The sequence below is a fragment of the Danaus plexippus genome, assembly GCF_018135715.1.
Source record: "Danaus plexippus chromosome 9 unlocalized genomic scaffold, MEX_DaPlex mxdp_26, whole genome shotgun sequence".
In the NCBI taxonomy this organism is placed as follows: Eukaryota; Metazoa; Arthropoda; class Insecta; order Lepidoptera; family Nymphalidae; genus Danaus; species Danaus plexippus.
In genome coordinates this window covers 2,635,471-2,757,078 of record NW_026869848.1, presented here as the reverse complement: position 1 = coordinate 2,757,078, position 121,608 = coordinate 2,635,471, and the positions used below count along the sequence as shown (strand labels likewise).

General features: G+C 34.0%; 6 protein-coding genes and 1 non-coding gene across 12 annotated transcripts; 1 reads left to right on the top strand and 6 right to left on the bottom strand.

The window, feature by feature from the left end:
* Positions 1–20,651: 20,651 nt before the first annotated feature.
* LOC116767408 (sorting nexin-13-like) lies at positions 20,652–32,983 on the bottom strand. 4 transcript variants are annotated; one of them, XM_032657711.2, is made up of 24 exons: positions 32,751–32,983; positions 32,508–32,619; positions 32,133–32,347; positions 30,105–30,325; positions 29,870–30,022; positions 29,437–29,609; positions 28,859–28,975; positions 28,540–28,654; positions 28,243–28,371; positions 27,725–27,936; positions 27,343–27,404; positions 27,136–27,179; positions 26,816–26,977; positions 26,326–26,421; positions 26,028–26,141; positions 25,690–25,823; positions 25,166–25,378; positions 24,898–24,994; positions 24,750–24,829; positions 24,158–24,276; positions 23,865–23,933; positions 23,507–23,613; positions 22,388–22,501; positions 20,652–22,007 (listed from the first exon to the last, which is right to left on the bottom strand). In XM_032657711.2, the coding sequence occupies exons 1-24, from the start codon at positions 32,861–32,863 to the stop codon at positions 21,901–21,903; spliced, it is 3,078 nt and encodes a 1,025-aa protein (XP_032513602.2). In that variant the 5' UTR covers positions 32,864–32,983; the 3' UTR covers positions 20,652–21,900. The 4 variants fall into 4 exon arrangements, with proteins under 4 accessions (XP_032513602.2, XP_032513603.2, XP_032513604.2 ...); XM_032657712.2 differs by lacking the exon at positions 26,816–26,977 and having other exon boundaries at positions 26,326–26,436; positions 32,751–32,982; XM_032657713.2 differs by lacking the exon at positions 26,816–26,977 and having other exon boundaries at positions 32,751–32,982.
* Positions 32,984–33,328: 345 nt separating this feature from the next.
* LOC116767595 (protein rogdi) lies at positions 33,329–37,214 on the bottom strand. The gene is made up of 7 exons (XM_032657993.2): positions 37,073–37,214; positions 36,906–36,977; positions 36,549–36,680; positions 36,297–36,454; positions 36,004–36,124; positions 35,598–35,807; positions 33,329–35,060 (listed from the first exon to the last, which is right to left on the bottom strand). The coding sequence occupies exons 1-7, from the start codon at positions 37,106–37,108 to the stop codon at positions 34,992–34,994; spliced, it is 798 nt and encodes a 265-aa protein (XP_032513884.1). The 5' UTR covers positions 37,109–37,214; the 3' UTR covers positions 33,329–34,991.
* A 529-nt stretch (positions 37,215–37,743) lies between these two features.
* Positions 37,744–46,117, top strand: LOC116767583 (TBC1 domain family member 9). 3 transcript variants are annotated; one of them, XM_061527580.1, is made up of 19 exons: positions 37,744–37,980; positions 38,075–38,241; positions 38,309–38,476; positions 38,665–38,761; positions 38,834–39,097; positions 39,450–39,714; positions 40,072–40,271; positions 40,697–40,826; positions 41,043–41,322; positions 41,496–41,689; positions 42,006–42,200; positions 42,437–42,586; positions 43,023–43,211; positions 43,417–43,596; positions 43,804–44,009; positions 44,232–44,338; positions 44,579–44,770; positions 44,890–44,996; positions 45,826–46,117. In XM_061527580.1, the coding sequence occupies exons 1-19, from the start codon at positions 37,937–37,939 to the stop codon at positions 46,045–46,047; spliced, it is 3,357 nt and encodes a 1,118-aa protein (XP_061383564.1). In that variant the 5' UTR covers positions 37,744–37,936; the 3' UTR covers positions 46,048–46,117. The 3 variants fall into 3 exon arrangements, with proteins under 3 accessions (XP_061383564.1, XP_061383563.1, XP_061383565.1); XM_061527579.1 differs by having other exon boundaries at positions 42,437–42,598; XM_061527581.1 differs by having other exon boundaries at positions 37,745–37,980; positions 40,709–40,826; positions 42,437–42,598.
* A 1,125-nt stretch (positions 46,118–47,242) lies between these two features.
* LOC116767579 (alpha-L-fucosidase) lies at positions 47,243–49,971 on the bottom strand. Its single transcript, XM_061527583.1, has 7 exons — positions 49,852–49,971; positions 49,456–49,712; positions 49,247–49,385; positions 48,710–49,176; positions 48,496–48,636; positions 47,538–47,896; positions 47,243–47,382 (listed from the first exon to the last, which is right to left on the bottom strand). The coding sequence occupies exons 1-7, from the start codon at positions 49,923–49,925 to the stop codon at positions 47,287–47,289; spliced, it is 1,533 nt and encodes a 510-aa protein (XP_061383567.1). The 5' UTR covers positions 49,926–49,971; the 3' UTR covers positions 47,243–47,286.
* A 1,442-nt stretch (positions 49,972–51,413) lies between these two features.
* LOC116767581 (uncharacterized) lies at positions 51,414–52,899 on the bottom strand. Its single transcript, XM_032657969.2, has 2 exons — positions 52,414–52,899; positions 51,414–52,304 (listed from the first exon to the last, which is right to left on the bottom strand). The coding sequence occupies exons 1-2, from the start codon at positions 52,738–52,740 to the stop codon at positions 51,798–51,800; spliced, it is 834 nt and encodes a 277-aa protein (XP_032513860.1). The 5' UTR covers positions 52,741–52,899; the 3' UTR covers positions 51,414–51,797.
* A 1,198-nt stretch (positions 52,900–54,097) lies between these two features.
* Positions 54,098–68,620, bottom strand: LOC116767580 (chromobox protein homolog 6). Its single transcript, XM_032657968.2, has 3 exons — positions 68,446–68,620; positions 67,421–67,816; positions 54,098–55,790 (listed from the first exon to the last, which is right to left on the bottom strand). The coding sequence occupies exons 2-3, from the start codon at positions 67,487–67,489 to the stop codon at positions 55,017–55,019; spliced, it is 843 nt and encodes a 280-aa protein (XP_032513859.1). The 5' UTR covers positions 67,490–67,816; positions 68,446–68,620; the 3' UTR covers positions 54,098–55,016.
* A 28,228-nt stretch (positions 68,621–96,848) lies between these two features.
* On the bottom strand, positions 96,849–96,942 carry Trnai-uau (transfer RNA isoleucine (anticodon UAU)). Its single transcript has 2 exons — positions 96,905–96,942; positions 96,849–96,884 (listed from the first exon to the last, which is right to left on the bottom strand). It is a non-coding gene; the product is annotated as a tRNA-Ile (tRNA).
* Between the last annotated feature and the right edge of the window lie 24,666 nt (positions 96,943–121,608).

Here is a 121,608-nt window from a genome sequence, read left to right as displayed (position 1 = left end):
AAAAAAATATACTATTACAATCACATACAAATATACATGTACTCTTAAAATGTAATTTTTATTTAATAAATACAATGAAAATAAACAACACTTTAAGATATTGTGTAACAAAACTAGGGTCTCGTTTTCTCCCAAATAAGTTTAAACAAAGACTAAACTGACTAGCGTCAGTGCTCGTACCAACACAAACAAAAACTATCTAGAGAGACACATTTAGCGTTAGTAAACACGCTATTCGCTTACTTATATACTACGTCTAGTTACCCTAATGAAGGTCTCATGCGAACACAAAAACGCGCTGTGATCCGACTAAGTACCATCGAATTGTTGGTAAACAACCGCACGATGAATTTATTATCTATTACATTGCAAAAATCACCATTAACAGTAATAAATTCCGCTTCCAGTAATTCAATTACATGAACACAATAATGTCGTTATCGCTGGCTATTTAATTTAAAAAAATTGATTTCGAAATTGATGAACATTTTAATTGTTGTTTCATTGTGCTTTATATTTGTATGTTATTACTCATATTTATATAAGAACTACGATAAAAATAAAAGAAAATTAAAAAAAATTGATCATATATCGTTCCTGATAATCAAATTTTTGGTTTGCTGATGCATGTGTCCATATTCCCATAAAATCACAGTATTGCGTTTGCTTTTGCTTGCAATATGAATTATCGACAATTGTAATTTTCCCTGATAATGTCGATAGTAAACACCTCACTAGATGTCATCTATTTAGCCTAATGAAGGCGTCACGTTCAAAATACGTTCTGTTTGTGATGTCTGCTTTAATTATGATATTGTCAGCAATGTGAGAGATATTAGCCAAAACACTTGCAGAGCACTGTCTATGTGTTAGTTGGTAGAGTTTATATGATGCTATTTACATATTTGTTTACTAAGCGGGCCAGTATACTTAGAACTATATGCAAAAAAATAAATAGGAATATATTTTGGAATAATAACTTAAGAAACGAAAATATTTTTTTTTATAAAAAAGGGAAGATATTATAATAAAATCAATACAATACATTAAATCAATAGTGAACATTTAGTATGTGAACTATAAATGTAAGAGGTGAATAAGTGTTCCCAGCGCGGCAGCGTACCCAGCACGGTGCTGTATAACAACTTTAATTGACCAATCCGTTGACCGTACACTTGCGCTTACTTAATTGAACGGAGCTCCGAAACTGCGCAATAAAAATCCAGCATACAATTCGTTATCACTGTCACTTTGAAAATAAACTATATGGAAGAAAAAGTTACTTCAAACCGTCGATAAAGCGCGGTACTCGGGGCACGCGTTTAAAAAAATGTCCAAGCTTAGGTAGGAGGGAGCGTTAGGGAAGAGGAAGGGGAGGGCAAAGGGAGGGTTTGGTGTTTTATGAACCGAACTGATACCGAGGACCGAGGAAAGTGTTCCGAGCTTACGGCCAGGATTTGTATTCGCAAGGTATTCACTTGATATTTGCTTTTTATATTACGTGAGAAGTTACATTTCTTGTTTATGTAATGATTATGTTAAAAAGGAACTTTGAAATTGATTTTTACTATTCAAATATATTTGTATATTAAATAAAGGTATAAGAAAGATTGTATATTAAATCTACATGATTATTATTTCTACTACATGTTAAAGTTAATTCAAATGACAGTTGAACGTTTATTCAATTTGTTTATGATGACAACTTTGGCCACAAACTCATCGTCGATCACTCTTTAAGATCTCTGCTACGTCGGCCAGCTTCGTCCCGGAAAGCTACGTCAGACATAACTTATTACTAACAAGATACAACCCTATTCGCCCCTTAATGACGCTTGTAGAGAACCCTTAATTTAGACACCCTATTTTATACGGAGATTGAAATGTCTAACAAATTCCCAATGAAATTATTGACATTATTTTATTAACGGTTTAGCCATTACACATTATCGATGGCATTTGTTTATGACCTTAGTTTTACTGAAGAAATCAGTTTTACGAAAGCAAGTAAAGGTCACAGAAATGTTATATGAATTATGACCCATTTCAAAATATTACTTGGTACTGAACCCTTCAAAAGGGCAAAGTAGGGCGGCATTATTCCCTTTAGTAATTTGAGCTCCGTTACTGGTACTAAACCGTTTATGATGTAGCTCTTAGAAAAGTTAAAGTGGCCAGCAAGGCATTACAAAAAAAAATATAATGAGAGGCTGAAACGATGGCAGATAAAACAGTTTTATACAACCAACTACAGAAAGAATTTACATTAAACTGAAATCTGAAAATATAAAATATACCGAAAACATCATATGTAATATAAAGTTCTGTATTTTACAGGTTATCTTACAGGTTCATTTTTTCACAGTACAACATGCGAAACCCGCACGGCAGTGTTGAACCAATATTCATAAATCTTCAAGTCATCTGAAAGTTGGGCCGCAGCGGCCGCCGCATTGAGTATTCGCGGACATCCGCTATCCGCTCACATAATTACCGCAAGTGCTCCAATGATGAACCGTTAATCCTGTAACTAGAATAAATTTGCATTTGTTTACCGCTTTTGCACGCATTCATAGAAGCCCATTCAAACACAAGTACATTTACCATACAAGTTCATTCATCTAATCTAAATTCGCTGACAGCACTGCATAATATGTATCGTGATGGAGTTATGCGGTAAATTTTGCTGACAAGCGTATTTACAAAAGGCTGTTAAATGTTTAATGGTTCGCGACAGTAGTGTGAAGAATTATCGTAAATTCCTGCAGCTACTTTTTTATTATTACGTTTTATTGCTTTTAAAAATGTTCGTTAAGTTAAATAGTAAATTAAATGTAACAGAAAATTTCATTTCCTCAGTGAAATAATTAAATTTATGTTATATATTTTATTGGTTAGCATTTAACCTTTTTATAAATGATTGAATTTGTTACATTGTATATCGTCGGAAACAAAAATATTAAGATTTTGGATTTTTTACGATCACATAAATATAAAAAATCTTTTATTATGGTACAAAATTTAATTACATTAGGGATCGTTGTTATATAAAAAACAACCTAGTTGATGTCCTTAAGCGCCTATAAGGGATTCTCTTTTCAACGGCTTCGGATTTACCCTTCGACTTCCTTTTCGTCCTTATCACCCTTAACTATCTGCCCCAACTATATACGCGCACGTAATGCTTGTAATTCTGTGCTTCAAATTTTATAATACATTCTATGCTGACTAGAAAACATCGAACCGTTGTATTAAAATGCTTAAAAGTAATTAAAATGTTATTTACTTTTTTAGGTTGTGTGTATGTAATATTTTAAATATGTATTGTATTTTTATATGACAAAAAATTTTACTACACTAATAAGTATTGCCGACAGCCAACAAGGTCATCCTATCAGAAACTTTAGATTTTGATATAAAATTTTATGCAAACTCCGTACTGAAGTTATGCCAAAATTTTCCAGATATTCAGCATAAAATTAATTGAATTATATAACTGGAAATGAATGTAATATAATAAGAAAATTGTATCTGCAGTATGACATGCATAACATTTTGATTTGCAAGTTTTGCATATACAAGATATTTTACAGTGATACCATTATCAATTATGTTCTTGTAATAGTTGGAAGATTATTTATACTACTAAATAAAACACTGAAATCGCATTTTATCAAGTACGTCTTCGCAGCATCTACAACAGTAAGAGTAAATAAATCTTGTTTCACAATTTACTTATTGACGAAAATAAACAATTCAGATAATCTAGATGTCTATCTGTTAATATATTTCTCTTTATTGTCATCTGTGTTTATTCTTAGTAAAATCTTCGAGATGTTAATGAAAATGTTACATTACTTTGGCATCCTTTAATAAAACCGGGCTTTCCAAACAAACCCTGAACTCAGTCCCTACAGTTATCTACGTAATTGACCAATACATACTACATACACGTCCGTCTGTAGAGTACCTTTTTCACAATACACGTATCAATTAGAGTAATCGAAACCTGCCTATATAAATTACATTTACCTACCAAACGGTAATTAATTAATGATTTGCATTAGTCTGCTCCTAACATATTACCATCCTGTAATGTAATTCGATATTATTATCATCTTATTTTAGTTTCTAATCATCATATCCAATTATCAAACATAAAGATCATTTGTATTTTAATTTGTATAATATTTTGCCAAACAACTAAAGCGTATAAAGGGGCGTTGGTACAGCGTAATAATATATTCTTAACGGAGGAATTCTGAAGGCCTCACCGAACTAAGCGGCCGGACAACAAATCTTCATTAAGGGAGTGCAAAGAAAGGCGTGCGTCGCGTAGCAATGGTTTAATTGTGAGTGTTTATCGCTACGATTACTCTTTGGGCTCGGCTAAAATAGCGCTCATACGTCACAGCAGACGTGTAATTATTTTGCACGTGTAACACTCCAAAAACGTTACGCTGCGAGAACCTGGAACGGAGCCCGTTACTTTATGCCAGCCCCATAATTTGTCTATTGGTTTTACTTCAGTTGCTCTAATTTCTTTTACGACAGGAAAGGGAAAAGGCCTAATGATGCAATCTGTTACTCTTAGAAAATAACTCATCTTATCATATAATTAAATGGTTTCTAAATTTATTTTGTCGAAAATTTTAGCGGAATACGTATATCAAATAATTACATCAAGTGTAGTACCAAACGCTCGTTTGTATTTAAACCAACGGTAAAGTAGATTTCAGATTTAATATTAGCTCAATTCCTTGTGTGAATTATTCAGCCAAAATCAGAATCTAGTTTGCGTAATTATATAACCACTGTAATATGTAAAGTGTAATCAATACACATACTAACGTCATTTCATAATATAGATTCCTATATTGAATCATAAAAGTGGTGGTTTTAAAAAACTTTAATATTATATTAATTCCAAAAAATAAATATATATATGTAAAATTATTAAAAATAAATGTTAAACATGGACCATTTGTTACATATCCTTTTTGTTAAGATAATACAATAATATAAGAAACTGTATAAAGTTTAAACTAATATAAATAACCACGACTTACTTATGTACATGTACCATTATACTCGAGAACTCTTTACTTCTTAACAGTCGATACTCGTTGGCTTTATTGCGAAACTTTTGCAAGCATTCCTCTTTTATTACTCCAATTTTGTACGACTAAGCCTACCCTACTGAGGGGCTGCCTTGCGATCTTTATTATTTAGATTTCGATCGCTGGTTCCAACGTCGTCAGGGATTACAAATGTTACACAGTACTAGCAATAGATGAACTGGATACCAAATGACTGGCAAGTCGTCAATTTGATTCAAATCGCGATGAATTTTAATCACAGTAATTTGGTGAATACAAGTCGTAAAGTGCAACTTCATTCGTTATATCGAACCTAATGATGTATGCAAATTGACAATATTGATCTGCAAGTTACAAAAGCCACGTTCACGGTAGACGTTATATTCCCAAGTATCACATTTACTTCCAAACAAGATTTGAATAGAACCGGATTACGTTTCAATTTTGTTAACATATATTCTAAAACAACCCGGCTGTATATTGAAATTCGTATGCGGGCACTCAGTCTACGTCAGCGTAGGACCGGCTGACCATTATCGAAGTAATATTGAGTGGAGCAACACAGTTACCGGCGCTGTAGGTTGAAGATTGCAGTCCCCGACCAGGCATCAAATCCCGAATCGAGCATATTAGATTAGGGATGTTGCCTGCCACAAGCTATTTAGAAACTACCTACTTGAATCCGCAGCCGACTTGTATGGGAGCAGATATAATATATGTGTATGACTTAGGTCCACAACACACTTAGAATATATTTGGTTTTGGAGATCGTTATTTAAATATATTGATTTACTGCGCATCGGACTCGGACACAGTGGAATTACAAATATGAATTTAGAAAATACATAAGTATGTTGGGGTTTGAAAAAAGTTTTTTTATCATCTCATTAAATGTTTACTTACATTACTATTTTTCAGTGACACTGTTATCACTAATAGTATTAATTAATAATAATACAAGTACTAATTTAGATTTATCAAAAAAAAAATTTTTTGAATATTGTGTTTCTTATAAACCTGAGCGTCAACAGGAATTGAATCGTAATTTAAAAATGCGTTAATATCTGTTCCTTTTATTTCAATTAATAACACAGCAAACACTAAGATATTTCATAACATTCGCAACAGTCAACTGTATTTCAGAAGGAAATTTTCGTGATATTTTTATGTTGCAACGCGTTTAGCGAATACACGAAATGTCTGCATTGTTCGAAAGCATGTGACATTTCCTTCATAGTATTTGAGACAGTGACATGGGTAGAGGAACCCCACCCCGGCCCTCGATCCCCTCCCAGCCTTGATTATGATAAACGACTTATGAAATTAAAACGGTCGAGTACAACAAGTTGCCATTTAAATGAATAAGCCCTTTGTTGTAATTCATTCCCTTGACAAATCGCTTCTCTGCACTCTCTATGTACATTGTCCGTTGAATTAAATGGGTCGTCCATAGAAATCGCTTCGTGGAAGGCTATATTCAGACAAAACGATAACGCGTCAGTCATGTTCGCGTGTCTGTTCAGTTAAAGCGGAAAGAGGTGGGTGAATTTACAATGCCTTCAATATTGATCTACCACCCGTATGTATGTAAGTCATTAGGAAAAAATGACTAAGACGTTTCCTTTCTTCGAACTTCAACTGAGAACTAATTTTAAAAAGCAATTTATAATTTGCAATAATATTATATTATTTGAAGAGACTAAAATAAAAACCTATAAGTCAAAAAGCGAGATGGCGAGACACTATTTAGTTGTTTTTTTTTTTTACATTTATAGCTACGTTAGCTGTAAAATAATATAGCAATTTAACTGGCAACAGTCCTCGAACCCAGGAAGGAGAGCAGGTAGACAGATATCCGTTGCTAGCGATCTCTGACACCGTTCCAATAACTTTGACGAGCGTGCTATCTCGCGCCCGTTCCTGCTACCCCCCTCTCACTGCCTCGCAAATTTTCGGCCGAAGCGGGCTGTAGTTTGTTTTCTTTGTCATTTCCTTATCGCACTGCCAAAATACGTTTCATGACTTTTACGTCAGACGAAACATACTTCAGGTAAAAACTGTAGCGCGCTCGAAACGTTTTGATTCTGGGCGACAATTGATTTAATTTCTATTCAAGTCTTTATTTCTAAAGGACAATAGAAACAGAACAGTAAATAGAACGGAAATACAACACTAAAATTATATATTGTAGAAAGAATGAATTGTTGAGGTAGAAATAAAATTATCCTCTACTTTGAAATTTTCACGAGCAAAAACCACGCCACGATTCTTTTAACGTTGAAATACACGCACATTAAAAACTGGAAAACAGTACAAAAGCAATTATTTATAAAAATCTCTGAAAATACCGCACAACTGCTTGTCGCAGGTAACCGCAATATTACCAGAAATATTTAATGTTGTTACGAACCCATTGCACTTTTCCCACACGTTTTACATATGCCATTTTATAGCAGCTTAAAATATATTTTGACCTTAAATGAAATTACATTCGTTGCGTGTTTTTTATTGCGACGTCCGCGCGAATTAAGGCTATTAAAATATTTTCCCCAGTCCTTTGAAATATTTATGTTTTGGCATGCGGTACTAGATCACCCATTGTAATTTAAAATTACAACATTTTAAATTTTAATTTGAGGTATAAAATTCACTAAATAAACACATAATTTCATTTCAGCTTATTCAAGACATAACTCGTGCCCGCTGTAACAACGTTAACTGTATATTGTATGTAATCTCAACGAGAATCATAATTTCTCAGCTCAAGTGTCAAGATGTTGACACCATTTGTCGCCGCTTGCATATGCTCTACGACATAGCCATGCAACGAAACAACATCTATTTGATTCTTATCTCCCCCCCACAACCCCGTAACAACTGCCCTCACAAACATCCAAAATACAAACAGGTAAAATGTGTTCTTTGTAAAGCAAAACTCAATTTATAGAAGAAATGGTTTTGCCTTATTTTAATATGGAAGACAATTAAAACTTTGAATAGTCGCCTTTTCTCTGTTACATGTATGCGGTTCCTAATGACAATAAAGGTCGCATACGGCCATCCATTATAAAGATAAGCCCGAATACTTTTTGTTAATTTATGAGAATAGTTATACCCTTACTAAATACTGATATTGAACAAATATAAATTCATAAAACAATATTGTTTTGGGTGTACGTACATAAGCGTTGTTATTATTGATTTGTAAAACTTTTGTTAAGTTTATTACTTCTTTGACATTAAAATTATAAGATGGAATTATGAAATGCCGAATTGAAGAAAATTTCTAAATATAAAAATATGTTGTAAACAGTAGCGTGAAGACATGAATAAACTGTGAGAATTGCTGAATAACTGGCTGAATAAATTGCGAATTTTATTGAAGTCATCTCGAAAAATGTTTCCAAAATCATAGCGCACAATAAAAGTTTTATTGGCTCGCTATTGTCTCTGGGGAGGGCATAGGTGAGTGCGGGGGGAGGGCGGAAGGCAACCCCCTTCGGACTTTCCTCGCTCACTGCCCACTACAAAGTTGTGTAATTTTTGCGACAAACGTACAGCGCACTACAACCGGACAACGTCTCTGCACCGATGCACCGACTTCAAAGAACAACTTAAAGAATATCGCCCGTATCTTTCCATTTCCACGTTCAATACGAACAACTAAGAGATATGTAACTATTAAAACGAAATCTCAATTTTTGAAATTGCCTGCATAATACGTTAAATCAATAGAATTTTTCCGTTATTCCACGACTTCTATAATAGTTTTTTCTTTTCGAGTGTATTTTTTTATTATATAGTAACAAAATGTGAAAAGATTGTATCAAGTATAGACTTTAACCGCATTCGAACGCTCGGAGTAAATAAAGAAGTTTCAAAAGACAGTGTTTTTTGTGTCTTTTATATCTTGCGGTGCAACCGCTGTACTGAAAATAATGTGGCCACTGAAATGAAGCTACCTGTATTACACAATTGCACACGACGTCCACCGCTAATGCTCTGATATTATTTTTAATGATCAACACAACTTTGCCTGTAAGAATTTAATGATGTGACGTTTATATCTACATATTTTCTCAAGAGGACGGAAATTTGGTAACAGTTATACAAAAATATGTTTGTTAAAAACTACGCAATAATATGTCGTCTAATAATAAACTTTTATTTAATCTCTGAATATGTATGAAACTTAGGGTGTTATTTTACTCCATGGTTGTATCATGCTCTAAAGGTGGGGCATCATAAAGTCAGCAACACATTAGAAACGATACGGCGGTTGCCACCTGCTCTAAATGAAAGCTGAAAATGTCGAAATGGAGTTGTTTGTTACTGTGACAAAACGCGCCATTTTGCCAACAGCAGAAAAAGTGGAATGGAAAATCATTTCCCTTCTTACTATTGTTGAATGGTGTAACAAAGCAAAAGGCACTCTTGCGTTATTCCTTTTAGCCGGACTTTGTACTTAAATATCTACCTCTGCGTCTTCTTTTATACACCTTAAGAATTTTTCCGTATTATTTGTCATTTCTTAAATGGAAAAGTGGTTTCCGAATCATCATACTCCATCGACTGTATAAAAATCCATTGTAAATTAGCTAAACATTTTAAAGGCGAAAAAAGAGTTCGCTGGCTTAAGAAAAAGTTAAAGAAAGGACAGGAGCTCTTCAGACGAACAAGATATTTACAGAATGTTACACTTTTTTGATCTTTACTGTAACCATTTTAACAAGAGAAAGACCGAAGTAGTGTCGGACAACTAGTGACACATAATGTAGCACCTGCGGCTTTGCGGAGAAACGCAACGAGACATTCCTCCACGCTGCCTTGTGGCTTAGTTAGCTTGTTACTGCTGTTATAAGATAACTTAAAATTTAAGGCATGCAAATTTAAAAACATCCTATATAACGTATCTCGTAACGTAGTTGCGCTATAACCTAAAGTTATTGAGTCGAGAATTATATTGATATTGGCTAAAATTAGTCCTCAACGTTAAGTAAGTCCATTACACGCCGTCGCCAACAATAAATTCCCTATCGGCGATAATCTATACAATTTGGCTTCTGCCCCACTTACATTAACATTTCTGCCAAAAAATTATGCGGGATCCAAATTATGGTATCATAACCGTAGCTCAAGATCGCTTTTCTTGAAAAGCTGTTACTTAGAGTGGGCATAAATATCGTATAATTACTGGGACCCTAATCCGTTGTAACATCGCTTGCATTCGATACAAGTATGGTGTAGTGGTGCTGGAGTAGGCATTGTTGGCAGTTGAACAAAGCTAAGGGCCCTCGGTGGCCGGCGTGACCTCGTGACGCCCTCTAGCGCTCCGGCGATATTCTTTATGATAGCACATTTTTAACAGACCTTACAACCATTTGAACATACTTCTAATTATATTACCTTCATTCCTCTTTTACTGTTACATTAATTATCGCAATACACATAACATTGTGCATAAATTTTGCTAATTGAACCCACATTATTCTTTCAATTGTTACGTGAATATATAAATTTTAAATGAATATAACAACGTTTAACGTATGCTTTTTATTACCAAATGTAATATAACTCAAAATTCACATACAAACACAATTTTCACTGTAAAATCTGCAGTAGAATGTTTAGAGAACTTTAAATCTATAAGAAGTGTAAGAAAGAAAATTATGTCACCGTATTCTTTTTTTAGTAAAAGAAGCAAGAATTTCGCTCGAGTTAAGTACGAGGTGCTAGAGTGGAGTGGTCGGCGTGCGAACTATGTTGTCTTCGTATCTGCTTATTCTCGCTATTTTAAAAACACACAAATGGAACGCAAATAGTTTTCAAAACACGGATATGTTTGTGAGTGCTTTGTAATGTTACAATACGAGAATCAACCCTCACCTACTTGTAAAATATTAAAGAAAACACACTTTCTTCTTTAACTGAGCTGAACTGAACTTTACTATTAACAATGAAATCAAATAACAATGTTATTAAAATATTTTTAGCACAAACAGTTGCGGACAAAGAACTTGAACAGTTCTAAGGCCACAAGGATTGTAATAATGCTTAATCTATTTAATGTTTGCAATCTCAAGCTCCAGTTTAAATAGCAAGGTATTATTTCACAGATTTTCCAGCATCAGCATATCTCGAGAGCAGGGGCTATCGCCTTTAAGATCCATTCTTTTTTTAAGTGCTCTCAATCGGAATTAAGTTATTCTCTCCAATGTCGCGTGTTTCGCAGTATCTTCAGTTCAAAGGAAGCTGTTCAAGTGTAGCCATTGAAATTCTTTACGACGCGACTCCTTTACAAGTTAGTTATAAGTTTCTTTCAAAATTCTACGTATTTATTTTTTCTATTGCATTGTTTCATACATAGATTACAAACTGATTCAAAAGTTCTAGCAAATGAAAACCAGATATATTTTTATGTTTATTTTATCCATTTAAAACTTTTAGATCTCATAAAACTAAAACCGACCCGAATCATCTCATTTTATATACAAGACAGTTGACAGATCTAGCACAAAGTATATTGCTATAGTGTAACTATTTTGGTATGGTCAACGAAAAAAAAATTTCATTTCGTGCTTATACGTATACATGTAGGACGTATTTTCTCATAAATATTTAAAGCAAACTCTAACATATATTAGAGTAAATTGAACGGATGACTTTGATACTTTTTTCAAAATAATTTTATATCTACTTACCGTTACTAAACAAAACCTACAATTCATCCCAAGTAGGTATAAGAAGTTATGTCAACTGCAAACAAAGCAACAACGGTAAATAGGTTCAGCCAAATCGCAGAACTATATGTCGATATAGAAGAAAACAAAACAAGACAAGTTAAAGTTTCTTAACATTTATTACAGTTGCCACGAAATATTATTTCTGATCTTATATTGTTCGCAAAAATTGTGAATTCCAGTACATTTTAAGAATAACATAATATTGGACGAACTATATACATTTTCAAAGAAACTGTAGGCAATTACTATTAACGAACAACTTTTTTTATAGATAATAATAATATTAATTCTTTAAAGCAGACGAACTTTAACTATCAAATTTTTATTTTTTATTTTATAGTAGGTATAATAGTTTATTACTAGCTGTTTTTAAAATAGAAAAATTAACTTTTCATTATTAAACACCGATTGTAAAAATAATATTACTGAAAGCAAAACATCAAATAAAATCAGCTTAAACATGTAAACTTTAACGCCCCTATTTACAGAAAAAGTGAAATAGTAGTTGTTGCTAGCTTTAACACTAATTATTAAGTACTCGCCTTAATGAACTCTAATTATGTTCATTAAGTGATATGATGAGGAAGTTAGTGAAGCAAGTTGTATATGAGGACCGGCTAGTTGTAGCAGAAGCTAATAACAGAGCTTCGCAACTTGGCCGCGCAGCCATCACCACTTAGCAAAGAACTCATAACGTTCACTTTACCTGTATTAGTACTTAGTTTTTACAAGCCTGTTAAAACGCAAGGAATTCAGAGCATGAAAATATAATTCCATTGTGCTGTTGCGTTTTGCCTGAAAATTGTAATTTAGCTTCCCTAATCGTAACGTATATAGGATACGTTTTAAATGTTTTATCCTTAATACGTGTGTGAAAATATTTATGTTTCGATAACACCTATAAATTGTATGAGGATGAGTAAAGACCGCCGGTTCGATTCCCAATGCAAAGCGATAAAGCGTTTGAAAGATTCATCATAGCCCCCCAGGGGCCGATTGCTCTTTCAAGTTGCTACCGACCTCCCGCCCTCTTGCCCTCTTATATCATATTTTTCAAAATTTCCCTCAACTTACTTGCGGATTTTACAAAGCTTGGTCGAAGCGCAACTTCTTACGTAGAATTCAATTGTTAAAGAACTAGTTTATTGTCATCTACGCGCAGGAGATGTAGCATTTGGTGTTTGCAGTATAATCTGTAAGTTAACCAGTTTACCGCATCTATAAAATTTAATAATTTACTGGACAACGTATGCTTCAAAAGCATCTTCGGAATTTATATTGGTAACTTTTATGCAGATTTGAACAATAATTAAATAGACAACAACGAATGGTTAGGATTAGAACAAGAATGGTGGACATAGATTAATATTGAAAAAGTTATTTAATAATAAGAAAATAATATTAAACAAAGCTGAAAAGAAACACCTCAACCGCCAACCACTATTTTATACAAACAATTACAAATTAATACTCAAATTGACGGATTTTTTATATATTGTAGATTATTTCTATTATTACCCATCAATATGTCATGGTAATATTGTATTGCTTAATAATTATATTGCATTGCTTTAAAACTTTAACAAAATCATTAAAATTGTTTCACATAACAAACGACTTCGGAAATATTTAATTAGCTATAAAAATACTTTAATTTTTTTTCAAAATATCACTAAAAGAAACTAATTACAGTCTCTACCATATGATAAATATAAATTTAAATTATCTACAAGATAAAATTACCACAAAGGGAATATAATTATTATTTATATATATTATTTAGCTTATAATCTGTGCAATTATACTGACCGTGCACCGAGCATGACGTCTATGACGGGCCCCAACGGAGTTAGCCTCCACTTTGATATTCTGATTGTTATGTATTTTATACACATTGTATTATGTAAGCAATTTAACTGGATTCTACTTATAAATTATCATTTAAAAAATCCCTTAATAAAAGTATGTCCAAATCATATATATATTAATATATCTCACATATCAAAAGACACATGGAAGACCATTTAAAATGTATAAAATGAAATTTACGACCGTGCGACCTAATTCCTTTTTTCACAATCTTTCCTTTGTATTTTACCGGTAATTCAGAAAAACGTTTTCGGAACGCGGCCATAAAACAAACGATCTTTACCGGAGTTATACGAATGACTCGGAACGAAGGTGCGCTACGGAGGTACTTAATAGTGTCACAGTCTTAAATCCTACGAGTGAATGCTTGCTATAAACTCTGAAACTGCCAATACTCTTTTTAATAATATTCTATTATATTTTTTGTAATTACATACTTTTTTCTTATAATAAATTTGAAAGCCATGGAATAAAAATTAATAATAATCTATATAAAGTCAAACTATTAATTCAAGCCGTCATTCCAAATGCGAAATTGCTAGTTTAGCCGATAATTTAAAACGGGTGTCTAGTTTGTATGATTTAAAACTTTCAACAGAAAATACAGGTCGTTTCCGAAAATCTTTACTATCATGCATATATAGATATGTATTTGCCTAAATGAAAACGGAACCAGAGAACAATAGCAGACGACAACGTAACATTACATATCCTGTGAAAGACTATGATCAATAATACAACGATTTCTAGAAACTTCCATTACCAAATCAAGAAACAGTCAATCTATGTATAATATATATACGTAGGTCTACAAAATTAACGCAATATCTCACTTAAACGTTGAACAGTAACATTGTAACAAGACATTTAAACGTCGGGTCAGTCAAATTGCCACTTCTTGATTACAATTAACTGGCAGCTGTAAGTCATGGCCGGCAGCAGAGCAAGGAACATCATATGAATTTAGGGCGAATGCTTCGGTCTGTAATATTCATGATTGCAAAATCTGTGTGATATATTACGTTAATATTGCAATCAGTGAAACAGAACCACTTGAATACCACTGAGAATAAATTTTTTACGTACAATTTTTCAGTGATCAATACATTTCAACCGTAGAGTGTTTTGAGTATCGATTTACGGCACAAAGAATACATACAAACTATTTCAGCTATACAATATAAAATTTCTTCCAAATTGTTATAATTTCAATGGTATTAAAACACACATACTAACTTTTTAATTTGTAATGTGCTTGAATGAAAATTACCATTCAAATGTATTTCCATGATATATGGAAGTGTCAACATGGAGAGCACGAGTATGTAACAATACACGTGATAATGAAAAATGTTGATAATCCCTGAAACAATACAGGAAACCTAACGTAATCCTATCATGGATGCGGATCGCATCCGGCAGTAAATAATCAAATCAGTTTGATTTATTAGCTCAAGCTTGGTATGCTTATTAAACCGTGCATCAGGACATCGATTAATTCTATGCACAAGTAATATCTCCTAATTACACCGACTTCCCTTTACGTATTCGGTTTAGACGTCCGTCCTAGACACTTAAGACTAAAGACGGTTAAATGAATAGATATTTTTGTGAAATCTTGATTCAAAAGATATGAATATAATTTATTTAGTTGATTAGAGATAATTATAAGTATTAAGTAAATTAAAAAGTCAATTAAAGACTCATTGAAGAATTGTGTAACACAATGCAATATAATAAGACAATACGCAATTTCTAAGAATTGGCAGCATACACAACGGAGAATATTATGTACTTTTTTCTTTGTCTACTCCAGTCACAACTTATAATGGCTCCTACCTCAATACACACGTAGAATATATCAAAATTTAAACAGTTGTAGTTGTGTGTGTGTAACAGAATTAGCCATGACGTTTGCGTACAAGGACGAAATGAACTGAAAGTCTGCAAAGGTGACAGGAAGTGTGCAACGGAGCGGCGCGAGCTGACTCAGGATGTGATACCATTGGAACTCGTTAGCTACTCGATTTTTCATATATAGAGATAGTAAATAATTGTAACAATTGATGAGCAAAAGCTTTAATATTTAAACAGCCTTTTAAGTGTTCCTCCCTGGGCCCTCTGAGTCCACTTATTTCAAACAATGTTCATCGGGTTAGAAATCTGTCCGAAATTAAAATGTACTTCTATATCTCTTAAAAAAGTTATGTCGTTAATTTTTGTCAACCAGGCTATAAATGATGTAGCCTGTCCAAAGCCACTTCAGCTACATTAATTCAGGAGTAGGCTATATTTGTTAGTCTAATGATTTCCTCCTTGCGGATTATACTACGTAGAACCAAGTCTATTTCGAATAACTCCACAGCTCGTTAAGGTACTTCAAAGTTATGTAGCAGGATCATGATAGAGAATAACATATGTATTTCACAAATATAATCAACGTCAACCCACGTTGAATACTTTCAACATCGGATACGATTTATCTCCATTGTATTGTATTCACGAATTATCTCCATTTCAAAGTTTACTACTTTTACGACTCATTTGTCCTAGATAAACAATAACGACAAATCCGAGACCAGTACTGAGTACCACCCACAATTTACACAATCGATATGATTTCATCGTTTCAAGGTCCATACAACGTTCGTTTATAAATCTTTTATAATTGTGACACTGGTAGACTATTTGGGGCATACCCCGTTATATTTTTATATTGCGGGACACCATTTCTACCTAACAGCTTTGACAAGTACTTCAAAAAAGCAGCAAAATGTTTTAAAGTCGAATGTCTCCGCCTTAACATGTGGCTCAAACGTCTGTAAACATGTATTCGTACGTAGATAAGGCATTAAAAAGACTTGATCGTAATTCAAGTTTCAATAGAATTAAAGTCTTCCTCAAAGGATTTATACGCAACGAAAAAGCAATTCCACTTTATATACTATCTTTTTTTCACATCTAGCCATAGCAGGAAAATGCATTTTAATAAAAAAGTGCGTTTGTACATAGAAAGATATTTTAAATCATTTTTATAAATACACAGAAATGAAAAAAAAATTAATAGTTAAAAATTGTTTTAACATGCTTATGTAGGTACTACAAAAAGGAAGGAAAGGCTGTAAATAAAATGCAGTTTACCTAAGCGTTCGTGAAATAATTAAGTTACAGTTGCCATGTCACCCTTGGGTGATGTTATTTATATGATAAGACTATGGAAAAATGCTTTTGACGGTCGTGTGTGAGAATTTCCGATTTTGAAAATCAAGACAAAAAGAATAATAATAGTAGAAACATCTATATGACGGTCGTACTATCTTGCGAACCAGCCTATATACTACACTTGGGATCAGTTCATTACAGCTGGGCTTAACCTTTTTTATCTTTTTCTATTTACAATCGCAATTGTTTTACTACGTGACATTTCTTTTACATTTCGGCAGTCCAAGAGTAGAGGTAACTCAGTCGCGAGTAAGCGATTTGGCACATTGCGCTCAGAGCGAGGCGAGCCGCGATATAATTACGTACCTACGAAATGTGAGCTCCCGTTTAAATCTTGCACTGCTTAAATTTTGAAACGAACATCACTGGGCTGCATTAATTTAATTTTCGCTGTTGTTATACATACACCGGTTTTAATTTTGAACGTAGAAATCTAGAATTTTGACAAGTACGTTATGTAAATGTGAAACGATGTTTATTTAATGTTTGATGTTACGATGAACTCATCATCTTTATACAGTTATGTAATTTACTTATAAAATATTTCTGTATTTACACATGATACTAAATATAAAGTCATAATTCGTTCTACATTAGTTACATCTGTACTTCAACCACAAACTATCAACTCATGAATCTTTCCTTTACAACTGATAAAGCACATCATATATCTCCGAAATATCTTTACAAAAGTACGTATGTACATTAAATAGACTGTAACAACAGCCATCAATTCTTATAAGAAAGCCAAATATTTTTATCTACCCTTCCCATTCATTTTCAATATGATCCTAAAACCGTCGGTGAGGTTACGTAGATACAGTAAATCACCTAAAAGTGGTTGGAAGTACTCAGTAAAAAATAGGTTAGAAGTACCCTTTATATTCTTGCATTAGGTGGAGCACTCCATCGCCGACCGCATTAGACTACCAAAGCTGAACAATTTAATGACTATTGACTATTCATACCACATTCAAGTGGTTGACCGCTTTGCTTCACTTGATTTAAAGTCTAATTATAGCGAGATCTCAGCCGTAACAGGAGTCGGTAATAAGAACGAGGCGACGCAGCGGAGAGGGCGGGATGCAAAATGTTGCAATTGCATTCCCTCCATCAGAAAAACAGCTTACACTGGCAAAAATAATTAAGAGCATTAGTCTAGTCGGGATGCGGAGTGTCGCGCAGTAAATAGTCTGCTAAATACCCATCTACATTTATTGGTGCAGGGACTCCGCGAAGGCCAGTGTAACGAAGGAAATAGTTCCGTATTTTAGAACGGTGTATTGCAAATTAAACATTTTATATTTATAAAAAGGACTACATAGCTTTATTCAGTTTGTGTTAAGCCCCTATTTACATAGTTCTATCATTATAACTTATGTAATATTTTAAAATAAAAGTTGTACCTATCTCAGATTAATGTTACTCTATCAACACTAATATTTATTACAATTATTTTGCACCAAAAATAGTAAATATAAGAAAACTTTCACAGGTAAAGAAATTGAAAAATAGTCTTTACGGTGAGAGCTGCATGTAACAATTATTTTACTTCAACACACATACGATAAATTGACTGACTTCGTAGCGACGTACATACCTCCTAAGTCTCTTACGCCTTGTTGACAAGTATATAGTAGTCACAGGTTCCCGGGTGCGATTCTAGTATAGAAAAGTAAAACCCTTCTGACACCAATTCCAAATGCATCATTTGTTCCCTGTCAGCGAGTCACTTGACGACGGTTTTTGTCCCCAAATGGAAAAAAGTAATCCTCCAATTAAATCGAACCACTACCCGTAAAATTGTTTATCGTTTGATAAAAGATTCGTATTCGTTTCCGTTACGTAAGAAACGAGAAAACATTTATCCTTCATCCTTTGAAATACTGATCCTTTCCCGGCACATTATCATATGTAACTTTAACTTCACTCATTAGCCTTTGCTCTTTGCAATTGCATTCACAAGACTCTCTCTGTGGCTTTTTTAAATAGTACAAAAGAAATATACTTCATTTTAAAGAACGTAATACAGGTAGGTACGAGAGCATGTATTTATTGTATTTACATTTACTGAAAGATTAGATCTATGTAAGGTTGAATGGCAAGCTTTCCATATCGCTGGCGAGGTTCAATGAAAATAGAAATATAAAAATTTACTTTAAAACTTGGAAAAACCAACTTCCAACATTGCTGCTTCAAAAATAGAATGTTAATAGTGCTGACCTAATGTTCCGCTTACCTTAAAAAGACCGGTTGATTCTACATCCGATGTATAAAACGATTTGTCGTTTGATGCGGTCTTTTTTTATTTAGTCGGCGATTTATCAAGTCGTGAGAAACGTGTGTCAAGTTATCCGGACTGAGTTACACGACAATAGCTGTGGGATCCAGGGGAAAGATCTGCCACCGCGTCAGCAAACCCGTTCAATTTCTGGAAATTATCCAATTAAGGAGTTCGGATTTGATTCCTCACTTTAGATGTTAATAAATGCATGTTCACTTTGTAATTATAGAACTTAATATTTAGTTATTTTGCTATGTATTATTGTTTATTATTTTAAATGCGTTATTGGAAAATTTGGTAGGTAGTTGAAATATAAAGTGGGGTAAAAAGGTTAAGGTAGGTGTTATTACACGTTTAAAAGCAATTTTAGGCCCACTTATCTGAATACAATAAATAGAAAGATGAAACTTATAGCAATTTCATGAAATGTGCTACTGTTGTTTTTTATTAAGGGAATCCTAATTTATTGACTGAATATACATTTAAATCAAATAAATCCCTATTGAGACATCAAAAAAACAAACTTCTTTTAATAAACACAATTTATATATCTCAAAGGAAGTGTTTCGTTTTCTAGTATTGTAAGACTTGAAACCTGATACACCTGACATATCTGTCTAATGCGACAACATTAGCGCGAGTACATCATAAAGACGTAGATCTCTGGCGACCGCCCAACCCTTGAAGCCGCGCGACACAAAGTGATCGCGCGTTTACCGCCTTCATTTGGCAATCTTTCGCTGCATAATGCGACTTCAATCCAAGTTACTGTTCAGCTCTTTACATTACTTAACATCGGGATTTATGTATCAGAAAATAGCCTTCACATCTTTGACAGGATCACTCTTACAGTTGAGAGTGGTGCATGAGTTTGATATGGGTATTTTGTTTGGCGTATATCAAAAGTAAATCATTTTCTATATTTAGTTTATATTCAACAGTATTTATATTTCAATTGTCGGAAACGTTTGTCTTCAGCACTACCAAAATTCATAACGAAAGCCCTAACCATAATCTGACAATATTTTTATTGAAATGATAGAGTTATTGTTCCAATCTATAAGAGGTTTAGTTAAAAATTTCTAAAACCTAACTTAAATCATATGAAAGTTTCAATAGTGTAGGGAAATTATACACACAATACATTCAACTGTATATTTTTTTCAATTTACTTAAAGCAAGAAGCTCTAATAAATAAAATCATTCATATTATGAGCGGATGATAAAGGTAAGAACAATTTATTTAAATCAAACTAAATTTATAACAAACTATAATAGAATGAGTCTCTATAGCTTCAGCGTAGTGAAAAGAATTCTTGACATTGGTATTGCCAGTTTAGATACAGATAAAATATACCAAAAAAAAAGGTAGCCAATAAAAAGATTTTCCATTTTCCTAGTCGTAATATGAGAAAAGGGAGAAATAAAAAAACATTTAACATACATTGCATTTATTGCCAAATAAATAAGTAACTCTAGTAACAATAAGTAATTGTCAATCTCATTTGGAATGTCAAATCAACTATAAATATTCAAAAGTCAAATTAACCAGAAACAACAAGAACAAGTAACAGACTACCCACATTTTGTTATTATAATTTAAAAAATAATAATTAAATTATAATAATTTATTTAATACTATTTAATGATCATATTTAATCTAATTGACTTTGAATATTTCACACTGTCAAAGACCAATAATAGATTTGCAAAACAAAAATCAGTATACATTATAATGAAAATGTTATATACTAAATAATATTATTGTTTTTGAATATGGAATGAGAATAATGACATATTAACTCTCGTCTAAATATAAATAACTTACTCTATATACTGTATACATAAATGGCAGATGGACATTTTGACACACTAGAATACATATAAATCTAATTTTAGATAATTTTTGAATGTACAGATATTTAAAAAATTTGTTTCCGTCTTAATAATTGTTTCGAATAGTTTAACATTTTCAACTTCACCAAAAACGGAGGATTAATTCAGAAAAAATTCGATAAATATCAAAAATAACTTTGTGAAATGTGTAAAATATATACTTTAAAGTATTAAGGTACAAAATATCACAATGGAGACTAAAGATTGGAACTAGCCAAAGAACATTCTAACAAGCCAAAATGTGCTTTATTACAAATACGAATAATATCAAAATGGCATCAAAGATTTTTTTTATTTCACATACAAACATTATCTACAGGCACGATGTTCAGTATTCTATGCAGAATATAGCTTTGTATAACAGTTTGTTATAAATTTACATCTGTATGAGATATTTTGGTACAAAAAAAGTTAGCGATTTAATACTTTTACTTCGATTCAGTATTCTGGAGTAAGAATCATGAATGTTTCTGTTCAGTATCTGCTCAGTAACTTTTCTAGATTGAAGACAAACTAGTTTCCGCTTCATTGTGTGTATCTGACTAAATACTATGTAATACATACACCAAAAAAGGTGACATTAATAATTTTCTTAGTCGGGCCCCCTAGTTTAAAGGATATTTTGGTAGGGGCACTCGTACTTTAAAAGATATCTTGGTAGCGGGAATCATGCTTTAAAAGATATCTTGGTAGTACGACCTCCACTCAAAAATTATTTTGAAAAAGGGACCAACAGTTAAAAGATTCCTTGGTAGGGGGAGTGGTACTCTAAAGAATTTCGTGTAAGTTATACATTAACTGATTTCTTGGTAGACGGAACTCGAGGAGAGTTTGAGTACAGCGTCTTGAACATATCCCGGATGTTGTTGTCCGGAAACAGGTTTGTCAGTGTTACTGTAACAATATTTGAACACCACATTAATTTTCGACATGGCAGAATATGCTATGTACATCTTTGCACGGATGAAAGCCAAATTTAAAATAGCCACCCATAATATTGTACTGAGAACTTAATAAATTTCAAAAAGTTTGCTAATACAATAAAATTCTATATACTTACACATAATTAACAATTACATAGACTTTGATGTTTTATAGCTCACTTAGATACCTTTGTACAGAATTGTCAATTCTAAAATGTCTATCTAATACGAATCTATTTCGGCTAAACTTAATTTTTAAGGAGTATATAAAATGTAACAAAATTGATAATGACACTGAAAAAAATATTATAAATGAGCAATAATTGTGATTATCATCTGTCATCGTCCCACCTTCAAGTAGAACGAACAAGAGTCGTTTGTTGATCTCTTGAGTCTGAAACAGATCGAACACTGTGAGGAGTCCTCTCCTGGCAGCGTCCGTACCAACTATGTGACGGAGATCATCTGAAAATACATACGATTTATTATATAATATATAATACTATCTGATTATTCTTGATTTCCGAATCTTAAAAACTTCAATAGGTTCATCCATAAAGAAAATTGTTTGATTAAATTCTAATACTAGATTTACACTCGCGTACCAGTCGCGAGACGAGGCACGAGCCGAACCACAAGGTGAGAGTGTAAATGGTCGCGTCGCGTCTCGTCTCGCGTCCGGAGGTGCAGCTGTGATACAAGACGAAGTACAAGACGAGGTACGAGGCGTGAGTGTAAATGTAGTATAAGGCTTTTGAAATTACAATATATATTTTCTCGTCACCCTCATGTTAACAATTTTAATATTAAATGACAGTTATTTCTATTCGCTATGAACTTAACCCGAAATTGATCTCAAACATGAGTCACACATCATTATGCGTTTGCATCGATAAATTAAAATTTTCAGCTATAAAAAATAAGAAATTACAAACCAAAAAAATTAGCAAACAGACAATAAAACATTTATTCTGCAAAAAAAAAAAGTTACCTGCCTTTTAAAAGAACATTATTCCTAAAATCATTCAGTATTTTTTTTTAATATTTGAAATATCGTCCAGAAGTGGACGCTTCAAACGTTATAATAATTCACAATATATCTGATACTGAATGCAATATTATAAAAACACACAAATTCAGCTCGCGACCGCACAATAGCGGGCCCGCATCGCATTGATAACACCAGAACATTTGGACATCGGCCAAATTAAGAATCGCGTAACTCACAGCCTGCATTAAACCTCGGAATTGTATTAAATTTTAATAATATCATGATTTTTATAAACAAAAATTTTATTTATTTTATACGGTCAGATACAACAGATACGGAATGAGAATCATAGAAGAAATATGTATCTTTGGATAAAAACATTAGTAAGTCACTGTTTAATCTGAATTACATTAATCACATTACTGAATGTACACAGTAATAAAAATATTTCGTTTGAATAGAATAAATGATATATATACCTGAAGCAGCTGATAGTAAGGCAACTTTAGCAGCTACCCTCGTCCTTGCCTTTGTGGCCTGATCCCTGGAGACGGCGCTCGGATTGTTCCTACTCGTAAGCCACTGTCTGAAATAACAACATCCTGTACGTTGTTACAGAAAAATGAACCGCTGTCTACGTAATACGTATATATTATTTTTTGCTCATATTTTGGACCAACGATTTTTACTACGAAAAGTTTTGAACTTCAATCGTAACTTATTTTTAAGACAAAAGTAGTAAAAGCAATTATATTACAAATATCGTCTAGCGTCAAGTGGAATATAAGAGAAGGTTTGATAATAATGTGACTAATATGAAATTATCAAAATACCCACTTAAAAGTTTTCAAATATTGAACCACGTTCCGAGGTGACGTTAAAGATGAGACGAACTCTATAACTTTTCTGAAATACATATTAAGATTATTCTATGGAGAATCCGCTTATTGTTGTTGTCTTTTATTTTTGGTTATCAAAATCAGATTTTTTTTAATACGATTTAAACATAGAAAACACAAAAAAAATTATTTAACTACGTCATAAGACAACATATAGTTATTTAGTGCCTACTAAACTAAAGCAACAAAATTCTATGTGAAAACTTATTATCATAATATTTATCATAATACTTGTTAACTCTATCAGCGATCATCGTCCGTAGCGGAGCCAGCAATCTTCTTCTCAGCCACAAACCCCTGATGCCGAGAACCTCCTCTAACAGCCTCAATGGTACACTCTCGTCGTTATCCTGAACAATATATGAACAGAAAATTACAAGTATTAAAAAAAAATCATAGGACCTAATTTAGCTTGTAATTCGTACGCAGCAGAAGTGGGAGCGATATGTGTAACAGCTAAATCTCTCTACAACCTACAAAAAGACTTGGGCCTGTCTAGAACTTACACCAATTTAATCTTAGAATGTACTTCGAAGGAAGCCTAATAGGTTCTTTTCAAATTTGGTTAGCTAGAGAGAGGAGTTTGGACGGTGGAGGTGAGCGTTTAACGCGCGTTAGATAGGGGCTCGTTAAACCTACACCTGGGTCGCAAGTGCCAGACAATGTTAAAGGCAATCCCTGAATCCATGGAATGCTGAGAGATTTCATCTCAACTATACATATGAAATGAATTGTTGTAAAAGCCAAGTAAAAGAACTAAGCCTTCAGCATATTGACGACTTTTTTTATGTACCTACATCTAATTTATAAGAAACCTTCTTACGTCCTGAACGTCCGATGAATTCCAAGTTTTGAAATTCTTTAGATTTTCACCACTTTTACCTTGGAATACTTTTGATATACCTAGAAAATTATAAATAATAATGTAATAACTTTATTCAAATAATTATATTTAAGTGAAAATGTCATACCGTCCATGACTCCGTCGACTGTATTTGCAAACTGATCGGGCATACTTTTTAAAGTCCTCATACCAGCTTTCAATGAATTGACTAGAAGTGCGTCAATCTGTGATTAAAAAAATATATTTATATTAATTTTTAAAGAACATTTACAATTTCCACACAATTTAATACGCTGTTTTCACTCAAAGTTTATATAGGGAAAAGCCCAGAGGACGAAGGGCGAAGGGAAAAAACGGACGACGGAGGACAAGGGACAAGGGCAGAGGAATCTCACCGTATTCCCATGCCTTTCGGTTTGATTTTCCGGACTGAGAAATCCTCCAAGATAGTCAGGCGACAGTAGCGCCATGTACCTGGAATCCCTCGAAATACTCGTTAAACTTTGTAAGTAACTGTTGAGCATCCGTTTACGACTCTCCAGAACTGATCTAGATGTATTCTGAAATGTCTTCTTAGCCGGAAACGGAAGGTGACCTAGCTCTGGCCACTGTGAAAACAATTACATCAATAGCATCAATTTATTTGAACACAATTTATGACATATTCAATAAAAAAAAAATCATTTAATCAATTTGAAATGTCAATTTTTTATGGCCTATTTTTATGTTAGGAATTTATCTTATTAACCATTTTTTTCATAGACTTGAATAAACTAAAGCTTGTCACAGTGATTAAATGATTAAAACTGTAAATTTTTAATTACATAATAAAGCAAAACTACAGTTAATTTTATTTGATACACGATAATACGCAGAGAAACAAATATATGTTTGAATTTATATAGAAACAATAGCAAACCTTCTCTTTGATTGATGCGTGTAGATCATAGAAATCACTATATCGTCTATATATGTGCCAGACCTCGTTATCAGATTCTCTCGTCACAGCTATAGCGTATATACCGAAAGTTTTACCCTTGTCTTGTACCAATGCTAGAAAAATATGACATCGTTTACTTCGAAAGGACATTATAATAGACATTTGGAGATCAGATATATTGAGAGGGAATTTGGTGAAATGCATTAAGTAAATCCACAAAAACAAATTACTTGACTAGACTTTTTTTCTTATGTAACACTTAACTCATGATTTTTTATACTTTAGTTCGATCATACCTAATTTAAAATAGTTCTTACCTGTTTCTATAATATACGCAGTTAACGGCGACATCATATTTTTAGCGCTTTGACTTATAGATGAATGTGACAACGACAAGGTGCTTGTGGTCGCAGATTTTAAATTAGATGGACCTTAAACAGGCACACAATTAATTTATTTAAACAAAAGCAAATAAAATCAAATACAATAAAATTTTAGTGTCAGCAGAGTCCTAATTCGTACATTTTTGTGTAGGTTTGTTTAATACGTACACATGTTATAATCTACCTCAACATATTTTAGTGCATCGTTATTACATTAATTATACTTCCTTACCTGCATTCTCATTCATCATTTTCTGAGCGAAACTGCCAACGATATCTGAACGACTTCTGTTATGCCTCGCGCCAGGAACGGGTAGCACAACGTCGCCTATAATATCGCGAGCTTTGGCAGTTAGGACATAAAGCGACATCACGTTAGGTAACAGTTCATGCGCGATTACAAAACTAGCGATATATGTATATATTAAAAACAGTTAGTAGGCAAAGACGAATTCTATATGTTCCTTTTATTTATATAATGAAATAACACCAAAATCTTAGGATTTCAATAACAACGATTATATTTTATGAGGAAGTTACACTAAATCTTGCAAGAGATAGTATTATCTACTTTATTGTGACAAAAGAATCAAACGACTTTACGAGTAAAAGGGTTCTAAAAATCAGGATTACAGTAGCTAATTAATTTACTGAATTTTGACTAATCTTTTAACTATATACTTCTAAAGCTACTGGTGTGTTCAGCAGTATATTGTACCCACAAGCACATTTAGGTATAGTATGGTTCTTGTTACACGGGACTCTCCTTGCAAACGACCGAGGGAATGTTGATGATTTGTTAGGAAAACTGTTTCTATATTTATTTTTATAAAATATTTTCGGCAACTGGTTTAAACAGCTCCTTACAATCTTCTTACATTTTTCTGTCAATTTCATTATTGTGAACTTTAATATACTTGATATTTTATAGAGAACTAAATATTTGATCACCCATGATAAATACAGAACATAAGATCACGATATTTTATTCAAGCAATAGCAATAATAAGAAGTTAGTGAGCGAGTAACTACAATAACTCACCAGTATATTTATGGGACTCCGATTTCAAATCTTTTTTGTTTTCACTGAAACAATAATATCATGTAAGCGCAAAATATATATCGAGCTAATATATTTAACTTATAATTTTTGAGAACAGGCCACCAATAAAAGAAGACGTATAAATAAATAAATAAATAAATAAAAACTAAAAACAAAAAGAAGCAACGCTTAAGTACGAATTTTTACCTATTATCCATACCATCCTGGTCGCCATCGAACATAAAATCAGCTTGCCACGAGGGATCCTCCTACAACAGACGACAAATGTCAATTGCTTAAATAACTTTTACTTTTTCAGTTAAAGTGTTTTTTTTTGTTTCTTAATCCAACCTTTCTATAAAAATTAGAATAATAATAAAAAATTGTGACATGCCTAGAAGACAACTACATAAATGGTAACATATGAATAATATATACATTTTTGTTTATATACATATACATCCCTACTTCTAGTAGTTTTTTTATTTAAGAAACATTATTACCTAAAGTTTTACATATATACAGAAGATAACACAACATTAGCACATGCTAGTATATAAACAGATGCTATCACAATGTATGGACATACCTCAAGCGCGTCACAAACACATTTCTGTACATCATCAAAGCACTGTATGGGATTGCTGGTGAACTCCCCGCCGTCGGTGGTGATCCTCCTGACTAGGTCAGCGTGGGCGTTGTCGGGCACCCCCAGCACCCCCACACCCCTCAGGTACAAGTCACACACCTCCAGAGCTGATGAACGCAGATTGTCCATCACAGCTTTAGTTGTGTGTGAATCTATTAGAAATTATCATTTATCTATATTGTATAATAATAACACTAAAACAGCAATCCCTATTTGGGAATTATATTAAGGAATTATATATATTATTCTGTTTGTCTTATGAAATGTAAAAAACCACTGCTTAGGTTGTGTCAAATATATAATAATAAAAAAAACATCTCTCCTCACGTACTTTGCAATTAAAAAAATATGGTAAATCTGCCAATAACATATAATTGAAAATTTATTTTTATGGCTTTTTATTTAGTGCAAAATAAATTAATTTTACAAGGAAAGCTTCAATCAAATATAAATGATACCTGCTTCATTTAATTCAATTTCTAATAGATATTGTGCGTTAGATTTCCAAGCGGCCACCGCTCTAAGAAACTTTAAAGTTTTCATCACTTCTTCCGATTCTCTCTCCGTATTATCTGTTGTGGATAAACCTACAATTGCAATTATGTTTAGTTTTTGACAAACAAGAAAGTCAAAGAAACGTCAAAAGATGGCGCTGTCCACAAATTTAACGAAACTGACAACCTTTGACAAAATAAGTTCCATGGCATAAATAAAGATACATAGCATTATTTTATTTACTTTTTAATTATAATTACCTTCTTGTGGTCCCAGCGTCGCTCGACTGGCCAGTATGATCCTTGATAAATATTGCAAAGAAGACAGTTTTTGTCGATCTTGTAGTTCCCATTCACCAGCACTGTCTTTTGAATGCTGTCATGTTAAAATATTTCTATATGATTATTAATTCTTTATTTGCTTTGGTGGCAAAGAAATAAATATTTTCTATTGCATAAAATAAAGCAGTTATCATTGAAATTTTTGGAAACGTTGCTCTTTATAGAATATTAAAAAGATTTTTCTTCACGTTTTAGAAAATGCGAATAAAATTATATATAAAAAGTATATATTCCTTACTAATTTCTGTATATCCTTCTGCACGAGCTCCAGCGTCGCGTCTAATTCCTCGGCATCGCCACAGGTTCTTATGACCATTAGGAACAAATCAGATGATAGACACGAGTCACGACAACACTGAAGTTAAAGTTATTAATATCTTATATAATATTATTATGCATATTATTTTCTAGTGATAATAAATATACCTCAAAATTTTGGCTAAATACACAAATAATATGTTCGCTACTATAGAAAAGATATCAATGGTTTTAAAGATAAACAGTTGTAGATTGGACGATCAAACATTGTTGATTAATTTTCGTTTCATATTTCTACCGCTCTTCACCGATTTGGACTTAACCGCTGCCTTATTGTCAGTTTAAAAAAATTCTATAACAAAGACCACATACAAAATAGATTTTCTGATAGTGTACGGTAGCCAAACAAATTTCTGTTTAAAAATTACTGACATTCATGAATTTTCAAATCCGACACAAATGTTTTCAAGAGCAAAAAAGGTAAATCTTCCATATATTAAAAATGATAAGCTTATTTTATTTATACTGTAGTTACATTAAGCAAATATAAAAACTCACCGATCTTATTATAGCTCTATTTATATTGTCAGGGTCGCTCAACATTTTTATCAATGGCCTGAGAACTATCGACGACAGCAGATCGATAAGTATTAACTTCATTGCATGACAGTTCCACGCTTCTTCTGGTACAAACAGATATAGCAGAGCTTCCGACACCTCGGACAGGAGGGCTGCAAACAGAATTATATCAAACTTTGGCTACTTCATATGACAATTGTATCTGATGTTATCTGTGGCTTTATTTTTTTAAGCCTTTATTTCATAAACCATTTTTTTTTTCAACTACAATAGGTGATTAAACTTTTTGGATGCTTAAAAACATGTAATGTTTTATAGTATATTAAATATCTGTTAGTATTTCAAAATACTTTCCGCTTGGAATTTTAGTAAGTGTTAATGTTTTGCGGAATCTCGAATAATTGCTACCAACCGGCTTCCTTCTCTGGATCAGTGCAAAATATATCCCTACATAACTCTTTATTCTCTATTGAACACTCCAAATCAAAGAACAGGTCCTTTATATTGTTACTGCTTATATTTTCTGAACTGCTGTAAAACTTTGATTTACCAAAAGATTGGGAATCTGAAATGAATAAAAAAAAATATTTATTACAATTATATTAAATTAAATTGATGAGAATAAATTATTAATTATATCAAATAACCTGGAGGCCAAAGTAAATCGGTTTCGCTCTTATTTCTCCTATGAGTCCGTTTTTCCTCTGGCCTCTTAGGAACTGGCTTTGAATTGCCATTCATTTCTTTGGCACTCAGCAACTGCATCCGTTTTAACCTTACCCTAGACTGTTTAAATAACTTTAAGTGCAACGTTAATTCTTCCGGGAACCTAGTTGCTAACAGATGTATCCAGTCTACAGTTTTTACCCTAGAATAGAAACGAAATGTTTGGTTATATGTATACCTACAGGGATACAGCAATACAAACAGTGGACGAAACAGTGAGAGATATTGTGGAGAAACGAATTGTTTATTGTAAAACCGTATTAAACAAATTAAAATAGAGGGAATGTGTTGAATCGTTTTGAAAAATAAACTTAGAAAACATGGGCTTAAATATGTACTGAGATCTAAGACTTTCGAGAGTTTTATTCATTTAAATGAAACTAATATTATTCGGATATACGAGATGAGAGAGGCGAGACATCTCGTCTGCCCGTGATCACGGTTGCTGAAAAGTGATGGAAACGTCGGGAGTATGTAGTTTTTTACAAAAATAAAGCACCCGCAGTATATCCGAATTATATTAGTTTCATTTAAATTAAATATGTACTTTACCCTTATGATCGTAAAGATAAAGCATTCACAAATGTAAAGAAATCAAAATTGCGTTTGTTACCAGGTCGAATAACCTTCTTCATAAAGAACATGTTACAGACAGCCGTGCGTAAAGAAAGTAAATGGAAAAATAAATATGTCTTTAACTGATCTTGACGGTTACCATTACATTTTAATCAATTTACTAAAAAAATATCATAAATTATATCCTATTTGTTATTCCGATATCTGATCTATATCATTTTCACGATTCATTAAAAGTAGTCTTGCGGTAGTTTCTGAGCAAAACAGTAACAAACATACAAACACACAAAAATGTATGTTTATAATTTATTATAATAAGATTATCAGAGTACACTACAATGGTATTTTATATATAATTGCGTAAATGACCTGTAATGCTAAATCTTTTTTTTAATTTAACTTAGATAAAATAAAATTAAAAAAATAATACATAAAACATACGTGTTAAGCTGTATTTATCAGACGACGGCAACAGAGAATTTATATAGACTTGGAAAACATTAAAATGTTTATGTCACTGTTACTTATACAAAATCTCAAATAAAAATATAACAATAATGCCAAGGAAATTTAGTTTAGGCATAAATCATTTTATTTTATATATGTACTTAAAGCCTATGTCCAAGCAACAACAGCTGGGGATAATGATGAAGTAAATTCTTTTAGCTTCCAAGAAATTTCTGGCTGGCTATAGTTGACAACCACAAAAGTAATTTTGTAAACTAACTCAGAAACATCATTCCAGCATCATTTTCATAAAAAAATGGTCAGCCAATTTTTATTTTGTTTTGTTGCAAAAAGTTATTAAAATAATCAATATGAGTAGTTTGTTTATAAACACATACATATCATTGTGTCATTCACATCACATATTTTTCTTCTAATACAAGCAAAATAAAATATATACATTTGTCATATTCAGTTAAATAAATATATTATAAATTACACAGCCTTTATATAATAAGGGCCACCAGAAAATACTATATCGGCACTCCGTAGCGGACAGAAGGCAAAATGTAATTTCTACCACCACCTAGGTTCCAAAATTTAACACCTTAAATAGTTTAGTCTATAGGCCATCTGTTTTCCCGGTATTCCATTATCCAATCACCATATTATATAAGTAACTCAATTAAAGTCCAAATAATTAACAATATCACTTTAATATGTATAGAAATCTTGAGTTTACTTAGAAGTAATAAAAAGAAAAAGGTACCTTTGTTTTCCTTCATAAAACCAAAAGGCCAGAAATACTTTTCTAACAATTATAATAGTGTCAGAAACAATAATAAATGCTAATGATTTAATGAAACATTGTCTGAATACTTAAGTATTATATATTTAGAATATTATTATCTATATCTTTAGCTTACCTGTTTGATACATTTGCGCCTGCTGCAACAACTAATTTCTTTATCGCATATGTAGTAAGCTCTTGATCATCAGTTATAAGTTCGTACCAAGTTGTGACATAGTCATTGATAATTATTGAAACAATTTCATTCAGGAATGAATCCACTGTCTCACTACCAGTTATTCTACTGTCAAATTTAGGCAGTGATTTTTTAGATTTAAATAATTCTAAAATCTAAAAATATGTATGTATGAGTCAGATTAGACATAATTTATTAAAAACTGTGAATAACCAGTAACAAAGTATTTAATTTTATAAATTGAAGTAATTTAAACCTGGAGGTGTGGAGACATCCAGTACTTTAATAGAAGAAAAATGTTTTTCAACTACTTACTTTAGCTGATTGAACAGAGAAATTTGATTGTTGCAGGGGATCATCCAAATAATCAATATCTAATGGGAATATTTTCTTGCTATCGTAGTTCAAATATAAGATAGTCAAGACCCTGAATTAAATAAATAAAAATATGTTATATTTCTCATTACTTTGACCGTTACTTTATATTTTAAAGTGGTAAAACGAAATGATCGTATAAAATATATAGGATAAAAACCAAAATCATTTTTAATAACTTACCCCACTATAAAAGAAACAAAAAATGTTAATAAAGTTAGATAAAATCTGAAACCGAATAAGGCTATAGTTATGACAGAGATTAAGCCAAACCATCCTGACGCACGGACAAACATTGTGTATCGTTTTAATTATTGATCACTGCAATTTGTACAAATAAATTAAAAGAAAACTACAAGATCAAAACAAAACAGTAAACGACACGACAAAAATAACTCAAGATATGACTTCTGTCATATTGGCAATGGCAAATGACTTATGCCTAGAAAGGAGCCAGTGGCAACTGGCTTGCCAGTTAAAAAACTCTCTATTTATTTATTTTGAAATATTATATATTACTCCTTGGTGAAATCAAATATTATTTCAGGAATAAAAGATAGATTCATAAAATACTTTTCATAAAGCCACAAATAGAGATTTGTATAAAATTGAAAACGTGGTATTTAAATCTATTTTAAAGTAAATAATTTACTAAAAAAAAGATTTGGGACCAATTTTGTAAATTTAAAATTTTCCATTTTGCGAGGAAACAATTTAGAGTAAAACATTTTAAGTCAAATTACAAGACAGAAAAACTCACATTTTAACAGAATTTCAGTTTATTGAAATACAACACGACCACAAGAATTGTAATATATGTTTTAAATACCTATTTTAGTAATACTATTAATTATTTTATTGTCAAACATGTCAAATAAATAATCATTAATGAGCTCATAATAATTTAGTTGGTATGGAAATGTTAATGAGAATAGGAAAAAGACAAAGGGTTAAAAGTTATAGATTTTCTCTTTACATTGTGAAGAAACATCGAGATAAAATAAATTACACATTATATAAATTTATTAGTAATATTTGGAAAGTGCTCAGTTATAATTATAGATAAATATAATAGTGCTCTATATTTAAGTCATTTTACCAATTCCTTCATTCCTTTACATTACAGCTGTAGCGATTATATTTAAAAATAATAATGTTAAGCAACACTGGGCAAAAAAAAATTGAGGTAATTATTATCTTTTAAATATACCTATTCATACAAATACTATTTGCTCATAATGAGATGGTAACTAAATTAATACTATTTTTAGTACATATTATACATGCATACAAGCAATGTACTTATAAGTATTATCACATTTTTATCCATCATTGCTATAATTATAAAAATGCATCATTGAACCAAAAATAAATGTCTGACAAAGATCACATGTACCTTAAATAACATCAAAGTAACAATTTTGTGATGAATTTTTTTATAGCATGCATTTTATTGAGGTAGCCTTACTTTTCCACTAATTTCATATGCTTTTTTAGTTATGATGAAGGCATTAGCATCGTATCAAACCTTCTCTATTCTGCTCTGCTACTTTTGTTTACAGACCATAATCTTTGCCAGACTTATTACAAGTTTAAAGGTTTTCTAATTTCATTACTTCATTATTTATATTAAACGCATTATGCACAATTTCTGACATAAAATGGTACATCAAATAATATTTTATACAAAATTAGGTCATTGACACATAACCACAAATATAATACATTCTTTGTTAGATTATTTTGACTAAAATACACATGAAAACTAGAATGAACATTAATTTTATGTTAAGAAATAACCGAAACCGAAAGAATACTAATATTTTACCCACTTCATGGGTAAAGCGAACATTCAGATCTAAAGAAAATGTTGTGTATCTATATTATCTAATTCTATAATAAATTATTATTGTTATAATATTAATATTTGTAGATCTGCCGAAAAAACTTATTAAAGGAATAGCCTCTTATTTATAAAATCATTTATATTAATACGTTCAAAATCAGAATTATAATTTTATTATATACATTACGCAAAATAACTATATTACAATTGACAACTATTTTTTGTGCATCCATAATGAAAAGATTTTACATTATAATATACTTCCCATTCGCTCAAAGCACCTATGTCGTATATAAATGGCAGAACGGAAAATAAATAAATTAAATACATCCCACACATGTTAAATATGCCTAAAATTTTTCATAACTACGAATATATTACAAACATTACAACAAAGTCAACAAGAACATCAACAATGGACTCAATAATTTTATTAAACGGATGTTTTGTTTACATTTATCAACATAGTTTCAATAACTTAGCGATCTAGTTATGCATAATCTTTCAGTTAGACATGATGACTTTCTTTTTTATTTTATGAAACTATATTGACAAATGTATGTAATAAATATATATTTTTAATTGAATATCATAGAGGCAGATCTGGATCCAACAGTAAAATCCTTGTACTGAGAAAACACACAGAGCTGAAAAAAAAAATGTAATCAATCAGATATGTACATTTTGATTCCTGAATACCACAGATTAAAAAAAGTGTTCGAAATTTTTTTTCACTTCATTTATTATTTATTGTGATAAATTTATCAATAAATAGCAAAATGTTATCAAATATGAACAAGCAATTTCAAGATAATAACATTATTATTGTATTTGAATTTCAAGATAACCACACCACATCGTATTTGATTAAAATAAGCCACAAATTTTGATTTATACATCAAGATCATTTAAACCTTGGATCTAATGAGAGAGCCAATAGGTTATCAGAATACTGTACGGTGAAAGGTTAATCTAGTTTTATATACAATCAATACTTATAATAGACTTCCAATATTTTACATCTAATAAGGGTTAATAATTGCAATTCAAAATTAGATAGATCTTTTCAGAAAGCTATCTCACCACACAATGAACTATATCTATAGATAAAAAATATCTATTGTGTAATCAATATTTACCTAGTAGTTATTTAACTTCTTTTTTATATTTTTATAATGACATACCTTATCTTTAAGTTGTTGACACATATGCAAAGCGGCCGTTAACATGAACAGGACGTCGCTTAGCCATGGTACGGCACAGTCGGCTTGACATGAGTCAATGCGCATACTTCCATGAACCAAACTAAGCTGATACGCCACAAATATCAATTTATGGGACTGTATGTAGAAAGATATTGCAAGATCTTCTGGCAAATTTGGAGATAATGCTTTCTGAAATTGATAAAAATAAATCACTTTAATTATCAAATTTTATAATTTATTGTTGGTTTTAAAATGAACAAAAAATTTATTTCAAACAACCAAAGTAAAGTAATTTAAATCAGATTAACCCATAATCAACATATTCTTATATAATATTGATAATATTATTATTGATTTTTTCATTACGACCTAAAGATATACTAACCATATTTCTACTCTTCATTAACTCATCGATAGCCTTTTTCTTAGGTAACACAAGAGCTGTTCTAGCTCTTTGTAAGGATCCTAGCAAGCACTGTATTATATGAAGCACTTCTTCAGATGACCTAAAATTTGTGACGAAATTAATTTATGACAGTAACGTTAATATTTAATTATAATTTTTATAATGTATATTGCTGTTAGCCCTGCGGCTTTGACAGTGTAACCAGGAGGGTCAGACAATGCTAATACTGGCTGGTTAAGCAATATTTAAATTATAATAAAAATAATAAACACCTGAATACATAATGTTTATCAACATTATCTATATAGCCAATGGCTTGTTGTAAATGATTAGCAGCATCCTGTATCTGTTGCAGTTTCCACGGCCCATCCTGGTTAATTGAGGTCTTGCATATTGTGTGCATCTGCCTTAATACTTTAAAACTTATATCCTTAAATTAAGTTTAAATAATATTATTTAGTATGCCATTTCCAAAATATGGCCTTAGATTTCAATTATTAAGATAATCATAATGTGGAACTTACTGCATGAGTGATACTATCTCCTGTAAGGGTGACAACACACTTCAGTTGTTCTGGTTGAGATGTTAATATAAATTTGTCTTGTTTTTGTCCTTCATTCCCATATAGTGGGACTGGAAAACGATGTGCACATTCCTAAAGAGTAACATGATCAATCTAGGAGCAATTTTATAACTTGCAGTTTTTTCATTTATTTCATTAGACCTTGTGATTTAATTAAAAAAATGAGAAGTATATATATTTTTGTTTATAAATAATAGCGTTACTTGAATATGCTAATTAATTCAGATAGAAGTAATAAAATTCCATTGATATACATGTAAACCAATGAACAACCAAACAATGATAAAAACAATTTACCACTAGAACTGAGTGTAGTTGATGTAATATAGCGTGAACTTCCTCACGAAGAACCCATTCAAACTCGTCTTTCTAAAATATATCAATATATTGAGTGAGTACATAACACTGCATAATTTATTAAGTAAATGTTTAAGGTAATGGTCTACAAAAAATCAATACCGCACCAAATTTGCAGCTTCCTCTTTTTCGTTGTCATTCATTTTATTGATTTTGTTCCAAAATTTTAAGTAAATTGAAGTAAATGAATAAATATATAAGAAACAGAGGATTATAGTCCTGGCTCTTTAGTCACCAATCACCATTGAATGTTCAATGTTACCAGTTGGAACAAAAAATTTAATGTCAATCTATAAAGTGTAAAATACAAAAAAATATATATCTTTTTTTTTATTTGCATTTAGCCAATTTTCATTTGCCTTTTTTCATAAAAAATAGAATTATCTGAACGTTTGAACTAATTAAATAATAAGTGTAAGATAAAAAGAGGTGTAATAAATATTTTATTTAAATAGACTCTTAAACAAAATATGTTTTTCTTACTCTCATAATGTAAGAGGTTTTATTGCTTATTTTATTAAAGTAATTTGTACGAAAACCAAAAATACAATGATATAAAATTTTGTAAAGACAATATTTTTTCTATATATCTGAAATTGATCCTGAGACATATATTAAAAAATTTATTATAATCTATTAGTTAATAAACTACACAAATTCTAGCATATTATGTATAAAAATACAAACAAAGATATTACATAGTGTTATTTTTTTTATCTAAACTAATAATCTATTCTAGATAGGGCAACATTTCTCTCTCTATCAGTCAATGTAAATTGTAATGTAAAAAGTAATAACAGCTGAGCTATGAGCTACAGATTAATAACTTCTTATTAGCGACCATAATCAATGCGATTTGAATATTGATTTAAATGCAGTAACTAACAATCTAAAGTATCGAAATTATTTAATATTCAACATATAATATTAACTATGTTTTGTATTAGTTTATATAATAAATAATAGTTAATATGTGGGTAAAACCTCAAGAAGTATACCTGAAAACTCCTTTGTGGTAATCCGACTGTTTATATATTGGTTTCTTATCTTTGTATTCTTTAAATGTACAATTTATAGGTTAAATTATATGGTTGTAATTATTTTAACAGGGATAGTGACGAAACTACTTTGTACTTTGTTTTACAAAGAAGGAAGGGACACGGTAAATCGAAAAGTCTTTCGTCACTTTTAGTGGGTACCCTAGACAGCGTTCGGGATACAAAGCCAGCACCGTATAGAATTTTACATCAGACACCTAATTCTGAAATATATTACGGTATGTTTATAAAGTCAAAAACTAATAAAAAAATAATTTTAAAGTTACTAAAATGGTGTTGTTATAGTTATATCAACAGCGTTAACTGAACAAGAGATCCGCCAAGACTGGCAGTGGCTTTTTGAGAATGTTAGCCCGACACTTCATTCCTTTGATACAGAGGAGGAGATAACAGAATTTGTTTGCTGCAAAATAAATTCCATTATAGCAACGGAACAGGAGAATTTTACTGAAGGTAATTATTTATCAACAAGATAATAGTTAATATTTACTTGAACAGGATCAATTGTGATGACTGATAATTACTTAAACATTATTGAAAATCCACTTAACACAAAATGTAATATTAAGTATTCTGACAGTTATCTTGTTATTAACATATAAAAAATGGTTAGATAACATAATTTATGTCATAATTTAAAGATGAGGACACTATCACATATAAGAATGTCGACTACGAATTTCACCAGAGATTCTCAATGCCGAAGGATGAAAAACTTGTATGCTATTATTCATGCAGGTAAGATTATTTGCACTTTATTATCTCTCAAAGTATAAGACAGCATGTAGTAATAAACAATTAATCTTTTAGCTATTGGAAAGGCAAGATGCCTCGGCAAGGATGGATGTACCTGTCGGTGCATTACATGTGCTTTTATTCCTATATTTTTGGACGTAAAACCGCCTTGAAAATAAGATGGGCTGATGTCACAGAGCTTGCAAAAACGAATAGCTTACTTTTTCCCGATTCTATAAAAGTAGTGACAAGAGACGGGGAACATTACTTTACTATGTTTCTTAAGAAAAACGAGACCTTTGCCTTAATGCAACAACTTGCTAATATAGCAATGAAACAGTAAGTCAAACACTAGCTACTAGATCATAATTTACTTTCTTCTTGTATTTTGTTTCACAGATTGCTATTATTAATTGTTGATATTATCATAAACATAAGTTACAGAGCTTTGTTATATACATAATGATCAATAAAAATAATAACCCTGCTTATCTACTTATTGAGCCGTGTATATATTGACCTTGAGTTTGTTATATATTTTTATGAATGTAGAGTAAAATAAAATAGAATAATAAATATTGTGATACACTATTTTCATCTTGAGCGTTGTTAAAGTTAATTATAATGATTTTAAAATTAATTTAAAATGCTATGGGTAAATAATTCTAATTATTTAATATTTTTAATTCAGATTGATAGATGACAAGTCTGGAACTTTTAATATTGACAAAGACTTGCTGACAAAGCTCAGCAAGAATGTTCCTAAGAAGCCGTCGTTTCTGAAACGAGACTTGGATGCTCGGAAGCAATCAAATTTATATACTCTACGGTTTCGATTGCCACATACAGAGAAATTGGATGGTTCTGAAGAATGTACACTTTGGACACCATATAATAAACGTCATAATTGGGGAAGGTTGTACCTGTCACAGAATTTCATCTGTTTTGATAGCAGGGTATGTGATATGCAATTAAAACTGTCCCACATTAATTACTATGAATCAGCACTAAAACGTATTTGTGATGTGTCAGTGAATCACACACAATGTGACTGTGTAACAATGTGAATTTGTTCCTATCGATTTAATCATTTAATAATATCTCTGTATTTAAAATCTAATTTTTCATAAACTGTCTTCAAAATTTTTTGGATACACTTTCAAATAGTTAATTCTTATTAGATTTTCATACTAATATATAAGTTATATTTCACTTTAATCCAAACGTATTGTTATTTTTATAATAAATAGATATATAAATAGATCTGACCGACACCCATTAATCTGATTCCATATTTAATGCGTAAATTCCAGGTCCGTCACCTCGTCAGGCTGACCATTCCACTTCGAGATGTTCACCAGGTGGAGCGCGCGGTCTCCAGCACTAGCAGCAGTCAGGATGTCGGCAGCATCCTCATCACCACCGCTCATCACACTAGCTTCTTGTTCGGAAACATCTCTGATAGAGATTTCCTTGTGCACAAGATATCAGAACTCCTAGCAAAACTCCCCAAGTATGATTTTGACATATTATTATATCATAACATTATTACGAATTCTATTTTCCTAATTAACTCTTGAAAGCTTAAAATTAATAACAAAGTAAATCGAGTACGGTTGATAAAAAAATATTTCTTTGATAAATTGAAATGTGTTTGCATGTAGGTGGTAATATTATTATTGTAACGGGTGTAATGTTTTATTATGACTAATGTATTTAAATTGTCATATGTGAGGTAACTTATGTAATTTTTAATCTGGAGCCATATGTACAATAAGTTTAACTGCATTTATTTTACATGATCTCGTCGTTTTTTTATCTATATTTCATACTAATTTACTAATCATACTAACTCTCTGCAACAGGTTGGGGTCATATTGGATTGGAGTTAATGGGAACATTGTTACTGTAGCCCTTATTCTAATAGTTTGAGAACAGTACTATTTACAGGGAGAAGTCGTCTAGAGTGACTTCAAGAGAGGAGAGTAAATGGACCCCGCAGCCTCCGCTGATGACTTTGTTCAAAACTCACCAGACCTCAACCATCAAACAGATACAGACCAAAAAGGTTAGAAACATTGCCTAAAGTGCGATTATTTTTTTTTAATTTTAATTTCTAGAAATTTTTAGTAAAGAAGCACTGATATAATCAACGTACATAAAAGTGTATTTACATAATTTATCTTGTTTCCTTGGCAATACAATGGGCTTACACTATTTTTATAAATTTAGACTTTTAGTTTTTAGTGAAATAACACAATTAGATATTTAAGAGTTATTACAGGAAAAGCAATGGGAAGATCATATGTCGGAGGTGGGCAGGGGCGTCAGTATGTATAGGACTACAGAAGGCAGCGAATTAGTAGTGAACGGTATACCAGAATCCCTGAGAGGAGAACTTTGGAGCGTGTTCTCAGGGTCTATCCTACAGAAGGCCCAAAACAAGGGCCTATATGAGAAGTTAGTGAATGAGGCCTTGTCGTCAAAGAATCAAGCGAATGATGAGATCGAGAGAGACTTGCACAGATCACTACCGGAACATCCGGCATTTCAAAATAATGTTGGTAAGGAGATGTACTTATCTGATTTATATGAGTCAAATAAAAAAGCAACCGCCCATGTAGATTAATACGCAAAAAAAATGTATTATTTTATGAGCCTATCATTGGCATCTTCTACCAGTAAGAATTGTCATTTATTTTGATTATTTATAGCCCGCGATCGCCATTCCTTGCAGGTATATCTGCATTGCGTCGCGTGTTATGCGCTTACGCACTAAAGAACCCCACGATCGGTTACTGTCAGGCGATGAATATTGTTGCCTCCGTACTCCTGATATACTGCCCTGAAGAACAGGCGTTCTGGCTGTTGGCTACCATCTGTGAAACTTTGCTACCCGATTATTATAATACACGCGTCGTTGGAGCCTTGGTAAGTGGAAAAGTTACATACGTTACAGATATTTTATTTCCAGATTTCCTTGACATGGTCCTTTCATTGGAAACATGATATTGCTCATCGCCTACTCTATATTTAATGCATATAACATCCATTGTTATTGGCTAAAAAATAATTTTTGCATCTATAATAATGTTAACGAGGACCTCGTCTGTTTTTTTTTAACAATAGTTATAATTCTTATAATTTTGCTTATCTGGAAACAAAATTGATTACGTTGAAGCAATGGCGTTATTATTTATAGTTTTTTTAAGGGAATATAGTCTTTAAAAAGTATATTTTCTCGCAGGTGGACCAAGGTGTTCTGGACGAGCTCACCAAAGCCCATCTTCCAGAACTTCACGCTAAGCTGGACGAGCTGGGAATGATGAAAATGATCTCCCTATCCTGGTTCTTGACCCTCTTCATCAGCGTGATGCCGTACGAGTGCGCCGTTAATGTCATGGACTGCTTCTTTTATGATGGAGCCAAAGTCATCTTTCAGGTTGGTACTCACAGTTATAGTTTCGGAACACATATATAAAGACTTCTTTCATAATTCTTTCAAAATTAAAAAAATAACTTTAGTTCTGACAACTAAAAATATTGCGAATATTTCAAAACAACCTGTATAGTCTATCAAAGAGTCATAGACACCAAATTTAAATCTTTTGTACAAACTCCCTTATTCTAAATCTTTCATATGGGAATTTATTGCTTATCAAAATTATTGAAAACAAGGTAACCCTAACAATTCTGGACATAAATCGCGAGAAGCTGCTGAAATGCGCTGAAGACGGCCAGGCGATGCAGGTGTTCAGTGAATACCTGGAGGGCATATACAACGAAGAGGCCATGGCTCTGTCCACGGAACCCAGAACAGCTGAGAAGGTGAGATGTCAGGTAGAAGAGTATATTGTATTATATGCAGGCAAAGGAATCACAAGAAATGCTTATTGCTTTTGGGCTTTGGCGAGATTTTTTATTGACGATTCCTTCGAGTTGTTACCACATCCGCCTGTCATTTGTCCGGTGTTTAAATGAAGTTATTGTGCCCTCATACTAATTTACTCAATCATGCTTTTTGTGTATACCTACATTCCGCTTATCACATCATTTAAATATCTCATGTTTGAATCAACATTTCCAAAAACAAGAAGTAACGTGAACCGTAGCTTTAACTGTATAAAATTAAATTCAGACTTAATTGTCGTTGTTTTTTGTTATTTTTTATATTCTAAATATTATCTGTTGACATTAATGATTTACTCGCCTACCTCCACGGTCACTACGTACAATATAATGCACGTCTTATTGATATTTCCAGACAATAAAAATACAAGAGCTGGTGTATCAATCCTACCGTTCGTTCGGTTCGAGCGTTAGCAGCGAATGCATCGAACACCTTCGACTGAAGCATCGCCTGCGAGTGGTCAGGCAGCTGGAAGATAGTCTGGAGAAGAACACCCTGAGAGCCTTGCAGCAGGACAGACTTCTGGACGCCAATGAGCTACAGGTCAAGACGTGCTACTGATAATATAACGTGATTATGCTAAATTTTGTGAGGGTGCAGATGAATGTCACTCTATTAGTGATCTAGATGCTAGTACAAGATAAATAGTTTGAAAAATTGTTATGTTTACTGTAGACGTTAATGAACACTTGTTTTAGTGATTTTCCTAAAGCATACCCTTACATGAGATTTTTCTATTAAATTACAGGAATTGCTAAGCGTGATTCGCGAAGAATTATTTTGGGCGAAGCGCGTCCCGTGCGAGCGACTCGAAGCACCGTATGAAGCTTATCGCTTGGACTACGGACAGTTTAAAACACTATTCCAAGCCTTATCACCGTGGGGGAAGGGCGATTATGCTGAAGCTATCACTACAAGGATGTTCAAGGTATCGTCCTACTAATATATTAAAAATATATGTATAACAATATTGTGCTAAGCGTCTCATGAAAACCTGACCCACTGACCTGCTCAACCTTATAGGGGTCAGAATTCTTTTTGAACAATTTTAAAGAATTTCATTCAATACCGTTTGTACTTTATTTAATGATTATCCCCTCCCCTCCCTCCACTCCACTCGTCTCTTTTCAATCAGCTGATGGACCACGACGCGGACGGTCTGGTCTCAGCGCGCGGGCTGTCAGTGTCGCTCGGCGTCTCGTGCCGGTCGGACGCGTCCCGCCGCCTGCGCGTGTTGTATTGCGCCCACGCGCCGCCGCTGCTGTCTGACGACGAGCTGCGGCAGACATTCACGGAGACCGGAGAGGAACTCGCAGCTGACGCTATATCCTTCTTTGATAAGTATGACGCATGATTATGTGGCTTGTACGAGTTCACTCAAGTCAATATAGATTTACCTAAACTGCCAACTAAATTCTCTTTAAATAAAAAATATTACGATCACTTCTTACAAACTTGACAATGTAGCCATCATTTGATCTCTATCCATTTATAACGTCCCATACATAACACAGTTATACTGAGTCAGTCATATTAAATTATTATGTTTTGTTAATTCTTCAGTATAGACAATCCGTCCACACCCGACACCGCGTTGCAAAGGTCAATAAGTGAAGTGTGTGAAGATAATCAGATGGACAAATCGACAGACAGCGCCTACAGCCAGTCCGGTGAATATATATGTTGTACTAAATAATATGTCTGAAATACGTAGCAAGGAGAAACATTTTGTCAATTGTAATAGTCATCAGGGTTCTCCCTAAATTTAACACAATTTTATCTACATATATAAAATTTCGTATCAATTTTTAATCATATTATATAGGATTCCAAAAAATCAAAGGTATTCCGTATCATTAACATTGAGGAATTGTTATGAAGGATTTAATACAAGACGCCTCACATTCCAGAGACTCTCGGTGACGCTGATGTGGTCCGCGCGTGTGCCCTGGCAGGTCTGCCGTCGGGAGCCTCAACCCCCAGCACCCCTCCTCCCAGAGCTGCTCCTCCCTTACCTCGCCGTCACTACCTCCGCCTGTTGGCTGCCCTGCATCACCTCACGCACCACTGCACCATATTGTATGAAGCGGTCGCCCGAGCCGGTCAGTTACGTCACATAAAAGTTAACCGATGACGTCATCACTCGACGATCACTTCGATCAATTATACCATTAAAAGTTTGATGTCCACATATATATTTATCGTTTATTAATTTCCAAAGGTACGCTACTTCTCCAACTGGGTGAATTGAACCATCGCCCTTCAATGGACCGCGAAATATCCCAGGACAGTCTATACCAAGCCGCTGCAGCACAACCGACTACAGACGTAAGAATATATTAATAGAAAGAAATTCTAAAGCTAAACGAATAATCTTGTTCAATTTTAATGAAATGTATTGAAAACGATCACTTTATGTATAATAACGGAAATTAAGGAAAAAATTTTTGAATATATGGACCAGAACAAATAGTTTCCTTAAAGCCAATGGTATAGTTGCCGGCACGTAAACTGGCAAGGTTTGGCGCTGTGGGGATATGTTTGCGCATGTACACTGAGTGCAACAAAAGCTGGCCATTGTTATTTATAAATAACAGAAACAAAAACAATAGGCCAATATATGTGGACGCAAGTGTACTCGGGAACGAACGGCCAATCACGAGCACTGGTTTGTGCCGTCTCTATAACGTCTCTTGCCAAGTCACGTGCCGGCTACTATACAGTTTTTGATGACATCTTAAACGAATCCGGTTGAGAAGCTGTGCCTCTCGAACCCTACACGTGCATAAGTTTGTACATAAATATTATCTTCACAAAACACGAGGTTTAACGTGACTTATTTGTATGGAAAATAAGCGACAAGTAGTGTTCATTACGGTCACGTCTGCTGGAAGGCGGCGCTAGTAGCGACTTTTAGATATATTAATGAAAAACTATCCGTTTAGCTTAGAGATGCAATTATTTGTAAAGGTACTGTAAGAGTAATTATATAATATTCATCATACAATATTTGTTTCTGGAAACCCTTTAGCTTGTATCTATGAAAATTTGATAAGTGTCTAAAATATGGATAATCTAAAAAAAAAATTAAAATTATTCCTTACGAAGCTTTCTAAATCATTTCAATTACATATATGAATATTATGATGTTTTCCAGGTGGATCCAAACGGCAACACAACAGATGTTCAAGTCAACCGTCAGTCATCACCGTCAGGGGACACCGAGCCTTCCGACCACGACACATGGTCGATAACGCTGGAGCAGTTCCTAGCCACCATTCTAGCTGAACCGGCGTTGGAGGAGTTCTTCAACAAACCAGTACCGATACTACCGAGTCTGGAAGCGCTGAGACAGAGAGACAGATTGCAATCAGTATAGCATTCCAATGAAATTTAATTTTTTTTTATTAATATTCTTAAAAACTGAAAATTACAAAACTGTCTTAACTTCTTATTGTTTAACATACATGTATACATCATTGACGATATTGTGCGTGTACTCTTGACATCGATTTGTTCCATATAAAGTCTGTGAAGCCCGTGTGAACTGTTATTAACACATACCATCACGACTCCTTTACTGTGAATAATATTTAAGTCTTTGTGGACTCAACTACTTCCTTACTGTGGATGATTCTATAGGTCTATGAGCTCACCTAGCTGTTGTCTGTAAGTTGTGTGAACATTCCAAATAGTTTTCTAGTTATATATAAAATAAAATAAAAATCTTATTCGCATTGAAACTAGCCATACTAGTAATGTACGTAGGTTTGTAAAGAGCTAACCAAATTATTTCCACTTTGACATTAACTGCGTAGTCTAGAATGACACATACAATATAAATAATAAGTACAAAACTAACAGAATAATTATGATCGCTTAGTGTTTGCTATATTAACATGTAACATACATACATACATACATATACTTAACCGACTTTATTTGTAAATGTATCATAAGTAATGTATTTTTCTTTATTCTCATAAAATATGGTGCTTAGCTTGCTATATAGAATTAAATGAAAGCAATATATTTTTATATGCTTGAATTTTAAAAACAACAGGCAAATATATATTTATGCTGATGTATTTAAATAAGGAGAGCGCTTCTTGAATTTGTAACCTTAGTGTAAGATGTACGCAGCCTGAGCCATCCGTCGGGGGATACACCTGGTTATTAATTACTAATTGTTATGTTTTATTTGTATATATATATTTTTCAATTAAGGATATACTTTGTGACATCGATAATTTTAAGTAAACACGTATTTGTTGTACATTTAAGTAAAAATATATATATATTTTAAAATCTGTTCTCGTTAGAAGTTCCATAAACTATTACAAATATGGACCAATCTTAAAAATATATGTCATGTATGATTTGTAACGAAACAGTTACGGGATTAAGTTTAAAAATTAATAAGAAAATTTTATTTTTAATTAAAAACTGTTGATTTAAGTCGAAAAAAAAAATATCACGAATGTTAAAATCATATATTTTTTTTAATTTTAAATCATATTAAGTTTACTAATCAATATACCAGCGTTTGTGAACCTCTAAAAATAAACACGTCATTATCCTACAAATGTTTTTAATTATATTATAAAGTGTCATATATTTATTTTGGTTTAAATTTGAGCGTCCAGGCGTAGTTTGATTTGACGGTAGCCTTATCAGGAAGCCTTATATATACGAGGCCACTATCAATGTTCCACTGAAAACAGAAATAATATATAAAATAAGTATTCGAAGGGTAAATATTAATTGTGACGTCACCAACGCGGTTCATCAAACAGATTAATCATTGTTATTTTAAGTCCGTTAAAAGAAGCATAAGTTGTAACCACTCGACCTTAACTTGACCTTTACCTTCAAGTGCCCCTCGGAGCCGATCATAGTGACCTCATAAGTACCGGAGTGTAGATCCTGAACAATGTCACTGATAACCAGCAAGTTGTTTTCAGGCCATTTCAATACAACGGCGTATATGGCTGTTATCATATCAGCTCTCCTCGGCCTCGATGACGGATGACGGGCGTTGAAGGTGCTCTTGACACAGGTGTACCAGACGTCGCCGTTCCTGGTGTCGTTCTGGGAATGCCACGGCGAGCTGCCGTAGATAGCTTCGCCGTTCAAGGCCAACCAGTCGCCGAGAGCCAGCAATCTCTCTTGGAATATAGCAGCGATGGTACCTTCCTTCGTTGGCCCGACGTTTATTAGAGCATTGCCTGTGAATTTACATACATGTGACATTTTAACATAATTGATTTTATACATTATACATTTTCTCCTTAATTTTTTAGACAAACTGATATAGGCACCTACTGTATTATAACTTACAGAAGCCTGTAGTAATTGGGATTTTTTTTCATTCTTTTTTTAAAGAATAGAAACAAAATTTCATTCATAGATATGATAATTCCCACCGACAGATTTCAATGAGAAACTGATACAAAATTAAAGAAAAATCTCTGTTATCAAAGGCTTAGTTGTATTATCAGAGGGTCATTGGACTACATGTCAGAAATAAGGTAGGCAAATATTTGTAGATAAATCAAAGTTAGTACAACGTATGTGTGTTAACTCAATCGTTATTGATAAGACAATGCTTCAATAACATGTTATTTTTTGTTGTAAATATTTTGTTTTATGATAAATGCCTATATAATTTTTTATGAGTTTGTCGAAATTCCTTCTGTACATACATTTGATGATATATAAATATATATAAAGTAATGATGTATTTAGCTACTTTTGGTGAAATGAAATCTTTATTATATGATGTTTTAATGCTGATAAAGAAATGATAGAAATTCAATTTGTTCACCTCCGCAGCTGACAGTAGACACTACTTCTTTCAACAAATGCTCAATACTAAGAACATCTTCTATAGCCATATTCCTTCTATAACCCCATGACTTAGAGTCCACTGTGAAAGCATTTTCCCATTTGTGATTTTGCAATTTACCTGCAATTGAAATCAATATGATTATAATCATAAGCAAGATTCAATAATAAATCAATTTTTTTTTTTATATTACCAGGGTTGTATCTGTCAGCGCAGTTGTAGAAATCTCCATGGTGGCATGGAATACCGATACCCCATCTATCGTTAACCACAACTGTATCCTTAACTGGACTGTCGTTGTAAAGCCAAGCGAGGAAGGCAGTGGAGTTCCAATAAACGTCAAACGCCTCCCAGTCCCCGTCAGACCATATAACAGACGGGTGGTAATCATGTACAAGTTGTTTCAAATCCGGCCACAGCTTGTCATTGACATAATTCCGTGTTGTAAATAAATTCATTTTATCTTCAATGTATATGGGATTGAACCATTCATACAGGGAGTGGTACACGCCAAACTTCATGTTCTTATTCCTCACAGCATTTGCTACATCTTTGACTAGATCTCTTTTTGGACCGACTTCTTTTGCATTCCAGCTGAATGATCTCTTTGATGGGAATAAAGTATAGCCTTCGTGATGCTTACTAGTCAGTATTACATATCTAAAATACTCGGTTATATTGTAGAGTCAATAAAATCAAACAAAGATTAAAGTTATATTTTTATACTAACTTAGCTCCCGCTTTCTGGAATAAAGATGCCCATTTTTCAGGATCAAAAAATTCTGCCTTGAACATTGGCGCAAATTCTTGATAAGTAAAACCAGGTGGATAGTTTGCCTCCATGAACTTGACTGTTTTATTGTCTCCACCTGAAAGGAAAAGCAAATTCGGATTTAATCACGAAATATGTTCTTCATTAAATTTATTTTATAAAGTTACCTTTCCAATTACTCCAAAACCATTCTGACCCAAAGCCCGGCACTGAGTACAATCCCCAGTGAAGGAAGATGCCGATTTTAGCACGATCAAACCATTCTGGCAAAGGTCGACTATCAAGGCTAGGCCACTTTGGAGAATATTTTTTTCCTTTTACATCTTGAACCGCTTCTTCCCAGCTTCTTATACTAGCACTTATTGGGGAAGTTGTAGCGATTAGTACAGGTAACAGCAATAACCATCTCATTTTGCGACTACTCCTAAAACGGTATATTAAATATTTAAAATACATAAGGCAATATAAATTAAGTCTTAAAAAAACGTATTATAATATGAACTACAAAAATAATAGTTTCAAAATGTTCAGAAAATAAAATATTAATTATATTTTCAAAATACTTTTTTTTTACCGCCAAATGATAACGTTTAAATAAAATTGTAAATAAATAGAAATGCAAGATAGATTTTGACATTAAAACATTGCCATTTTACAAAATATAGTATATGTCTTAATTACCGTGTACACTGTTCGAGCGCTCATTACACAGTGATATATGTTATAGGTCAAATGTTTAAGTTTATTAGTAATTATTATCTCAAGTACTGGTGACTCTTATTAGGTAGATAAGTTTGTATTTAATAGGATTCAGTTCGTTGTATCAATATAAATGGTATTGTAAAAAATTATAATACATATTTTTACTTTTTTATTTACTATAGTTACTTTATAAGTTTATTTTAAAAAATACGTGTAGTTACATAATAAATACCAAATAATTAGCTAGAAATACAAATCAGTATTTTACTATGCCAACTACATATATATAAAAATAATACTGTTATTTCTTTCGAAATTTTATTTCTTAAAGAAACTTCCCAAGCCCTCAAAGTTGTGTATATTAATTTTTTTTCGGTAAAATACCTGAATAATGTTAATCCTTAATTCAAAGAATTTCTTACATGGTTATTTACGTTGTAAGTCGTAAAAATAAGAATTTTTTTTATAAACGTAATTAAAATATAAAATTCGAAACATTCAGTAGTGACGTACAATTATTACAAAAAAAGTACTTGAATATAATATTTAGATAAAACATAACGAGTTCTATACCGGCCTAACTTTGAATCAGATAAAAATTTACCAAAAAAATCTATTCCCTTGAATGTTGTGAATACACTTCAATTTTAACAACATTTTTAATATTCTTTTAAAATAAAGAAATCTCAAAATTAAAATCTTTGTGGCGTTCCTATTTTCATCAGATTTTCATTTCAATGTTGTCGTTTAGACAAGAGTAAAAATTAAAAAATATATACATAGTGTAATATATTACAAGAAGTATGAAATAATTGTTATATCTATGACATTTTTATTATGCCAAGACTAAATTTGACTATAATAAAAAAAAACAAGCCGAAAAGATAAGTCAACATGGTCTTCGATACGCTTTAATAATATTTAAGATTTATTTATTTTATAATTAATATATTATTTATCGAAAAAAAAAAAAGAATGATGCGTGTAACTTTTCAATAACAAGATTGTGAATAGAAACCATGTTGGAAAGCCTTGAAATGGTCTATAAAATAATAAAACTTATTTTTTTCTGGAGGATAATTATTCAGAATTTACATTTTAAATTAAATAAAAATATCATACAAAAATAATTAGTTAAAAAAAATTTATTGTTAACATTAATAATGATGTCGAAGTTAGTTAGATGAGGAAAATAGCTGCATTCATACTAAAATAGGTTTCCAAAAACAAATCTGACGTTCTCGTCTCATGAAATTGCTACATTTACATTATGAATTAAGAAGGCTTTGGATTTTCTATTAAATTTATTCATAGATATATAATATAGTATTATTATTTTAATTAATAAAAAACAAGATGGGTTTTTATTTAAAAGCCATTTATAAATATTATATAATAAGGAGTAAATAATGTTCACCATAAGTTTATTTTAAATGCTATAATTATCACAAAATGTATGTATAACATATACTCTTATAATATACTAGATAACTTGACTGTTTACTTATAAAACAAACCGAATATTACTTGCTCTCCGTTAAGACGGTATGTCATGTTAACCATTGGTTAGAGACAATAACCTAAGTACTCGTAGCTTGTTTGACAAGCTTAGAATAAAATAAACCTATCATATTTAATAAATATTAAGATTTATTGATACAATTCATTAAATTTAATGACTAGATTTTATTATATACTAACACTATACAGTCCTTTACTTGCTTATGAGTATTTCGATTAACAATTAGTTTCCGATAGTATAATTCTCACTTTTACCCACTTCCACATTCGGAAGTGGCTGACATTGCTATTGTTCGTCCACTTTGAATGTCGAGTAATGACAGGCTCCGTTGATTATAATCTCACTGATGCCAGATGTCGGGGGGGTGTGTGAAGACGACATGGGCTCTATGCTGGCTATTGTGCTCATTATGGGTGTAGTGTATAGTTTACCGTTGTGAATACTTGATGCATGAGGTTGTGTTGATGGTGCATATACGGCACAAGGATTCTGATCAGAGCGAGGGTCATTTATCATACTCATTTTAACTTCAAATATAACATCCTGAATTTTCTTTTTAGCGAGTAATAAATTCTTTTCTCCTTTCAGTGATCTCAGTTCATTTGCTATGTATTCACCAAATACTGTGAACTCATCCCTGTTAGAGGAAGGGTACACTATGTCTGATTTGAAGGAATGTAACAATTCTGTTCTAGCAATTTTAGGTGGCGGAGAAATATTATCAAGCTTGCAGTCTGCCACAGAGCTTTCCGAGTGTGATTGTAGAGTGCTGTGAATTTCAGCATTATCTTCCTGAAAACAGAAAATAATACATTAGTGATCAACAATAACGTAGCAAGTAAAATTCTTAAATATTTTTAAAGAACTATAATTATTCTTAGCTATTTCCTATCTTGCTCACCGATTGCAAAACTCTGTATGGTTTGTTAGAATCCTTCATAAAATGCAAATATTCATATGCGTACCAGTTGCTCACATATCTTTCATTAGGCCCCTCCGAGTTAGCTCGAGCTTCCCGCGCAGACTCTCTGTTATACTGAGTTCGGAGATGTTGTATCTTTTTTGTGGCGTCAGAAACCGAAATCCCAAGAACATCAGCAATTCCTCTTAATTCCTCTTTCCGTTTTTGTTTATCTCTACGTGTATCACAAAGTGATGGATTCCATATATTAGCATTCAACTGAAGCAGTTCGATCAATTTCAAAGTTTTGTCTTTTGACCACTCCATTCCACGATTTTTTCAGCCAATCAGCTTGAACATAAACATTGGATTTATATTTAAACAGTATGTAGTATTTGTCGATCAATCGTTAGATTTTTCACTGAACTACACGTCTCAACAATATTAGCCGCAACTAGTGAGTAACGACGCCGACTGGACGGCCGACGCGACGATTGATTAGTTGGGAGAGAGATCCAGTGTTGCCAACTTATGTGCATATTTTGTTTCGCGTTTCCAAAATAGCTTAGATGATAAAGTTTTTAAAAAGAATAATCCGAGGGAGATATGTATTTTATATAAAATAATAAATAAAGAATTTTGAGATCAAATATTCAACATTATATCAATACAATAGCTTTTACTATGCAATTATTTGTCGGAGGGACGTCCCCTTATTTACAGCTAGGGAGCTGTAGGGAGTTTAGGGACACTACTTTACCTATATATTATTATTTATAACCTATCGCTTTTACCTATTTTTATGCTATTAGGATAAAAAATTGAGAGACGTCAACCCTTACGTATTACCAATTACCATACTCTGTAAATGCATTTCCGGCGTTTATAATTTTTGATTTACAAGTGATAGATACGAATAACTTCGGAAAATTGTGGGAGACTCCGGAGTTTAAATTTTTTTGGTTAGCGAATGAAATACTAGATAATAACAGAGTGAAACTTCGCATTTCTTTTATCTTAGAAGGAAGACAGAGATTTATACGCTGCTGGGGATTTGGTAAACTGTTTGACGTTTGTTATACTAACGTTATTCTGTTCTTAAATGGTCATAATGTCACGATCTTAACTTTATGTTTGTAACAAGACATATCATGGATTTATGTCCGAGGACGCGAGGAGATATTACGAGGAAAAGAAATGACGTGTATGAAGGAATGACTTTATCTTTTTTTCAATGTCTGATCCGACCGGACTGTTTTTATAACGTGATATAATTTGTCAGTACAATTTAAATAGTTAGTAGTTATTTTAATTCTAGACAATTCATAATATATTACACCAACATACACAGGTCAATATCTTTATTGACATTATCTCAAGGTATGTCTTCATTCTAATTGAATCTGTCCTCTAAACTGGTAAGTGACAAAAGTTTATACATATGTATCATATTGTACTGGAAACTAGAAAATTTCTTTTTAAACACAAGTCTTGTACTAATTGTTATTTATCTGAAGGAAAAATAAAATGTATAACATAAAATATTCAAGGGAATTCTTAAAGATTTCTCATACCTAACATTCACATTGAATGCTTTACATAAAATAGCTATCAGAATTAGAAATAGTTCAGACTAAATATATCATAAGCAGGAGGTTATTTCATATCAAATGAAATCACAATGTCTAATTAATTTCTTTTTATTTATTTACAGTCTACAGAGTGTGAGTACTATCACATTATGAAACGAGTTGTCTATACTAATATTTACATTATATACAAATGTCTATTAAAGTGCACTATTTAACACAAACATTGATTTATAAAACAATTTTATGATTCAAAATTGAAATTAATGTTATGAGAGATGTGTTTCATCGGAGACATGTTTCATTTTATTATGCCTTATATTATTATGTTGTTGTATAAAAATTATGCATCTATATACAGATATAAATAGCGTTTGTGATGTTTATATATAAAATAATCATAAAATTGTATTACAAAATTACAGAAAACTTAAATAGCAACGAGCTCACCGCCTCCGTTATAATAAATATGAGGAACTAAATAATAGTTTTAACATTACACAGAAGTCTGAGGGGAATAAGAGCTACCATCGGCCGCCACAGACTAAATAACTTACTATAGATACTACACGGGTTGGAAACTATCATACATTTAATACACTGGCAACCTTTATAATAAAAAAAAAAATGTAAACAAAAACAAGCAGTCAATTTCATAAACCAACAGCATCATCTCCATAATAAATAATAAGTATTAAGACATGAACTTGATCACCGACGGAACAAAAACAACATAATACATCACATACAGGAACGGAAATCACAAAGTAACAACAACAGAATATACAAAATATACCGGAACAGAGTATGTACAAGACATAACACACGGAGAGATTCAAGAGTGACGGGCACTCGTTATCATATCACCAACACCACACTCTCCCTCACAGTGACACTCGACACGGGTCACAGTAGTCTGATGGATCGGGTCCACGAGGACTGTCAACAATTACTTTACCTAACAACTAAATAAATACTACCTACACGTTATGTACAGTCTGTGCGTGTGCTCGTCTACGTGATGTCCAGCGGCCGGTGCTCGCGTGTCTTGAAGAAGCCCTTCTCGGTGCGGCACTCCCTGATGGTGACGGTCTGCAGGTTGACGGTCACGTCCGTGATGAAGATCTGGTCGGCCACCGGCGAGCGCGCCATCCAGTAGGCGGCGCCGCGGCGAGGGGCAGGCGGTGGCGGCGGCGGCGCGGTGGCTGGCGCTTCGCCCCACGAGTCGTCGTCGTCGGGGTCGGCGTGCGCGGCGTGTGTAGGTGGCGGGCGCGCTCCCCTGGGCTCTGCGGGCGCGGCGGCTGCGGGCTGTGTGTCCGTCCTTCTGTCCCTATCTGGCGGCGTGTGTGCATCTGCCTCTTCGGGCGAGTGCGGAGCCCTCCGCGGCCCGGTCCTTGGCGCCGCCGCCTCCGCCGCGGGCGAGGCCGGGGCCGGCGCTCCCCCAGGCGGCGCGGCTGGCGGCGGCTGGCCGTGTGTCCTGGCGCTCGCCTTGCCGCCGTCGTGCCTCTTGGCGGGCGGACTCATGGTGATGGTGACGCCGATCTTCCCCGACTCCCTGCTCAGCACCTCCGCCTTCCTCTTGCCCCCCGCGGCCCTCTCCTCGGAGCCACTCCTCGGCCGTTGCTCCCCCGGCGACGGCTCCCTCTCCCTCCTCCTCCCCTGTTTCCTCATCTCCTCTCCCCTTTCGAAGCTCTGTATCAGCCTCGGGTCCAGGATGTTCTCCTCGGGTTCCCAGGTGTTGTGTTTCGGTTTCCATCCCTTCCACTTCACGTAGTATTCCACTTTATTCTGTAACACATTACAGTATATTAAATATTGTTATGTTATAGACACAGATAAAAAACGGGATTTGTTTTTTTTTTCGTATCTCCTTAACGTCTATTCAGCTCTGAGCCCACAATATACTTCGAAATAACATGCCGTATAAAAAATATATATAACAATGTAATAGTTATTTCGTTGTCAGTTCGCCTGTCCGTACACCTGCTCCGGACAGCTGGCGACTATCTCCCCCGGGATCGAACCCGGGACACGCTGCCAGTGTACCGTTCGGAACGTTCACTTCACACCAAAAACATGCTTATGCCACTATAAATAAAGGCTAATATCGTATATGACGTCACTGTATCGTTTTTTTTGTATCAGCATGTGCACCGACACGTTACTAGCGCGGACGAATTATATTACAATATCTTCAGCGGGTTCATTATTGACATGAAATTTATCATCTGATAATAAAATAAAATAATTCTTATGAAACGTCAAATATCGTACACCTGTGGCGACGCGAATCGCTTTACAGCGATGTAAAGCGATGTTTATTACTTTTGTGATATAAGTGAATGTGGACTTTATTTGTATGTGATACAGTCGTTTATCGAATGTGGGCGGGTGTCGTTTAGGGCGTTCCTGAACCGACGCCTGTTATTGGTTTCAGTGTGGAAGGGTGACTCGCTGATAGAGCGCGCGCTGACTTTGTAATGACGTACAACTTAATAATATAATTAACAAGATCTTTTGATACATAGAAATAAATCTATTGATTATGTATACAATTATACAATTTGTTTGATAGTCTTGATTGTATGAATAAAATATCGTAGGTTTATTATATTTACCGATATATTTTATTAATTTATCGTATAGCAAATGTTAGTTTTGTAATATGGAGCTAATGATATCCAAGATTGTCGCGTGTACCCAGTAAATGAAACTAAGGTGACAAGGGTAAATCTTCATCTCGTCTGCCCGTGATCACGTTTGTTATAAAAGAACTGAAACGTAGGGATTATTTAGATGTAAAATAATAAAAAAACGCGTAGAAAGTATATCCGAAAAAGTTAGTTTCATTCATATGGAACTAAATTTGTTTTAGACTTCGGTCGCTATGCTTACTTCACGAAACATTCAATCGTTTTCGAGATCAAAGAAGGTCGACAAGGTAATAAAAAATAAATAGATAACCAATCAGAAAACACGCTTGTTATTTTATAGCAGCATAACCTAAACACTAGAGACTGTAGTAATGAAGACTTAAATTAGCGTACCATACATGAAATTGTAATAAAAAATAATTACTACAAACTAAAACCAGACTCGGACCTAAATAAAAACACTGAACAATGAAAAAGAAAAAAAACGGATCATTGGGACGTACGGACAAGGTGCTGTTCAGAGGCTGGGCTCCGATTGGTCGGCGGGCGGGGCGGGGCAGGCCGGTGGGGCGGGGGGAGGACGAAGACAAGCGTCCCGCACGCCCCGCCCCAGCCCCCTTCGCTGTACTGAACATACCCACAAGGATAGCAGTGCGGCCCGCCTCCCGCTATGACAAGCTAATAAGGTCGAGTATCGTACAAACGGGGCGTATCGGCGACGTGTGCGTTCGGATGGTAACAGTAGAGTCATGGGCGGACCGAGCCGCGGGATCATAGACGCCAATTAGAGTCGATCAGAGTCGTTAATGAGTTAATTACAATTTACAACTATTATAATGATGATGAATGTTATGTAGGTTTCGCGTCATATACATACATACATCGTCTCCGGTCAGGGCAAATGTTGATAGCGTCCAGTCGTTTCTGCTGACTATGTTACGAGTCACCATTTAAGTGTCGCCATAGTAATTTTTGGGAAGAACCGCGACACAATACGTCCTAAAGCTGTTAGTTAAGTCTCTTACACGTGTCTTTTGACGAATCATTAATGTAAACAGAGTCGTGAAAACGCTTAAAAACAATACAACTGTGTATATTAATCAATATACTTAACAGTTCACGTATCGTTTTACACGTCAGATGTCGTGTTTCGTGTAAACTGTGCTACTTTCTATTGTATCCCCTACTCGACTGACGTTTCTATGTTACATAGTTTTCTCTTGAATATCGTCTTCGAGTAGAGTGACGTGACTAGTTAATATGAACTAATGTACCCCCGAGGGACGGTCATTGTATTGTATGTAAGCTTAAATAAAGTCCCTCGCCGCGTCTGTCTGTCCGTCCGTTCCCTATAAACGGAAAAACTACTGCACCTATTATCAAACAGTTATTACCAACCGATAGCGTGATTCTTGAGGCAGGTTTTAGTATATAATTTGTTAAGTTTTTGTATTTACTTGTGTGTACATTGGCGATATTTGTAGAAGATGTCGGGAAAACATGAGCCGTCTGAGCGCTTTTAACGAAAACGCTGCCCAAAGTCTTTGAGATATAAGAAGACAATATATTGTGGGTTTGTGTATCTTATAGAGGTCCGCGCTGGCGTATGTCTGTACCTTAAGGATAACATACTGTTATATCCATTTTACAATTTTTAAAAATCGGCATTCCTAAAGCGTTTATTGGAAAGCTATTTACATAAATACGGTATTAAGTCTTATCAAAATAAATTACTTCGTTTTCAAGCCTACATCAGTAGGTATCTGTAAATTACTTTTCAAATCATTTATTATATTATAAGTCTATAAGTTTAATAATTCTCAATATTAAATAGGCTATTTTATATATTTTTTAAAGAGCCCGCGCGAAGCCGGGGCTGGTAGCTAGTACCTACCTATATATATTCAACCTTATCGCGTATGACATCCTCACAAGCTCAGCTTCTGTACGCACGGGAATAGTTTGAGGAACTGTTATGTATGCAATCATTATATGTTATTTCCTTCGTTTGTGTACGGCATATAGTTTAATGAGATCTAAGATTTTCGCGAGTTTTATTCATTCAAATGAAACTTATATTTTTCGAATATACTACGAGTGCTTTATTTTTGGTTAAAACTACATAATCCCGACGTTTCGGTTACTTTGCAGCAACCGTGATCACGGGCAGACGTGGTGTGAATGTCTGTCAGTTGGTCCTTGTTATTTATCATCTACCGCCATCGATTTCTTAATTTTCTGGCGTACCGCTCTGGATGCCGGCAGAATGCGCTCACGGTGTCTTGAGGTCCTGCGGTGTGGTTTCGGACATGGGATTTTATATTTTTAAGAACGGGGTCCCAGGTGTTTGATAGATCCAGTCATCTTCTCTGTTGAAATTGGGATGTTTTTTAATTTCAATAGCCTCGCGGATTAATCTCGGTATATACTTGTCTTCCCGAGCGAGGATTTGAGGTTTATCAAAACGAATGTAATGGCCTGGTTTGTCCATTGTGTGTTCACACACTGCTGACTTCGACGCGCGCCTGTTTTTGATGTCTGAGATGTGTTCTTTAACCCTAGTACCGATGCTCCTCTTCGTCTGTCCAATGTATGACAAGCCACAGTCACAGTCGAGTTTGTATACACCCGCTTGTTGCAAAGGAATGTTACTCTTGACTGGTCTCAAGAATAGGCTCACTTTGTTATATGGTTTGTAAATAGTTTTGATGTATGGCATATAGTTTTCTCAAAAGTCGCCGCAAGGTTACGCAACGTCTTGGAGTAGAAAAAGTAATAACGAACGCGTAGTAAATCCGAAAAATATTAGTTTTATTTAAATCTGTATTATTGTTTATCAAATATCTAGCCTCTAAAGTATTAGATATTCTTTAGATTAGTTACGTCATTGGCGAATATTCACTAGCGATACATCTCATCCACGAGCTGGTTTTGGCAACCATTTGGCTGATCGTGTCGAGTCGAGGTTGTAAATTCAATAGCGAAGTTATCTGGGGCGGTTTTGATAAAAAGAAATTTAGATCGAAGAATTTCAATGTTAGTCCCGGAAACCGGAAGCCATGTCCAAAAACAAAAAGGTTATTTAAAATTTCAACCCTGAGGGCTTTAAAGAACGCCAAGGTGGATGTCCTTGTATATATATAGTATTCTACTTTCCCATGTTTCTAGTGTATACACTTATATACTATTTATATATGTGTGAAATTTTAGGAATCTTTCAAACTTACAAATTCGTAACTTGTCACACTAAATGCGTTTTGTTAACTACTTTCCTTGAATATAATATTTGATAGAAAAAAATAAGTCAAGTCTAGTAAGTATCGTCTCGCTAGGTACGTACTATAACGATGTGGAGTAGCTTCATCATCAGCTTGAGGATATGGAGACGAGAAACGAGCTCATCAGTGATACCATAGACGATGAACTATGAAATAAAACTAACTAGTTACGTCAAACAATATATCAGTTAATTTTAACTTAACCATTCAAAGCCTCTGAACGATTTTTATCAAGTTCAGGTTAAATGTAAGATGTTAACGGACGGTTTATTTTGTTCTTCTGTTCAGTACACAGTTACCGCCCGCATGTTTTGCCGTGATATGCATTCGTTTAACTGTCTTGATGGTTTGTGAAGGTCAAATGTTAACTCTACAGCCGGCGGGGCTTGCATGAATTAAACTCGGTTACTTATCACCGAGTAGGTTAGGTACATTACTGAACTGTTTGGAAAATAAACAGAAAAAATATGATTTGTTCAATATTAATGCGTTTTTCTTTGAAAATTTAATTTTGATTTATCATTTCGCTTTATTTTTTTTTTAGCTGCCGTCAATGTATACCTACGTACTTACGTAACTACGTACCTACGTACCTACCTACGTATATATTTTTTACTTATAATACAAAACAAAAACTATTGAATGTTGCCTACAAGTGTATCGAGATCTGTTTCTTAACTATCTGTATGGCGGCTGAATGCTGTAGATATCTAACTGGTGAGATATTTACCAGCGTTGGAGACGAGCCAGCAGTGTGTTGCTGCAACGTTGGATTTTATAACCGGCACGTGTGTTGGTAACGAACGTGCATACCTACATATTATATAGTACAGCGCTTGGTTCCGTATGTTCAGTTCTATGGAAGCGAGGGTCGGTAATGGATGGAGTGTCCCTGGGGGACTGTGGACGTGAATGATTTATTTTACAGTTTATTTAAATTATATTTCAATGAGATCTAAGACTTTCGCGAGTTTTATTCATTTAAATGATAGATGCTCATATTTTTCGGATATAGGCAGATAGTTACCACGCGTTATTTTTTTTGTAAAAAACTACATACTCCCGACATTTCGGTTACTTTTCAGCGACCGTGATCACGCGTAGTATATCCGAAAAATATTAGTTTCATTTAAATAATATTATTAAGTTCTTCCTTTTTAATTGGAACTCAGTGTATGCAATATATGTAAGGAGTCTATATCATTAAGAGAATTTGTGATTTGTCGTAATCATATCGATTAATACGCAATATAAATAAAATATATATTTTTTCTATTACATAAAAGGAACTTTATTTCTAGAAATTACGAGAAACATAATTTTGTTTCTTTATAAACGTAAGAGAATGCTTTCACGACTGTAATTGCGACGAGATTTATATATGATTTGAATTTGGAACGACTAAAACATTTGAACGAGGGAGGACGAGCGAACGAACGATTCATTCATACAACAAATATTGATACATACATTCACACGCTCATTCAATCGAACGAAATAACTATAAACTCATTCTTACCTGTATGTATTTAAATAAAAAGTGAGCGGAACAACTTTTTCTATTTCTCGTGTTTAGAATTCCATAGTTGTATCGATAAATATTCATGGCGTCACTCGGACCTCCAGTGTGTGAGTACGTGACTCGTCCATCTCATAAACTATTTTCATGTTTATTTCTCTATTATTATTTTTTCTGTATCTCGTGCAAGCTATTTCTTATATGAATACCGATATAAATTGCATCGCTAATTAGAGTTATCAGATAATTGGTAGATGAATGGGAAATAATTAATTAAAAATAAAAAAAACATACAACCCCCTTGGCTATATCGGCGTATTCTTTTGTAACATAAGTACCAGGAGAACAGAAATGCTGAAGAGTTGAATGTAGCTGTGTTTGTAGCGTCATATGTTGCGTGTGTTTGTGTTGTACGTAAGACAAGGACGGCTAGTGAGTGGGACGAGACGAACGACCGCGCAGACTCTGTCAGTGTCAGTCTTCAGAGAGATGTCGTCGAGGATGGATGTGTCGTTAACATTGATATATGTAGCTTCATCCATTACGATGAATTTAATGTTGACAAATTACATTGAATATATATCTGATATTCCTTGTTTCGTTATAGACGTTGTGTATAACTGATTTACAACTGTAAATTCATTCGTAACATATAAGAACAATTTCATTAATATTTGTTCGTTCAATTTATCATCGACTTACAGACGGAGGGACAATTGAGTTTATTTATTATCAACGACCGACACTCAGCGACTGCGAGTGATCGGAATGCATCTTATAGATGTGACTCTGATAACACTGACCAACTGAGATACGATAACAGAGTATATTAAATTGATGTAAACGTTGAACTGTTTATGTTTTCGTTAAAATAATTATGCTAGACCCTAGAGTAACCACTATCTGACCGACCGCTAATGGCTAGGATGGAGCTCTAGTTGAAAATAAGCCTTAGTAATACTGTTACAGTAATGAACAGTAAGGCGACGTGTTCCGTCTCCGTCGTTGTTGATATGAGAAAACGTCAAGTTCGATAACGTATCAATAAACAATTTATATGAATATCATTTATTTTTTAAAGTGACATTATATACAAATCAATGAAAGTATAAATTAGCTGTGGTATACCGTGTACGAGCAAGACAGATTAGTTTACGAAGATTTTGGTCGAGACTCCGACTAATTGAACGTTCCCCATTCACACATCACGGAGGACGAGTGTCTCTCATGATCAGTTAATGATAACGTTTAAACTGTCTGTAGTTAGACGATAAATCTCACAGTAAGGGGTTGGTACTGTTGGTAAGGCAGAGCCGAGCAAATTACACTAGTTCTGCGCTAAGTGCTGCTTACTTGTTCTTTTCACAAAGGGGTTCTCGGTTCTCAGAACCCCTTTATTCGCTGAGCAAACACTTGTATCCCGGTGAAACGAGTCCAAATCCCCACGGCTATAATTGAGGATTTGGATTTAAATATTTAATTATTCATAATCAACATAATTTTATGTTGCACTTGAATATATTTTTATTTGGAACTGTCTGTGGCGTAACGATTTAATTTTTTATCTGATATCTGTCCATAACAGAGTAAAAATAAATAGCAGCGTATTATTGCAATGTCTGTTCAGTATAATCCTTAAATAAATACGTTAATAACTCAATTAAGGGGATCAGCCCGCGGCGGGATGTGTCCCGATCATCGGGTCGGTACAGATAAGGAAAAAAAAACACAATGGACGGGTGCGTCTGACACCAGGGTCGGGGGGAGATATTATAACAAATACTCCCCGATATACCCTGACCCTTATAACGACCCTTACAGCACTGATTACATTCCGACGATATTTGGACATTGCTATGTTATTAAAAATATTTATTAAATAAGGAACGGTTTGCGCGACATTTCCGTGACGTCACTATTTATAGTCCGAAATTGCTATCACCTGTGTCATTTGTTAATGACCATCAACAGCGATTCTTATCTAAATTAGACATGCATCGAAAACGTCTTGAAAATATTTTATTTACATAATAATGCATGCGGTGTAACGGCCGCCCGCGTCGAGCCCACATCGACATCGGCATTATAATAATGACTGCAGCCCGTCTGATGCGCCACGTTTTTATTACGCTCCTGCGATCACTTTGGCGCCGAAATGTTGCGAGGCGTTGTTGGTGCGAATAAAAAAACAAACAACACTAAAAATGGATTAATATTTAATAGAAATGCTATCTTATTGTGATAATTTAGAATCTAAATTTCTTTGTCTTCGGTCGTATGATAGTTAGTTTGCCGCTAACGGAACGCCGTTAGCGTGTGTGCGTGACGACAATGGACGTCATTCATTGTGTGAGGGCTTGCAATATGACGTTTTCCCATTCAATAGTTTAATATTCCGTGCATACTCGTACTAGAAGTATTCTAAAACTTAGGGGGAATTATTCACATAGGAACTTTTTATATCCAGGGGTGACGGTATCTACCTATTGTATATAAGTTCTCGGTTGTAATTAATCCCGTGGTACAGAACATCGTAAGTCATGGAGTGGATATTTCATATATTAATATTATTCATATTGTAAATGCGTTAGATTTCGTTTTGACATATTTTATTGTCTTATTCAGATTTTAAGTAACAAAATAATAACTTCGTGTTCCCTCTCAAAATATATTGTAAAGGACGTACTACGCAGATGGCAAAGAATTCAAAAGTACTTATAAAGTGATTTAAAAAATATATCTTAAATAAGTTTGAAATTCACGTCCGACTCCATTCACTCTTGTTCCCCTTTATTTTTTATTGTGTTAATGTATTGGGATGTGTAAAAATGCGACAAGGCTTTTTTAGACGATTATTTTTAGAAAATTTGGTAAGCATTGTGTTGCTTCCGACCGTAAAATTGTAAATATCCGCATTGAACACTATCGGTATTTATAGGAAATAAAAATTATACCATCAAGAACTAACTAATTTAGTCTCTTATAGCAAAATGGAAAAATATTGATTTGATATTAAAGCTTTTTGCTGGGTCGTATAGTTTGTAGATGACCATTAGTTATTTACTTCTCTGAATCATCTTTGGTCAGAATTTGATTAAGTGTCATGTTGCTAACCTTTTTACACTCGTCCAATATAGATTATAGTGCGTTTATTACCTTAATCTTATCAAAAATTAAGAATAGCGCCATCTGACCAAACATCGCTGAATTATTTCGTCAGCTGGTCTAGTTCCGCAACGTTTGGATATTACTAAAGTTGATATTAAATTCTACGGTGCCTCCGTCTAAAAGGAGCGTCTACGAGAAAGAATTCTTCTAAGCTGAAAGTATAGAAAGACCCTTTATATTAGTTTATTCAAGGAATATGAAAATAAACAGTATAATGTTTACGAGTTGTAAAGCAATTCAGAGCATTTTTGCTCAGCATGGTCTGCTCGACGCTGATTGGTCGCCGGTAATGGCGGGGAGCATGCGCTCTCGACGTGGGTTCGGTCAAAGCCGAATACTGGCGCGTTTACTTCGAGATACCAGGGCCACAGCGCTTTGAAGGAGTTTCTTTAGCTGTGGCTATAGCACGGAGGAATTTGAACCTTAACACAATTGAGTAAAACAGAAATTTATATGTCATCTTCCCTCGTTAAATGTCAAGCCATTCCGACAGATAACAAGGAATCCTAAATACTTTGGAAAATAGCTTCTATGTCCTTTAGCTACGGTTCAGTTTTGCCGTTATAGTATTTTGCCGCGCTATTAAGTAGTTTCGTAAATTTGACAAGGCGCTAGGAAAGACAGCCGGAACTTTTTAGTTGCGGCTCGACATTAAATCAGTACGCTGTGGTATCTGATTGAATTATAAGGATAAGGAATATTAGATTAATGTCGAAGGGAGACTGTTTCTTATGTTTAATAATATTAACGTTTTACGAAGTTTGTTATAGTGCATTTTGTAACAATGTGGAGTTTTAACAGTAATTTACTAAGTAGAACGTATACAAGAGTCATCTTCAGTCGTAATGTCGTGAGGCGTGACAAGTTGAACACATGCCGTGTTACTATGACATTAGGTTCCATTGGAGTCGTGCCATGTGGTAACGCACTACTTGCCTCGAAAGTCGAGACGTCTTCATCATTGATCAGAGCATCTCAATTTCAATAGACAACCTTTTTCTCTACAAGTTTCATAATTTCTTATTAACCATAACATTATATTGGCTGCATACTAACGAAAAACACCAAAAACAGATGTCACATGAAGACGTAATGTCTTTACCGGTCAATAGATGGCGTTACTAGTCAACTTCGAACTCTATACAAACAGTTCGTTTTGTATGTCGATATGAAATATGAATTATAAATAAAATATAATTTATATACATACATATATTAATATGTGATATAACTTATTTTGTGAAGTATGCTGCAAAGAGAATTCTTCTTACTTTTAATATTTATATGTGTTTGTATATTATATATTTATTTATTAATCCGTGATATATTATAGCCATGTTCTAGTTAAAGTGGTGAAGAGATCACAACGACTTAGCTTTTATAATAGTATTTAAACTACAAGTGTGGCCTACCTGTTGGTTTGTACTACGAAAAGAAATATTAGGTATAAGTGCTAGCAGAGATTAAAATACATTTATTTATAAAGCAAAACTGGGCCTGAGAAGATACGAAGTTTAAAACACAAGAGAAATAGTGAGAGCAACAGACAGACATATACTTTAATAAACAAATTAATATATGTCCATTAATTTTATCTCTTATAAGAGTGTGTGTCGTATTTTAAGAGATCACATTAAGATAAGCATGTGTTTCGTCTTCTACGCCATGGACTACCCTTTATAAAACTATAAGGAAGCACGTGGTTCTAGTTAAACATTTTCATGACAAAAAACTCAACAAATTTAACACAATTTCTTTGAATCTCTTCTTTTCTCTAAAGACTATTATCAATAAAACTATTTATGTCGGTCTTATGACAGTTCGGAACTAGTATACCTATTGTACGAAATGTGTTTAAAAATTTAGTTTGTTAATATAACTAAGTCAATATGAATGGTACCTTGGTACGTACAGAAATTTCCAAAATTCTTTCAAGTTAATTAAAATTTTTTACAAGAACGATTCCGAATGTTATCCGGCGAATTGTTTATTATAACCGCATCTCCTATTAACTGGTGCGTAACCGAACTGTTGTGGTCATTTATAGAGTTATTGATACACTATACAAAGTAAGTTCAACATCAAGATCACTAAAACCTTGACTGTTTAGAACTTAAACGCTACGTAGGATACAGAAGAAATAGGCTTTACCATGGTATGAAGAGTGGGTACAAACTATAAGCACACACACTATGAGAATTAAGCTAGTTTGTTTGTTTACATGCTTAAACGACAGACGATATAGGATTTTTATGAGTTATGACACAATGAACAAACAAACAACCGTTATCAAACATACATAAAGTATAAAAGCCTTGAATATGGATATAAAAACTACACTAACTGAGTTAGTAACAAGCATGCTTTACGAACACCGAGTAACTAACTAGACATCCCCTCACGCGAGTCTCCGATGTTGAAACTTGTTTATCACAATACACAACGCTAACAGAAACATCTTAAGGGTATATTAATGAAACGCACATCTGAAGCATGACCTTAATGTGAGATCGTGTTAGGGGACTCCGACAAGAATAAAGGAATGAACATGCCCCGAAAGGAATCCATTGAAATACAGCTGCTGTCACAATGCTCGGATTACATACACGGAATCCGAATTAATATACCCACTGCATGTTTATATCCGCGGAGCATTGTTCGGTGTATGTTAGGATGCAAGCTAAGCGTTAAAATTGCGAAACTATAACACAAAAGCGAATCAAACATATTAGGCGGGCGATATATGATCTCGGGTTTCGTAAGCACGTTATGTACACTGTCGCAAGGAGTCGGACTCACCTTTCTAGTTCTCTTCTTCATGATGCGCTCAGCGGCGTACACGCTGTCGCCGAGTTCCATCTTATGCATCCCCAGTTTGATGATAGTTCCTTCTAACTGACAAATCCAAATGGTACACTGCAATCCGGTTAGTGCGATCCTATCACTGCATCCGATTCGCGCACCGCAATCCGACACACATTTCTCTTGTCACAATTCACTCGTTATACGGTCACTGTTCAAAGTTACCCGCGCGAACGACGCCGCTATCTTACAGCACGGCGACACGTCCTCTCCCCTCGAAGTCGCAGCAGAGACTGAGGCGGGGGGAAGCAGCCCCGTCCCGCGCGCCCCGCGACCTCACGCCACCGAACCCCGACAGAGCGCGCCACGCGTTCACAAACACCCGCTCGATATCTGTAAACAAGTTTTATTTTCATCAACACATTCTGTTTTCAGACCTTTATGCTTATATACCGACGGTATGAATGTTCTATAGGAACATACCACATATTCGATACGTACATTAGAAGCACTTCATATCGTAACCTTTATATAATATAATATGTATGTACATACATTATGTAAACAGTAGTGTTATTGTGGTCGGTTCATGTGTGGTATAGGAATATTTCTTAAGACACGTAGTCAGTAGTGTTCATAATAAATGTTGTAATTGTGTGATCATATAACAATAGTAAATATATCGCGTCTCGTAATGTCGTGTGTCGTCTCGTCGTGTCGTCGTGTCGCGGTGGCCGTGTCGCGGCGGCGCCGTGTTCGGTGGAGGCACGTGAACCGTGCGAGGTTGCCGCTCCGTGCGTTCTGTGAGAGTAAGACCGATCGCCTACCCTATTATTTACGCGCGACGTTGCCGACCCGACCGGCCTACGTTCATTACGAGGACACCGCTGTTACGTTCAATCATACGGCAACAAGAATCAACGAATACAGAAACACTTCTCACTCGCTTATCATTATAATTACAACTATATTAACTATACTAGTATAATGTTGTGTATTATTACTATAATAATGACAATTACCTTATTGTATCCGACGAGAATTCACTGCCACTGTTTAAATACAAATTCCACTGAACCGATCACCGACAGAGTCCAAAATCTGGGAGAGTTTTGTTTTTTTTTTTTTTGTGTATTACAAGGGTAACGGTCGACACATCCGTCCCGCAGTACGCACGTTTAGTAACTAAGGCATTTTTGGTCGTATCGAATCGGTTCGGCTTTCGTGTTTCGGTCGTAGTTTCGGTGTCGGCGGTGAGCTCGCTCGTCATTGGGTGGTACGCCCGGGCGGCGGTGGACGCGTCCTCAGAGCCAATCAGGAGCCCCGGCGCCGCGCCCCGTCACCGTCAGAGCGCTGTGCGAGTCTCCGCGTAGTTCCCTCTCGCTCGGAACACTCCACCGCACTATCTGCGTTTTATTTTTTGTAACCGGCCGCTCGCAGCTCACGATTCACATAGAACAAATGAACGGACATTTTGGATTCAATGCGACGCTGGCCCGGATGCGGGCGACTGGAGGATTTATTTATTCCGTGGGGTGATATCACGAGCCCCGACACGAGATAAACACATGGCTTAAAACACGACGGCCTTCTGGAGAGTTGTAGACTCGTAGACTGTTAGATGACGATAGGAATGATTGGTTTATCATTGAAGGGGTCCCGAATTTTTTAGTTTCCTAAGTCATTTTTGGTAAAAGCCTCCCTTACTGACCTTGAGGAGGTCAAATAAATATATAACGCGATATTCGAACAGAAAATTAAACGCTGTCGTTACAGAGTTAAGTCGAGCCTTTGTTATTGGTAGTAGATGGGGATATGTCGATGAAGAACAGGTTCTTACGAGATGGTCCACATGGATTATCTTCACGATAAATTTATCTAGAATATGTGTAATACTGATCATATCAATGCTTTATATCGGAAAATTCTTGTCTAATCAATTCTGTTATGGTTACGGAAGCGTTCTCAAGGCTTCTTCGCTGTATGGTCATCTGTGTCAGTATGACGGATGTGTTGGTTCCCTTAACAAGATGAGATGTAAGAGAAGGTAGACTCGTGAGACGAGGGTCGAGACGGCGATTTGCAAATAGCAATATACAAATGAGGTTGAGCTATGGAATCACAGAGTTCGGATGAAAAGAATTGAGAGGGTTCCGTGAATGGAACCGAGACAAACTTATAAGGATACAAGCAACTTGAATCTGAGAAGCTACACCTTATAATACATCAGATGACTTCTTTTTTCCTTAACACTATTTTTGTCATGACGTACTTTTTTTATTTTCTTCAACTTATCCAACTCTATAGTTGTCTTATAACAAGATTCCCTCTAAATCGTTTCAGTAATTTTTTTAATAAGTTACTAAAACACATGTTCACTGACTATCAAAATATCGGTGGGAAATATAGATATATTAAAGTTCTTTTATATATATATATATATATACATATACCTAGGTATATATACATACTTATTATTATTTGACGTCATATCATTTTTATTTTTTTAATTCAAAATGGCGGTGTATCCGGATGTATTTGTACAGATGATATCGGAGATATTTAAACCACGCATAACTACACCAAATTTAAATTAATGATACGTTTACGTGTATATTTAGGTATTATATATTGATGACCTTTTGTCAAAGACACTATTATTTCTTGCATATATTTATTTACGGCACGTAGCGTGTCTTCTGATCCCCGATAATTGAATATATATATTGGAGATATTCATAAATAAAAGAATGTATCAAACTATCCCGTGCGATGTGATAAAAATTTTAATGTAAGATAATTAAAATCTAAACGTACCTAACGCTGACCACAAAATATTTGTGCTTATTTGGCAGAATACGTTAGTCTCTTCTAGAAATCTTTTTTGAATTTCAAAAAGAACTCGATAACTTATTTTTTTCTCATTTCATCGCTTTGGACAGGCGAAGATCTTGGAGCATGCTGCCTATTCATTAGTATTTTTCGTCTTCATTGATTACTCAAAAATTATAACAGCCCTCTATGGTAGGACATCAGGCATATCGTAGTGATAGTCCGAAACGCATACTGAAAAACAAACAAATACATTGACAAAACAATAGTTGTACTTATTTTGATATAGGTACCTATATTAATATTAATTTGACATCCAGCAACCAATACCGAATGCACTTAGGCACCTGGCTACTAGGGAAATAAATTACAATAAAATTCTAAACCCACAATGTCGGCAGAATAGGTTGAAGCCTTAGCCTTAGGTTTTTAATAAAAAATATTGTCCGCCATTAAGGATGTCGTCTATTAGGTGTCACTGATCTGACTGCATGACGCGATCGTTGAGGCTGATGTCTATGTAAATATAATGATTATATATGTAAATATTATCAGAATGGATTTATTCATAAAGTACCCTACACGGTAGAATCGATTCCTGTGATTTCGTTTTTGTTTTGTTTTTCTGCGAGATCATTATTTGTTATGTCAGTTGGATTTTTTTACAGTCCTTAATTAGAGCTTAGCCGTCTATAGACTGCCGAGCTAAGACACAATTTTACGCTCAAATGCTTCAGAAAACGAAAGGTAAGTTGCTTGACTTTTTAATTTGGTATCGATTTTTATATAATAGGTAAACATTCCCATAATGAGATCTAAGACTTTCGCTAGCTTTCATTTAAATAAAACTAATATTTATTTACTACGCGTTTTTAATGAGTGATCACGGTTGTTGCAAAGTAACCGAAACGTCAGGAGTATGTAGTTTTAATATAATAAAATAACGCGTAGTAATCCTAAAATATTAGTTTTATATCGGTGTATGTTACCGTATACTATTTTTTATGCTGTCTTCATTCGCATTGTAATTGTGGAATATTTTGCTACTGTCACGAATACTTTTGCTTTATATATATGTTATAATGACCTGACTTTAGTAAATAAAAAGGTAAGATATATAATAAGGTAAAAGTTGCAACGTTGAGTTATTTTAGCCATAGTTTATACATGTTTATTATATCTACCTCTGTTATTGATTAAGCGGACATTGTGATATGATAATGAAAGACACGTTCATTTTGTATAGCAAAAGATTTCAATAGTTTATCTAATGAATCCGATTGTATAATTAAAATCTTTTGGATTGGGATACTCCCATGGAATGTTTTTTTTTTCTATATTAGGTTTCGATACGATTTGTGGTACATAAATAACTTTTGTCTTTTATTATTTTTGATTTCCGAATCGATTTTGTCGTTTCTCTTCGCGTTCGATGCTATCATTTGTTTATATGGCCAATGATGAAAATATTTGAAAATGAAAAAAAGTCGCATAAATGGAACAGAAAACCTGTACAAGAAAATAAACAATTTTATTATTTGTACCACATTGAGTCGTATTAACATAAAATCTTATCAGATTTCAACGAAGTTTTCATTGCTTTCTTATCTACTGAGAAGACAGAGTAGAGAGTAGGTATATGTTTTAACTTTTATGTATAAAGTTGTCAGTGTGACCGCAGCCTGTTCGTGTGACGTCACACCAGTGTCCGTCTGTTAGTGTCAGAGTGACTGGTTCCGTGTTTACTAGTTAACGGTGTCTAAGTGTCTTGAGATGTCTTGCGGCATTTGTTTATCTGTGTTGTAAACAATGTGCGCTGTGTCACTAATACATGTAAATAACTAGCTTACATAATAAAGGGTGTCCTCGTTTGACTGCTTTTGTGACATTTAGCCTTTTTTTTATCAATAAGTTAAAAATGGGGTTTGTCATTCAGAACTACTAAGTCATACTTGTAATTAAGTAATAACAATTATTTTTTTATTTTAAATTTCTATAGTGAAATAGTATTTATAAAGTCGGTATAGGATGTCTGTTTGTTTGTGTGTTATCCGGTTATTTATTATTTTTTTCGCAAAAAAATTATTATAATAGGTATAAGATTTTTTTTGTATCTAAATTTCAATAATCCTTTTAAAACAAACTTTTCATTCAAATATATAGTCCATATGATAGTTTAAAAAAAAGTTAAAGCAATAAATATTATAATAAAAGACTCGCCAGCAACCATCTCAGAAGCGGTCCCTAAGACAATAGCTCATCATCTGTAATTATTAGTCAATAGATCATAAATAACAGTAGAACAGTCCGAAAAAAACCATCATAATACAGCCGTAATAAGGTGTGGATTCATAAAAAATATGTGCATTTAAAGACCGTCATTTAAATACGTACCTAATATTAGGTTCGGTTACAATGACAAAGCGAGGGAAAAGGTTTTAATAACAATGAAACTGAAAAGCACCCTGTCGTCTAAAGGGCACCTTTCCATTTTTACAATATTTCAAGCGGAACGCGCTGCCCCAATTCATTTCGGATAGACGACGTGATGCTACAAAGTGCTTACATCGCGTGTCTGTGTGAACGGTTAGTTGCCGCCGAGTAATGGAGGGTTTTGATATCTGGCATACTATTACCGGCTAATGGAATATCGGCTCTATCATGTATCAATACGGTCTGAATTTGTTTGATAGTTAATATCCTTTGTATTAAGCCTGGCTTACATAGGGGATACGAGTTGAACAAAATTGCGCGTCGCAACGATTCTGACAATAGGCATTCTGGGAACTAACTGGTTTTTGCAATACCTCCGCAGATTTCTCAACGTCGGGAAACAAGATGTGTTCATAAAGCGCGGCGCTCTGTAGATACTTTACTTATACTAGATATTAAACTGGCACGCTACAAACAAACATACTTAATGCTCAATGTTTATATATATATATATATATATATATATATATATAATTGGTCTGTCAATTGATATAACACCATGGAAGAAGATCGAAATAAAGTCTCTTAAAAGTTCTACCTCAAGGACTGCATATAGATAATTAATTTATAAAAATATATATTTTAATTAAGTTAATATTATTTGTCGTAACCTATATATGGTTAGTATGAAAATAATAAATTAAAATTAACAAGAAGTATCGTATCTCGTAACGAGGTAGTTTACTCGCTAATGAGGCTGTAATAATTAATGCATTCGTTCTGTTTGTATGTATTGTTAATGAGTTAAGTAACATAACTCGTAAACCGCTGACGTAGTGAAACAAGTGCATTTAAAACATTTAATCCTTTTTAAGATTATTTTCTCACCGTCTGTAACGGATCGTAAGGACGCTAAGGATAGTAATCCTTTAAGCCTGTTTGTATGTTTGTTACGAATTTATTTGTGAACACATTTAGGAATATCACCTACCTAAACGTGTCACTCTATAATGTATAGTCGATACGCAGACGTAGTTGTGTTATTTATTCTTCAATATCAAACTTTTAGTTATAATTAATATCCAAGTAGGTTTTCTATAGTATAAGATTATTTATTTTTTATACGTATATATTTCATGAAACAATCCTCTATTTTACACGTTACAAATGAAGAATCTGTTCAACATACGTGGAGAATTTTTTAATTTCAGTCTAGCTTCTTCTGCTATTTGTGTAAACTTTAAACCTGACAGCTTTTTTCATTCAACACCCTTAGTACGAGTCTGTATCAAAATGAAAATAGTTTATAGTTTGTTCAACCACAAACTTTCATATAAATCTCGCACTTCTGAAATAATGCGAGATGTATAATTTACTTTAAATATTTTATAAAATCAAGTAACTATGAAGTGTTAAAACATAGTTGTGGTGAATGAAAATAAATAGTTTCGTTATACGAATGAATCGACTGTATGAACGGAATGAATGAAATGAACGACAATGATTTCCTAGGACAACTCTAAAGCGTTCAACAGGTAGTCCCTAAATAATCTATTAGTCCAGAGCATTAGTAATAATGACTTGCTCCTACTTTTCTTTCGAAATTATTTCTTAATTACGTATATTTATTTTCTTACGTAGATTTCTATATAAATAATCATAATTATATCAATATATACCTATAGTTATGTAGCGACGTTATTAAAAAAACGACTGGCTCGTGTTCCATCGAGAATATTAAGGGAAACCAAATATGAAATAACTATTGTCTGTTTGAACCGAGAGGTATTCTTGGAAGTCTTGTGAAATTACCAGTTCACGTTTAGTTATTTGATCGAGTGATGTCATGGATGACGTCATCACAGCTTTGTCGGTTCAAATGTATTGGCTTGTGTTTGAGTAATGTTCGATTTGATAGTGAAAGTATAGAAGTTTGTGCTGAAGATATTTCGTATGAATTGATTTTAATGCAACTTTGTTGACTTTAGCTTTCTTAGTGGTTGGAACCGACTACCGAGATAAAGAATGGATGCGAGGCTGGTTCATTGATGAAGAAAAGACAGCGAACAATCGTTTCAACAAACACTAAGCTTGTACCAAGTTGTGGTTTTATCAATGCGATGTTTAAAAGTTTCTAATAATCAATAATTTTATGAAATCCTTTGAAGACAGGTTCTCAAAAACTCGCTGTCTTAAACATGTGCTGGCGTAGGAAAGTTCAGTCCAAGAAATTAGAGAGGACTATTAATATTTCAACAGGGTCTTTATAAGCATATAATTGATGAAGATCACAAGAAATAAAGTTCACAGTTTAGGCCGATATAACTATGTAAAATATCTCAAGCGACACGTCAGCTGTCCGAGATTAAATGATTTTATAAAACATTAAAGCATATATTTTCATCCAATCTTTCATCCACTCAACCAATCCAGATTCAGCCTGTATCTAGTAGCTAAATCTCGTCCAGTCCCAAGTCAACATTGAAGTGAAGTCTTCGGAGGATACACCTCATCAATACTCTGGATGTTTCCAAACTTATAATACTCTCTGTCTTAATCACCGCGGTATTCCCGAGCTCATACCTCGTCATCAGGGCAAGGTGTAAACTGGACTCGGGAGAATACATCCTCGCCAGGTGAACTATGACAGTATCTGGCAGCATTCAATACAAATAGTATGATACATACTTTAAATATCGAGCTGTGGAAATGTCTTCATATAAAAATGTATGTAACATCCTCATTTGTAACAGATGCCGGTTAAGAATACTATAGTTTTTGGTTTATGTCTAATTTACACGACGGAAATACGGATTTCGGTTAAAAGACATTTGTTTCTCATAAAGAACACAAAAGTTCACTTATAATAAGAAATTACAATAATTTTGCTTGAGGGTACATTTAAAAGTCATATAAATTTAGTTTATTTATGGATTTAGTTTATTGTATACGAGAAAACTGATCCAGAACCTAACATACAAAGATGTGTAGTTTACAAAGAATAGGCCTTTGGAAATTATTTTAGATTACAAAAAGGAATGTCGCTTTGAAAGTGGTGATATAGCGAGTAACAGTTGTATGGTGAACAGTTGTTTGAAAATACTAGTAATGTTGGTACATTGTAATAAAAAGCAAACAATCAGAGCACAATGAGTTGGTGGCGTGACGCCGCGGCCGACCACCCTACCACCCTTAAACCTACCACCTCACACTCTACCCCTCGATACGGCTAACTATCTGATCGCAGTTTTAACATCTGAAACATATTAGGTACTTATTATTTACAATACATTACGACTATTAGATTCTTATGATAATCAATGTTATTATAAAAACACAATTATATTTTATAGTTTATTTTAATAAGTTTAAGTAGCGATTCAGCCCTGAAAGGTACATACTAGTTTTTATATTTAAATATTTATTGTATTAATTTTTTATTTTCATTATATATGATATCTATAAAGTTTTGCAGTCCGTCCGTTAGCAATTTACTGCACAGACCGTGCCCTCGGTAGACCGTCAGTCGACACTCCGTACACTCCGTACACTCCCGACACTCCCGACACTCCCGCTGAGAACAATATCCACCGTCTATATTAAACGAATAAATTATTTATACCGTGCTGCTCCGTCTGATACATGTTAGTTTAATTAAATTTACAGTTTAATAAAATTAGTGTTGTCATTTAATTATTAAGTATTAGAAATACAGAGACAGTAACAGCCACGTAATAATATATTTGGATGATATATTTTTTATAACATGTTGCTACCAGACTTGTTGGTATAAAAACTCAATCTGAGCTTGAACGAAGGACAGAATGTAAATCAGTGTGTAGTGTGTAGTGTGTAGTGGCTTAGAGCAATTAAACCGTTCGGTAGTTTAATTAAGATAGCAATTAGTAGCTTTCGTGGCGGTTCGACGATCGTGAATCATAAACATCCCATTGAACCCATAACATTCAGTGTCGATGGGAGAGGGAGAGGGAGAGGGAGAGGGGTTTGTCCCGGCTTTTCAATTTCCGCCCTACCCTCACTTTGTAATTTTATTAAAACGGCAGAACCCGCTCTGAATTTTTATCTCATGCGTTCCGAGTGTAAAAGGGTGCCGCTCGGAGATTACACGTTCCCTATCTTGTATTAGTTTCCCGGAGTTTAGTGGAACTCGGGGATGAATTTGTATAAGCCCTCAACTTAAACACTGCCACTTACTAGTCACTGCTCCTCTAAAACTTATTACTTATTGTAGGTAGCTATATCATATTATGATACGCTCAGAACTGGATCAAGTAACAAACGTTACATAATAAACTATAAGTTTTTATGAACATGAGATATTTTGTGATATTTTCAAGTCACGTGAACGGTGAAAGGGAACCCGCGTTATGTGTGTTAAGGGACGGAGCGGCCTCTATCAATTACTATTATTGAGCATCCATACATCACGTGCGCGTGTTTGTTTTGACCGAGACCGGAGACAAGATATTTACATATTGGTTAGATAATAGCTAACATAACTTAAATGTTCTGTGACCTTTATTTACTAATGATTAAATAAAAATTATTATAATCTATAGGTGTAAGATGCGGTTCGAAGGATAATGAAACAAAATTAACACGTCACAGACGACAGTATTTAGTACTCCAATATCGAAAATCTAAATACAGTACAAAATTATATATTTTAAAATGGTTTTATAATTAAAATGTATGATAATAAACGGCCAGGCTGTATTTTTGTGTTCAGATAATATAATTATAATTATATAACATATATCACACTTACATTAAATTTCCAATTACTTGGTTCTTAATTCTGTCGCTTATTTTTAGCTCTGGTTCAATATTTTTATAGTTTTTCGCTATCAATGATCAAAACTATTATAACGTGAATAAGCCTACAAGTTAAGATAATTGTCGACTCGTATAAAATAAAATTAATCCCAGTATTAATAACCATTTGTTGGGAATACTGATATTAATAGTGACGAAGCTAGAAGCATATATATAAATATATATATATCACTTTAAATATTTTCTTATAAAAAACAACCTATATTATTTCCATCACAGTGTCCTAGGAATAAAGTAGTTTTCATTTAATGTAAGTCACTCTCACAGCTACCTCGTGAACACACAGCAAGCAGCAAGTCCAACAATATTAATTTGAGATGCTGGATACAGCAACGTTACCGTTTTATTCCTAACGACTTCAAAGTGTCAGGAGTATAGCTGTAGGAAAGTTCGCCCATCAAAGTTTGTCAAGTCATTACCTCATGCCTTTAAGACGGCTTGACGGTTCATGTTTACCAGCTAACGGTCGTCTCCTCTGTGTGACGAGTGAATCTATACGATACGTGTGAGGGTCGTCACTAGTCACTAGTCAGACAGTTCTTGTTTTTACAGACAGACAGACAGACTTGTAAGGATACAAAACAATTGTACCAAGTTTAATAACATTCATTCACGATTCATGAACAGAATTGAATAGGTCTTCTTCAAGCACGCGGTTCTATAAATATGGGTTATGTGGGTTAAGAAGTTTTGTTCTGTATTTTGTGTACAAATGCCTGGCAGCGGAACGCCTTGTTTAATATAGCGTCTGAAATAATATATAGGTTTGTAGCCATCAACAATCTGCAGACGGTGATTTCGTGTATTTTGATCTAATTAAGATTTGACAAGCGGATGAATAATCTATAAACATAAGAGAGAGTCGAGGAAAAAAACTCAACGCAAAATCGAGCTGCAAATTTCCAACAAAGGCGTTATATTTTTCGTAAACGTCTTTACCGGGCCATATGCCGGCCATGTGGCGCGTGCAATTAGATTCCTCCTCGGAGCGGTCCATGCACCACTGCTTCACATTAGCGCTGCGGTCGAGAAAGTCTTTTGTGGTGATCGGGGGACCGTGAAAACTGATGCAATTCGACTTTCATGCTTATCTAACGCCTTTGTACTACTGCTGCTTTAATATTAATGAGACGAATAATGTTGTAATGTCTTCACTTGAATCGATAAACGATACAATAGATTATAATCGGTTATTTCGTAAGGATGTACCTATTGTCGTTACATTTATTCATTGAGTTTTGCTTCATAGATAGGTAGTGCTATGTGTGATGAGCTACGTGACAGGTTCCAAACCAGTATGTATATGGTTGACCAGTGAATTTCCTGTTCCTGCTGTCATGACAGGCTCGGCAGCAGAGGATCCATAAAATATAATTTATTGTTGTTTTTATCGCGACAAAAGTTACGGTCGAGACATTGATGTTTATGACGCTGTATATTATTGCAGAGAATCAACGTCCCATCGGCCATTAGCGGATGATTTGTTGGCGAAATTACCTATATTAATATTCATATTCATATTGAATATTCTCTTGGGACTGCTGTTACTTATGGTTCCGTAATGCGTGGCTGGTTAGCTCCTTTCCATAGTATGAAGCCCGAATCACTATGACAAATATGTTTAAATTGGTCTCTTCGTACTGCAGCTAAATAGTGGCTGGCTGTTTGTGGCGGAGCAGGATTCCGGAGAGTTGTTAACGAGTTGCGCACACGCAGCCGATTCGTGGAAATTGGATTACCGATGCTCTGGACTGTTACATCACTAGTAGACACTAGTTGCGTTATCAGGAAACCAATGTAGCGCGGAATGTTTTATAATAACCTTAATGACTGAGAAACCATTGGAAATGATATCGTGTTTATGGTTGTATGTTATGTCATATAAGAAAAATCTTTGACATATTTTCTTAAAGTATATATATATATATATATATATATATATATATATATATATATATGATTCTTGATTAATGGCAATAAAGATTCAAAATATTTAAGATGAAGCAAGTGTCAAGAAAAATGACTTTAACACGTTACGTTCTGATAGTGTGTAATAATGACAGGAGAGGGACAGACATTCACCGAAGTGAAAATTAGGAACGAGTCAAAATAGGCAAAATTTAAATGATTTTATTTTTTAAATCGAATTAATTTAATGTTTGTATCTAAGTTATTTTTGTATTTTTTTTCGTATAAAATATAATATTATTATTAAAGTTATTCAGTAGACACAAAGTGCCAATACTTTTTAATTCAATAGTTAATTACACGAATAAACGAACACATCGCACATAACCAGACTATTGACAGGGAAGTATCGAAGTATTATATATATAATATAAATAATGTTTATAGCGATTAGTTGTCACGTCAACTGGCGGAGTCTGTAGCTCTGCAGCCGTCAGCGCCAGCCTCGTCACGCACTTGACCCTTTCAGTGACGAGAAACCGGGACGCAGCGGCGGACGCCGAGTGAAATTATTAAAACGAACAAAACTATACCCTCTCACGGCACACACACACACACACACACACACACACACACACACACACGCACACAGCGGCGTGTCGTAGCCTCATCTGGACGTATCAAACGTTGGACACTCACACACGCACGCGTCCGCGTGTACTTCTGCTTATACGGTTCTGTTCCGTCTGTAATCAGCGGCGGCACTATATCGGAGTGCCGCCTCCGCGGGTATTTTTAGCCGTGATGCGGCGTTTTGACCAGTTCGCGTCAACTCGTGACTTGTTACTGTCAGTTTGATGTTAAATTAATTTACCACACTGTATACTGTTCAGTGTTATGTAGGGAACGGCGTACCGAGACCGTGTTTGGCGACGTTACTCACAATGAACAAAGGCCGGTCATAAAATAGCTATAATTAGTTGTTAGTCAACCGTGGAGTTAATATGGGCAGAGATACAACTATATTTAGTTGACTGGATGTTTATCAGAACTAGTCGCGGAGCGCGCTATCTGTTGCGTCTGTACGAAATACAAATGTTTATATTTTATCACAACTAGTATATTATCTATAATGTTTTATATACAGACCACGTCTGCTATATATGAACTAACGATACTATGCTTATAACGCGGAGGTTCTTGCAAACATGTTTGAACGATAACTTCTATCCCACATAGCAATGTCGTAAACATTAAATAATTATGTAATTAAACTGGTAATATCTCTAGTAATATCATTATATTGTTTAAAGATAAACGACAACGTTATGTGAAATTATCTTTATTAATATTATTATCGGTGATTTTTTAATTAATTCGCGTCTCAAAGGATATATAACGTGGTGTTTCTATTTCGCAATATTTTTAATATCTGTTTAAAATATGTTTAAGCATGTATAATACGAACTACGAAGCGTGGACATGTTTACCTTCACACTGTTTGCTGTTTATTTTGAAGACACATTCATATAAAAAAGTTATAAGAGCAATGTTTTCATAGAAACTATAACACAAACATCGTACATGGATGTAAAAAATGACATACAGATATGGGGAAGAGATATATAAGAATAGATGGGTGAATCGATATGTGGGTATACCCATGTATAGATGACGTATGATTATTCATTTTGATCGATAACAAATGCAGAAATTTTTAGGACAGCTCGAATTAAGTTTGGTAACTTGGAATAAAAAACTAATCTTATAAAAAGTTTAATGTATACGAAAAATACATCACATAGGCTCCGACTGACAGAAGACAGTTAAATAAAATATAATTTTATTAAAAAACACATGGCTTTTATATGATTAGGTACCATTAGAACCATTTATTCTCAAGTTTATTTTCATCTCACATGTAATTAATTATGTAACTTTATTAATAATCGGACACCATTAAACAGAATAATTTTGCATTTCCTACCACCGACACAGTAAGGAATTAAACACGAGTTTACTACATATTAAATAAAAATAATAATAATAATGAGAACTAAGATTTTCGCGAGTATTCATTTAAATGAAACTAGTATTATTCGGATTTACTACGCGGATTTTATTATTTAAAAACTACATAATCCCGACGTTTCGGTTACTTTGCAGGAACCGTGATCACGGGTAGACGAGGTGACAACTCCGCGTAGTAAATCCGAATAATACTAGTTTCATTTATAATAATAATAATTTAACTTTAATGCTGGTTGCCGTCAGTTGTGTGTACTTTATATACAAATTAATTCTTTGTATTGCAAGTCGTAATTGGTGACTTGAGAACGTGTTGTCTGATGAAAGGCTGATAAAAGCTGTCAGTTCCTAAACAACGAAAGTATGGTAAATACTATTTTATTTAAACGAAACGTCTGTAGCCTTCGTGAATATAATAATCTATACAATCTGAAGTTTTTAATCTTTTTTAGGTAAGTATTCTTAATTTTTATTATATATTTAAGGTGATTCCGCTCATGAAACTCGACTGTTAATTAATATAACTAAAATAATTAAATCAACGAAGCTCGTAATCTTTTAACACTGATGTTAGATTTGGTGGTTTAATCTTGATGCTCTTTTTAAAGTTTAAAGATAATAGTTTAATTCTGCGATCTTGCTTGTTAGAATTTCGGGAAGGCTCAGGCGGAAACGTGATATATGATGTAGTAGATATGTCAATGAATAAATGTACCTAGTAATCAACTGGCAGTGGCATCTACGGACCGTGTTACGTGACCTCGTACACGATACAACTGTTGTGCGTGATCCCGGGAGACATTACGATATCATGGCATAAATTATAACCTATTTTATACCAATGTTACAGTACTACGACGTTACATTGAAATTAATTTTTTTGTAGTTTTTGGGTAAAAGACAAACAAACATACAAACTTTCGCATTTATAATGTAAGTAGGATTGGTATATTCGGTAATACAAAAGCAAAAAAATCCATAAAATTTTAAACATTTACTTGTTATATTTGATTTCTTACTCAATATTATTAATGAGATTGTTTTCACAAACACTAAATTGAGGTGATCGTGTTATTTGAGATGAAACCAGTTAAAGAGAGAGATGGGTATATACAAACGTCACCGCAAGATCGAGAGTTGTCGAAAAATATCGGCTGCGTGATTAATATTAAACGATTATTAATATAAAGCAATAAAATTAAAAAATAAACATATTATAAAATACTTAAAAGATCAAGTTGTTTTGTTAGACGGTAAAGATTCAGTTAAACCGCGACCCTCGTCAAAGTCACCTGTCGGATAAACCAATTCCGGGCGGCAGGATACGGATATAGCTTTCCTAATTCTACATCCGCAATACAGCCAAAAATATATAGGATTAGGTCCAACGAGTTTCACATCCAGTAGGAAGGTACGACTAGCGTGTATTTTATAGGTATTTGATAGAAGAGTGGGCTTCGTTTGTACTTTAATTAATACCAAAATATTCTCTCTAGATTCTCATATTGAAAGTTAACTTATTGAAACTTGAAATTTGAATATGATGAACATAGTCATTAATAATAACTAATAAATAATTAATATATACAGCGATAAGAATCACAGTTAGCAATGATAGCTGCGGATAATGAATAGTCATTAGTAGTACAAGGGCGGGTGCTGAGGCAGGTCCGGAGACATGAATAACCGCGGACCGCTGGAGCTGGTCTCTAAACGACTATTCATCATAGCATTTCCAGGCTCCCGGCTCTCGGGGAGGGAAGAAAACCTGGGTCTATTGTGTTATGACGTCCGATGTTTATTTAGCTTACTCGAGTTCGCGGTTATTTTATTCAGATTTCGTATTTCAATGGTCGGTTAAGAAATGATATATTCAGTGGTAAAAGCAGGTTATTCGTTTCTCATATTTTATAACTTCATTAAATCCTTTAGAAATTCACTTAAAATATTATCAGTCATGTTTACGATGCAGTGTTTAATAGGAATAAAGTGAAATTCGCTTATGCTAAATATAAATGTACAAAGGATATTATTTCTTATGTCGTCTGTCTTAAGATTGAAAATTGAAGCCGACTCTAGGGCTCCGATAAAAATGTTTTGCCCTATCCTACGAATCTAATGTCGGTCGAAGACATATAATAGTTACGTCAAAAGACTTGTTCTGTCCTGTTTTTAAAACCTTATCTTCATATACAAGATAATCATTTTCGAATGTGTATATTATTCAGTCCCATCCTTACGTTTGTTCGTTATATTTTTTGCACAGCAAAGGCCATAACAACTATTTCACGAGTGACGACACGTTACATATATTTGATCTTACAAAATTTTGTGAATCCATCCAGTTAAGACGAAATAATTTTGATCTTATAAGACAAACTTTATTTAGTAGATATAATTTTTTGTTTATTTGATTTAGTAAACATCTATACGCTTGTTAATTGCGATTACTTCAGCTAACTTCGTCCGGATATTGTGATAGCATTCAGACGGAGTAACTTCAAACTCATGAGACTACATCATCCGTTTACGGAAGTTATTCTGTGATTCACAATCAGATAGAACAATATCATGAATCATAGGCCTTACATCTACCTACTATAGTACTACTATACTTATTACCCGGTCATGCGAAATATATTTCATTGTGAAATAAAATAGCTTTAGTATGTTAACCGCTAGTCCGCATCGCCGCACAACATACGGAGAGTTAGCAGTATTAACGTAGGTCATTGTATGAGTAGGGCTCACGCTTCGTATACGGTGTGACTATCAAACTTGTGGTAGGTACAAAGTTATCTATCGTTAGTTAGTTCAATATACTCAAGTTAAATTGAGTTCTGAAACAGTTAACGCTCACATTACTACGATACTTACGTTTTATTATAGAACCTATGCATTGATTTTAATGGCATCTGAACGACTCATACTAAGCTCATGTATAATGTATTTTCTGACTGACTGTCCACGTATTGTTCTACCATCTAGGAAGCCGAAGATATATATCCTTATCACGAGCAAGGCTGGCTACCACATCAGGCAGGTGACTTCTACTCATGTAGAATTACCTTACGATTTTACCAACTTCTTGACCACTCTTACGCTATCATTATTTCATATCCTTCATCGTCACGGAACCCTAATTCCGATTTCTAACGAATCTCTCAGCGAAGCAGACGGTGGAAACAGCGATGATTTTAAGCAAAAAGTTATTAAATTTAATAGATAGTATACAATAACATGATAAATTTAATAACCGACGTAACCAAATATGTTAAATAAAATGTACCTACTGTTGTGATTTCACAATTAAAAACTTGTTAAGGATATGGACGATAGATGTCTACATTTCCCATACATCTATTGTATAGAAGTGACTACGAATATGCTCGGTTCGATGTTTTTTATTTTACGGTAATAACAGATTTCACGGAGAATGGATACCGATAGGATTAAATACATTGACGTATTACACAAATTGGCTTTGGACGCACTTTGTATGGACATCACGTGACGCGCTCGTGGTTGTTTCATTAGTTCAACATGTAGCTGTACGGAAACCACAATAACTAAGAGAGAGAACTCAACACGTGGTAGCAAGTCTCAACTACACAACACGCAGTTAGGATTATGTATAACAATAAATTTGTGAGTATTAAACCTACTTACGGTTTTAGCAGCGCGGACTGCGGTTAGATATACCTCGAACGTAAAGATAATATTAATATACAGAGAATCTCTCCCGTTGTCTTATATTTTACAAGCATCACAGAAAAAAATGAGTAACATAAACAGTAGGTACCTATTATTTTATTTTTTTCATGTATATTTTTAGTTTAGACGCTGACATAACGTTTATTTTAGTACAATAAACCTAATTATAGTATGATTTGTGAAAAATACGGTCTGTTTGTTAGATTTTATACAAGAACATGTTCGTTATTGAACGAGATAATATTTGGTATGGGTTGCTACTACTGTGGTTGTTATTTGTTATTCGCCAAAACTCGATCCTTGGCGTCGGGCTGTTAATGATTCGGTTAAATTCCTTCTTGCATTTAATGTACTGTAAACCTTCAGCAAATGATAACATCTAATCTATTTATCTTATAGGACGCATGTTTTGTACGTATGTCACGGCCTTTATATATTATTAATTAATTACCATTTTATTTAACATATTATATAATATATTTTTTGTAGAAAAGGATCTCTGGTAATTCTGAACTTAAGAACCAACTTAGTTTTCAAAACCTCCGCTTATTATAATAGGTTGTGCAAAGTTTTCCCAGTTTATAGATATTATTTGATTCATCCTTAGTTGAGGTTTTCCCTGTCAACTTAACACCGACAGTTCAAAGTTAGTCATTCATACATCGCGGACAGTATAATATATCTTATATATATGAAAAGCGTTTGGTAAACTTTGGTACTGTCGGTGTGAGCGTATACGATGGAAACTAGTTCTAGGGGGACTGAACTCGAACCCTCCTACACCTCTGGAGTATTGTTTGTGTTTTCTCTTAGACTCGCTCTCTACCAACCATTTACATACGAATTAGATAAAGGTTGCCTTGTAACTTTTGAAGATGAGAACTTTAGCGAGACTTGTTTGTTCTGTACCTATAAGACATTTAACTTTGAAAGTTATGACTCCTTAGTACTAGGTACTTATTGATAAATGACAACCGATAATGTTTTGTCGAGAAACGAGGTATTCCTAGGGAAATTGCTATTCTAAAGGCTCTTTTAACGAGAACGTCAGAGTAATTTCTGAGTAATAAAGACGTTGTCGGAGAGTCTTATTGTGTCGGACTTCACCACACACCAGTAAAACGAGACATAATCCGCATCCATGGATTGTATTAAACAATAAAAAAAGTATCGTATCAAACAAAGCGGCAAGTGTTCCGAATAACAAGCGAACAACCAGCAGCCAGCCAGTCGGCTACCGTGATGGCTTCGTTCTCATTAAATTTCAAGAGGCGACGATCACGCGCTCATCTGCATTCTCGATTTAAATTTGTAATCAGTCTCCGGGGACCCTTCATCCATCATTCATCTTCACCTCGCCTCATCAATTAAAGGATGCACCAAAAAAGATGAAATCTCGTATCAGCTCTCGCTGGTCTCGAGTCGCCACTAACCGTTCATTATATCTCTCACAGGTTTTTTATTGCGGCAACATTATACGTGGGTGTGGTTGTAATTTCCTTTCACCGACGTAAGGGCACACACGCAATCCTGAAAGCTAGTAAATCATTCTCGACCTTATCTGCTCCAGTTATGATCTAATTTGTTACGGCGCCGACGTTCCTGATGAGGAGATCGCTGATAAAATATGAAGTCGTCCGTCTCATTCCAACTACGGGGATATCCTCGCTCCGTCTCGCTCGTTGCGGACGTGAATGTTTTTACGCGCGCCGGGGGGCATAATGTTCGTTGTTTTGGCGGCAAAACGCTTCGGGGATCGCGTAACTTAATAATGCGAATGCTTCGAAGGGTGATCGTAACAGCATGTTTTATTTACGGCATTACAATCGGATCTGCAGACGATTTTCCGGAGAAGCAAGTTTTAGTGGATGAGTCAGCGTCGGAGGAGCAGCGTGCGTGTGACAGCTCCAGGGATATTGAATATATTTGTACAATGTGACGTCGAATAATATCTCCATGCATTGGATATTGGATGTCATCTAGAACGAGTAGATATATCATCGGCTATAGTAATGTTCACCTCTTAGGCTGCAGCAATAATTGTTTACGGGTTACAAAACATGTGATGAAGCATTCACAGACCAACAGAGAATATAAAACTCCTCATACAAATCAAACTTCAGCACGAGGCGACACTATCGACATAAAGTCGTGCTAACTAAAACAAATGGCTGCTTTGATCCGGCTCATACTTTATTAAAATCCCGAACGAATTCATACATTACCCCAATTTTGGGGCGCAATTAGTGCACGCAATCCCCCCGGTGGGGGAGTCGCCCGGCTCACCCACCTCGTTTGCCCTCCGGGGGCGAAGGCCGGGGGCCGCGGGCCGAGGGGGGAGGGAGGGTAACAACGGATAGCCTTTGTAATCCCTCTTTGTTCCACATCCACTTCGCTCCCGGACAGAGGAAATGAAATTGGAAAATGATTACGCTTTTAGGTGATTGCGGCTTTTTAACGACTAATGCTATAGTCATCCATTACACGCAATACGTTACAGTCGGCCGTCCAGTCCACTCGTTACAGTTCCGTCCATTGATGACGTATCGACAAATATTCCTCGCTACAGTCGACATGCTGTTTAAAAATAACGATTTCCCGAAAATATGAAGATATGAGGACTGTTATAGTCTGTAGAATGTAAGGGTCGCCTCCCGCTAGAGCTGCTGTTTAATGTTCTGACCATTTTTGAACGAAATTTCATTATACAAATGAAATGTAATTGCAGAGTTTCGACTGCAATTAAGGTCCATTAACAGAGTCGCGGAGTCGTCATTACGTGGTACGCGGGACGACGCCAAACTATAATGATAATATGAGAGTGGCTACTTTTTTTTACAATTCAATCAACGTATTACTATAAACAAAATCAACGGTTCTACTAATCAGCACATAGAAACAATACAATGGTAGTTCACAAACATATTGAGTTTTGGCGTCCGACTTGCGTGCACAGCGACATAAAATAATTTAAAATCATTTTTATTATTTACACAAATACCCAATCATTTATGTTAGTTGTTTCTATCAGAAACCAAAGTTTGGTTCCTCGGAGTTATTTAGTAGAAATTAAACGTGTTGTTTGTAAGGAAAATAAGATCTTAGTCTTTTTAAGCGCCCTTTCTAAAGGTCACAGGAGATTAATAGACGAGACATCAGCAGCAATCGATGGATAGAGGATGCAGGTCTAATGTTGTATTAAGTATTATAACTGTGGGTGTGTTTTATATAAATTACACATCTACCAAAAAAAATCGCTCATTTCAAGCTAAATTCGGTCGTTCATCCCTCTTGTATAAGGTTTTTGTCAAACTGATGTTTTTAAAACCAAGAACTATCCAAGTTCCGAAGTATTTATAAGTCCTTTTGGTAATAATTTTATGAAACAATTTTTTTTTATCACGAACTAAAGACACAAAGAATTAAAATACATGATGTACATATTCTAAATAACTATCTTCATATAATATATCAATAGAGTTTAGAAAATTAATTTATGCAGGAGAAGCAAAGGAAAACGGTTTCTTTCTTTGCTACAAACTAATGTGTTAGTTGAACAAACCCGCAGTCCTAGTTATAGTTGTCAATAGTACCTAACAGTTTGAAAAGATACATGTTGTAGATCCCAGTTGTGGTCCATTCACAGCATCTGTATATGATTAATAACATCCGAGTCTAATAGTCACTGGGATCGATGTACAAACGATGTAAGATTTCTTATTTTCTCTTATTTTGTAATAAGATTTCATTATATAATATTATTAAGATTTCAAGTTCGAGTAAAATATTAAGGTAGGTATATTAAAATTAAAAAACTTCGAACTTTCTTATGGCGACTGTCGGCGTTCGGATCAAAAACAGCTCGTCTTTCGACGCAGGCCTCCTCTAAACATATTATATTCTGATGTTTTGTTTGTTTATTTGTCTTTAGAGTCTTGGTCTTAAAACTTGAAAATGTCTCTAGCATACATACATAACTTTAATTATAGATTACATAATCGTTTTGAAAATTATAATTTGAACTGATGAGCTGCCGGGCCAGTAAAACACCCACAATCGAACGTGTAGTCAGAGAATTTATAAAAAATATCCAAAATTACTCATAATAATAATATTTTTTTACATCCATAAAGACACTTACTTGGTCTCATTTGTCGTTTGTCTGGTTTTGAAGCAGCCATTCCAGTGAGATTTTCAATCGCTGATGAAATGTTTAAGGCTTATAGCCTTATAGCCTTATACCACACGCCATACGGACTGCATAATACTTGAAACACATATCATATTTTTAACCTAAACATTTTCATTGCCCTTAATATTCATAATATTTACATGATGCTAAGTTTTTCGGATACTTCGCATGTTTTATTGTTTTACATCTTCGTAATCCCGAAGTTTCAGATAATAACATAGCTTATTTAATTATCTTGCGATGGCTCCTTGCATTTTCCAGTATTACCTATAATGTCGTTTTTATAATACTAGATTTATTTGAATTGTGAGTATATGTAAATCGTTATTATATTTTTTTAGTATCCAAGTCACTTTGCTACTTTATCTTTAAGGTGAATTAAATACCCGTTATTCAGACATTGTTAGTGATGTAATCCGAACTTCGATAACTCAAATCATCTAAATTTGTAAATTTTCAAATCTATAATCGTATGTCATTTTATTATAGTTGTAGCCGCTTCCACAAGGAAAACTCCTTTTTAGTTGGGGTTTAGAGTTACAAATATATTTTAATTTATTGTTTTTCATTGCTACTAAAACAAACAAAAAATATTATTGAGTATTATCCTAGCCTTTACAATATCGTTAATCTATAAACAGTTGAATTTATTTTAAATAAACTCTAGTTGGAAGGAAGATTTTGTTATGAATACTAAGTTTTCGGTCTAGATCGAAATTTCAGCTCGGAACGTCGAACAGTTTAGAAGTTAAGATAACAGAGGAACAGAGCTTTAAATAAAACGAGTTTCCATAAAGAGAAAGTTTTGAAAATGAGAAGTGGAAAGCTGGGGCTATTTAATATTATAAGCATTCGCGTAATGTGTATGATTTATTTTCCTAAATGACCTTAAAGACGACATATACATAATACATATATATGTATATATATATATATATGTATTATGTATATGTATTATTTAAATACAAACCGGGAAACAGACAGTCGATACTCATTCATCAGATAGATATATTAGAAAAGCAATAATTAGTAAGTTAATGTTTTATATTGAAGTGTCTGTCCTAAAACTGAAAACAGCGTTCAAGTTTCTGAATAATGTTCATCTCTAGAGGACCTTTAGAGATGTTTAGTAAGTATTAAAAAAAGTCTAGCACTAAGTAGAGGCTAGAGTTCGGGCTCAAAGCAAGGGTTTGAAAGGAGCTCTCGTCTGTCAGCATCATCAGACGGATTTAATGGAAATTTCACAAGAGAGGAACACAAAAAAAGGTTCTATTATGCCTCCCGGGTTAAGATATTAATTGAATTTTTTTGCTAAGATGTTACAATGGTCCATTTAAAACGGCTTCTAGTTCCAGTCATACCGAAAACGTTTTTTGAGGTTGTTATAAAACAGCTCCGAAATAAGTAACGAATTATTTAAATTTTTCGATAGCAATGTTTATTAAATTTTATTGATGTAACCTTGGGATCAATTATGGTTCATAAGAGTAATGAATGCGGACGATCGTTTGCTAGTTTGTCACGCTGCATTTACTTGAACGCTAGACATGCTGGACAGCTGTTGTGTGGACGTTACTAAGGACAAAACATTATTGTTTGAGTGAAATCGGGAATAAAACGTAGCACTGACAGTTCATGACATAGAAAATGGACAAACAGGAAGCAGTCGATCGCAGCCAGTCCAGAGCCTGCTCTCATAAATGGTTAAGAGATTAAATAAAGATTTCTTACTATAGAAACACGATCTCGGTTACATCTCGTTTATCTTAAAATCCATTACTAACACATGTACCCATAATCTGTTATTCGGAATGACGGAAGTATGTCAAACTTTCGTTGCAAATGAGCGTCGTGTTATCTGTGCGAGTCGCGGGTAATTTAGTGACATTACGCTCGGAATGGCGGCAATTTCTCCAGTCACAGTCGTGCCTTCGTGGATGTCGACATGCAGTTCCCACGGACTACGGACAGACACACTGCGAACGATTTAGACGACACATAGCCGCTTTGTTTAATGATGTGCTTACGAACTATTCTATTGCGTAATCTGAATCTATCGATTCGATAATGACGCCGCCATTTTATGAAAGACAAAGACCCGATCAACACGCGAGCCCAACACTCGGACTGATGCGTTTTATGTGTTTTATGAATATTTGATTGATCTATAAAATGTTTGATTAATCGAACGGCAACACTGATGCGGATGTAGCTATCTGTCAAGGTGATCTGGACGCGTCGGATGCATTCCACCAGCTTGCCATCTTGCGGACGGACAGACTAACGAGGTCAATTATATTAAAACGAAACTTTTAATTACATTAACATAATACCTTGATGGAATTGCGTTTTATTGTAAAATTTCAATATATTTAATGTTTGCTACGATGAATACACCGGCTGTGATATCGTTTGTCGATATATCTCAATGTCAACATCGATAGATCATTGAGATGTTATCTGTAACAAGAAATCACCAACATTGAATACTAAACCGATAGTAGGAAGTGTGCGGACACGATTCATCGATCAATTTGTAGTTAACGTAGGATAGGACATAATAAACTTACATATATAAATAAAATACATTTGGTACGTTTGTTTGATGCTATCGAAACAGATCGTCCTCGGTGAGCGCAGCGCCGCGGTCGCCGCGAACGCGTCTGTGAACCATAAAGTAATTTTAATCGGACGATTTGTATGCCGAGCTCGTCAATTAACTGAATGGCAAGACACGGATCGGATTTCGCAAATATCACCGCTCTATACGGTTTACACATACATATATAGATATATAAATATGTACTGAGTTATAATGACTTATGATTAAGGTTATATCTGTATCTGGGATCGGTTTATACGGAAACTTATATTTTTTTTTAGTTTCCAGACGAATTTAATAAAGAAAAATATTTGTGTCTAGTTTAATTCGTTTATAAGATTACGCTCAGTATTCTAAACAAACAATCAAAAATCAAAAAGAATCTCCGAGTCATCGCTGTACCTACCGCTAACCTAATTCCATAGTTCAATTGACGTCTTGTCAAAAACGAATTACCACGAAGACAAGAGCAGGCGCCGGCGTCTTCCGAAAAAACGGTCGCCATGCAATAAGACCTGTTCGGTGTTCGCGGAAAACAAGAAAAAAAAACAACATGTCGCCATTAAAAAGACGCGGGAATGTCGTCAAGGTTTACAACTTCACATTCGTACTGAAACATAGATCGAGCGACAGTTACCGGCCGATCTATAATATATTAAATATCACTCAATATATAACCTTCCACTGCGGTGCTGACGAGTTATTTTTTATTTTTCTAACAGCGGAATGTCAAATAATTAAAGAATCATTTAGTCTCAGTTTTAATCATACATACTTATTAGTTTTCATATATAACAAAGCAAACTTAAAACACATAATATGTCCTGCATTCGTTTAAAATATATTTAATTAATTATATGTTATGTGTAACGTGTGACTCAATGACCTACGGAAAATGCTATAAGTGTTTAACATAAAAAAAACACACGTACGTCAATACATACATATTTAAAATTGAAAGATGGATGAGGTGCGAGCGAGACAGACACACATCGGAGGGAGATGGAGGACAGTGAGAGCCGCGTCGTGTGACGTAGGTGGTTAGTTTAAAATGTTATTAAGTTATAACTGACAGCAGACTGTCGGTTAACAGAGGCACGTAGATTATAATGATTGTGAGAATACCTACCTGTGATGACGTCACACTATAATATATTACCCGCGGGGTCTAGAGCTTAATAGCCCGGTCTAGATGTTTGATTGGAAAACACGCTGGGATACGATAAAATGTTAATCGGTTAGTTGAAATCCCGCAGAGTCCAGAATGTAGGAGGAGACTATGAAGCCTTGTCAGAAAACAAAGTTCTTTATATCGACTTATAATTTAGATTTAGATTTCTCACCATGCGAAGTTTATTGTCAGATGTAAAACTGCCTATCTTCTATTCACGATATACGTATATAAAACGGTATAATTCTTTCTTTCTTACTCAACAACTCTAAATCGTAAATGAAAAACCAAGTATTTAGAAGAATATTGGTATGTTATATTATCCTGCTATTAAATGTCTAATACCTAGTCAAAGCCGGTCCAGCCGTCCTAGAGATTAGTCGGGATCAACAGACAGATAGAAAATAATGATCTTTTAGATGTCGGTGTCGTACCTGTATACATTCATATGCATTTAATGAAAAACTGTCATCTATTTTGAACTTAAAACAGGCGCATCAATTTCATTTATTAGAAGGTATAGTTAGGAGTGCAAGTTACATCAAATTTAAAACACTCTTTTATAAGATACTCGAAACAAACAGGGAACAAAGATTTTCAGACGCCCGTTATCACGCATGTCCTTATAACGTGCGCTAAATGATTTCTCTGAAATGTCGTTTATATTATAAAATTAATATGGGAGTCTTCAATTTTAATTCCTTTCTTCTCTTCTTCCCGACAACACCTACCACTAGTTTGGATAAACTACAAACAGACAGTCTGTAGTCTGCACTCATAAATGTTTGTCACCGAGTCTCACACATATATGAATGACAAGCCGGTAATTCCCATCAGTATAGGTAGGTAACCAGGTACCTAAACGAACGTTAACTGTCTTTTGTCATCTGTTTAAGGCATCGACGTATGAACCTTTAAGGTTGTAACTAACATTAAATTAATTTGACCGCGTCCTTATTAGTACGTGATTGATACTGTCTCGGATGCTGCGTTATTAAACGGCTATTTATCTCCCGTCTCACAGCAATGGAAGCACTAATTAACGCCATTTGCGAACAAAGATATGCCGATATGTTATTTGATATTGTTTAAAAGAATCTTTGTCCTCTTAACTTTTATTTGGGTACGGTTTATTGTTTAGTCTTATAATTTACTTAAATTATATTAAAGTATCACTATCGGAATATATTTGTTGATTATGCCCAGAAGACTGTTTAAGGAATTGAAGGTAAATGTTAGGTAGTTCGGTCATTGTTCGAATATTTATCTCATGTCTGAGTAATATGTGGGTAGATCATTATATTGTATGTTTTATATATAATCTATATGTCTAAGTATATGTGACGTAAGACCGTATCGATTTAAAGACATAGGTATGATAATCGAAAGTACCTATCTGTTCCCGCGACTTCGTCGTCGTTTTATATATAAATAAAGTTTGTGTGTGCAACAAAACTCATCACTCAGCACGTAGTGCTCATAAAAATCTTTGTTTTTAATTATTAAATAAATGTATATCTAATGCAGATCTCGCACTAATATTTCCATATGTCGAGGTTAGTCTCTGACATATATAACAACCAATATATTAATGTGTGTCAGTTGTTTGTCTGTGACGCGAGCACTTTTCTCTTCTCGGTGTAAAACAATAATATGTAGTTCGGTATTTGATTTATTATCTCCATATCTCAGCGTGTCATCTCCCGGCTTGTAGATGCTGTTCCGATCTCCCAGGTGACCATTACGTCATCTATGACGTAACTCGCGCGGTGCTCTAATGCTGTGAGTTGCGTCACGTGTATGATGTAGGTACACGGACTTTGCACCTTTTGTTATATTATGACCAAAGTTGTACTGTCTACTAACAAACCGTTGCCTAGCAACCGCGGAGAGATATAACAAAACAATGTATAGTCTAATTGTGTATCTTATATAGGTCTACAGAAAAGTCCGCGGCGGCGTATGTCTATACCTTAAGGATAACATACTATATCCATTTTACAACTTCTAAAAATCGGCATTCCTAAAGCGTTTATTGGAAAGCTGTTTACATAAATACGGTACTTAGTGTTATAAAAACAAATTACTACGTTTTCAAGCCTACATCAGTAGGTATCTGTAAATTACTTTTTAAATCATTAAAATCGGGCGTGCCATTTCCATAATTAATATAAATTCAATCATAATATAAGTTTCATAATTCTCAATATTAAATAGGCTATTTTATATTTTTTGTAAAGAGCCCGTGCGAAGCCGGGGCTGGTAGCTAGTTTGTAATATTCTTTGAATGTGGTATGAGATATCTCTTTTGCATAGTTTCATTCGCTGGCTTCAACTAACGTTTGTTTATTTTATTCAAATAAATTACTTACTTAAGTTATACTTATTTAATAAAACAATGAATGAGTAGGTACAAGTGCGTATAGTGCGCTGAATAACATTATAGTATTGTATTGATTAAAAATTTTACTACGTAATATATTTTAAAACTACCAAAACCGAGGAACTCATAGCTACATTTACCTTTAACATTATAACATGTCTGTCTGTCCATCGTTAAACTGTACGATGGTCGTTAGTACATACAGTACGTAGGTCTAGATGAGTAAGTTTTCTATAGTAGATAGCACTAACTCACTTAGTCTCAGATAGTGTTATTAATGATATAGGATGCTGAACGTACCACAGTCCACAGACAGTGGAGATAGATAACGGGAGCCCTTCAACAAGTTGGTAACGTCAAACTCATTACAGACAGTTTGCCGTATTTCGGACGGAGTCACACTTGTGGTAACGAGACAAAACAGATTGTTTAGAATTTAAGAATAGTGTTAGAATGAAGTGGAGTGATATTTTATATTGAACAAGTTATTTTCACTGTCTGTTTTAAACTTATTCCTAATATAAAACTCATCTTGGTTTAACATATATAAATAGACATAAAGAGATTTATTGTTGACCAACAGTCAAACAGAGATGTTGACCGGTGACTAGTGACCAGTGACCGGTGACCACCCGCGCCGTAGAGTCGACAACTCTATTATTATGGTATTGGACTAATGTACTTCGACTACTGAACTATTCGTCATGGACTGTATGTATGTGTGTGTGTGTGTGTGTGTGTGTGTGTGTGTGTGTGTGTGTATGGGTGTGTGTGTGCGTGTGTAGACGACTACTGAATGCATAGTTTTAGTATTAATAGTTCTTTTAATGACCAATTAATATTTTCGTTTTCTTATTAAGTTCATTTGTTTATTCAGTAGTAGGTACCTAACTCTTTAATTGTTGTGTTGTTAACAAGCAGCCATTAAATTTAACAAGTCAGCGAGTTTCATTTCGTGGGAGTAACTTTTTTGTTTTGATATTGTTCAATACAATAGAAAGATCCTAATATCTCCATCAGAGCGGTTCTTATGATGTGGGTGACGGTGCGTATTGGCTTTGAGCCGTGAGTGTTCTGGCCACTCACTGACTTCGCTACTGACTTTTATTACTAGGTACAACTCCTGGTTACAACTATGTTTTGCTATATCTGTAACCGCGGTTCGTGTAACAACTATATGGACACGGTAATAATGAAAAATACATTCAAAGCTCTGTGTGTTGTTAATAATTAAAAATATATAGTTATGTTATATAAAATGTTGCTTCATATAGTTTGTTATTTTAGGCGTTTCGTCCAAAATATTGCTCCAGGTGAGACTCGAACTCACAACCCCGGCATCCCTCACGCGGCCACTGTCTTATAAGTACCGTGCGCTAACCGATTGCGCCACTGGAGCCATGTATGAACTCGCTCCAAATATAACCAGAATATATCTATTATTAGCTTATTTTTAATATTATAAAACATACAGGTCTACTTATATGAAACTAAGATTTTCGGACACTATTACATATTAAGATTTCAAAGATTCCCATGAGGCTTATCTCGTCTGCCCGTGATCACGGTTGCTGTAAATGAACCGAATATGAAAAACTTAGTTTTTTTTTTAATGTTACACGCGAAAGTCTTAAATTTCATTAAACAGGTCCTTGATACTTGATAGGAAATACGAACTGTCGTCTGTAGGATCTGCAGTGACATTTGTTTAAGATTGGTGGTCAGACAGTTTGATCGGCACAAGTCATGTCGGAATATGTCTCACGAGAGATAACGATTGAATAACCACGGCTTATACCAAATGAGAAAAAATATAAATAACCATCCGCCAGACGCGGAGACAGCGTCATACATTGAATTTGACAGAAGGAATCGTTATAATAGGTAAATATTTCACCAATTTTAGATGACAAAAGGTCTTCCGAGAAGATAAGTTCGTATTTTCTTGCTGATTACAGAAAGTTGATGTCTCGCTTGAACAAATTAGCAGATTGTTTGACTGATGCGTGTACTTGTTATATGTAATCGAAGTTGTAGGTATAGTAAGTGGTGTATATCGTATGTGTTTGTATGATTATATACAAAAATAAATAAACATATTTTAGTAAAAACCCCGTCATTTGAACAAGCAGCAGCGGCGGAATCCAAGACTTCTAAGAAATATACTTAAATTCTATTCCAGTGATATTCTTATTTTGGTAAAATTACGACGAACTCGGTTCGGGAGCTATTGCGTATCGAGTGGCAACATACATACACACCTATACACATTTTGTTAGCATTTTTAATATTCTGATATGATATGTAATTTTTTAAGTAATTGAGATTAAAGTAAAAAGTTAAAAGAAATAATTTCTCAATAAACTATTCGTATAAAATTACGTCAAGTGAATAGTTATATTGTATAGAATAAAAAGTACCTACAGACTGTGATAAGGAAATACATAGTGAAAAAAATAATTGTTGGTGTTACAGAAGTCGAAAGACCTAACAAAAAACAGAAGCCCCGAACAATATAACTGGGGTCAGAGAATGAACACGAACAATGACGGCGAGCTACCGGCCGGCGAACAATGAGATACGGCTTGAACAATCAGTGCAACGTGGTTAGCGAGCGACGAGCGAGCGGCGAGCGAGCAGCGGCGAGCGAACAGCGAGCGACACATAACTTAAATGACCTACGTAAACAAAGACAGTGTGCCCATAGACTACGGAAAGCGATTCAGAGAGAAGTTAGTAGAGTTTTAAATAAAATACTGTACAGGTCTGTACTGGACAGGTAAGGACGACGGCGTGAGGTGGCTCACCTGGAGATACTGGAACCATATCAGCTAGGGAAATGGTGTTCCGCTGCAACAGCTGGATGTTGCTTCAATATTAATCGCTATTCTTGCATCCATTTGTCATGCGTTCGAATCCATCAGAAGTTCGAATCCTAGGATTTTCTCTCTCCGGTCAGCTTGTAGTATTATTGTTTATACCTATTATTTTTTCCGTCCGTTCGTTAACGTGCCCACAGAACTCTAAATGACTCCAATTGTTTCGAGCTAACCGATGGTATTAAAGGACATCTTAGTGGTAATTTCTTACAGACGTAATTTTAATTGTAACAGGGAGTCATAAGTTAGGGTTGAATGTTAATGAAAACGTGTCTTTAGGTCCAGTCGGAGACGGCGCTCTGCTCGATGTCGTTGAAGAAACCTGTCCGTCTTCGTCTATCGTTCCACCTCAATCTGCAAAACGTAGTCCATCAGAAGAACATATTTGAGCTGCAGCTGCTCGGGAGGCTGTGGCATGCTCATGTATTTTCTTTGAACTTTTACTTTTCTATGTTACCGCAGCTCATTTCTTAATTTTAAACGCTTTTCTGATACATTTCAGTCAATACTACATTTCGTCATTGAGTTCGTTTGTTTGTAAACAATTAGTTAACTTCCTATTGCCAATTACTATATAATCCGTATAGTTATTCGCTATTCGTGTGACTAAGGTTAAACTATCTAACAACTATCCAGGAGGCCGGTTTGCGGTAACTATCAAAGTAATGTGTTTCTGTGGATACTCGAAGTATTTATCTGCACAATGTTCTCCTCCTCGCATCCCGCACTTATATTGGATGCTGTATGTCTTTCTTAATTCTAATCTCTTCCGCGATCTCTGATTCTGTTGGCGATTGACTTCGAGTGTATATAACAACTTTATCTTATTTGTCACGAAGCCTTTCCGTTAGTCTATTTTTTAATATAGTCATTGATAATTAAAATATCCATCTGTTTTTATTCAGTAATGTTTCCTAGAATAAAAGAAACGCAAGGAAAAAAGTAGTTGAAAAAGTGAAAATAAAAGGTATAGTTTCTTTCATGATTTTCTCATGAACTAACTAATGAAAATTTAAACCGAATAGTTGATATTATACGGCTAAGAAGATGAAGTAATGTTCTTGTATGATCACAGTTTGTGATAGGAATGACTGGCTTCACTAGGCTTTTATCACTCCACTCTTAGAGTTGTAGTGTGTGTGAGAGAGAGAGAGAGATCTTACTTCTTTCTCTATTTATCTTCTTCCATCTCTATAAACTCTAGAGCGGCACATCTTCTAAACTAACATAAACTTTCATCATCAGGGCGTAGTTAACAAACAATGTAACCTTCAAGCCGTGAGCAAACAATCAGAGAAGGCCGTTGACGTATAAAACAAATATCAAGGAATTACTGAACGGAAAATAAGCGTGACGCGGAACCGGAAACAGATACCGATATTAAAATATTACGTTATATTGACAATTTAAAAAAAAAACTAGTTTTATAAATGTAAAATAAAATGTATCTCCAGCAGAGTGTGTTTGTCGATATGTTACGTGTGTATTATAGTAATGATTAAAATTTTCCGCTCCCCTTATCAGCACCGTCGCACAGATCTCATCACAGCCGCTCGTTAGTTATGATAGTCGGTGTTTTGAGCATTTTTTATAATGAACCGCTGATAGCGCGCCGTCCTCGGCCTCGCCTCATGTTCAATATAAATTGTAAATTAACGTTTATTATAACGTATTATATATTATTTTATATTTTTGCTGTAAGTACGACGATAATTTTATTGAATATATATTACGTTATTTTCAATTATTATATGTATTCAAGTAATTGATGTTACCTACAGTGAATTTACTGACAGGATCATCTATTTTATAAGTTCGGTCGTCGTCTGACAAAGCACTTGTTAGTAGTTTTTTAATTATGGTATTAAGAAAAAAATATGAATGAATGAAAGATTGATTTGTCGTCTGAAGACCTGTACTCATGAAGAACTGTTCATTCTTCATATCTATATGCTAACTGAAATGCTCTTTGTTAATATGTTGTGTTAAAGTTAAGCTCGAAACAAGCTAAAAGTCATGATTTGAGTATAAATTCCGCAAATTTAGTGATGACTCGAGCAGCTGGTGGCAGCGGAAGCTGATAAGAGATAAGTTATCACAGTGATAGCGGCGACACCTGGCCTCCGCTGGCTGTCGGCTGACGAGACATACACACATACATTATTATTTATTATATATATAGTGTAATAATAAAGAATTGACGAAGACAAGAGCTAGGCTCTAGGAATGTTGTCTCTGAAGCAATATGCAGGACATGTGAAAATAGGTTTGTTTGTGTATCCTTTACTCCTGAAATTATTACAGAATGTTTACAAAAAAATATGATTATTAGCTGTAGATGACACTAACTTAAAGCCACGCTTAAAGTGTTCACAGAATGTATGTTTTTATTATAAATAATGATGTTTACTAAAGATAAGTAAATGGTCTTTATATACGAAAGACAATTGAACAATTAATATTTGAGATATGCCTTTAACAAAACAAGTGAACATTTGATCAAAACTTAATATTTAGATGATGGCTGTTGCTTTGCTCGTCTCGCATGTTTAATGAGATGTATCTTTATATTGTAATCGTTATTGAAACAGTCGGGATGCAGATAAATATGCAGTGGTATTTTAAAACGGAGCCGCGGCCGCCGGCGGAGTCAATGACTGCGTTCAGATTAGAAACGCGCTTTCTACTAGCGGCGGCGTTAACCTGGACGCGACGTTGCCAGCTCGGCGCGCTAACTCGGAAAATTATGGATACGAAAGTCGACAATTAATAATTAATTACAGTATTGTGAAGCAGAATCTGTCGAGTTGATGTATGTTCGAGAATTGATGTTAAGGAGAGATGGTTACGTCATCAAACACATCATAGCTGACCGAACTGAAGATAATATTTAATGATATTACTTCTGTAGTATTAAGGTACTGGCTTTCTAATAAACTATTAATTGAACAGAAAAAACTATACGTTAATTAAAGAGATGTCCACAGTTTCCTTTGTATAATCGAATATCCATCGCAGTGGGATAAGTTCAATTATTGAAAGGACAACGTATTTTTAAGGAAAATTAACCTGGTGTGTTCATTGGAACAGGAAACTCGACGTGTTTGTTAATAAATGAAACAATGGCGAAACGTAATTAAAAAAAAAACATTTACGTTCTTTGTTTGCTCGCTTTGTTTTCGTCAGATAACTTTGTCTGCGGGAGAACTTTCCTATACTAACAATCGGGTACAATGTTTCTTTGGTAAGCGATTCTTCCTGTTTGTGAAACCTGTGTAAGGAGCTTTGCCTGCGACTTTACTCGCATCGAAGTTATAAATATAGAAAAAAGTCTAAATCCTGAAAAATTCCCGGTTCCATAACTGTGATAGACATTTAAGGATAATATGAATATAATTGTGTACGTATGTTTGATTTTTAAATTAATTATTAAAAAATAAGTCGAAATAATGTATTGCTTTTTAATTTACAGTATTTGTTTATGTTAATATCGGAGCAATTTAAGACCTTTACATAACTTTGTTGGATAAATTTGTAACATTAATTACCTTTTACGGATCATAATATAAGTCCTGCAGAATGAATAGAAAATCGAAATATAGTTTTATTATAAGGTTTTAGACATTGGTTTGTTACATTTTCATGTTCTACACAGTTTATAAGGAAACATTGGATTTACAGTATTAGATTTCATTAAATATTTTTCGAGTTTCGAGTTCCTTAGCGGTGCCTTTCTGTACTTCTACATAGTGTATTAAAACACTACAACCTATGTTAGTTATCCCGGCCGTACTTACATTGTAATGAGATCTTATCATGAGCTATCTGATAACGTTGTCACGGATGATTCACGTTTCATAAGGATAGAGGGAGACAGGGAGATGGAGAGAGGGAGATGGAGAGAGTTTTTCTTTTAAGTCGTTTCATGAGAGGGTGGCGTGGAAATGATGCGGGAAATGACGGTGACGATGGTAGCAAGTTCATATACGTGAACTACCGTGTACATTACAATTTACAGAGTATAGAATAGTGACTTAGTTTGATATTTTAGTGTACAGAAAATATCTAACTAACTCTGGTTACAACCAAAGATTTTATTCGACGCTGTTAAGAATGCTTTAATGTTTACAGCTGTGACAGAAGAAAGATTTAAACAGGAATACGATTAGTACCGGAAATATCAATCAGAGATTATCCTGATGACAGTCGCTCCAATATTCACAGTCCTATAAGAAAATATGTAGAAATTATTCTCAGGATATTTAAATGAAAAACTGTTATACCTCATTTATAACTTGTCTTAAGACTCGGTAACTGAAAATATTCCTTTAAAGATCGCCATCGCGGGATGTGAAATAGATGGTTATATTTTTATTTTGATATCAATAGTCCCATTAAGAAATTATGCATTTATTTGACTCTCGTTCAGTCCGGTTTTGTTACGTACTTATAGATTATCATTTATTTAAAATGTTGTGTCGTCAACTGCTTACCAGGAGCCAGGACTTGACACAAAACATGTCTCATATAAAACATGTTCAAACGCTGAATGGGGTTTCTTACGTTCCCTGAACAGCCCTTGTACAGTAATTCTATTAGTTTCTATAGATTAAGACCTTTTTATTTGGTTAACAAGGAACGAACAAACACAAGAATATCAACATTACTGTACATTAATAATATAAAAATACCATATTTAGATAACTTCGGGGCCGTTTTAAATAAGCGTCGCCCGGTTCGTGTCGGTAAGTTCATTTATTCTGTGTTCATTCGTTGTGTTAAAATATTGTCTAACTCTCATGTTAGTTGTATCTATAAGACAGTTAGACAGAAAATATGTCTCGTGATTCCTCGCTGCATTTAGAGATTCGCGTCGTTTAACCAGAAACAGTTCATATCGGCTGTTTTTAAATGACTTTACCTCGTGTCTCATAACACCAGACATTGGATTAAACTGACAGTATCAATAGAGGAATATGGAAACTATAAAAAAATAACAATTTTCTCTCCAGTTTGTTTTATTTAATTTATCGCCGCTCTCCTGTTTTATCTTAATTTCAAACAACACAGCGATAATTACGGAGATAAGGTTTTTGCATTTAGGTATTTATGATAATAGTAGCCTTGTCGTGTAAAAAATATATTATATCATCCCGATAACTACGTCATTAGTGGATAGTTAGCGATCTTGAATGAATTGTAGTAATGAGTAGTACATTGTGTTGCGACTGAATGTACCCGAGTCGATTAAAAGTAAAAGCTGTTAAGGTCCCCGTTTATTTATCGTTCGTACAATTTGTAACACTAATGGCATGTCATAAGTGCTCACGTTTTGTCGTGAGTTAAAATAACTTTACAGCAATTACTCGGAAGCAATTGATTACATTAATCTGTCCGGAGTAGTGCCGCCGTGTACGGTCGGGATCGAAGCGCGCGACCTATACATAGCCACCTGGACGGTCACATACAAACACTCATTATACTAATACGGTCTCGTTGACGTTAGACGTGTTTCAAAACGAACTCTACGCCGCCCTACGCAAGGAACATTTTATTTTTCCCTCGTCGACCTGGAACCCTGTCGCCCTAAGCCCCCGTCAGTATTCTGTTAGTATACAATAAATATTCGGCGCCTGTTGTGCTCCGAGTACACACATATACATAGCGGTGAGAAACGTCGCCGAACGACGGAGCGGCAACCTCGCAGCGCTTCGCCGCGGATTCCAAGCTAGCTTCATTTTTCGTCGTGAATGCGTCAGGGTTCCAAATAGTGGTGCCATATAAAAAGCGGTTCTAACGTAGATGTGATTATAGCGTATATTAGTTTGTCAGTGTAATTTGGGACCTTGTCACAGTGAGCGGTCGTAGTAGCGCGAGGGTAGCGGGACGCGTGTCGCTTGTAGACGTATTGTGTTAGTTTTTTATGACGGCGATAGAATCGATGTCAGTTGGCAGATCTTTTATTTTACCGTTTTTTGGCCTCGTTGTGAAGCAGACAACAGATTCATTACAATGGACTGCCGTGAAACAACACACAGACGCTTCCCGATAATCATGTTTGTGAAATTTCAATTATTTACATTTCAATTAACTAATTCTTTGATATATTTTTTATATAACAAAAAACTATTCTTAAAAAACTGGACTGGTGCGCTTTTTTTTGTTTTTAAAAGTCCTGATGTTTGTTATTAACGCATCTTCCCTTGTTGGTAATCTTAAAACGGTCCACAAAACGGAAAAGAATTAATAAAAGTCCCACGAACTACTCAATAAATGTCTCATCGTTAAGTTCAGACTAAGATCCCTTATGTAGACCGCTTTATATTAGAGCATGTCTTAATTCTGTCGATCGGTGCAAACCGCGGCGAGTCCGATTGGAAATTGTATTACGGAAGTCTTATAGCTTAAATTTATAGGATCGTGATTTCAATAAAACTAGAAGAATATTTCGCATAGCAAGTATACGAGCGACAGAGCCTTGATCGGCTGCCTTCAATAGCAATAATGAGAAAAAAGCAAGCACAAAGGCGGCCATCACGTATAGTTTTGTGTGAATTTCTCATTCTTATAACTTCGTAAAGTGTGACGGATCCTTAATTCCTTATAATGGAGAAGTTGGGTCTTACTTATGTTTTAGAGTAAACATGATTTCAAGATTTGGTCAATTAAGATTTTTGAATTTAATCATCAATTTATTACGATTCTTAGTGTGGAAGCTGAAACATCGCGCGGGCATTTGTGTTTAAAATGCGTTATATTAAGGATCGTATAAATAAACAATGATATGCGAGAACAGTCTAGAGAAGTAGAAGTTACAACAGTTATTATAAGAATGTTAAATAATAATTTCTTATTTATCACAGAAAAACCTTTGAGTACAACAGATAACGTCTTTAGATTTTGACAGCAATCATCTTGAAATGTTTGAAATCTAAGATGGCGGCACCCGTCGCATTAGATTTGATGCTGTCAGCAAATAATTTTACAATAATATACTTATTGTGATAACTATCAACTACCCACGCGGCCGCGACGGAAAAGGTTTGAAGTGACTTTATTCTTATATTGACTCTTGATTTTATACGAACTTATATAAGAATAAATTAATCGAAGATCTACTTATCTATGCTGCCTGCAAATTGGGAAGAAGCTGATTCAGAATTCATGAAATATCGTTAGTCAGTTAGTCAGTTAGTTAGCTCGTCTCGCGACTACGGATAGGGCTTTATTGAATGATTTCTGGAATAAGTAAATGAATCTACACTTGACTCATGATTTGAACGACTCGGGAATGATTGTGTCATTCATTCGTTCGATGACTGGTTAGCGAGCGGTTACTTAATAATATATTTGAAGTACCTACTTACTAAAAGTTATATGTACAAACTGTAATAAACATTACTATTATAAAATGCATTTAACAGAGTTATTTGTTATTGCTATATATATACTTTAGATAGATTTACGTTAGTTATTTGAACCAATTTTTTTACCAATTTCCTAAAGACTTTAATTTCTTTTCGCTGTAAGTTTAGTTTAGAGCGTTCATTCTTTGTTTTCACCGGCTTCTCCTGTAGCTAAGGGCACATCAGCTTATCTCATTTACGTGTAATATTTTCCGGATTTCATAAAATATCAGATTACCCTATATTGAAGTGAAAGATCTTAATCGATTCCCAAAAACTCTCGTGTCTGAAGTCGCTTCACTATTTCAACTGTCACGCAACTTATTTATTCACATCCAGCTGACATTTTCCTTATATTTTTCCTACGAGCGTTACCATGCTTGTATATTCGAGTTTTTCTAATTTAACTCACAGTTAACAGATTATAATAATGAGTTATTTAAATTCTGTGAATGACGTTATATATACATATAGGTATATATAATTAAACAAAATTAAAATGCAATGTTTGATATTAATAAATGTAAATAAAGTTATTAACGATCACCTTTACGTGATCTTATTTGGTTTTATTAATTTCAATAAAAATGTATCCCTCAATATTTCATGCTCCAGTCCATCCTGGACGTGGAGACTATGACTATGACTTCGGACGACACCAACTTTTTACTGTAGCATATTTTTTATGCATAAATCATTAATTGTAAAGACCAAATAATTATAAAAAAAATATATGATATCTGTTAATATTGTTAGGTACCTATTTGTCATCTACCGCGATTGGTTTCTTAATTTCCCAGGCCCTAGCGTACCGCTCTGGATGGCGGGAGTTTGGAGTCTTAGAATAAATGAAAAACGCGTAATATATACTAAAGTCTTAAGTTTTATTTAATTGAATATACACATATATCATTGTGATCAAATGTGTTCACACAAAGTAGGTACAAGTAAGAGTTTAGCGAGTGTTCCTTTAAACTAAACTCATATATCGTACTCCCGGCGTGTTTACTTTGCAGTAACCGCGATCACGGTTTTAAGAGTAATAAAATAGCGGGTAGCCATCCCAAAATATTAGTTTATTTTACATTGCAAGCTGTTGATGATATGACGATGTATCCACTATCCTTCACACACAGTCCTCCGCACGGCGAGGTCTCCGTCCACTTATCAGAACACGACGATCATAAAAAATAACGCTGCGCCGATATACGGACCGCTGTCAAGGGTTATCATCCTTTGTCACACACATACATACATACATACATATTAATAAAGCATGATTGATGACAGAAAGAAAACGCGAAGCTATTGACTATATATACACGTTATATAATAATTATATAAATTATATATAGGTATATAGATATGCTGGGATGTTACGATACTCGCGGAGCTGAAAAGTCTGTGCCGATATTGATGCAGTTAACTGCAACAAAACATGTTGCTGACGGAAAAATAGAAATTGATAATAGTTGTAATATTATCTAGTTGTTGTAATTCAAATATGTGTAATGATATTTTATTAACATCGATGCTATCTAGCGACAGTTGTTTATAGTTGTATAGTTGGTAAGAGGTATTTATCACTTATCACTACAATAGAAGACCTTACCTTCGATTAGGCGTTAAGTTTGAAGGTCGAACGTTAACTTCGTCTCGCTATCTACTGTTACACGATAAATACTAAACAAAAAATAATAGAACGTTAATCTAAACGATCGTTTAACAGACGCTGTTAATTTTAACTGTTAAATTTATATAAATTACCTACATCTATAGTACTAAGTCCATTTCCTCGCCACACCAGTCCCACGTTAAAATACACAAATTGATCCATTTTAACGGAGATAAAGCGAAGGTCTGCGTTTTATTTACTTAATGGATATATTAATTAACACTTGCACGACAGAGAAGCTGCGGCTGAGTGACGGCTTGAGATAAAATGTACACGGGTAATGGACACTTAACACTAGACACTAGACACTAGACACTACAGGCCGAGTGAGACATTTGAATAATAATTACCTGTCTATATAATTATTAGTGACTTTACAAATATTTAAATTAAAGCCTACATTTGTATATTTGTTATTTGTCCGTGCTTTTCGTTATATTAACGATGTATTCCTATGTGAAGAAAAATTGCTTCTTTTATTAGTTTTATGTATATATATAAAAAAAAACTAAAATATGAGTAACATGTGTAAGCTATCTCCTAATTTTATTCTCGTCAAAATCGGTCCAGCCGTTTCCATCGGTAGTTTTGCCGTGATGCGCTCACAACAGATCTCTGTTGTTACCTTAACATGTACCTAATATATATATATATAATGTTTCCGCCAGCTTCTTCAGTGTCTTAAGGCTTCGTCTCTAATAAATATAATATATATATTTTAAGTTACTTTTTATCATGATTAAGTTTAAATTTCTAGAAGTGTTCCTTCCTTGTTAGCACATACACACATTACACATGCATACATATTATCATTATTTGTACTGTGTTTAACCCGCGACTCCGCTCGCGACAATATCATTTAACTGTTTATATGTCACAATAGTATCAGAAACACATTGAATTTGAAAACGCCGTTCATATATATGCCGAATATGTAACTGGCTTTTCGTAACAAACAAACAAACTTACAGAGTTCCTTTCGAATCAAAAGGGAAACATTCCTTAATAACTACTTGGTAGTTTAAATGAAACTAGTATTTTTCGGATAAACTACGCGTGACATCTCGTTTGCCGTGATCACAGTCGCTGAAAAGTAACCGAAACGTCGGGAGTATGTAGTTTTTTACAAAAATAAAGCACGCGTAGTTTATCCGAAAAATATAAGTTTCATTTAAATGAATAAAACTCACGAAAATCTTAGATCTCATTACTTGGTAGTTCGTATCAGAGGTGGAATAAGGCTTTAATAGAAAGTCCTTGAATTTCCATGAAAAATAATCTAAGCCTCTGATATAATATAATTACCTGCAGTTGTTTAACGAGTATCTTCTATAAATAATTTACTTAATAAAAACCTTTTCATCTCGTCGTTTGAATTAAGTCATCCAATAACACTCCGTACTTACAGTTTGTAGTTAGTTACATAGTTTTATTTTTCTCTCTGTTTTCCACGTAATGGAAATATCTTACAAGCGCCAATGTCGTCTGTATTATGTATATATTTTTTATAGTAATAAAGTTATTTTATGTTCCATTGTATTCGTTTTACGAGTTCCGTCTCTGTGGCGATTGACTTCTGGCCGTAAAACATATTTTCCGGCTCCTATTTACTGATATAAAGTTTCCTCTTCACGTCTCCAGCTCCATGAGTTACCATGTCACAATATCCTTACAGTGCGAACACACATTTTATTGATTATTATAAATACCTTTGTTATTAAATACGATCTCGTGTATGCCGCCGCTGGTGCCTCGTTTCACTTTAGTTTAAACAGGTATATCCTCCTTAATCCTAATGTTATATCTGGGAATGTTTTCTAGGATGTTTGTATGGAGTATGGACATTCCTAAAAAAACTACTATACCGGTAATGCGCATAGGTTATAATTTATCCCGGAATTCCGTGTAGTTCCGGGGATCAAAGTATTATAGTTGTGTTATGTGTGTCCGGTCACTGGTGATATACACTGGATATATATATATATATATATATATATATATATATATATATATATGTATATATATATATATATGTATATATATATATATGTGTCGCTTACAGTTATTTAAGATATGTATTTATGGTTTTATTTCATTACATTTCTCTTTACGCCCACTGTTATGTTCACGCGGATGAAGTCGCGGGCACTAGCTACTAGCTAGTTATGAATGTTTTAGGCTCCGTCTCCGAATAGTTACCCAAGTAACTTCAGGTAGGTACTTCATATAAAACTAACTTTAATCACAAAATAAACTAATATTCCTTTTATTATTAACATTAACATTTATATGTAAATATTACCGGAATCGTTACAGATTTGTCTTGTTCAATAATATTATTATTTCACCTTATGTATTACATTATATAAACACAACTAGTATACAAGAGCTGCTAAAGTAACGATTGAATTGCAATAAGTTTAAAAACATTTTGAAATAAGTAACATATGTCGTACAAAGAGAACGGTTGCCGTTTTTTTGACCGACTTCAGAAAAAATGGTTTATGTATTAGATTATTTTCTATGTCGGTATGTTTTGTTTTAGTGTAAACTACGGCCGTGGTAGTCTTTATCGTGTAGACTGTTATCGTTGTTTTAAAGCATTAATAGTGGTAATTTATTTTATAACTAATAACTTCTATTCAACTGTTATAAAGGTTCCCGGATATTGGTCCATGGTCTGTGGTGATTTTCCTTTGAAGAATTCTCAACAATTTCCTTTCGCAATCATATCTCATTTTACACAAATTGAAAAATGTAATGAACGAGACCCTTTCATTTTTTTTTTAACAGTATTTGAAATGTGAAAATTTTTTAAGCGCCATGTATGTTTGTCTTGTTGTCAAAACTACGGAACTCGTTTGGAGACGCTGTATGTACAACTTATATATAACATGATTACGTTATCAAACATTTACGGACATGTTCTTATCAGCGACCACATTTACTGATAACGCATATCTACTTCTATTTTATTGTTAAATTTATGAGTTTAATTCCAGCTTCCTTTGCAAGCCACACTGACCGCGCAGTTTAAAATATTAACTTTTATGATCTCCTAAGATTCAAGCTCATACAATAATCCGTAGTTTAGTTTTTGAGAGTTACCGTAACATACATACAAACAAACATACAAAACATAACTTCACAGTCTTTGTTCGTAAGTAAGTGTATCTGTGTACCTTTTTAAATCCTTATTTCATATTATATATTTTTATGTAATTATGTCTATTATTTACTAACATATTAATCTTTATATTAAATAGGTAATTGAGTTTAATTTACTTGAGTTATTCCGTCTGTTCGTTTGTTTTAGCCCCACGATCTATTAACGGCTGCGTCGAATTTGAAAGAGATTAAAATAACTAATAATAAAATAGGTTTCAAGCGAATTGTATTTGAACGAAATCGATAGTTACTTACTATCATTGGTTTAAGTCAAAAACTAAGTTAAAATTTTAGTTTATTTATTGTCTGTATACCTAATGTACGCCGTTTTATTTCTTAACTCCTATGCAGTATGTACATATTATCTTAATTACTACGATATCTCACGTTACTCGCCTTTATCAGTCATTAGTACTAGTCAGATAACGTTAATGACGATAGTTATCCTTAACTATCATACTTTTGGTTACGGTTTAAGAATCCTTCGTCACTAGGACCGATGTATCATTTGAAATTAACAGAAAATTAATTGAAATTATGTGAGATCTTGTTACGTAATATTGTGGGGTCAGGTCTTAATCATATAGAAATTAAATATTATAAAGAAGTTAGTAAAATAATTGAGATGAAGTCAACAATGTTTTATTATATCCATTGTTTTGAAAATACTTACTTAATTCAGGAAACGGAAAAAAAATAGTCCCTTATCTATGTTCTATAATACAGATACCTCAGTATATTATGTTATATTTATTTATGTTAATTTTAAACTTTTAACTAAAGATGTCTATCATGTTAATATTGTGTATATATGACAAACGGTGTAAATATTTTTATTTAATAATTCTTGTTAAAATATATTGTATTTAGTAAAGCTGTCACGACATCATAATAATGTAACAAACGTATGTGTACACGTCGCCGCCATGTAAATTGCATATTCAAATTATCCACCATTGCGAAATTAAATAAAGAGAGAAACAAAAAAATGTGAGTGGCTTCATTTTAATAGTTACCCCACCCGAAGGGCAGCTCACCCTTCGCGCAATCAATTGGGGCCCTCGTCTATTACTATCCCCCGTCTCTCTCTAACTAGGCGAAGTTCGTCTATCACCATCTCTTTTGTAAACACGATTTGAATGACGAGGGTTCTGCGAGCGACGCCTCGGGCCGACTCGCGACTATCAAAGTTAGAATACTTGTACTCAGCACCAATTTAAATTCCTGCATTCAGATATTTCTTTATGAACCTTACCACCTTGAACATAAAGTTATATATTGACGTGTCACATCGAATAATATTCTGGTAAAATCAAGATTAATGTAGAAATCGCGTCGAGTGATGAAAGCCAGATTACATTGCGTTGACGCTTTGGGCGGAAAAATGGAAATAACTGAAAATTTATTGCCCTGTGATATTCCGTCGCTGGGAAACATTTTGTCATCTTATATTTATTTTCCGAGTACTATTTTGATCCAAAATACATCTTACCTTCTAGAGTAAGAGTAACCTTAAATAAGATATGGTCATAAATGTCAATTTTCATATAAAGATTGCAGCGATGTTATTTCACTAGTAGGCTACGGTCTTTTACTTAAGTTCTTGTGTTTATAATGTGCGACATGTGTTCTACTATAAATGGACAAATATTTCATTAAAATGTCACTTGTACGTCATTATGGCCAGTTAATGTTTTTGCAGAAATACAATTTTAAAAGCGAGTGAATTTTTTAACTCGCAAATAAAAAGAAACAAGTAATTTAATTTTTTTTCAGATTATTCTTTATAGAACGTAGTGATGTACCTTGAAAGTCACGTGACCGAAATTCCAAGTTTTAAGAACATAGAAGGATAGATAGATAGATAGTACGTGTCGGTGGTGAGTGGTGAGTGGTAAGCTGCTCGCTACAGGGCACCGCGCCACCTCGACCGACACGCGAACGATCTCCGCTACCAGGAACGCATAACACAAAAGAGATACACGCGTGCCGCTCTCAAATTCATTCTCTGTCTCGCTTTCACTCTTGCCAAGTGACCGAAATAAAATGTCGTACCCAGATATATTTAAAGAAATTGAACCCTATTGTAAACAGATAAGAACTATTTTTCCATATGATTATTTGCCGCTGCTTTAACGAGCTATACTATCTACCTTAATTATCGAACCCCCTCTACAGCGTTAGAAGCATTAGCGTTCGAAGCACCTAATTAATTCTCATTCTATTTTGTAAACTTATGTTATCCTATTCCCAGTGATGAGTAAGGATCATTTTAGCGAGCATTTTTTTAAATTCCTCATTGGTGTAGCACTTGACTGACCGTTATTATAAGCGGTGTCCCTAAATAAATAAACATTTCAGAATCGTTTGGTGTTTATTGGTTGAGGCCATTTCAGTTTTGCCGATTTCAAAAATAAAATAAATCACAGCTCGAATTGTAATCATAGAATCGATTCAACAAAAGTATATAAAAATATCAGAAAATACTTGTTGTGTATTCGGCTAATTATGAAAAAAAAGGTTTTATAGTTTTAAAATTTCTATAATTTATAAAAAGGACACAAAAGTGAAAAATGCAATTTGTGTTGTTTGTATTCTAACTTTTAAAAAACAAATTATCCACGTCGATATTATTCCTAACTAACTCAATTTGCATAATTATTTTTGAAAGAGGGTTTTGCGATTTTGCCACTATTATCATCCATCCCTTTTTAATTCTATGAAAAGCCTAATCCTAATCATTCACAACATATTTTTTTCCCTTATAAATTAATAAATTCTTTTTTATTCCGGCCGTCCTTGTCGGTTGTTTACTCGGCAGAAGAAAATACCGCGTGCCACGGCTTAGCGGGCACAGCTACCAGGAGCGCAGTAATACGAAGCGGTGTAATGACATACCCCAGCTGTTATGTTCTCAATTCAGTGCATTTGCGCATGTGTAAACACCGCGATATCGGAGGAGCTTAACACCAAATATATAATTTAAACTCTATTCTTGTGTTTATAAGATTGAAATCTGTTTTTGGTGTAGAGTTCATCGGCGTGATAGGAATGTGTAATGTATCTGCTCGCAGGATATGTTCGCCGGGTGGCCAGCGCGCACTGCGCAACTCCCCAGACACGAAACGTCATCACGTAGATAGAAGACACAACAAACATAACTAACACAAACGCTTACACATAAACAAACACACACACACACACACAGGGCGGTCGAGGCTGCGCTATGGAAATAATACGTCACCTCGCCTCCCACAGACGGACAAACAGTACGCGATACACATACTAGGATTTTGTTTTGACTTTTATTAAATATCGACTACAAGTAATTATATAAATCCAAAGTAAATAAAAAAAAACATAACATAACATAAATAAAATAAAATAAAAACCTTATTAGTATACTCTATACAACGCATAAATCAATAACTGAATCACATTGTTTCATATTTTAGGCATTTTCAATACACAAAAAGAAATTTAGTTAGTTAGAAAGTAAGTTAAAGTTAGTTAGAAAAGCTGGAGTTACCTGATGCTGAAACTGGAAAGTAGCTCTTATTTATGTAAAATTGGTGTTTTTATATTTTGCACTCAGAATAACATGCAAATAAAATTTTTTTATGTTAAAATATGTTACTCTGATAAAATGTATATATAAAGAGGAATAAAAGGTCATCAACCAGGCAAAGAGTTGGATCTTAGATTATTTCTATCAATATCTTCATTAAAATGGCTTTCTTAATTTTTGTTACTTTAATATAATAATATCATATCATATTTCTGCATTTCGTCATATTAATATTTATTTTAATTACTAAATGAGGAAATCTAGTTTGGGACGGTGAGCTTGTTCAATATATACAATTTACGAATATTATTAATTCAACTTATTAATGATTCTGGTTTCAAAATCTCTTAGCGAGAACAGTATCGCTTAACCGTGTTTATAAATAAATATTACGACTTAAATTGTCTAACTAGATAGATAACATATGAATAAAATGAAGCTCTTTAAGGAATATATATATTCTGTATAATCATACGTAAGTATGAGCCCACCGCACTTTATATTCATCAATTCAAAGAAAATTAACTCTTATGAACACGAAATACAATCTTTAATAGTATAACAGAGTAAGTCATCGAATATCTTTCATATTGGTGTTTTAAATGGAACGGTATCTCCTGTGGTATTCTGTGCTCCTAGTATGTTGCGTACAGTGCGACAGGTTGCGGCCGCACCGCAGACCGCGGCGGCGCGATAAGGGGGTCAGGGTGCTTCGTTTGGACCGTTCTCTAGGGAGGGGCCACAGACTACTGGAACGACGGCTTTATAAATAGATGACGAATTAGTTCAATAATAAATATATAATCATTCATTTATAATCTGTATTATTTATTTTTTTATCTGTATAATCTAATATTTAAAACTTAAGTACATTTTAGTTGTTTATTTCGTTCAGTCTGGAGTGAGACAGATATCCGACATCAATTTCTCCGATACGATTGTTTGGAAACCGTCCAAATCTTTTAGCTGTAGAACGATTGTTTTGCCAAATGGCCGTTCAAGATGTTTAGATCTCAGTCATTTTATGTTATAATTCCTGTTTGTGTGTGGAAAGGAAATGTTTGATTTATTGTTTAAAATTTCAATGGATTTCAGATTGGCTTTGGGTTAAGTTTCAATATCCGGGGTTACCTGTTCTAATTAGTTGCAGCAAATTTAACATACATATTAATTGATTCAACAGTACTGACTTTAGTGCGTTTACAAAGTAGTTTCGTATTTAAATATATTTTGTAATAAAGACATTTAGTTTTCAATCCCGTTGGTATCTGAGTTATATGCGAATGAACTAATTTTGGAATTGCCTCACTTTAATCGAATTCTGTGCCGTTAATGGAGTGTCCATCAACAGAAATATTGTTTTAGAAGTTTTGTGAGATATTAAAACCAACGCTTCGCTTATCATAATAAAATCCTGCTCTAAGTATGGAAATAACTTTTTATGTTATCGTGTGAATGTTCTTTAGTAATTAATATTTTGTTCATGACTGTCATCATCTTGAAAGGAACTTATTATGTGCAGAACATTGTAACGTCATAGTCATAACAGATTGTTTTTTTCTTTTAGTAACTCTGTTACGCTTTTTTCTATCGTTATAATTTCGAGGTCCGTTACCCATACAGTTTGATATAGTGCCGCGTCCTTCGGAATAAATCGGCAGCGACGCCGATCCGGCGGAAACAGCCGAGCCGGTGCTGCTGTCTCTCTTTAATATATAAACATAGAGCGGGACGGCGTTAAAGCCAAGTCGCCCCAACGAGTCGGCAGCTGTGCGGGACGTGCTGTGACGGTGTTTACTTATTATTATAACCTCCTTGGATTTTGTTCGTGAAATTTAAATCATTACTGACATGTTTATGTTATGTACCGAGTATATATAAGCGCTTTATTATACAATTTTAATAAATGTAGGTAATAAAATTATATTGAATTATGCTCTGGTTAACAAATAATATGATGTAAGAATATTTTTTCTCTCTTTAAATTTGAAATTCTTAATTCACGTTTAATAATGTATAAGTGCTTTCGTCTGCGTATCACTGTGTTCTGTATAATCTTGAGAACATTAAAACAATTGGGACGACAGTACTGATTTAGCTGAAACAAAAAGAAGTAATAAATAATAATGATATATATATAACAAAAAACTAAATATTCTGTGGAGGAAATTAAGGAATTCATTTCACCAATTGGGCCATGTTTTCATTTGTGCGGCTTCTCATATCATTTTACACACATTCAGCCATAGACAACATAAAGTACATCAAGCGAGTTTAATTGGAGTTTTTGTTTTTAATACAACATACTTCTGTTACTTCTGTTTTTACTTCTGTTTCATTCGAGAGTTTATGAGATCTAAGTCTTTCGCGAGTATTCATTTAAATGAAACTAATATTTTAGGATTTACTACACGTTTTTAATTATTTTAAAAACATACATCATCCGTTTCGGTTACTATGCAGCAACCGTGATCACGGACAGACGAAACGAGATCTCGGTAGTATGTACCTAGTTAAAATTTAAAAAACGCATAGTAAATTCGAAAATATTAGATTCACCCAAGAGTTTATTAGACGCCGTATTTTAACATTACTGCATTCGTCTGATTATTAACGGTTGTTTGAAGACCTTCTGAACGTTTATTTTTTGATGTGTAGCTGTAACAGCTATATAATTCTTATCTTCTATCAGGTTCTCAGGATCGATCCCAGCTCTATATCAGCAGTCGACTACCGCTTGTTTTTTCTTCTCATTAACCCAATTTTTGCTGTTCTCTTCCTTCGCTAGTAAGACCTCTGTTTGCAAACATTTAACTAGTGAACATTTGTAACCAATATATTCGCTACATAAATAAAACATCATGTTTGTGCACTAAAATTAAAAAAATATTTGTAAATTTTTGTGTTTTTTCAGAGACTACACTATTGGTACGAGTTGAGCACTACAGTGTTAGCAAAATGTAGTAATGCTATTTAGGCAACAATAATTTAGAAGTTACTGTTTAGATAGACCAGATCCTTAAGAACACATGTACACGAGGCGGTGACTTTCATATCATGGTTTGTCCTTGGGTAAAGAACCGAGGAAAATCACCTTTTTATTCTGACAAATTGGGCAAACTTTGTGCATCTCGTGCTGAAAGGTGGAATGGATATAACTGAATGATACTATTAAGCTACCACGGATAAATTAGGATTGTTTATCCTTATGCTTTTATTTATAAAATGGACCAAACACATTTAGCATGACCAGCATGGACAAAACATGATGTGAATTGAAAACATTAAAGTGTAACAATCGAAATGAGTTCCGTCGATGTGATATTAATTGATATTTTAAGTATGGTTTAATAGGTATCAACTGAAACAAGAAATAATTTTGGACAATTTATTTTAGTATTAGATTAGTGAATAAGTAATTAAGCTCAAATTATAATACAGTTTTCTTGATCCAGGCAGTCACTTTCATTCTCTGCGTCTGTTATTCCCTCGGAAGCAAGAGGAGTGTTCAAAAGGACTTCCTTGTACCTTTAGACACGGTTGTCTTCTAGATTGTCAGTTTCCAAAAACAGTCAGCAGTAACTTGTCTACATCCTTCTTCTTTTCATCAGTTAAGGATCTTAATGAGATCTAAGATTTTCGCGAGTTTTATTCATTTAAATGAAACTAATATTTATCGGATAAACTACGCGTGATTTATTTTTGTAAAAAACAAAGTACTAACGACGTTTTAGCTACTTTTCAGCAACCGTGATCACATGCAGACGAGATGTGAGAAGTAACCGAAACCTCGGGAGTATGATGTAGTTTTTTACAAAAATAAATCACGCGTATTTTATCCGAAAAATATTAGTTTCAGTTAAGGATCTTCTCAGAGCCAATATCTGTGGTATCATTATGCGTAACATAGTGTTCGTAAAGGTCTTTTTGTTAAGACTTTGACAGTCTTCATCTGCCTCGTAGTAAAAGTTCTCCATTGCTTCAATTCTGACTGAACGCTTACCATTAACCTCGCTGACTCTGAAGCCGAGTGATTCATTCAAAATGTGTTTATCAAATGTCAAAATGGCGTGCGCTGACCTGTGATTGGGTGTTTGGAAAAAACGTTTTGTGACTGATATTTGGCAGAGGATATCACACGTATGGTTTTACCGCCATTCTTAATGCCCATCTACTCTCAACCTCCCCGTCTGGGAGCATGTGCGAGCTATCAGCTACGACATAGTACAAGATCATGTATATGCACGCATCATAATATTTGTTTCATTGTAAAATTATAATAACTTAGTATTTAATTCAATCACTTCCATAATATATTTTTATAATACATCAGTTAGGCCGATATAAAGAATATTATAATTCACATCGTTTTATTAAATGTATGAACAGACAATCGGCCGTACAGCCATTTTAACTTTGTTTTTAGGATATTCATACAAAGGAGCATGCTTTGATTCAAGCTTTCTTCTGCGAAACAAGCGGTCCACAGATAATAGAAAAATGGCGTTGACAACTCATTTGTTATTTTTCTGTGACTAATCTCGTTTTAAAGTTGCCTCCTCAATTATATATTGGAAAGGAATTTTACAAAATATATCATGATGCTCCTATACTTTGCATGCAGCAGTTCTCCATAAATAGACTTGATAACACTAAAAGGATTTACAAAATCAGGCCAATAGTTCTCGCGGTTAGACATAGAACACAAATTGAAGTAGGTATTTTATTTTGATTTCTCAATTTTGATAAAACTTGTAATAACATGATGAACGGACGGACGCATTAAATTATATATATAATTAGTCTTGCCTTAAATATTGTTTAATTTATTATGATTAAAGTATAACGATATCTAAGATTTTCGCGAGTATTAATTTTCGGAATATTTTCGGATTTACTAGCGTTTTTTATTATTTTAAAACGTGCCTTTTCCCGATATTTCGGTTACTTTGCAGCAACCGTGATCACGGCCAGATGAGATAAAATGTCTAAAAAAATATTAGTTTTTTATTTTATTTCAATGATTACAGTATGTTATTTCAATTTACAACATTTATCAAAAAACTATTAAATATATATAAAGGGTATTCGTAGTGTCCATTGGCTGCAATACGACCCTTTAAAAGTTGAGGCTAGTTATTAATAGCCAGTAGTCTTAATATGGGAAAATTCTTCATTGTCAATCGTATGGACTGTTTAAGGTACCAGCATACTCTATAAAACTAATCACAAATCATCACCCAGTGGATTGAGATTAGATCAGAGTTAGATAGTACACGACCAGTTCTAAGCTGTGACTTGTGATGGAGCCTAAAATGTTTGTTTCTTACCAAGAGTGTGTGGATGGAGCCTTATGACTCGCTGCCTTTCATTAGGTTTTTCAGAAAGGACCATTTTTAGTTGGTGCACTGAACTATCTTCTCCCAATCACCTTGTGCTGATGTTTTAACACCTTTTCTACAAAAATCTCAGTCAACTATCACTGTACTCGGATAATGCTCACGTTTTGTTAACTAATCTAAAGGCTTTTTTAGCACCTGCAGAATTTTCAGTGTGAATATGGATATATTAATTTGTTAAAATATTGCGTGTTTATAAAAAAATCTCGCACGCGAATAAATTTTTTCTGCGACCTTTCACTTAAGTAGGTACCTAATACTTTTGATTTTTCGACGCTGAAGGTGAATATCTAAATAATCTATCAAATTTATGACCTGGTTACAGGTCCTATTATCACTGGATTGAACTTTTCTGTAAAATTTTCCCCTTGCTGCCGTGATCACCGTTTTCTTACAAATAGTACATGGAAATTCGGATTTTCTTTGTCACAAACAGAAGGTTTTATGCATCTATCAATAGCGCGGTACACTAACACTTGACTGATACCTATCAATTAGGATCTTAAACACTGTATTTGGTTCCCATACCCACTCTATGGAAAACAATCACAGCATTTCAATTCTCTTTTTCCAACCACTTCATTTTTTTTTATTTTTAAGAAAACTTTTTGGTCGAATATAAATAACAGATTCCAAATTCAAAAGTAATATTTTTAATTGTGTCATTATTTATGGCGTGTGGCGTTATCGTAATATGTTTGCCGGGATATTTTATTTTATAGTGTGGCAATTGTATTATATTCTTCTTAAAATATTGTTAAATATATATACTGAGTACTGTAGAAATAAACACTTTATATAAGCAATTTGTAATGATTAACTGGAACTCCCTTAGCAGGAGCGTTAACCATCTTCATGTAAACGATCAGCACATAAATTTTCGTGTCTTTGACGATTTATTGAAGAAAAATATATGAATATTACGTTGATTATGAAAACTCGTACTAAGGTTGAAGATAATACCAACTTAGTGTATTTTATTTTACAAGTTGGAATGTCTTTGTTATGAAACGATTCCACGGCAAGTAGGCAACTTTAAAAATATGACACACGAGTTGTATTAAATTAATGTAAGCTGAGATAAAATTTAATGATATCTTTTTTATTATTATATATAGCAAAATACTCTGCGACTGAAAAGAAGGAGTGAAAAATAGTCATCACTTAAAAAAATCATTTTTAATAAGTTTTTATGATACAAAAGATAACAAAACCATCCATAAGTTAACAGTCTATGAAACTTTGTGACCAATGACTAGCTATCACTGACGGCTTCGCTCGTAATTTTTTTTTAGGAATGCATTTGAAATTAAGGAAAATTTGAAAGAATTTGTAGCATTTAAGTAACATTATATCTATAAAACAATTGTTAACATAATCGTACGAACAAACTATAGTTATAATGATATAAAGATACATAGTTGTTGTATAATGATGAATATGAAAGCGGAAAAGTTTAATTTCGTAAAAATCTAATCTCCTTTTATCATAAAATATATAGAGATGAAAATTTAGTCTAACATTATTTGTAGCTTTTATAGCTTTTCATTTTACCGGGACTGATAGTGACTAAGTTTATATTAGTTTTTCCTCCCTTTATTGTTCGTTTGCGTATATTAAAGAGTTATTAACTTGTTATTATTGTTTGTATTATAAATTTCTACTCAATCTGATAATATTAAAAGTAAGGTTTTTGTAATAAGGTTCGGGTCGAAGGCCGAAATGCGATGTTTCATTTTAAGGTTGTTACATATTAATAGTCTACTGCCGCAGTACCTACATCATAGATCGTGTAGGTACTGACATTCTTATCATCATAATATGATGTTATCACAATTCTCGGAACTGTTATATTGACGCAGTTTCACGGTGATAAGGGAATCTATAGAGACGTCATTGATAAATGATATCCCTTATAAATACATTGATTATCGTTTATCATTTGTTATATATAGAATTTAGTATGTGTA

What these genes read in the sequence shown, in the direction of transcription:
- LOC116767583 (XM_061527579.1), top strand. Translation starts at nt 37,937, where the DNA reads ATGTGGGTAAAACCTCAAGAAGTATACCTGAAAACTCCTTTGTG. An exon ending in TAATTCTGAAATATATTACG is followed by an intron (nt 38,242 to 38,308) that starts GTATGTTTATAA and finishes GTGTTGTTATAG; the next exon opens with TTATATCAACAGCGTTAACT. An exon ending in CACGCGTCGTTGGAGCCTTG is followed by an intron (nt 41,690 to 42,005) that starts GTAAGTGGAAAA and finishes ATTTTCTCGCAG; the next exon opens with GTGGACCAAGGTGTTCTGGA.
- LOC116767595 (XM_032657993.2), bottom strand. Translation starts at nt 37,108, where the DNA reads ATGAATGACAACGAAAAAGAGGAAGCTGCAAATTTG. An exon ending in AAGAGGAAGCTGCAAATTTG is followed by an intron (nt 36,978 to 37,072) that starts GTGCGGTATTGA and finishes GATATATTTTAG; the next exon opens with AAAGACGAGTTTGAATGGGT. An exon ending in GAGATAGTATCACTCATGCA is followed by an intron (nt 36,455 to 36,548) that starts GTAAGTTCCACA and finishes ACTTAATTTAAG; the next exon opens with GATATAAGTTTTAAAGTATT.
- LOC116767580 (XM_032657968.2), bottom strand. Translation starts at nt 67,489, where the DNA reads ATGCATAAGATGGAACTCGGCGACAGCGTGTACGCCGCTGAGCGCATC. An exon ending in TGAAGAAGAGAACTAGAAAG is followed by an intron (nt 55,791 to 67,420) that starts GTGAGTCCGACT and finishes AATGTGTTACAG; the next exon opens with AATAAAGTGGAATACTACGT.
- LOC116767408 (XM_032657711.2), bottom strand. Translation starts at nt 32,863, where the DNA reads ATGTTTGTCCGTGCGTCAGGATGGTTTGGCTTAATCTCTGTCATAACT. An exon ending in TGCGTATATTATAGAAACAG is followed by an intron (nt 25,824 to 26,027) that starts GTAAGAACTATT and finishes ATATTTTTCTAG; the next exon opens with CATTGGTACAAGACAAGGGT. An exon ending in ATCGCTGATAGAGTTAACAA is followed by an intron (nt 23,934 to 24,157) that starts GTATTATGATAA and finishes TATGTATTTCAG; the next exon opens with AAAAGTTATAGAGTTCGTCT.
- LOC116767579 (XM_061527583.1), bottom strand. Translation starts at nt 49,925, where the DNA reads ATGTCAAAATCTATCTTGCATTTCTATTTATTTACAATTTTATTTAAA. An exon ending in CGCTGACAGATACAACCCTG is followed by an intron (nt 48,637 to 48,709) that starts GTAATATAAAAA and finishes TTTCAATTGCAG; the next exon opens with GTAAATTGCAAAATCACAAA. An exon ending in GCTCCGAGGGGCACTTGAAG is followed by an intron (nt 47,383 to 47,537) that starts GTAAAGGTCAAG and finishes TTCTGTTTTCAG; the next exon opens with TGGAACATTGATAGTGGCCT.
- LOC116767581 (XM_032657969.2), bottom strand. Translation starts at nt 52,740, where the DNA reads ATGGAGTGGTCAAAAGACAAAACTTTGAAATTGATCGAACTGCTTCAG. An exon ending in CATACAGAGTTTTGCAATCG is followed by an intron (nt 52,305 to 52,413) that starts GTGAGCAAGATA and finishes TTCTGTTTTCAG; the next exon opens with GAAGATAATGCTGAAATTCA.